This window comes from Thalassophryne amazonica, chromosome 7 (assembly GCF_902500255.1).
Source record: "Thalassophryne amazonica chromosome 7, fThaAma1.1, whole genome shotgun sequence".
NCBI classification, from domain to species: Eukaryota; Metazoa; Chordata; class Actinopteri; order Batrachoidiformes; family Batrachoididae; genus Thalassophryne; species Thalassophryne amazonica.
Window position 1 is genome coordinate 74,749,149 of NC_047109.1, and position 119,759 is coordinate 74,868,907.

The following is a 119,759-nucleotide window of genomic DNA, read 5'->3' on the forward strand; positions in this document are numbered from 1 at the left end:
CTTGGCAAAGTGGTGACACACTCATCTAACTTGTACTTACTCGTATATACAGTTGTTGAACTAATGATCTTCAAATCTGCAGTTGTTTAGAAATGGCTCCAAGAGACCTTCCCAACTTGTGTAACTCTACAGTTCTCCTTCTTAGATCTTCAGGGAGTGCCCTCGACTGTCCCATTGTTCTGAGTACTGGTCAGTCCAATGAGTGCTGTCTAACACATCGTTTTTTTATTCTGGCAAACAGACACTACCAGTTGTAGTTAATCATGATCACTAAGGAGGAGTTAATAGACGTCACGTCAAAAGACACTGTAGAACCCTCAGCACCACTTATTAAAAGATTTCAGTGAATGTATATATTTGAACCTGTATGTATAATTTTGAGCCTGTGTGGATGAGAGAAGATCCAAACTTGCAGCATCTGCTTACATCACATATGCAACTAACAGCCACACTGTAAACCCGTTATGACATCACTGTCTGAGATTTTTTCAGTGTTGCACAACAATCTGCCCACCTTGCAGTTCTTCCACCAGTACTTGTTCTTTAGTTTAGCAGCACAGCTTTCAAACTGGGAGGCTCCGGCCTGGAGAGCATCCGCTCTGTCATCTAACTCTGAAAGCTTCTGGTCCCTTTCCAACACCTTGTCCACATTCACCCGCATGATATCCACCACCTGCACAGCAGCGAGGAACACAAACCATTTTGAAAGAGATGGCGAGACAATGCAAATGGAAGCGTTAACGCACAGAACAAGAACCTACACAGATTGTTTACAAATTCAACCAAAGACCATCGTCAGGTAAGAAAACTATACATGTCTACTGATTACCATAATTGCATAAAGAAATCATTTTAACTTCTCATGTGTTGCTGCAGGATCCATAATAAGGACGGTGGGTTATGACGGAGTCCCTAATGAGGTTTTATCTCCATTTTACTTCAAATGAAGTACTGCGGGTAAGATGAACTCTGGTTGGGTTCAGCTCACCTCCTCCACCTGGGCCTGTGTCTGCTGTAGCCTGCGATTGCTGGTGGTATTGGGTGGGGCTGGCGGTGCGCCAGCAGGGGCTCCATCTGCACCAGGGGCTCCAGGAGCACCAGGGGCTCCACCTGGAGCAGCAGCATTGGGGGCAGACCTGAGGCAGGATCAGGAGAAAGTGCCCGTATAGTGTGAGGAATGCTGAAAGTAGGATGCAAGGAAGCAAGAAAATGTAGATAGGAGTAGGATACAAAAGAAGATGAGATGCAAAGGTGAAATACTGGCCATGACAAAAAAAAAAGAGACTTTGGTGTGGAAAAAATAAAAGTTAGAAATGGGGTTCTGGGGTAGAAAGGGTTGAAATCAAACTTGAATAAGTCAAAATCAAAGTCACCGCTGTGTGTGTGTGTGTGTGTGTGGGGGGGGGGGGGTGGGGGGTGGGGGGTGGGGGGGGTGAAGTAGAACAACTGAGCTGCACATGCATGTCAACCCTATGTGCTCCACAAGATTCCTAGTCCCATAGGCAGCTCCAGGGTGGGTCTTGATGTGGTCCCAAGCCCCCAAATTTTCAGTAGCCCCATCGTGAAATACTTTCACCCCTTAAAATCCTGTTCTCTGTGTCATGTTCTCATCATCACTATTCTCTAACTGATCCAGTCCACAGTTTTCAGAACACCCATATGATAGTTTAACTGGGATCACATCACTCATACATACAACACAGGATGTATTTGTTTTTTTCAACATTGCTTTTGCTTTCGTAAGACTATGTACTTGTCTACCATCATGAAGACAGGCCAACATTCAGAAAGTATGAAGGAGAATAGCGTCACCTACAGGAGAGCTGTGTCGAAGTTGACTGTGTTGTTTGTTGCTTGTGTAGTTTTTGTTAATCTGACAAATTTTCTAAATTTATATTTGCATTTGCTGTAGTTGGTTCTATGCGTTATGAAATGTCAGTGTGAATTAACAACACACACTTCTTGTTTAGGCTGTTCCTGTTAGTACATAATCCACCCCACCCTCTGCATCTTCTGCTGTGATACCTACCACCTGCTTGTCCTCCTTCAATATATGTATAAGCCTCCTCTTTGGCCTCCCTCGATTCCTCCTGCCTTGTGGCTCCATCCTCAGTATCCTTCTCCCCGTATACCTTGGGTACCTCCTCTGCACACGCCCAAACCATCTCAGTCTTGCCTCGCTGACTTTGACAGCAACAGGTACACTACCAGTCAAAAGTTCCCATTCAACTGAATTTGACAGTGTGTCCAAACTTTTGACCGGTGCTGTATGTACACTCTAAGGTTCATAAACATGCAGTCCAATATTTGTGTTAACAGAAGAATGGGGTGCTTTACTCTGTCTGTAAAACATAATATAACATTGTTAAAATCTGTTCAAAGATTATTGGAGTGAAACAAAGAGACTTACACTCCTGTAATCAACAGATCCTCTGGAAAGCTGAAAGCATCTTGTCCTTGTCATGTTCTTTTAGGAGACTTTACTCTGCTTCCAGTGTGTAAACCAACCGGTTTTCAAAGTTGTTTATCCCTTTGGCGATCTGACTTTTAAATGTTCCGTAGGTCTGCCATGTTTTAATTTATTCTTGCTATTCATTTTAACTCCTTAAGTCTGTTTTTATTATTTTTATTGTTATGTTATTGTGTGTGTGTTGACTGACTGATTGATATATAAGGTACTTATAATTTGTTTGCTAAAAAATGCACATTGCTCAGGCTTTTTTTTTTTTTAATGCTGCAGGTGATTTAAATTTACTTTAAATGCATACATGGGCATTTAAACCCGGTGGTTCCACCAACACTCACACCCCTACTACCAAGAAAAAGCCTCTGGAGCCGCCACTGCTCAAACCCTGTGAGCCACAATTTACAGTATAATTTTTTTTTTCAATAATACATCATTATTTGAATAACTCAGTTTATCCCTTTACTGAAGCTCTAGAATATCATGAAATGTATATGATTTAAGGATACTGTCGGAATATTTTTTTTTTTTTTTTACTTGCGTCAGCAAAAATCATCAAGCCGAAAGAGATTCGCTGCAAACTCCTTGTGGAGAAATACTGCCTGAAATGTGCATTAATGTCATGCAGGGATGCTCGTGAGTAAAGTGTGCAGCATTAAGACGCATTCATACTCACATGTCCTATGCAGCTGTTTGGAAGCGGAGGGGGGAGAAGGAGGCTCTGAAGTGGAGCACCAAATTTAAAAAAGAACTCACACACACGAGACACAAAAGAGACTGCAGAATTTATGGGCACGGGTCCAAACGCACGTCCAGAATTTCAATCAGTAAAGTGAAAGATTGGCGCAGTGGAACTCGAGACGTCTGCGAAAATACAGCAACGTACCGAGACGACAGGAGCGCTTCTGAGTTATAATCCGTTAAAGAAAGAAAATAAAATCTCCACAGGTTTACTGCTGATCAGAGTCCTCACAGAGCCGCTCCTGCTGTCTGCGCTGCGCCCGCTGGAGAACCGCGTCTATCATTTAAAAGTGCGCCAATTAAAAATGAGCGCGTCACCAGGGCCGGATTCCTGTCTGCTACTTTGGGCTGTGTGTTAGTGCACAGTGAGCTGTCTCACTGCAATAATGCGTGTGCACTTGGAGCGGGACCGACAGTGCAGCTCCCCCTCCCCTCCCTGCGCGCACACTTTGCGGTACTGCAGCTGTGCGTCGGTCAGGACACTGCGGAACAGACTGCCGACTCCACGGTTTCCTCCCAGGCCTCCGCGCACGGGACTCTCCCGCTAATCTCACATCTCCCTTTCAAGTTCTAATAGAACAGAACATGTGAGACTCAAATCTGTTTTTTTTATTCCAATGCAAAACAAAACAAACAAAAATCTAATATATTAGTGTGATTGCAGCATCATGTCAGGACTGAACTCTCTCTACATATGTAGACACACACACACAAGCTAAAATTCAAAATTCAATTTTTGCCTCCTGCAGGTGGCATTTTATCAATGCGTTTAATCCATTAGAATACCTGCTTGCATGTCTGCAATATAAATCCAGCTGACAGTGCTCATTAAAACAATTATAAAACCACACTGCAATCATTATTCATTCTTCAAAAAAAAAGAAAAAGAAAAAGAGCATTAAGAATAATTCACAATGTAGGTTATCGAGATCACCCAATTCATTGTTTATTAGTGGGCGATTTTAACATCCACACAGATGCTGAGAATGACAGCCTCAACACTGCATTTAATCTATTATTAGACTCTATTGGCTTTGCTCAAAAAGTAAATGAGTCCACCCACCACTTTAATCATATCTTAGATCTTGTTCTGACTTATGGTATGGAAATAGAAGACTTAACAGTATTCCCTGAAAACTCCCTTCTGTCTGATCATTTCTTAATAACATTTACATTTACTCTGATGGACTACCCAGCAGTGGGGAATAAGTTTCATTACACTAGAGGTCTTTCAGAAAGTGCTGTAACTAGGTTTAAGGATATGATTCCTTCTTTATGTTCTCTAATGCCATATACCAACACAGTGCAGAGTAGCTACCTAAACTCTGTAAGTGAGATAGAGTATCTCGTCAATAGTTTTACATCCTCATTGAAGACAACTTTGGATGCTGTAGCTCCTCTAAAAAAAGACAGCTTTAAATCAGAAGTGCCTGACTCCGTGGTATAACTCACAAACTCGTAGCTTAAAGCAGATAACCCGTAAGTTGGAGAGGAAATGGCGTCTCACTAATTTAGAAGATCTTCACTTAGCCTGGAAAAGAGTCTGTTGCTCTATAAAAAAGCCCTCCGTAAAGCTAGGACATCTTTCTACTCATCACTAATTGAAGAAAATAAGAACCCCAGGTTTCTTTTCAGCACTGTAGCCAGGCTGACAAAGAGTCAGAGCTCTATTGAGCTGAGTATTCCATTAACTTTAACTAGTAATGACTTCATGACTTTCTTTGCTAACAAAATTTTAACTATTAGAGAAAAAATTACTCATAACCATCCGAAAGACGTATCGTTATCTTTGGCTGCTTTCAGTGATGCCGGTATTTGGTTAGACTCTTTCTCTCCGATTGTTCTGAGTTATTTTCATTAGTTACTTCATCCAAACCATCAACATGTTTATTAGACCCCATTCCTACCAGGCTGCTCAAGGAAGCCCTACCATTATTTAATGCTTCGATCTTAAATATGATCAATCTATCTTTGTTAGTTGGCTATGTACCACAGGCTTTTAAGGTGGCAGTAATTAAACCATTACTTAAAAAGCCATCACTTGACCCAGCTATCTTAGCTAATTATAGGCCAATCTCCAACCTTCCTTTTCTCTCAAAAATTCTTGAAAGGGTAGTTGTAAAACAGCTAACTGATCATCTGCAGAGGAATGGTCTATTTGAAGAGTTTCAGTCAGGTTTTACAATTCATCATAGTACAGAAACAGCATTAGTGAAGGTTACAAATGATCTTATGGCCTCGGACAGTGGACTCATCTCTGTGCTTGTTCTGTTAGACCTCAGTGCTGCTTTTGATACTGTTGACCATAAAATTTTATTACAGAGATTAGAGCATGCCATAGGTATTAAAGGCACTGCGCTGCGGTGGTTTGAATCATATTTGTCTAATAGATTACAATTTGTTCATGTAAATGGGGAATCTTCTTCACAGACTAAAGTTAATTATGGAGTTCCACAAGGTTCTGTGCTAGGACCAATTTTATTCACTTTATACATGCTTCCCTTAGGCAGTATTATTAGACGGTATTGCTTAAATTTTCATTGTTACGCAGATGATACCCAGCTTTATCTATCCATGAAGCCAGAGGACACACACCAATTAGCTAAACTGCAGGATTGTCTTACAGACATAAAGACATGGATGACCTCTAATTTCCTGCTTTTAAACTCAGATAAAACTGAAGTTATTGTACTTGGCCCCACAAATCTTAGAAACATGGTGTCTAACCAGATCCTTACTCTGGATGGCATTACCCTGACCTCTAGTAATACTGTGAGAAATCTTGGAGTCATTTTTGATCAGGATATGTCATTCAAAGCGCATATTAAACAAATATGTAGGACTGCTTTTTTGCATTTACGCAATATCTCTAAAATCAGAAAGGTCTTGTCTCAGAGTGATGCTGAAAAACTAATTCATGCATTTATTTCCTCTAGGCTGGACTATGGTAATTCATTATTATCAGGTTGTCCTAAAAGTTCCCTAAAAAGCCTTCAGTTAATTCAAAATGCTGCAGCTAGAGTACTGACGGGGACTAGAAGGAGAGAGCATATCTCACCCATATTGGCCTCTCTTCATTGGCTTCCTGTTAATTCTAGAATAGAATTTAAAATTCTTCTTCTTACTTATAATGTTTTGAATAATCAGGTCCCATCTTATCTTAGGGACCTCGTAGTACCATATCACCCCAATAGAGCGCTTCGCTCTCAGACTGCAGGCTTACTTGTAGTTCCTAGGGTTTGTAAGAGTAGAATGGGAGGCAGAGCCTTCAGCTTTCAGGCTCCTCTCCTGTGGAACCAGCTCCCAATTCAGATCAGGGAGAGAGACACCCTCTCTACTTTTAAGATTAGGCTTAAAACTTTCCTTTTTGCTAAAGCTTATAGTTGGGGCTGGATCAGGTGACCCTGAACCATCCCTTAGTTATGCTGCTATAGACGTAGACTGCTGGGGGGTTCCCATGATGCACTGTTTCTTTCTCTTTTGCTCTGTATGCACCACTCTGCATTTAATCATTAGTGATCGATCTCTGCTCCCCTCCACTGCATGTCTTTTTCCTGGTTCTCTCCCTCAGCCCCAACCAGTCCCAGCAGAAGACTGCCCCTCCCTGAGCCTGGTTCTGCTGGAGGTTTCTTCCTGTTAAAAGGGAGTTTTTCCTTCCCACTGTAGCCAAGTGCTTGCTCACAGGGGGTCGTTTTGACCGTTGGGGTTTTACATAATTATTGTATGGCCTTGCCTTACAATATAAAGCGCCTTGGGGCAACTGTTTGTTGTGATTTGGCGCTATATAAAAAAAATTGATTGATTAAATCTAAAATATTAAAACTTCACCATATGATTACATTTAAAACTGTGCAATTAATGTATAAAGTGAAAAATAAGCAACTGCCCCTCAGAATTCAAGAATTTTTTAAGGAGGGAAAATATAATTTAAAGGGCTTGTATCATTTTAAAATTGCTGGTGCTCAGATGACCAGGAAAGGCTTTTGTGTTTCTACTTGTGGCCCTAAAATATGGAATAATCTGGTGAAGGAACTCAAGTGATGTCCAAATGTCAATCAGTTTAAACGCCAATATAAGGAACTGATGTTCTCTATGTGAAAATTGTCTAAATTCTTTGAAAATTCTATTTATGGTTGAAGGACTATATAGCTGTTGGTTAATGAATGGACAATTAAGTTATTAATTTTGTATATATTTATTTTTGGATTATGCGATGTGTGCTGTTATTGGTGTGGAAGAGGAATTTGAGTTTATTGATTACTTTAAGATGTCTGTTTTGCTGTTCTGCTCACTTTGTTTTGTTTGGTTTTGTCATGATAAGTAAAAGTTGCTGAGGTAAAAGGGGTAGGTGTATTTAAGCCTTGTTTCTACCTTTCGGATGCACAGGTTGACCAGCTGAGAAATCAGTTTTATTTTATTGCAAATTGCTGAATAAACAAACTTGAAACAGGTAACAAAACATCGTTCCCAGTGTGAGCATTGCACTTTCAGCAACAAATACACACAAACACACACAAAAATGGACTGTACAATCAGGTACATCAATAGTTAGACACCGACAAAGGGATTTTTATTTTAGCATATGAGTTCAAAATGCAGGTGAAGAAAAATAAAAATTCACAACTACTTATTGGACAGATTTGTTTTTGAGTATTTCCTGTTTTAATGCATTTAACAGTTGTTTTTTTTGGGTGGGGGGCACTTTGTATGTATTGTTTCAACGTTTTTAAATGATTAAACACTTGTGTAGGGCAAGAATGTCCTGTGGGGATGTGACTATTCCTAAACATTTTCCAAAGTGTTCTGTAAAGCACAGTGGAGTTACTGGTGGTGTTCCTTTGTACAAACTGCTCTGAATGATGACAAACACAATATTGCAGTGTATACTGTAGTATCTGTTCACATTCAGTCAGAAGCAAAATAATAAGACATGTTCTAAACAGGGGACAAAGTACCACAAATACACTCAATGTCACTCTATTCTTTGACTCACCAAGTGAAAGTTAAAAGATTTTAAATGGAGCCATACTGTGTGGAAGCTATTTTTACCCCTATTTGAAACTTGCTTTGAGTACCAACACCTCATAAAGACTTTAGTGTGTTTGCACTCCCTCTAATTAAAGGTTCATCAAAGCCTAATTTTAATCACCTGATGTGGATTGTTTTTAACTTGCTGAATGCAAAACTCCCCGAGAACACGCAGAACAGAAGCCAGAGCATCTCTCTCACACACACATGCGCGCGCACGCGCACACACACGCGCGCACACACACACACACACACACACACACACACACACACACACACAGCATCTGATGTCAGACAAAGACTTCACAGTCCACCCCAGCAGATTAACTACCAGGATTAAGTTGAGAACTGTGAGCATGCTCCCAAAACGATAGACCCCCCACTCTTACACTAGCTGCTTGCCTGTAATACCTACTGGTGGCAGTAAATCTTTCACAATGAAATACCCGAATTTACAAAGTGGTCAAGCTCTGCATACTACATAACTGACAATATATTTAACAACAAAAGTCCAATTATCTCCCTTTGAAGATGGACCAGAATCATTTTTCTTCTTGCACAGTCTTACCCCAGCAGACCTTAGTATAGGCTGGTTTGATGTATTTGCTAGCACAGTTTGTTCAGTGTTAGCGGTGTTTGCCGTAACGGTTGAAACGTTTGTACAGGTAGCGGATCCTCTTCTCCAGATTGTGCTTGTCTTGGACCATCATTCTGTCTCCCACCATCTTCTTTTTCCTAATTAGACGCTGCAGCTCATTACCTCGGAAACCTTTCAGCCAACAGGGGCCAACAATGAGGTCCCGGGGATGGGCTTTAAATTCTCCTGCAGACAAATGGGGACATCAACATCTGTATAGCTGATATACAGTGCATCCAGAAAGTATTTACAGAGCTTCACTTTTTCCACATTTTGCTATGTTACAGTTTTATTCCAAAATGGATGAAATTCATTTTTTTCATCGAAATTCTACACACAATACCCCATAATGACAATGTGAAAAAAGTTTGAGATTTCTTGTAAATTATATATATATATATATATATATATATATATATATATATATATATATATAAAAACTGAGAAATCACATGTACATAAGTATTCACATACATAGTAGCTGTATCATAGTGGCTGTATTATCATGTTAGCTGTATCATAGTAGCTGTATTATTGTTAGATGTATCATAGTAGCTGTATCATAAAAAGTATGATACAATATACAATATGCCTTTGTAAGTATGATTTTTTTTTCTACTTCTCTAACTCTCTCTTTGCATAGCTTTGCATGAATTTATATGTTCAGTTAGCTGTTTTTCAGTTAGCTTTATATACATTTAACTGTTTTTATAGCGATAAATACATTTTTAGATTCAGATAGTGTTATTTTAAGTAAATTTTAGATTGATACCTTTATATTCATTTAGCTATTTGCATAGCTTTGAATGAATTTATATGTTCAGTTAGCTGTTTTTCAGTTAGCTGTATATACATTTAACTGTTTTCATAGTAATAAATACATTTTTAGATTCAGATAGTGTTATGTCAATTTTCCAATTTTACTTTGTTAGCTTTATATCCATTTAGCTATTGCTTTGCATGAAATTATGTTCATAGTGATAAATACATTTTTAGATTCAGATAGTGTGATTTTAAGTACATTTTAGATTGCTAGCTTTATATTCATTTAACAACTTGCATATCTTTGCATTAATTTATGTTCAGTTACCTGTTTTTCAGTTACTTTCAGATTCAGTTAGCTTTATACACACTTATCTGTTTTCATAGTGATAAAGGTTTCGACTGTGATTATTTTAAATGCATTTAGATTTGGTTAGCTTTATATTCCCTCAGCCCCAACCAGTCCCAGCAGAAGACTGCCCCTCCCTGAGCCTGGTTCTGCTGGAGGTTTCTTCCTGTTAAAAGGGAGTTTTTCCTTCCCACTGTCGCCAAGTGCTTGCTCACAGGGGGGTCATTTTGACCCTTGGGGTTTTTCTGTAATTGTTGTATGGCTCTTGCCTTACAATATAAAGCGCCTTGGGGCGACTGTTTGTTGTGACTTGGCGTTATATAAATAAATAAATAAGATTTGATATTCTGTTTGTTAGCTTACAAGCTATAGTTACGTTGCGCTAGATGAATTGTTTTCGGTTTAGATTGAGTCAGATTTATTTTCAGTCAGTTTTAGATTGTTTGAGGTAGGTTTTCCTGGAGCTGCACTCACTTTGGTTTTGACTAGGTTGGCTTTGTGTTTTTGTTGTTTTACAACACAGATATTGTTTATTCAAGTATGGCAGTGGTAGGTCCATGACCTATACGGGATCTAGGCGCTCCCGCCATCACGAGCCTCCCAGCTGACTGGGTTATAGCAGTGGGTAGATGGGACTCATTAGCCCTGTTAAGGCGGTCCACCTAGGGGAAGGAAAACCCTGATGCTAAACCCCCAGCCTAGGTTACTGCCCCCGTGCCTCCGAGGAAGGTTCTTTAGCCAGAGGCTAGGAGAAGGTCACTCTGATGTAAAACCTACAGCCTGGTGGTCGCCACAGCCGTCTCAGCTTGTCTGTGCCACTGTGGAGTGCCACCTTGCCTAAAGAGTAGAATTGGTGTGCGCGAGCTGATCCCCACTTTAAGCAACGAGCGCAGGCGGGAAGGAAAGCCCTGCAGCGATGGGAAGAGGCGAAAACAGCAGGTGCATGATGGCACTGGGAGCTGCAGTCTCGATCCTGCATGCAGGTGGCTCAGGAGCTATGGTCATTTGATTGCTGACCCGAGACAACAGCATCATCCGGCAGGGCCCTGGGTGACCAAGCAGCCCTGTTTAGGGATAGCCCTGCTTGCTCCACATGGAGACAGACCTAGAAAAGGTGGTCTAAACATGGCTTGTCTCACTAGACCTGGTTGGCTCACTGCTGCCAACGGGCATCACTACACGCGGTGTGAAAAGAAAAACAAAAAACCTGAAAATTGCGTGCTGGAATGTACGCACAATGATGGACTCAGACAATAGTAATCGTCCTCAAGGACGCTCAGCCCTAGTCGCCAAAGAGCTAGCAAGGCTTGACATAGACATTGCTGCACTCAGCGAGGTGCGCTTTGCAGACCAAGGGTCATTCACCGAGGAAGGCACAGGCTACACACTGTTCTGGTCAGGGAAGGCTAAAGAAGATCATCGACTCTCAGGGGTCAGGTTCATGATTAAGAGCGCCATAGCACATAGGTTACACAGTTTGCCAGTTGGACATTCTGACCGACTCATGTCACTCCGGCTCCCCATCAACAACAAGGATTTTGCCACTATTGTTAGTGTGTATACCCCAACCATGCAGGCCGACATCGGAGTTAAGGAGGCTTTCTATAGCGATCTGCACAACCTTCTACAGCGCGTCGACTCCCAGGACAAGCTCCTTATCATGGGAGATTTCAACGCCAGAGTGGGCCGCGACGTGCTAGGGAAACATAGCATAGGCAACTGTAACGACAATGGTCGCCTGCTGCTGGAGTTCTGCTCTGCACATGACTTGATCACCAACAGCCTGTTCCAACAGAAAGAGAGATTCAAAGCAACCTGGAGACACCCACGGTCCAAACACTGGCACCTTCTGGACTACGTTCTGACGCGACAGCGTGATAGAAGAGACATACTACATACCAGGGTGATGCCTAGTGCGGATTGCTATACGTATCATCGCTTGGTCCGTTCCAAGATTGCTTTCACTTTCAAGCCCCCTCCTAAGAAGAAAGGCCCACAGTTTAAGAAGCTACAAGTCCACAAGCTGCAAGACATAGACACAAAAATGGAGTTCAAAGCCAAACTAGAGGAGAGACTGGGTGGAGAAGAAGGCCTGCCTGACGACCCTGAACAACAGTGGATGAGATTAAAGACCATCCTTCAGGAGACGGCAGCAGAAGTAGTGGGCTTCTCAGCCAGGAAAAATAAAGAGTGGTTTGGTTTGATGAGTCTGATGCACAGATCCAGGAACTACTAGAAAAGAAATGTGCATGCCACAAGACTCTTTTAGCTAAACCTGATGACCACTCTGCCAAGACGACTTACAGAAATGCCTGCTCCACACTGCAAAGCAAGCTCCGCATACTGCAGAACGACTGGTGGCTAGCTTTTGCGGAGAAGACACAACAACATGCCGATGCCGGAGACATGCGCTCCTTTTATGAAGCCCTTAAGACCATCCATGGGCCAGCACATCAAGTGCAAGCACCCCTGCGCTCCTCAGACGGCTCCACCCTTCTGACGGACAAGGAAACCATTATGCAGCGTTGGTCAGAACACTTTGAAAACCTCTTCAGTGACAAGCGCACTGTGCAAGAGTCATCAATCGAGAAGATTCCCCAGGTGGAGGTGAAATGGGAACTTGATGACCCACCAACACTTGAAGAGATCCGAAAGGCCACCACGCAGCTGAATCCAGGGAAGTCTCCTGGCATAGATGGCATCCCAGCAGAGGTATACCAAAATGGAGGTGAGGCAGTCCTCGACAAGCTTCAGATTCTCTTCTCCAGTTGCTGGGAAAAGGAAATGGTTCCACATGACCTTCGGGATGCGGTCATTGTCTCCCTGTACAAGAACAAGGGCAACAAGTCCGACTGTTCTAATTACCGGGGCATCACTCTCCTCTCAATAGCAGGTAAGATTTTGGCTTGAGTGCTGCTCAACAGGCTTACCCTTACCATAGCGCATGGAAATACTCCCGAGAGTAAGTGCGGATTTCGGGCCAACAGGGGAACCACCAACATGATCTTCGTCCTGAGACAGATCCAGGAGAAGTGCAGAGAACAGAACATGGCCCTTTATGCAGCCTTCATAGACCTAACTAAGTCATGAGGGTTTGTGGAAGATTCTTGCACGCCTTGGCTGCCCTCCAAAGCTCCTCACCATCATCCGCCAGCTGCATGAAGGCCAGATGGGACAAGTGAAGTACAACGGGACTCTGTCCGGCAGCTTCCCCATCTCAAATGGCGTCAAACAAGGTTGCATCCTCACGCCCACTCTGTTCTCCATCTTCTTCAGCATGATGCTTCGTGAGGCCAAAGAAGACTTGACAGATGGCATCTATATCCGCTTCAGAACCGACGGAAGTCTGTTTAACTTGCGGCGCCTTCTGTCCCACACTAAGATCACGGAACAGCTAATCATGGAGCTGCTCTTCGCAGATGACTGCGCCCTCGTCGCCCATACGGAGCAAGCCTTGCAGCACATTGTCAACTGTTTTGCTGAAGCAGCAAGAGCCTTCGGCCTCACCATCAGCCTGAGAAAGACAGAAGTGCTATATCAACCGGTCCCCCATACAGCATATATCCCACCCCAAATCAACATCGAGGGTACCAGCCTGAATGCAGTAGAGCACTTCACGTATCTCATAGTGTTATCTCAAACAACGCATCTGTTGCCAAGGACATAGACAGTCGCCTTGCCAAGGCCAGCAGTTCTTTTGGTTGACTCTCAAAGAAAGTCTGGCAGAATCATGCACTGCGCCTTTCCACAAAAGTGCAGGTCTACAGAGCCATTGTGGTCCCTACCCTCCTGTATGGAGCTGAAACCTGGGTTCTGTATCGCCAGCAGATCAGATTACTGGAACGCTTTCATCAGCGTTGTCTCCGAAACATCTTCGGGATCAAGTGGCAGGACTACATCTCAAATGAGGACATCCTTACCAGAGCCAAATTGCCCAGCATGGAGTCTATTATACTCAAACAACAGCTTCGTTGGGCAGGTCACGTAGCCAGGATGGATGATACACGCATGCCGAAATTAATTCTCTTTGGCGAGCTCAAGGAAGGGAGACGAAACCAAGGGGCCCCCAAAAAGCGCTATAAGGACCAGCTGAAGAAACAGCTCTCCCTTGCAGGCATTCAGCATCAGTCATGGCAGCATCTAGCTACAGATAGACTCAGCTGGCGTTCCAGCATCAAATCCGCCAGCCTGAAGTTTGAGGCAGAAAGAAATGAGGCCTCACGCCAGAAGCGTCAAAGACAGAAAGAGCGGGCAGCAGCTCAAGCCCAGCCTACTCAAGTGTTCATTTGCCCCAAGTGTAACAGGTCTTGTGCATCCCGCATCGGACTTTTCAGCCACCAGAGGGCTTGTAGAAAATAAACTAAAAAAAAAGGCCTTCCCACTATCCTCGCAAGCGAGGAAACTGCCAACTACAACAAGTATTCACAGCCTTTGCCATGAAGCTCAAAATTTAGCTCAGGTGCATCCTGTTTCCACTGATTATCCTTGAGATGTTTCTACAGCTTAGTTGGGGGCTACCTGGGGTAAATTCAGTTGATTGGACATGATTTGGAAAGGCACACACCTGTCTACATATAAGGTCCCACAGCTGACAGTGCATGTCAGAGCACAAACCAAGCAAGAAGTCAAAGGAATTGTCTGTAGACCTTTTAGGCAGGATTGTGTCTAGGCACAAATCTGGGGAAGGGTACAGAAACATTTCTGCTGCTTTGAAGGTTCCAGTGACCACAGTGGCCTCCATCATCCATAAATGGAAGAAGTTCGGATACTCCAGGACTATTTCTAGAGCTGGTCACCCGTCTAAACTGAACAATCTGGGGAGAAGGGCCTTAGCCATGGAGGTGACCAAGAACCCAATGGTCACTCTGTCAGAGCTCCAGCATTCCTCTGTGGAGAGAGGAGAACCTTCCAGAAGGACAACCATCCCAGCAGCAATCCACCAATCATACCTGTATGGTAGAGTGGCCAGATGAGTAAGAGGCATGTGGCGGCCTGCCTGGCGTTTGCTAAAAGGCACCTGAAGGACTCTCAGACCATGAGAAACAAAATTCTCTGGTCTGAAGATAAAAAGAACTCTTTGGCGTGAATGCCAGGCATCACGTTTGGAGGCACCATTCCGACAGTGAAGCATGGTGGTGGCAACATCATGCTGTGGGGATGTTTTTCAGTGGCAGCAACTGTGAGACTAGTCAGGATTGAGGGAAAGATGAATACAGCAAAATACAGCGACACCTTGGATGAAAACCTGCTCCAGAGCGCTCTTGACCTCAGACTGGGGCAAAGGTTCATCTTTCAGTAGGACAATGACCCTAAGCACACAGCCAAGATATCAAAGGAGTGGCTTCAGGACATATCTGCACATCCTTGAGTGGCCCAGCCAGAGCCCAGACCTGAATCTGATTGAACATCTCTGGAGAGATCTGAAAATGGCTGTGAACCGACGCTCCCCATCCAACCTGATGGAGCTTGAGAGGTGCTGCAAAGATGAATGGACAAAATTGCCCAGAGATAGGTGCACCAAACTTGTGCATCATATGCAAGAAGATTTGAGGCTGTAATTGCTGCCAAATGTGCATCAACAAAGTACTGAGCAAAGGGGTGTGAATTAGAGCTGCCACAAACGACTATTTTGATAGTCGACTAGTCAACGATTATTTTTGCAATTAGTCGACTAGTCGGACCATACGTAAATTGCAGCTTATTGTATTTTATCTATATTGATACCATAATCAATTCCACTCATCAATCCGATTCCTTATCGATACCTCCTGTGAATTTTCTGTGTGCTACAAAGTAGGCTTTACAGGTTTTCCATGTCAACAACATTTTATTGAGACTTAAAAGTAAATAAATATGAAATTGGTCACTGGATCCTTGATCTCTGGACATAAATAAACTCTACATGGTGGATCCTTGATCTCTGGACATAAATAAACTCTACATGGTGGATCCTTGATCTTGGGACATAGACAGGGAAAAAAAAAAAAATCTGTAGTTTTTGTCAAAAGCATTTCCTTTCAGACATTAACGGCATGGATATCTCTCCATACGTCTGAGCTGAACTCAGATAGCTGCTGGAGTCTGCAGGTCTGCAGACATACAGTCTTGGCCTGCTAAACATCAGCCAGGATGTCTCATTTTGTGTGAAAAAACCCCCATTTTGATCAATTGCAGTTTACTGTTTGTATTACAATGTTTGGAAAGAGGTGTCATTTGACTGAAACAGCCATTTGCTTTGAATTTATTAATTCTGAGCGGACTATCTTTCTAACTTGACTTGGCAGCGTAGCGTTTGGAGCAACGGAATGGAGGATGATTTGTGTTTCTTTCACGCAACAAGACAGGAGTCTCAGTTAGTCACTTAATCTGCACAAAAGTGACTCACGACTGACATATTTTAATGGCTTTGAGAGGGGATAAGAAGCAGAGTTACCGCTTCTGAAGAGGAACGAAGCAAAGATCCAACAAAGCAGCAGATCAAAGCACTGCTTCATTGGTTCAAGGTTCAAAGCAAATGACTTGTCGACTACTAAATTAGTTGTCGACGGTTTCAATGGTCGACATAGTCATGACTAGTCATGGCACCCCTTGTGTGAATACTTATGTACATGCGATTTCTTACTTTTTAAAATTTTTTAATAAATTTGCAAAAAACAAAACAAAACAAAAAAAACTTTTGTCATGTTGTCATTATGGGGTGTTGTGAGTAGAAATCTGGAAAAAAATTAATTTACTCCATTTTGGAATAAGGCTGCATGGGTGCTGGTGAGAATTTTTTTTATTTGACAAACTCTTTTCCCGTTGGATGGATTGTGCGGCAAAGCCACAAGACACGAATGCTGAAGGCAGGAAGTCCTCTAGGGGGGTTCAGGGCATGCTCCCACAGAAAAAAAATTAAAAAATGGTGCATTTTGGTAGATTCATGAAACAATTATTACTTACAAAAATCAGTGTTCTCAGTTCTCAATTTTCTGGAGAATATCTTAATCACTTCACTGTAAAATCACATTTTAATCAATAATAGTAAAATGAATCAAATATATGAAATAAAATTTTCACATACTTTTATTTTAGCTTATAACTTCACCTTATGCAGTGACTGCTATTGCACCACAGTAGAAGGATTTTAGTGTCAAAATTCAATTCAAATATGTATACAGGACTTATTTTATTTACAGGACTCATTTTTTTCAAACAAACCACAAGCTGGTTGTGTAGGCATCGCTTATTTTTCACATGGGGTTGCACTGATTTTTTTCCCTCTCTTAGTTTGGACTTGAAATACATTGCTTTTCGGGTACTGAGAAATCTCAACACAAAATTCTTTGCTTTTCACCACCTGTGGTCACCACCAAGACAAAACACAAAATGCAGAGATCATTCTCTGATCATCGGACTTCGTATAACGCTTGTGTTTTGTCAAGGTTTGTGTCATCTGGATGTAAACATGATAGAACTCTTTCATCCCAGCATAAATCACAACAGTTTCTTCTGTGGTAACAGGCAGTGTACATTTGTGTTCTATGATCTGCTGACTATTATTATGGTAAAATTAAAAGTATGCTCATAAGACTCAAGGTTAGATTAACATCCCAACATTATGAAAAAGTGTTTTGTGTGCATAAATACCAGTTTTTGTCACATAAAACTGATCCAGGAGCAAAACAAGATATGGATAATTTTCAAAACTGAATCCTGTCCTGCTTTTAGCAAATCCCACCGCTCCATAAAACATCATTGTTCAATATGTCACTTTTTAAGTTATTGGATCCAATGACAGAATAACACGCAAACAAACGTCAGTAACAACACAACCCCTGTCTACTGGTAGAGGCAACTACCTTTGGCAGATCTAAAACTTTCCTCATCAAAGTCTGGCTGAAATTAGTCCAGGGCACTTACCAAGGATGTCAATATTATCATAAACCCCAAACATGGCTCTCTTCTCAGTCCATCTGTCCACCGCTTTTGGCTGTGGAACACCATCCATCTTGAGCTGACGGCAAGTACCTGAACACAGTTTTACATAAATGTAATCATGAATCAAACTGGCTCAGGCTGAACTGTGTTTTGGAAACCAACAGAGGTCCTGACCTGTGGACATGGTCCTGGGTTGTGTGTAAAACAGTTCTGACCTGTGGATACGGTCCTGGGTTGTGTGTAAAACAGTTCTGACCTGTGGATACGGTCCTGGGTTGTGTGTAAAACAGTTCTGACCTGTGGATACGGTCCTGGGTTGTGTGTAAAACAGTTCTGACCTGTGAATACGGTCCTGGGTTGTGTGTAAAACAGTTCTGACCTGTGAATACGGTCCTGGGTTGTGTGTAAAACAGTTCTGACCTGTGAATATGGTCCTGGTACTGTGGATCAGAGTCTCTGCAGACTGACACAGAAACGCTCCAGGTCTCAGTAAACCTCCCAACACCGACATGTCTCAATTGATCTACAATAAGACGTGAAAAGTGAGTGCATTCAGGTAAACTTTTTATTGTTATTATTATACCTGACAAAGAAATTTGCTCTCTTGGTACAGACGGTTGCCCAGTTCCGGATCACCTTTTTTAAAGTCCCGCTATACGGAGCCATAATGTAACTGAATGTCCTTTATTGTGTATTGTTGTATTGGGTATTTGGATGTTATTTAGCTGAAAAAGTCTGGGTGGAGTAGCGCTTCTACTTAAAGTGTGAAGCCACATTATGTGTGGCGCAAACATTTGCCAGAAACGGGTCACTTTTGCCAGTTCTGGATCACGACACTCTGCGTCACTTTAGGGTCATTCCTGGCACCTGGCTGGTGCCCTTGTAATGCAGAATGATACACACTGTGCCCGAGAATGTGTTTTGAACACAAAATGATAGAAATAATACTTATTAAATGAGAATTTACTTCGTTTCGAAAAGCGCCGTTATACGTTTTTACGAGCAAAAAATGAAGTGTGGAGGTGAGATTTCTCCCGAATTAAAAAGGAAAAGCCCCCACATTCATGTACATTTGTGATGTCGAGATGACCCCCAAAGTCCACATGACTCACAACTACAGACACGAGGCTGCTGCTTCAAGTGATCCGGAACTGGCAAATTTTCGCGTCGGAGATAAATGCGCGCAGCAATTAAACAGCAAGACATAACACACTGACATTTTCTACCCAAGTAAGTAAGTATTTTCCCACCCTAGAACCAAAAACACCGAACGGCTAACTCACCTTTGCTACGTTTTAGAGATCGTTACTTTAAAACTTGCAGGAATGAGTGAGTCAGAAAAAGCGCGCACACCACAGACAACGGGATGTTTTGATTCCTCTGCTGATCACAAGGACGGCTGGATCCGGTCGAGCTTGTGATCGTTTGTAGACAAAACATCAATCTTTCCATTGGTACCAAGTATTAGCTTATTCGTGGTGATTACGAGAAACGGCGGCACAAAAATACAGCAGTGATCTGGAACTGGGCAAGTGACTGCATTTGTTTATTTTTGTTAAAGTTCAGTTTGACCCTTAGCTTAGCCGCCGTTACATGTCAACTCAAAGTTAATATTAAAAATATTACCTGTTCCTGCTACTGTTCCCGGTCTCCAGATGGTACACGAGTATATTTTCAATGCAAATAATGCCTTTAAAAAAAAAAACTTTAAAAAACTCAAATTTTTAAAATTGTCATCTCAAAGCTTCGCCATGCTGAAACAGGAGGACGTCCTTCCCAGAATGCACAGCGCTGTTACCGTAACACCAAAAAAAGCTGCGCAAAAAATATTTTTGGACGTGAATTTTTTTCTTTACTTCATATAAAAGTAATTTCAAGGAAACGTGATTTGTTAAGTTCGTAATTGTTGTCGATAGGTTTCATATTCACCAGTGCACATTTGTCAATCATCAATCAATCAATCAATCAATCAATCAATCAATCAATCAAATATTGTCATATTACGATAAATGTAGAAAACATGTATTTATACTATTCTGTTGCGTTTTTATATTTTAAAATGTACCAGATGATTTCAGGATGCTTCTGATTTATTGTTATTTTATTTATTTTGTTTTGTTTTATTTATTGCGGTTGGTACACTAAAAATGCTGAAAAAAATCTTGTGAACAAATCGCGTCACTTATCGTTTTTGAACAGTAGAGGGCACTAATGAGAAGAAAGAGCACAGTGAGTGCAATGGAAAATTCACATGGAAAATCAGTTTGGTGGCTTTTTAGTTAGTTCTGTCGTGTGTGTGTGTGTGTGTGTGTGTGTGTGTGTGTGTGTGTGTGTGTGTGTGTGTGTGTGTGTGTGTGTGTGTGTGTGTGTGGGGGCACGCGCTCTGCTAATTTAATAAAACTGAATATTGCAGCAATGTGATATATGATTAGGTGCAGTGTCCTAATTCATGTGAAGTAATACTTTTAAACTGAATATCAGGTATTAAACATATTTTTTGGATACAGTTGGGCCCACACTGGATGCCTAAAACAGATGTGTTGTTTCTGCTCTCTATCACAGCATATGAGAGTTGAATGTCACGAGGTCAAAGTGCAGACTGTGGGGTTGAATTTGAGGATGAAAATATCTGTCAGATGTAGGAGTCACAGCTCTTTTACTCGTATGTGTGCTCAGTTGTTTTGAAGGGTTCAAAAGTTGTTGTTCATTCGGCTGTGCCCAGTTTTGTTTGGGGTCGCCACAGCGGATACAACCAGATCCGCATTGGTAAATGGCACAAGTTTTACGCCGGATGCCCTTCCTGACACAACTCCAGTTTCAAAAGTAAGACCAATAAATAAATAAATGAAATAAAATAAAGTTTCATGTGTTTCAAACAAGGTGAAAACCAACAGCAAGGAAAAAAACAGGACTGCAGTTTTTCATTTTAATTATTTAAGCGTGATACAGAGTTATTAAAAAGTTACATATGCAATCAGTTTATTTTTATTTTGTTTCATATTCATTCATTTCTGACTGCTTATCTGGGTGTGGGTCGCGGTTGTAGCAGACCAAGCAGCTCATCCCCCACTTCCTTACCCACAGTCAAGACTTCTAAATGTTCCTGGGGGAGATTCTGAGGTGTTTCCAAGCCATCTTGGAAATGTAGCCCCTCTAGCATGTCCTGGGTCTTCCCTGGGGCCAGTTGGACGTGCGTGGAAGACCTCCCAAGCAGATGACCAGATGGCATTCATTCCTTACCAGATGCCCGAACCATCTCAGCACGCTCATTTCAATTTTAACCTTTATTTAAACAGGAAAGTCCCATTGAGATTAAGAACCTGTTTTTGAAAGGAGACCTGGCCAAAGATAGGCAGCAGCACATACAAAGCACAGTGACACAATTACACAGACACAAATAAAAAGATAAAAAGATTAAAATTACAGTATTGCGGAGCTGGCCTCAATCACTCTCAATTTTTTTTTCTTTTACCAATTTAAATTGGTAAATTGGTTGAGTTTTGTTCTATATGTTTTAATTTTTGTTTTCTCTTGACTTGTTTTGTAAATGAGAGATTTTGTTCGTGAGTGCTGAATAAATCATTCATTCATTCATCACTCTCAATTTTTATTTAGTGCTCAGTGAAATTAATGCTGTTAATTTCCACTCATCTTGCAACATATTCCAAGCAAAAGGTGCCGAGTGCACAAAACCCTTTTACCCAGTGTGAAGGAGCAGCAGCTGGACTCCAAGTCCCTCCCAGATACTCAAGCCTCAAGGTCCTTAATCCCCTAGTTGCTCCTGGTGCGTAGTGAGCACTTTGTATGACAGCGCCCTAACATCTGGGTGAATGTGAGGCATTATTGTAAAGTGCTTGGAGCATCTGATACAGATGGAAAACACTATATAAACACAGTCCATTTACCATATATTTATACACACACACACACTGTACTCAAAAGTTTACATACGCTGGCAGAATTTTGGATTTTTTTTTTTTTTTTTCCCATTTTTCATAGAATATGAATGATAACAGAAAAACCTTTTTCCACTCATGGTTAGAGGTTGGGTGAAGCCATTTATTTACTGTATTTGCTCTTTTAAAATCACAATGACAGGAGAAACTACCCAAATGACCCTGATCAAAAGTTTACATACACGTTCTGAATACCGTGTGTTGCCCAATTTAACATCACTGACAGGTTGGAGTCTTTTGTGGTAGTTGTGGATGAGGCTCTCTGACCGTAAAACTGCCACTGAATATATCTTGGACTTTATTTACATCAATTATGAAGAAATGCAAACAGTATGGCACACCACAGTATGTTAAATCTGCATGGAGTAGACAGTTCTCAAATACTGAGTGACTGTGCAGGAAGGAGAAGAGTGAGGAAAGCCACCAAGACACCCAGACAACCCAGAAGAAGTTATAGGCGTATGTGGCTGTGATTGGAGAAATTGTGGGACAGTGCAAGCTTTGCATTTTGTATCACCAGTAAAACAGCTTCATGATGAAGTGGTATAGAGGAGGATTTTCTGTGCTGTGCAGCGCTCATAAAGTATGTCATAAATTATTTAATATTTAGAGACTTTTCATTATTTTTGCAGCTTTTTAGCTTTATGGAAAAATAAATAAATGATAATAATACCAATAATAACCACCACCATCATTATCATAATCAAGACTTTTGCACAAGACAAGTGTGTATTGACATAACTGTGCATTTATCTTTGTTTAATTGAGATGTATGTCAGGGACAAAGTGCACAGTCTCATTTATTAGGTGAAACTAGTCAAAGGGATCAGCTGCAAAACCTGCAAACAGTCTGTTACGTACATATTCTCTCTCTCGTTCTCTCTCTCTCTCTCTCTCTCACACACACACACACACACACACACACACACACACACACACACACAACTCTTGTAATACTTTCAGTTTTACTGTCATAAAGATCTGGACGGAATACTTTGCCATTTTCAGAAATAGACATACTAAGACATTATTAAACATTCCATTCCATGACGCATGAACAGAACTGCACTGTGGGCTGACTGTTAATTGTCCAGACAAAACACAGTGCTGAGTTTGTCTTTTGACCAGTTAAATGTGAACTCTTCTACATCAACATGTGCAACTAAAGGGCAGTCGGAAAATGGTGCCTCCACCAAGCCCCAGCAGTCTACTGTTTAATGCTGTACAGAGTTGAAATGCAAGTGTTTCACAAAATGACATACTATAAACAGGAAAGTTTTAATTAAAAAGGATCCTGAGGTGATCATGCAGTCCTACTCAAAATGATCAAGTGTGCTGTGAACTGGAACAAGTCCATCTTACAATATTGTTACATCAAATTTGCATCCTGTTACCCACATATTGTTGAAAATGTTCACTTTAAATGTGCCCAAGAAGACAGAAAAAAACCCTCATGAACAGGAAAAAATGCAAACATTTTAATCTATTACTGCAAAAAATATAGCAAATTCAGACAAATGGGAGAAACTGACGCTCATATTGAAGGCTAAAATCATTATTGTGGACTCTGTTTAATTACATATTATTAATAATGCTGCTGCACATTTAAAAATAATTTATTATCTTTAATATACAGGGTGAACACAAAACACTCAAATATCAAAATTGACATGAATAATTGTACAATTTTTGGTATCTACAGTTGCAGAAACATCAAGTTTTTTCTCTTTTGGAGATGATTCTTCTTCAAAATTGTAAAATTATTCATGTGACTTTTGATATTATAAATATTTGAAACCTAAGGAGTGTTTTTGTGTTCACCCCGTATATGCAACTATGTTCATACTGTCAAAATGTAAAATGAGCAAACTGTGAAACAAAGAAATGGACTGCATTTATATTAGCGCTTTTCCATCTACATCAGAAGCTGAAAGCGCTTTACAGTAATGCGATATCTACAAAGCTAATATTATTGAGTGATAATGCACACACTGTTAGTGAACTAGGTGCCACTAATCCTGATCTAACATCTATTATAAACAACATGAAGCAGTGGGATGGAGGGGTAGTGTTGGAGTCCGTGTTGTTTGCTGCATAAACCTCAGTAGAATCAGAGAAAGATTCTCGGGATCGTGCATGAACACGCATCTTATGTAAACACATGGATTTTCCTGTGTGATCTGACCCACACCCTTGAGTTACAATCTGAATAGACAGACAGACAGACACTTTATTAATAGCTCACCAGTACACCAGTACAGATAACAAATAATCAATAAAACACAACAACAGCAACCAAACATTACAATTAAAAAGTGAGCAAACAATGGTGATAATGGTAGTAAAAGTATTATAGATATTAAAAATATGATAAAAGGTTAAAAGTGTAATCAATACATAGATTGAATAATAAATAATTACAAAATAGAAGGACTTCAGTCCATTGCACGGTGCCCATGTGGGGTGTCAAGAGGCAACGACAGCCAGCTCAGCAGCCTCCACCATCGACTGAGTTGCTGAACAGTCTGATGGCTGTGGGGAGGAAGGACCTCCTGTTCCGCTCAGGGAGCACAGGGAGATGAGCCGTCCACTGCGACTCATCATCATGCGCCTCTCCACCACAATCCCCACTGGGACTAGGCTCCCTCCCAGCACCGACCTGGCCTTCCTGACCAGCTTGTCCAGCCGCTCGTGTCCCTGTCTGTGATGCTGCCTCCCCAGCAGACAGCAGCATAGGAGAGGATGCTTGCCACCAATGACTGATAGAACATCTGCAGCATCTTCCCACAGACATCAAAGGACCTGAGCTTCCTTAGGAAGAACAGCCGACTCTGTCCCTTCCAGTAGAGCACATCCATATTAGCCGACCAGTCCAGCTTGTTATCCAGGTGCACACCTGAATATTTATACGTCTGCACATCTCAATGCTGTTACCCTGGTTGCCGATGGGTTGCAGGGGAGACCTGGACTTGCGGAAATCCACAACCACCTCCTTGGTCTTTGACGTATTCTGGAGAAGGCCACTCCAATCACTGAAGGGCCTGACCAGGTCTCAGTACGCCCCCTCCTGCCCTGTCTGCACACATGCCACAATGGCTGTGTCATCCAAATATTTCTGGACAAGGCAAGACTCAGCGTTGTGATTAAAGTGTGAACAGGTAGGGGGCGAGAACAGTCCCCTGTGGAGCCCCACTGCTGCTCAGCAGTGTCCCACAGACACAGTTCCCCAGCCTGACGAACTGTGGTCATTCTGTCAGGTAGTCTGTAATCCAGGCAGTGAGGGAGGGAGCCACCCCCATCTTTCTGAGCTTCTCTCTCAATAAGAGAGGATGGATGGTTTTAAAAGTGCTCGAAAAGTCAAAGAACATAATCCTCACAAAACTCCCCGGCTCATCCTAATGTGTTTGAGCCCTGTGGAGCATGTAGAAGACAGCGTCATCTACTCCAATATGCTCCTGGTACCCAAACTGCAGGGGTTCATGAGCATGTTGTGCCTGCAGTCTCAGGTGGCGAAGGAGCAGCCTCTCCAGAGTCTTCATGATGTGTGACGTGAGAGCCGCCGGTCTGTAGTCATTGAGCTTGGCTGGGCGCCCAGCCTTGGGCATGATGGGCATGAGGCATGATGTTTTCCACAGGACTAGGACCCTCTCCATCTGCAAGCTGGAGAACGCGGAAAGCTGCAGCTGAAGAGGGGGGCGGGATTGGTGGGGCTGTAGCAGCAAGTGCAGACAGGTCAGGGACCCTGAGTCAAACCTATTATAACCAAACCTAAATCATATAGATGTTGGAGATATTTCCTTCATGCCCCTTTAAGTCTATTAACTAACCTAGCCATCTGAGTTTGTCATTTTCACCAGATCCACACTGTTATCCAGATCTGCATGATCTACGTGTATTTTTTTTTTTTTTATTTGCTGCCTGCAATTTCAATAAACACCTAAAAAAAAAAAGATAATACAACCAAATAAGAACTGCATCTTGTCTCTGAAAAGAGTTCTCGGTCTTTATTGACTTGTGCCCCAATATTACACCAAGCTTTATGAAATTTTTTCTTTCAAATCCAGACTTAAGACGCATCGATTCTCCCTCTTGTATAGCTAGCATACTGGCAACAGTGTGGTACTATTCAAGTCATTTTATTTGCAACGGAACAGATCTCGGCCTCAACTTTATCTAAATTTTGGGTCTGTGAGTGAAGCTTAGGGCTAGCCTCCGGCAATCACCTTAGTCATTTCTGTTTTCCTGCTGATGAATTTTACTTTAGGTGTAGTTTTTTCTGGCTGACTGATTCTGCTCTTTTTCTCTCTGTCCGAGGTACGAATGATGGATGGATCCGAACTGAAGGGGCTGACCAGACTGTAAGGTGGAAGGCCTGAGGTGGGTGCTGCATGCTGCAGTCTGCACTTGAAAGTGACCCTGTCGCGAGGACAGGCCCACTGACGTTGTGGACGATCCCTGCCTGTGGTGCTGATGCCTGTGTGGACTTCTCATCTTCTTTATACATATTATTATTTTCTTTGATTTTTTTTTTTGTATTATTTTCTGTTTCTTCAGCTTTGTAAAACTTTCCCAAACCTTGCAATTGTTAGAATGGCCTAAGCAGAGGGTCACCCCTTTGAGTCTGGTCTGCTTAAGGTTTCTTCCTCAAATCATCAGAGGGAGTTTTTCCTTACCACTGTCACCTGTGTGCTTGCTCTGGGGGTTGGTAAGGTTAGATCTTACTTTTGTGAAGTGCCTTGAGGCAACTTTGTTGTGATGTTGGCTTGCCTCTACTGGTGGTTGGCTCTCACTGCGGTATTGTATCACTTCCTGTTCCGGAGCACAGTGGTGTTTTTCTGTATCTGTTAGCTGTTTAATCTGCACAGTTAGATTGATCTAGTTATCTAGATTATGATTTGTTTCCCAGTGTAATCTTTACGTGCCCTAACTAAAGCACTCCTTCTGCTGAATCACCTCTAAATTATTTACACATTATTCACTTTGCGTGTTTTTAGGAATCTGCTAGCTTAGCGTAGCTACTAGCTCTTAGCCGATTTAGCATGGCGGCTTCTCCTGTCTCTCCTGCACTTTTCTGCTCTGGGTGTGAAATGTTTAGTTATTCCTCGGCCTCCTTTAGCAGTAACGGTACTTGTAATAAGTGTAGCTTATTCGTAGCTTTGGAGGCCAGGCTGGGCGAATTGGAGACTCGGCTCCGCACCGTGGAAATTTCTACAGCTACCCAGGCCCCTGTAGTCGGTGCGGACCAAGGTAGCTTAGCCGCCGTTAGTTACCCCCTGGCAGATCCCGAGCAGCCGGGAAAGCAGGCCGACTGGGTGACTGTGAGGAGGAAGCGTAGTCCTAAACAGAAGCCCCGTGTACACCGCCAACCCGTTCACATTTCTAACCGTTTTTCCCCACTCGACGACACACCCGCCGAGGATCAAACTCTGGTTATTGGCGACTCTGTTTTGCGAAATGTGAAGTTAGCGACACCAGCAACCATAGTCAATTGTCTTCCGGGGGCCAGAGCAGGCGACATTGAAGGAAATTTGAAACTGCTGGCTAAGGCTAAGCGTAAATTTGGTAAGATTGTCATTCACGTTGGCAGTAATGACACCCAGTTACGCCAATCGGAGGTCACTAAAATTAACATTGAATCGTGTGTAACTTTGCAAAAACAATGTCGGACTCTGTAGTTTTCTCTGGGCCCCTCCCCAATCAGACTGGGAGTGACATGTTTAGCCGCATGTTCTCCTTGAATTGCTGGCTGTCTGAGTGGTGTCCAAAAAATGAGGTGGGCTTCATAGATAATTGGCAAAGCTTCTGGGGAAAACCTGGTCTTGTTAGGAGAGACGGCATCCATCCCACTTTGGATGGAGCAGCTCTCATTTCTAGAAATCTGGCCAATTTTCTTAAATCCTCCAAACCGTGACTATCCAGGGTTGGGACCAGGAAGCAGAGTTGTAGTCTTACACACCTCTCTGCAGCTTCTCTCCCCCTGCCATCCCCTCATTACCCCATCCCCGTAGAGACGGTGCCTGCTACCAGACTACCAATAACCAGCAAAAATCTATTTAAGCATAAAAAATTCAAAAAGAAAAAATAATATAGCACCTTCAACTGCACCACAGACTAAAACAGTTAAATGTGGTCTATTAAACATTAGGTCTCTCTCTTCTAAGTCCCTGTTGGTAAATGATATAATAATTGATCAACATATTGATTTATTCTGCCTTACAGAAACCTGGTTACAGCAGGATGAATATGTTAGTTTAAATGAGTCAACACCCCCGAGTCACACTAACTGTCAGAATGCTCGTAGCACGGGCCGAGGCGGAGGATTAGCAACAATCTTCCATTCCAGCTTATTAATTAATCAAAAACCCAGACAGAGCTTTAATTCATTGAAAGCTTGACTCTTAGTCTTGTCCATCCAAATTGGAAGTCCCAAAAACCAGTTTTATTTGTTATTATCTATCGTCCACCTGGTCGTTACTGTGAGTTTCTCTGTGAATTTTCAGACCTTTTGTCTGACTTAGTGCTTAGCTCAGATAAGATAATTATAGTGGGCGATTTAACATCCACACAGATGCTGAGAATGACAGCCTCAACACTGCATTTAATCTATTATTAGACTCTATTGGCTTTGCTCAAAAAGTAAATGAGTCCACCCACCACTTTAATCATATCTTAGATCTTGTTCTGACTTATGGTATGGAAATAGAAGACTTAACAGTATTCCCTGAAAACTCCCTTCTGTCTGATCATTTCTTAATAACATTTACATTTACTCTGATGGACTACCCAGCAGTGGGGAATAAGTTTCATTACACTAGAAGTCTTTCAGAAAGCGCTGTAACTAGGTTTAAGGATATGATTCCTTCTTTATGTTCTCTAATGCCATATACCAACACAGTGCAGAGTAGCTACCTAAACTCTGTAAGTGAGATAGAGTATCTCGTCAATAGTTTTACATCCTCATTGAAGACAACTTTGGATGTTGTAGCTCCTCTAAAAAAGAGAGCTTTAAATCAGAAGTGCCTGACTCCGTGGTATAACTCACAAACTCGCAGCTTAACAGTGGACTTATCTCTGTGCTTGTTCTGTTGGACCTCAGTGCTGCTTTTGATACTGTTGACCATAAAATTTTATTACAGAGATTAGAGCATGTCATAGGTATTAAGGCACTGCGCTGCGGTGGTTTGAATCATATTTGTCTAATAGATTACAGTTTGTTCATGTAAATGAGGAATCTTCTTCACAGACTAAAGTTAATTATGGAGTTCCACAAGGTTCTGTGCTAGGACCAATTTTATTCACTTTATACATGCTTCCCTTAGGCAGTATTATTAGATGGTATTGCTTAAATTTTCATTGTTACGCAGATGATACCCAGCTTTATCTATCCATGAAGCCAGAGGATACACACCAATTAGCTAAACTGCAGGATTGTCTTACAGACATAAAGACATGGATGACCTCTAATGTCCTGCTTTTAAACTCAGATAAAACTGAAGTTATTGTACTTGGTCCCACAAATCTTAGAAGCATGGTGTCTAACCAGATCTTTACTCTGGATGGCATTTCCCTGACCTCTAGTAATACTGTGAGAAATCTTGGAGTCATTTTTGATCAGGATATGTCATTCAAAGCGCATATTAAACAAATATGTAGGACTGCCTTTTTGCATTTACGCAATATCTCTAAACTCAGAAAGGTCTTGTCTCAGAGTGATGCTGAAAAACTAATTCATGCATTTATTTCCTCTAGGCTGGACTATTGTAATTCATTATTATCAGGTTGTCCTAAAAGTTCCCTAAAAAGCCTTCAGTTGGTTCAGAATGCTGCAGCTAGAGTACTGACAGGGACTAGCAGGAGAGAGCATATCTCACCCGTGTTGGCCTCTCTTCATTGGCTTCCTGTTAATTCTAGAATAGAATTTATAATTCTTCTTCTTACTTATAAGGTTTTGAATAATCAGGTCCCATCTTATCTTAGGGACCTCGTAGTACCATATTACCCCATTAGAGCGCTTCGCTCTCAGACTGCAGGCTTACTTGTAGTTCCTAGGGTTTGTAAGAGTAGAATGGGAGGCAGAGCCTTCAGCTTTCAGGCTCCTCTCCTGTGGAACCAGCTCCCAATTCAGATCAGGGAGACAGATACCCTCTCTACTTTTAAGATTAGGCTTAAAACTTTCCTTTTCGCTAAGGCTTATAGTTAGGGCTGGATCAGGTGACCCTGGACCATCCCTTGGTTATGCTGCTTTAGACGTAGACTGTGGGGGGGTTCCCATGATGCACTGTTTCTTTCTCTTTTTGCTCCGTATGCATCACTCTGCATTTAATCATTAGTGATCGATCTCTGCCCCCCTCCACAGCATGTCTTTTTCCTGGTTCTTTCCCTCAGCCCCAACCAGTCTCAGCAGAAGACTGCCCCTCCCTGAGCCTGGTTCTGCTGGAGGTTTCTTCCTGTTAAAAGGGAGTTTTTCCTTCCCACTGTAGCCAAGTGCTTGCTCATAGGGGGTCGTTTTGACCGTTGGGTTTTTTTATAATTATTGTATGGCCTTGCCTTACAATATAGAGCGCCTTGGGGCAACTGTTTGTTGTGATTTGGCGCTATATAAAAAAAAAGTTGATTGATTGATTGATTAAAGCAGATAACCCGTAAGTTGGAGAGGAAATGGCGTCTCACTAATTTAGAAGATCTTCACTTAGCCTGGAAAAAGAGTCTGTTGCTCTATGAAAAAAAGCCCTCCGTAAAGCTAGGACATCTTTCTACTCATCACTAATTGAAGAAAATAAGAACAACCCCAGGTTTCTTTTCAGCACTGTAGCCAGGCTGACAAAGAGTCAGAGCTCTATTGAGCTGAGTATTCCATTAACTTTAACTAGTAATGACTTCATGACTTTCTTTGCTAACAAAATTTTAACTATTAGAGAAAAAATTACTCATAACCATCCGAAAGACGTATCGTTATCTTTGGCTGCTTTCAGTGATGCCGGTATTTGGTTAGACTCTTTCTCTACGATTGTTCTGTCTGAGTTATTTTCATTAGTTACTTCATCCAAACCATCAACATGTTTATTAGACCCCATTCCTACCAGGCTGCTCAAGGAAGCCCTACCATTATTTAATGCTTCGATCTTAAATATGATCAATCTATCTTTGTTAGTTGGCTATGTACCACAGGCTTTTAAGGTGGCAGTAATTAAACCATTACTTAAAAAGCCATCACTTGACCCAGCTATCTTAGCTAATTATAGGCCAATCTCCAACCTTCCTTTTCTCTCAAAAATTCTTGAAAGGGTAGTTGTAAAACAGCTAACTGATCATCTGCAGAGGAATGGTCTATTTGAAGAGTTTCAGTCAGGTTTTAGAATTCATCATAGTACAGAAACAGCATTAGTGAAGGTTACAAATGATCTTATGGCCTCGGACAGTGGACTCATCTCTGTGCTTGTTCTGTTAGACCTCAGTGCTGCTTTTGATACTGTTGACCATAAAATTTTATTACAGAGATTAGAGCATGCCATAGGTATTAAAGGCACTGCGCTGCGGTGGTTTGAATCATATTTGTCTAATAGATTACAATTTGTTCATGTAAATGGGGAATCTTCTTCACAGACTAAAGTTAATTATGGAGTTCCACAAGGTTCTGTGCTAGGACCAATTTTATTCACTTTATACATGCTTCCCTTAGGCAGTATTATTAGACGGTATTGCTTAAATTTTCATTGTTACGCAGATGATACCCAGCTTTATCTATCCATGAAGCCAGAGGACACACACCAATTAGCTAAACTGCAGGATTGTCTTACAGACATAAAGACATGGATGACCTCTAATTTCCTGCTTTTAAACTCAGATAAAACTGAAGTTATTGTACTTGGCCCCACAAATCTTAGAAACATGGTGTCTAACCAGATCCTTACTCTGGATGGCATTACCCTGACCTCTAGTAATACTGTGAGAAATCTTGGAGTCATTTTTGATCAGGATATGTCATTCAAAGCGCATATTAAACAAATATGTAGGACTGCTTTTTTGCATTTACGCAATATCTCTAAAATCAGAAAGGTCTTGTCTCAGAGTGATGCTGAAAAACTAATTCATGCATTTATTTCCTCTAGGCTGGACTATTGTAATTCGTTATTATCAGGTTGTCCTAAAAGTTCCCTAAAAAGCCTTCAGTTAATTCAAAATGCTGCAGCTGGAGTACTGACGGGGACTAGAAGGAGAGAGCATATCTCACCCATATTGGCCTCTCTTCATTGGCTTCCTGTTAATTCTAGAATAGAATTTAAAATTCTTCTTCTTACTTATAAGGTTTTGAATAATCAGGTCCCATCTTATCTTAGGGACCTCATAGTACCATATCACCCCAATAGAGCGCTTCGCTCTCAGACTGCAGGCTTACTTGTAGTTCCTAGGGTTTGTAAGAGTAGAATGGGAGGCAGAGCCTTCAGCTTTCAGGCTCCTCTCCTGTGGAACCAGCTCCCAGTTCAGATCAGGGAGACAGACACCTCTCTACTTTTAAGATTAGGCTTAAAACTTTCCTTTTTGCTAAAGCTTATAGTTAGGGCTGGATCAGGTGACCCTGAACCATCCCTTAGTTATGCTGCTATAGACGTAGACTGCTGGGGGGTTCCCATGATGCACTGTTTCTTTCTCTTTTTGCTCTGTATGCACCACTCTGCATTTAATCATTAGTGATCGATCTCTGCTCCCCTCCACAGCATGTCTTTTTCCTGGTTCTCTCCCTCAGCCCCAACCAGTCCCAGCAGAAGACTGCCCCTCCCTGAGCCTGGTTCTGCTGGAGGTTTCTTCCTGTTAAAAGGGAGTTTTTCCTTCCCACTGTAGCCAAGTGCCTGCTCACAGGGGGTCGTTTTGACCGTTGGGGTTTTACATAATTATTGTATGGCCTTGCCTTACAATATAAAGCGCCTTGGGGCAACTGTTTGTTGTGATTTGGCGCTATAAAAAAAAATTGATTGATGTGGTGCTATACAAATTAAATCAATTGAAATTAAATTGGAATTCCACAGGTTTCTGATCAAATTTGCATATAATCAAACTATTAAACCAGCCAACAAATGTAAGCACAAAAAATTCTGTCAAAACCTAATTTCTGTTCTGCAAAGTGTTGCCCTCAGAAAAACTGTTGTCAGTACAAGATGCTTTTATCTGAAATGTGCACTAAGCTTCCTCTTCCAGTAAAACGCAGTGGAACATCATCACCTACACACTGCTGATATATTCATAGCAGTCACTCAAATTTAGCCACAAGAGTGCTAACAATAATTCACAAAGTGGAGAGGTTTTATGATAAAACCTCTCCACTTTGTGAATTATTTATAAGAAGTGATAAAACATTTGTCTCTTCTTAAAGTTGGTGCCACTTTATAAAACCACAGAGTGTGACAGTAGCAGAGGCAACATGGGTGACAACTTTACACTGGAACAAATGAGTAATTTGCAAAGACCAAAGTTTATTTGACTATTTTCCAACTTCATTGGTAGTAGCTCGGAGCTGAAGATGTGAGGGGCTTTTCCTCTCCCAAAGCCTCACCTCATATTCAGAACAGTGGTGGTGACTCAACTTCAGCTGGAGGAAAGACCCCCTCACACACGTACATATCTAACACACACGTGCCCCCAGCATTCACACAGTTGAAAGCAGATTGGCACAGATTTATACGTGACTGATGTGAAGGAGCTTAAATAATAAAGAGGCACATTTACATGGCAGCTGCAGGGAAAATGTCTCCACTCTCTAAAGAGAAAAACATCTCTGAGGTTTCACCCACACATTCTCAGTTGCGTCTAGTAACATCTATGTGGATCTGTTTATCTACATATTTATCTGTGCCTTTATTTAATTAGATTTATTTGTTGTTTCAGGAAAAATGTTTAAATAAAAGGATGACACATTAAATTATAAACATGTATTTATAATGCACAGTTCAAAATCACCCCCCTCCCCAATAATGTAAAAAAAAAACAAGAAAGGAAAAAAAAAAAAATCAATGAATCAATAGAAAAATACATGTATGGATGATTGCTGTTATTTAACTAATCTTATGCATGATGGACTTGTTACCCTGTTTGTAAGAAATGATGCAGTGTAGTGCAGCAGATAACTGAAACAGTCCTGCAAATGGTGATAGAAACACCAAATTTGTCACAAATACTCCTTAGACATTACTCTTTTGACAAAACCGATTGGCCACTTGAATTTTCAATAGGCAGCCAGGTAGGGGTCAATTGAAGAATTACACAGGGGTCAAAATGAAAAGATACTCCAATCATATTGAAAACTATACTGCATTATTTGTCTGGTCAGAAATATTCCAAAAAGGTATAGTTTGGACTATCTGTGACTGAATGTTATGGCATTTAAAACAACAAGAATGGTGACAAAGGTCAATTTCAGTTTGTACAGGGGTCAAAAGTTTTAGTTGCTCCAATTTTGGTAAAAATTAGTTCAGGTTATGGATTGAACTAATAGGATTAATAAATGGAATAGTTTTGACTGTGTTGAATGCTTGGTCTCCAAAGTAAAGGTCAAACAATGTCAACGTCCGTTGGATTCTATGACATGTGACATATGTAACATGATAACTAAGCATGACACACGGTGCAAACTATTCTTTTTTAAAACCTTATTAACTCAACCAGTAATTTGCAGCACTTTTTTTATACCAAAATTAGAGCAACTTTAAATTTTGACCTCTGTACAAATTGAAATTGACCTTTGTGACCATTGTTGCTATTTTTACTCCATAACTCCAGAACATTCAGTTATAGATAGTCCAAACTGTACCTTTTTGGAATCTTTGTGATAGACAAATAATGTGGTATAGTTTTCAATATGATTGGAGCATCTTTTAATTTAGACTCCTGTGTAATTCTTCAATTGACCCCTACCTGGCTGCCTACTGAAAATTCAAGTGGCCAGTCGATTTTTTTCAAAAGAGTAATGTCTAAGGAGTATTTGTGCCAAATTTGGTACTTCTATCATCATTTGCAGGATTTTTCTGTAAATATTCTGTTGTCAGCTGCACTAGTGGATGTAGCTTGTATGCAACAATATCCTTTTGATATTTTAGGTATTTAATTAACATTTGGGGAGGTGATGGTCTAGTGGTTAAGCGCTGGACTTGAGACAAGAGGATCCTCGGTTCAAATCCCAGCCTGACTGGAAAACCACTAAGGGCCCTTGGATAAGGTCCTTAATCCCCTAGTTGCTCCCAGTGTGTAGTGGGTGCCTTGCATGGCAGCAGCCTGACATCAGGGTGGATGTGAGGCATTACTGTAAAGCGCTTTGAACAGCAGATGGAAATATCCAATATAAAATGCAGTCCATTTACCATTTAACATTGAGTTCCACAAGATGCCAGACAAAAATAAATATAAAAATCACAGAATAGAGCTTGATGTTCACTCTATTTTTTCATTTCTGTGGTGTGGAGCTAATCACCCATAAATATGTAACATTAAACTGTTAAACAAAATCACTGTTTGGGTGATATACTCAGTGAACACACTGAACTAATTACTGAGAATATACTACTACTAATAATAATATATAAATTATTTACTTGTAATTTATCATAATAGGCTTAGTTCCAAGCTAGCGAAACACTAAATTGCAAAAATAGCATAGAGAGAGATGCTATTGAACCTGGGCTAAGTTAGCTCAGTAACTAGCATGGTCACCACCACGTCAGGTCACATTGAGCACCGTAGTTGCATGTGAAAAAAGAATGACACATTAGTATCAATATAGTTTAAAATAAAATACTGCAAATACTCGACCACTTATAGGTTTTGTCAACTACCATTTCTGCAGCGCCCTCTGATGTTCGCAATGGAAAGGGCATATGTGTTAACATTCTTTTATGTTTCACAAAAGAATGGGGGTGAGTCAAACATCGTTACAGCTCGCCCTCAATTCAGACAGAAGGCGAAAACCTATTTCAGTTTTAAACCGGCAAGCAGATAAACAGGTCATTACTGAGAACTAAAATGTACATTATTTGGATAATCCACCTCAGTGTCTATGTGGTATTTTTGGCCAAAAATGTGAACATCAGCTTTTTAAGACACTCGGTGTGTTCACTTAACTTGCTGAAAAGGTGTATAACGTAGTAAGATCTGCTAGCTGGCAAGATCTGATTTTAATTAGTGTTTATTGAACAGTGGTGTAGTAGAAAGGTGCTGAGTGTCTTCACTGATAAATATCTTGCAAAACATTGCTAAAATAAAGCCTCACAAACATTTTAGTTACTTTGCTTGAGATTTAGTTAAATATGCAGGGTGTTAAAACATTTGCCTGGCAATGTAGGCCTGTGGCTGTGGTGACATTGCTAGTTGATTGACGAAAATGAAAATAAATACTTGAGAATGGAGAGTATGATTCACTCTCATGAACACCCATCCTCAACTGAATAAGATCCAAGATTACTAAACTGTTCTCATTCTCATGCTGGTGATGATGCTGGTGCAGAGACGCAACTAACTGGCAGTGACGATGGAACAGCATGAGTGGTTTGGTTTTACACTTTTGCCATCTTTTTATCGAAACATCAGCCAAAGCTTCCGTGAATGAGTTGAAAACAATAGATTGCATATTCTGTAACTCTTCCCAGCGGTCATGTATTTCCACTCATAAGCTTTATCATAAACACAGAAGATGCTACCCTGTGCAGGGGCCTATGATAGTTTCCATGTACCATTTGTATACTGTCCCTGATTTACGTGACACATCTTCTCGTGTTCAATGCAAAGAAATGCATTTCTTAGACCACAGCAGCCATGGCTGTTTTTGTTTTGTTTGTTTTGCCATCGAGTTGTGCGATTGTTAGCTAAAGCATGTGCTTCCTCTTTTAATTAGTTTTGATTGCAGTGGTATAGCTGCAAACCATAACTCATATTCATTAAATTAGTATCTTTTCACTGATACCAGTCCAATTTGACTATCGACGATCAAGCAACTGATTTGAAGAAGCTAGCTTGTTAGCTTTCCAAAGCTTGCTAGCTTACCAAAGCCCTCCCTCTTTTATTTAGCTTTGATCTAGGTGGTATAGCTGCAAAGCATAACTCATATTCACAATGTGTTAACCTCATTAATCTAATTTTCATTTATACAGCTACGCAATTTTAACTATAAACAGTAAGCAACCAAACTGAAGGAGATATTTTGTTTAGCTTTCCAAAGCTTGCTAGCATATCAACGCTAGCTTCCTGTGAAATCCAGTTCAATAGTCAATTTTTGTAATGCAACATATATAATGTTGCATGGAGTATACATAGTGCAAGATTTTGAAGAGGAGACAGGATGAAGAGAAAATCCGTGGGAGGAAATGGCTCTCCCTGTTTACATCTTTGTCAGTTTCCAAGCTGTCACAGATAAACCACATCAAAGGCTGGCTTGTATCTGAAGTCACATGAGAAGCAGAGGAACCACCAAAAGCTCCGCCTTCCACCTCCATCAGCACCCACAAACACATAAGTACCGCGACTCACATCAGAGAACATATGATGAAAAGGGAAGCTTTGACTGTGCAAAGTGGTAAATAGGAGAGAATCTGAAGAAAGAGATTATTGAGCAATTGAAAACAACTGAAAAAAAAACCTGATCAAATCTAGAAGTGATAAATATGATCTGGGAATATTTAACATTTGGCTTGATTCTTGTGACAGGTGAATATCTGATTTTGTTTAATATTTTTACAGTCTGCTTTAGCAAATAGAACATACACTAAGATGTACAGATTTTGCATGGTTTATGTATTTATGTGTTTTCAGGAGCTCAGTGTGAGGTAACAGAGGTGTTTGTGGAGGCAGGTTCTCAGGCTGTGTTACCCTGTCAATGCCACCCTCTCTCATCCTTTGCTCCTTTGATTCTCTGGAAGAAAGCCAACAAAGGGTAAGAAATACTAAACACTGCTTGCTGTAGTATGAATAAGAAGAAAAAAGTGAGTGTGTACGCCGATGACACCTCACTGTTGTGATCTCTCTATCCACAGCACTGTCTGGAGAAAGGAGCCGAGTGGTCTGCAGTACTGGGGTTACCGATGGATGCAGAACAAGAAGCGTATCCAGTGTCCCCACACAAAATTCGAACAAGGTGACTGCAGCCTGGAAATCAGTAACGTAACTGAAGAAGATGGAGGAGTTTACTCTTGCAGGGTAGAAGATAGAGCCTCTCTGTCAGAAAAGTCTGTCACCCTCAGAGTCATCAAAGGTTAGAAACAACCCCAGAGGTTTTTATTATTTATACTCAACAAAAATATAAACGCAACACTTTTGGTTTTGCTCCCATTTTGTATGAGATGAACTCAAAGATCTAAAACTTTTTCCACATACACAATATCACCATTTCCCTCAAATATTGTTCACAAACCAGACTAAATCTGTGATAGTGAGCACTTCTCCTTTGCTGAGATAATCCATCCCACCTCACAGGTGTGCCATACCAAGATGCTGATTAGACACCATGATTAGTGCACAGGTGTGCCTTAGACTGCCCACAATAAAAGGCCACTCTGAAAGGTGCAGTTTTATCACACAGCACAATGCCACAGATGTCGCAAGATTTGAGGGAGCGTGCAATTGGCATGCTGACAGCAGGAATGTCAACCAGAGCTGTTGCTCGTGTATTGAATGTTCATTTCTCTACCATAAGCCGTCTCCAAAGGCGTCTCAGAGAATTTGGCAGTACATCCAACCAGCCTCACAACCGCAGATCACGTGTAACCACACCAGCCCAGGACCTCCACATCCAGCATGTTCACCTCCAAGATCGTCTGAGACCAGCCACTTGGACAGCTGCCGAAACAATCGGTTTGCATAACCAAAGAATTTCTGCACAAACTGTCAGAAACCGTCTCAGGGAAGCTCATCTGCATGCTCGTCGTCCTCATCGGGGTCTTGACCTGACTCCAGTTCGTTGTTGCAACTTCGCACAACCATTGAAGAGGAGTGGATCAACATTCCACAGGCCACAATTGACAACCTGATCAACTCTATGCGAAGGAGATGTGTTGCACTGCATGAGGCAAATGGTGGTCACACCAGATACTGACTGGTATCCCCCCAAATAAAACAAACTGCACCTTTCAGAGTGGCCTTTTATTGTGGACAGTCTAAGGCACACCTGTGCACTAATCATGGTGTCTAATCAGCATCTTGATATGGCACACCTGTGAGGTGGGATGGATTATCTCAGCAAAGGAGAAGTGCTCACTATCACAGATTTAGACTGGTTTGTGAACAATATTTGAGGGAAATGGTGATAATGTGTATGTGGAAAAAGTTTTAGATCTTTGAGTTCATCTCATACAAAATGGGAGCAAAACCAAAAGTGTTGCGTTTATATTTTTGTTGAGTGTATATATATATATATATATATATATATATATATATATATATATATATATATATATATATATATATATATATTGTGTGCATTGGGAATAAATTAAAATGCAATTTTACAGTTTTTTTTTAAAGTATAATGCTGTGCAAACATTGTAGGCACTGTACTTTTCCTGTATAATTGTGTCTTTTGACATTTTTTCTTCATTTCTATGTCACAAAATGACAATGACAACTTTTATTCCAGAAAGAAGTGTCACTTGTTTGTTGATTTCATTAGAGAAGAAGGAGCCATAAGTCCTATGCAGGTTCCAAGGCCCATCAGGCTGGCGACTATTCCCTGATAGACTAGCATGAAGTGTGTGAGAGTCTATGACTCCCCCTGGATGATGCCCCAGTGGATCATAGGTTACTTTCCCAGCCAAGGCCATTAACATCTGGGTGGAATGAGGTGATGCAGATGAAGTGTCTTGTCCAAGAACAAGACACTGAAAACCACAGCCACCTGCAGAGCAGAGTCCTAGGAGTTGGATGTCTGACTCACAGACTGGAGTTTGATTGCAGGCATGTGCTTCACCATACCAGTTTGTGTGCTCAGAGAAGACAATCAGCATCATCTCAGTCCACCCAGCTTTATAGGCACCGGCTTTAGCTCCAGAAATAAATTGCAGTGGAGTGGGGTCATGTCCAGGGGGGGTCATGGACACTCATTTGTTTCATACTACCCTCTGTGGGGATAAGCACCAGTCCAATGGACCACCTGAGACTATATAGGACTTACTCGTTTTAGTGCTTAGCACTCTTTATTGAATCTTTTGATAAGAGTTTTTTTTATGGGAGATTATTATTATTATTATTATTATTACTATTGTTATTATTATTGCAACATCTTTGTGCTGTTTTTTTTTTTTTTTTTTTTTTTTGCATTCACTCATCTTTGAAACAGTTTACACTTAACATTAATTGTATTCTACATAGCTAGCAGGTAGTTTGACAGCATAGACGTGTAATTGCACTATCTAATAATAACTGATAACTATAATGTCTGTTTTTAGTACAGTTTATACTCCAGGAGTTAAGAATTTCATCAAATTAATGCCCAAGATTTTTGCACAGCACTATGTGTCGATACATTAAGGTATCTCATTTCTTGATGACATTGCACTGTATGTGGCAGAAATTAACTTTGATATTATAAATACCAATAATCTCATCGCCTTTACAGCGTCTGTACTCCCATCTGTTCCCATATTGGGGAACAACGTTGTAATCCAGTGTAACGTGACGCCATGGCCCAACGGGACCACTGTGCGATGGACATTCAACAACCGACCGTTTGTGCCTCGGCCTGAACTCACACACCGTACAGACACAGCTAAGACAATCATAAAGGAGAAGGCAACTCCAGCGCTGACAGGAGACTGGACCTGTGTCGTGGAATACGAAGGCAGAGAGGGGCGAGCTAAAGCCTCTCTTTCCGTGAAGGGTAAGATGTTGCCACAAGGCTGAATTATTGTTTGAGCTGTTGGTTTGTATTTTTTCAGGTTAAACTGAACTCTCCTCCGACTCTCACAGGAATCATTGAACCACCCAATGATGACACCAGGGTGTACACTGCGGTGGGATCTTCAGTCACGCTCCCCTGTGTCTTCTCCCCTGATTTAATCCCCTCTGATGCAGCCTGGAAGAAATTAAAGTCTGGGTCTCTTTCTCAAGTGTCTCCCGGCCCCCTTCCTCCTTCATTCTCTGCGTCTTCCCTGTCCTCGCATCCCCCCTGGGACAAGACTGCTGGTTTGACAGAGGTTGAGGTTGCAGACGAGGGCAGGTACACATGCTCTGGCAAAATAAACAGGCAAAGACTAACTCGACGTATTCAGCTCGTCGTCGCCAAAGGTAATCAATTTGTTTAAGATCACTTAAAGACAAACAATACAACTTATATTGTGGTTTCATAATTAATAAAGATCTGCTGGTTAGTACATATTTGTTGTTGTTTTCTTCTCAGTTGAAGCCGTCATTCCATCCAAGAAACGATCCTCTGTGACACTGACCTGTCAGTTGACTGACTCGAGTCAGATCATCAAATATGAGTGGGTTCATGTGACCTACGACCTCAACGGTACCCGGTCTGTTGAGTCCATCCAGACTGGGAAGTCTCTTAGCATCAGTAAGGATTCAGAGAAGAATATGGGTGAATGGACATGTCGCTTCTATGGGAGAAAAGGCATTTTGGGGAATGTAACATACCACGTTCATCTAATGAGTAAGTTCTGGATTTAACTCTAATTAGGCAATAAGATAATATCACAGACAAAATTATGGGTCCACTTTTTGTGCCTTTTCTCCCCTTTCACAGGCGGCCTGAGTGGAGACAAATTTAAATCCACACATCTGTCACAGAACACAGCCGTAGCCATCGGCCTCAGTTTTCTGCTTCTCATCCTGCTCTTGATTTTGGCTCAGATGTACAAGAACCACCGCCGGGTAAAATCTGTACTCATTTAATCTTGCTATTCAAGCTGGAAACTGTTTTTTTTTCCTTCAGATGTGAAAAGAAACAAAGAATTATTTAATTAATTAACTTATTTGTATGCATGGGGCGTACAAAATGTTTTCTTTGTTTTACAATATGTCACTTAAGGTTTCGCTGGAAGTAAATCACCTCATCTGATTAACTGAATTATCATATTATAATGTCTCTGTGTGCATTTATTAAATATCTTGTGTCACTTATTGCAACCATTTTGCATTTCTTTTTCCTGCAGAGAAAGAGGATTTTTCAGTACCCTGCACTGGAGACTATTGCTCATGCGATCTCCAATGAGCGCGAGGAGCGAGAAAGGAGGCAAGCAAAAACGTAAAGACACATTTTGGTGTAGAGGGACAAATTTCGTAGCATGAAACTCAGCTGACAACTATCCAGTTTTCCTAGATGCCATACATTTGGAAACTTTTGTTTGCACACATTTTGTATATACGTATATATATTCAAAGCAGATGTTGTAGCAGTATAGTTGTTATTGTTTTTTTTTTTTTTAAGAATATGTTTCATATTATCCTGTTTTTTCCCCTGTAATTACTTTCACTGTATATTTTATGGCATGTGTATATTGATAATACAATTATTTCCAAATAAAGTGGATGTGACTGAAATAAATGTTACTTTATTTTATATATCATTTGAAATCTTAATTTCCAAAGTCAAAAGATCAAAGCAACATTTATTCCTTATATAAATAAACTGTACAGATAATTACAAATATTTTCATTATATTTATACATATATACAGTATTTGTTGTCAAAATAATATATATATTGTACATGACTGAGCCTTCATAACAAAATGTTTAGTTAACAAACTTTGTATCAAAGGCAGACCAGATGTTAAACTCAACAGTTGCGCTGTAAAATACCTGTGCAAATATTTCCATTTGTTAATTTTTTTTTTTTTGCAGTTATAATTTTTATAAAAACAAAATAAAATCCATGCACAAAATGAACACTGACTGAACATGGTGTAATATGATTGTCCGAGGTTTGTGGACAGTAGCGTGGCTCTGTGACTGTGTATGTTGTGAGGGATAACATCAGAGCTAAACCTGACTGTACTCGCCATCTTCCTGCTCCAAGTGTCCGTGCAGATCCCAGAAAGCCAGCGTTCGGTTAATATCCTCCAGAAGCCCGTCGTCTCTGTCGTCCACTGGACTTAAATAATCCATAACGTCATCATCAAAGCACCAGCCCGGCCAGTCCACATTTACACCCTCTGTAAAAACACTAGAGAGAAAAGGTCACAAATGAATATTTCTTTGCATTCATTTTTCTCCATGTGATTAAAGTTCATCTTTAATTATTTAATGATATACTTAGGGTGGCTAAATGTTTTTGGAAGGAATCCTGGTACATACAGCACAGCATGAAATACTGCACATTATGGTGCAAAAAAATGCACAATCATAAAAACATAAAGACATGAATGAAAATACTTTAATGATAACGTATGATAACATGATATGTATGATTAAGAAACCCTTAATTAATCTTAATGATTGAGATTTATTGGCCATTGTACCTGTATTATATGAATTTAAGTAATTTGTACTGTTCGGGGTTTAAAGGTTTAGGGCTTCAGACAAGAAAGATGTTCTCTACCAGAAAGGTGGTTTGAGGACCTTGTGGTGGAGCCTGTGAAAAGATTTGCTGACTTCTTACTGTCAGTGGAGAAATTTTAGGGCGTAAAACTCCGAGCTGTCTGGTTGCAGTAGTAACAAAGTTCAACAAATACATATTCATATGGAGATTGAATACAGCTGGTCAGAAACTTTTCACTGATCCATCAGGGCATCAGACTTTTGCTTAAAAAGAAAAGTTTTTGGAAAGAACAAGACTTAATCAATTATTTCATCTAAAAAAGAAAAAAAGAATAGAGGACAAAACTCTTAAACGAAGATTATAAGAATGTTATAAATAACTGATTTTACTGAAATCTAAATTTTCATATTAAACATTTGATCATTTTTAAACAATTTCATGATTTCAAGACAATTTTACAGATCAAGAAAGTTTTCTTTTACATTTGAACTGTTTTGTGTGTTTGATTTTAAGACATTTGTTGATCAGTTTCTGAATGTTGTCAGAAAAACTAAGAGTTTGAGTTGCACTATTTTTCAATGTTCTGAATACCTTTAATCATCTTTTTTCTACTATTTTCATTAGACCGCAACCAATACTAATTTTTGGGATGGCTGATATGATATCAATGTTAGAGAATAAAAATTTTTGATACCAACATATCAGCCATTAAATTGGATGTTTTGCCATTTAAACATGAACTTTATTCTAAATAACTACAAATATAACCAACAACCAACCAATGTATGTTATGCTGCCATCATGCTGCCTTTACTCAGATTAGCAGTTACAGTGACATATTGCTCAGTTTGCATAAAATAGACTCCTCATTTATTTTGGCCCACAGCGACCACTTGTACCTTTAAAGTGCCTGCTTTAATTAAAAAACAATGAATGGCAGCTTGTCACTTTTCCTCTGTCTGTTGTAACTAATGTGACCAAGGGGTGATGAGAGTCCCAGCCAAGATTGACAGCATTGTAAACAATGCTGCTGGAGCATCCTCTACTGGACAAACTACTTAATGACACCGTTTCCAACAGCCATACCATAGTGATTTTCTGCATCATTTATTTTGTAGAATTAAAGTTTTCCTATCAACAAAAATAATTTTGATATGTTTGTGAAAGGCTCATATTGGCCAGTATTATTGGCCAACCAATACATCACTTGGGCTCTAACTTTTATTATTCTTGTTGCTACTTTTGAGTAATAAAGACAATGTATAGTTGAAGGAACTTTTCCAGTCAAGTAATTTAACTTTTAAAGGGTATAAAAACAAGTAAATTAGCCTCTCCTTGCTGATGTAAAAGTAATAGACTTTAATGTTCCTACTAGGTCTACAAGATGTAGGTTCTACACAGTTATTTGTGGCTTTAATTCTGCACTTCCTTAGACAAAATAACTTAAAAACAAAAGTAAATAAATCAAATAAAATAAATGATTGAACAGACTGTCACCACACCTGGTGGGAATATTACTTGGGCAGATATCTTGAGACAATTAACTTTTCTAGAAGACGGGACAAAGGTCAAGGGAAACAAAAATATGGTGAAAAAAAAATATCACATTTTCTGCCATATCTCCATCGCCATTAGGACTAGAGAGATGATTTACAGGTGATACTGATCAGTAAAATATTCTCCTTTGACGTTACAAACAATACCCTGGTTACAAATGAGTCCAGTTTGGGAGTGAGAGAATAATATTTTATTTTATTTAACCTTTATTTAAGCAGGAATAATCTCATTGAGATTCAGAATCTCTTTTGCAAGGGAGTCCTGGCCAAGAGAGCAGCACAGTAGTTCCACATAAAGTACACACTTGAAATAACAACAAAACAAACATAAAAACAGTTAAAACAATTTAGCAAATCACATCATTACATTATAATCACCAGCTGCGTTCGGTAAGAGGACATGTGCATGCAGTCGTCAAAAAAGACCTTGATCCGAGCTTTGAAATCTTCTATACTTGGGAGATAGTCCAATTTAAGATGATATAAAAAGTTGCGTTACCTTTCAACCAAAAGTCGGAGGATTTAATGAAACAAATTATTACTATAGGTTTTTGTAATCATAACACTGTGCACATTCAATAGCTTGCAAGTACTGCTAACATGAACTACCAGACATGGATATATCTGTGTGCAGAGTGTGCAGGGTTTGCATCAGCCCTCCGATGCCTTTCATTGGTACCTTAAAACTTTTTTTTCCAACACATTTAACAGCAGTTACTATTATGGAGATGCTAAGGTTACATCAAGGGATTTTTGTAGTGGGTGTAGATACGGGTCAGTGCATTATTGGGCATAATGCAACATGGAAGTCTTGAGACAAGACAATTAGTTTGTTGGACTAAATTCTTCTGCCTTTTCTACTTTTTTTTTTTACTAATAGCCCAATTTCACAGCCTTATGAGTGTGCATATCATGAATGCTTGGTCTTGTTGGATTTGTGAGAATCTACTGAATCTACTGGTACCTTGTTTCCCATATAACAATAAGAAATATACTCAAAACCTGGATTAATCTTTTTAGTCACTACTGTATATTTGTTTGGGCCCCATCACACATAACACGACAGAAACCGGAAGAAAATCTGCGAACCATAAACAAAATGGGGAACCACGAAATATTCCACCTGCTGTCGGGACGGACGCACGGTCGGACAGGCGTGCACGATACCTCGGCAACGGTTTCTTGCATGCTCGTGCGCATGCATGAACACAGTGCAAGCAGCTGGAATGTGTTGCACCACATTGCGCCACTGCTGTGGAAAAAAAAACCCTACCATCATAAAAAAACACCGCAATTTATTTAATCCGTCTTGTTGAGCGGACAATACAAGTATGATTCTTCCTCTGTAGATGACCCATGGTCATAGATGTACAGTCATGAAATGACATGAAGCAGTGCACTCTTATTATGTCCACATCTGTTGGCCTGGCACGTCCAACCAGCCCCGTGCATGTGTCCAGTGAGCGGCACGTGTGTCCCTGTCCAGCGAGCAGCGCACTGGAGGAGAGACACCACGTCATGTGGACCAGAGCTCACATGAGTGACGTGACATTCAGATCAACAGCTGAGTGTTCACATGATCAGTTCTTTTCACATGGAGCAGCCGGTACGTGTTTTGCTGGACCTGGAATTCCAGCTGTGAGGTCCAGGTCCAGAGATTCCAACAGCAGCGGCTCGTGCAGACACGCACACTTTTTCGATCATCCCACAGAACAAAGTGTCACTCTCCTTTTCTTTACTCTGTGATTAATTTTTTAGTTATTTGTTATGTAATTGTGTATGTAGTTATTGTAGTAATTATTTCTATAGCTGTCCTGGCTGTGCTCTCTGTGTTTGCAATGTAACACGTCGTGTGCACTGAGCCGTCATTTCCAGCTGTTAGTGTGTGGCGATCAACTGAGAGGCGCCTTGCTGTTCTGTGTGCTCAGATATGGCTGGCCAGCCCCCATGTAATCATGTCTGTATATACATATCAGCATTTCTTGCAAGTGTGTTCCCCCCCACACGCCACATGCGTTGGAGAGGTGCGAAACACACACGCCACATGTGTTGTGGTGAGAGTGGTGGATGGGCGCAACACACGCGCACACGTGCGATACACATGCATGCCACATGTGTTACGGTGAGAGTGGTGGAGAGACGCAACACGCGTGCACACGTGCGATACACATGCACGCCACATGTGTTACGATGAGAGTGGTGGAGGGGCGCAACACGCGCGCACACGTGCGATACACATGCACGTCACATGTGTTACGATGAGAGTGGTGGAGAGGCGCAACACACGCGCACACGTGCGATACACATGCACGTCACATGTGTTACGGTGAGAGTGGTGGAGAGGCGCAACACACGCGCACACGTGCGATACACATGCACGTCACATGTGTTACGGTGAGAGTGGTGGAGAGGCGCAACACACGTGCACACGTGTGATACACATGCACGCACACGTGCGATACACATGCATGTCACATGTGTTACGGTGAGAGTGGTGGAGAGGCGCAACACACGCGCACACGTGCGATACACATGCACGTCACATGTGTTACGGTGAGAGTGGTGGAGAGGCGCAACACGCGCGCACACGTGCGATACACATGCACGCCACGTGTTGAGGGGGAAGCTGACACTCTGACATGCTACATGTGTGTTGCTTGCTAACGTCACACTCATGGGGCACTTTAGACAAATTTCACAGCCAGCTTGAAAGTAGTCACCTGCTCTCTGTTTTCCTGGTGACTGCGCAAATGTCTCCACATTTCCTAAGTGCTCCGTGAGTGGTATTGGATGCTTGTGTGTGACACCTGGAATTTGGCCGAAACCTCACCTATTTGCATGTTTCCTCCCACAGTTTTGTGCGCTCAGGTGGACAAACCCCAAATTCTATATTCATAAAGCGCCTTGGGGCAACTGTTTGTTGTGATTTGGCGCTATATAAAAAAATTGATTGATTGATTGATTGATTGAAAGGCAAATGCACTAAACTGACAATACATGTTATTTTGTGTATTTGAAAGGTGCAATCACGTACTGTTATCAACTTAGCAGGCAGGAGTATTTTGCAAGTGCAGTGATTGTGCACATTTTTACACATGCAATTCTTTCACAAATCAGGCCTATATGTGTCTACTGCTCATTGCAAAATGCAGTTCAACGCATCTAGAATAAGCGTGATTAAAGTATTAAGAGTGCATCACCAATGCTACAATCAGGAGAAATCAGCAAATGGAGACTTGACTCTTTGTCTGGTTGCAATGTAATCAAATTTTGGATGTTAAGGGGTTTATATTCTATCTCTGTGGTCCCAGTAGGGTAACTTTTGCTTCTTTTAAGTGAGGCTCTTAGCTCACTCCCAATCCTATATGTTAAGAAAACTCCACTCTGCTAAAGTATCCTTGAACAAGACACAATGACTGCAGGTCAGCTGCGGGGAAACTGCTGTCAAACTGTTGCTGACCTCTGACCTTTGGTGTGTGTGTGTGTGGGGGGGGGGGGGGTTGCAAACTAACACTTTTTTTAAAGCTTGTCAATTTCTTTTATTTTACACTGGAGTCTGGCTGCTTGAATAATTCTGGTGCCTCAGGCCCTTCAAGCTTTCCATATTTATCAAGAATAAAAACTTTGCTACCCAACCTGCTCCTTTTTTTGAGAACAGTGACTCAGACTGATACTCACACTGCAATGATACCATTCTTACCTCAAAGTTTCACACATGAATAGCATTTTAGTTTTAGTCACACAGTGAATTATGCATTAACAGTTAATAATTCTAACCTGATTTTCTTGTCCTCTTCATCTCCATCCACCAACTGTTCCTTCCATCCTTTACTCACTGTAAGTGCTCTGTGTCTCATTAGCTCCACCTCCTCCTCCTCCTCCCACTCTATGTCTCTGTCTCCATCACTGGGTGAGGGTGAAGGTGTGGTGGAAAGAGAGGGGGAAGGCTGTGGAATCCTTAACCTTGAATTGGCTGTTTTCACATTTTGGTCTCTTTTTAATCCATCTCTGTCTTTCACCCTCTCTTTGGCTCTTTCCAAAAGACCCACCAGAGGTGATGGATTCATGTTTGGATTAAGTCCTGAGGAGGTATCTACCACTTGGGGTAATGTGGATGAGTGGTTTCTGGAGGACAGCTGAAGTTCATAACCTGGCTGAACGATGACAGTGGGAACTGAAGTGCTCCTCTGGTTTTTCCTTTTCATCCTTTCATTGTTGACACTTTCTTCCTGCATTTCTGGTTCAGACAATGTTTGGGTATCTGGGGACACTCTGTGCTTAGACATGTTCCAAAACATCGCTTGGTTTGGCTTTAGGGACCCTAGTTTGAGCACAAGGTGTGAACTTGTGGATGGAGAGGTCACCTTAGCCCTTTGACTGCAATCAGAGTCGGAACTATAGGAAGCAGACGAAATATGTCTTGATTCCTGTAATGACGGCCTGGACTTCGGGGAAGAGGAGCCCTGACTGGTGTTGATCGGCCTCCTCCTCCGTAATGTGGGAGACTTTAATGTTCCAGAGAACGTCCAACTCACTGGAAGTGTCTCCACATCTCCAGACCAGCTGTAACTGGAATTTGTTCTTGTTTCCTGGTTTGTAAACTGTGAATCTGAATTCCTCCTGGTTAGACGCACCACTCCTCCTCCAGGTGGCCTTTGAAAGTTATGAACCACACGGGATGCTGCGAGTTGCTGAGGACGAACTAAGATGCTTGGGTCACTTACTGGGTAATCAATATCTGGATATTCACCTGGTAGGAGTGAGTGTGCTCTCATGTTGGCCTGTTCTAATGGTTCTGCTGGCATTTTAGATGTGAAATTATTGTCCAGGTCGGGGGCAGAATCTGCTTTATGGATCGGTGTCTGTCTTTGCTCCTTTGTTCCTGTATCTTGAGCCATTTGCTCTCCTTCTTCATTATAGATCCCACTCTGTTCTCTTCTCACATGCATTTCTATCCATTCATGTCCCATCCGTGCTTGCTGCCGACTAGCAAAACCCTTGCGCACTAATTTGCGCTGATTGTTGTTCAGCGACCAAACTGTCAATCCTGTATTATTTGAGGCCATCTCCTTAGAATATTGATTTGGTTCCTCTGCACCTTTAGGAGAAGCCATCATCCCGTTTGCTGTGCTGGACACAGTAAGGACCTCAGCAAGTTCATTCACAAATGTTTTTTCTCCCGTTTGCCTAAGAGGCTCTGTTATTGTCTCTGTGTTGCCTGTCTTGATTTCCCGACCAGGTTTGATCTCTGGCTGCTGGACTTTCCAGTTTTCCACTTGTCTCTTCTTTTCGATCTCTCTCAGGTTCTTCAGTGTTTCCTGACAACATCAAACAGTGCAACAATCAGACAACAACTCACTGCTGAAACATTTACACATTCAAAGATGTGCACTCATTTGAGCGCAGCCCTATGTCACTGTGTAGTTTAAAAGACATCTCATATTATTTTTATGTGGATTACACTCTTGGTTCTCTTTTATCTTTAGTTCATGAAGCTGTACAGAATCTAGCTGCTATGTTTGACCAGGCCCTCTTTCTGAATAATCATTTGTTGTCTTCTACATTCTTGTTTTTTCCATTTACGCAGAGAAGGGGTGTGTCTCTGTCTCTGTCCAACACACTGTGTGGGTGCGTCACACACAGAGCTCAAGTTATGATTTAAAAAAATGGTTGCTGTAATTATTTGTGTTCCTGTTAGAATGATTACACCAAACATGTCCAGCCAGATTCACCAACCACGAAAGAGTACTTAATTACATTCTGAATTCTGTGTCTTTTTAAAGACATCCTTAATGGCATTTTATACAAACCCAATTCCAATGAAGCTGGTACGTTGTGTAAAATGTAAATAAAAACAGAATACAATGACTTGCAAATCCTCTTCAACCTATATTCAATTGAATACACCACAAAGACAAGATATTTAATGTTCAAACTGATAAACTTTATTGTTTTGTGCAAATATTTGCTCATTTTGAAATGGATGCCTGCAACACATTTCAAAAAAGCTGGGACAGTGGTATGTTTACCACTGTGTTACATCACCTTTCCTTCTAACAACACTCAATAAGCGTTTGGTAACTGAGGACACTAATTGCTGAAGCTTTGTAGGTGGAATTCTTTCCCATTATTGCTTGAAGTACGACTTCAGTTGTTCAACATTCTCCATTGTCGTATTTTGCGCTTCATAATGTGCCACACATTTTCAATGGGCGACAGGTCTGGACTGCAGGCAGGTCAGTCTAGTACCTGCACTCTTTTACTATGAAGCCACGCTGTTGTAACACGTGCAGAATCAAATCAAATCAATTTTATTTATATAGCGCCAAATCACAACAAACAGTTGCCCCAAGGCGCTTTATATTGTAAGGCAAAGCCATACAATAATTACAGAAAAACCCCAACGGTCAAAACGACCCCCTGTGAGCAAGCACTTGGCTACAGTGGGAAGGAAAAACTCCCTTTTAACAGGAAGAAACCTCCAGCAGAACCAGGCTCAGGGAGGGGCAGTCTTCTGCTGGGACTGGTTGGGGCTGAGGGAGAGAACCAGGAAAAAGACATGCTGTGGAGGGGAGCAGAGATCAATTACTAATGATTAAATGCAGAGTGGTGCATACAGAGCAAAAAGAGAAAGAAACACTCAGTGCATCATGGGAACCCCCCAGCAGTCTAAGTCTATAGCAGCATAACTAAGGGATGGTTCAGGGTCACCCGATCCAGCCCTAACTATAAGCCTTAGCAAAAAGGGAAGTTTTAAGCCTAATCTTAAAAGTAGAGAGGGTGTCTGTCTCCCTGATCTGAATTGGGAGCTGGTTCCACAGGAGAGGAGCCTGAAAGCTGAAGGCTCTGCCTCCCATTCTACTCTTACAAACCCTAGGAACTACAAGTAAGCCTGCAGTCTGAGAGCGAAGCGCTCTATTGGGGTGATATGGTACTATGAGGTCCCTAAGATAAGATGGGACCTGATTATTCAAAACCTTATAAGTAAGAAGAAGAATTTTAAATTCTATTCTAGAATTAACAGGAAGCCAATGAAGAGAGGCCAATATGGGTGAGATATGCTCTCTCCTTCTAGTCCCCGTTAGCACTCTAGCTGCAGCATTTTGAATTAACTGAAGGCTTTTCAGGGAACTTTTAGGACAACCTGATAATAATGAATTACAATAGTCCAGCCTAGAGGAAATAAATGCATGAATTAGTTTTTCAGCATCACTCTGAGACAAGACCTTTCTAATTTTAGAGATATTGCGCAAATGCAAAAAAGCAGTCCTACATATTTGTTTAATATGCACATTGAATGACATATCCTGATCAAAAATGACTCCAAGATTTCTCACAGTATTACTAGAGGTCAGGGTAATGCCATCCAGAGTAAGGATCTGGTAAGACACCATGTTTCTAAGATTTGTGGGGCCAAGTACAATAACTTCAGTTTTATCTGAATTTAAAAGCAGGAAATTAGAGGTCATCCATGTCTTTATGTCTGTAAGACAATCCTGCAGTTTAATTAATTGGTGTGTGTCCTCTGGCTTCATGGATAGATAAAGCTGGGTATCATCTGCGTAACAATGAAAATTTAAGCAATGCTGTCTAATAATACTGCCTAAGGGAAGCATGTATAAAGTGAATAAAATTGGTCCTAGCACAGAACCTTGTGGAACTCCATAATTAACCTTAGTCTGTGAAGAAGATTCCCCATTTACATGAACAAATTGTAATCTATTAGATAAATATGATTCAAACCACTGCAGCACAGTGCCTTTAATACCTATGGCATGCTCTAATCTCTGTAATAACATTTTATGGTCAACAATATCAAAAGCAGCACTGAGGTCTAACAGAACAAGTACAGAGATGGGTCCACTGTCTGAGGCCATAACAAGATCATTTGTAACCTTCACTAATGCTGTTTCTGTACTATGATGAATTGTAAAACCTGACTGAAACTCTTCAAATAGACCATTCCTCTGCAGATGATCAGTTAGCTGTTTTACAACTACCCTTTCAAGAATTTTTGAGAGAAAAGGAAGGTTGGAGATTGGCCTATAATTAGCTAAGATAGCTGGGTCAAGTGATGGCTTTTTAAGTAATGGTTTAATGGAATAGAATGCGGCTTGGCATTGTCTTACTGAAATAAGCAGGGACGTCCCTGAAAAAGATGTTGCTTGGATGGCAGCATGTGTTGCTCCAAAACCTGGATGTACCTTTCAGCATTGATGGTGCCATCACAGATGTGTAACTTGCCTGTGCCATGGGCACTAACACACCCCCATACCATCACAGATGATGGTTTTTGAACTTTGAACTGGTAACAATCTGGATGGTCTTTTATCTCTTTTGTCCGGAGGACACGACATCCATGATTTCCAAAAACAATTTGAAATGTGGACTCATCAGACCACAGCACACTTTTCCACTTTACGTCTGTCCATTTCAAATGAGCTTGGGCCCAAAGAAGGCAGCTTCATTTGTGGGTGTTGTTGATGTACGACTTTCACTTTGCATGGTAGAGTTTTAACTTGCACTTCTAGATGTAGCAACGAACTGTGTTAACTGACAGTGGTTTTCTGAAGTGTTCCTGAGGCCACGCGGTAAGATCCTTTACACGATGTCGGTTTTAATGCAGTGCCGCCTGAGGGATCGAAGGTCACGGGCATTCAATGTTGGTTTTCGGCCTTGCTGCTTACGTGTAGAACGTTCTACAGATTCTCTGAATCTTCTGACTATATTATGGACTGTAGATGATGGAATCCCTAAATTCCTTGCAACTGTATGTTGAGAAATTTGTTATTAAACTGTTGGACTATTTTTTCACGCAGTTGTTCACAAAGTGGTGATCTGCGCCCCATCTTTGATTGTGAACAGCTGAGCCTTTTGGAGATGCTCCTATTATACCCAATCATGACACTCACCTGTTTCCAATTAGGTGTTCTTTGAGCATTCATCAACTTTTCCAGTCTTTTGTTGCACTGTCCCAGCTTTTTTGAAACGTGCTGCAGGCGTCCATTTCAAAATGAGCAAATATTTGCACAAAAACAATAAAGTTTATCAGTTTGAACATTGAATATCTTGTCTTTGTGGTGTATTCAACTGAATATAGGTTGAAGAGAATTTGCAAATCACTGTATTCTGTTTTTATTTACATTTTACACAACATCCCAACTTCATTGGAATTGGGGTTGTACATTAATATAGCAGACAACAACTATTTTCTATATTTGCCCTCCTGTGGTTTCAAATCCCCCAAAATCTCGCAAAACTTCGAAGAGTTCACCGGTCTTCGAGATGTCATTAACATTGAGAACAACATTGAGACGCTCTGATCAGGCTGCAATTCAACCGCTGCACACAGACAAAGGCATTAACATCACAACATAAAACTCTTTGTATATAGTGCCTAAAACTCTCATGAATATATTCTCTGGGTTTATAAATGCTGTTATTGTGTTTGTTTTATGTAAACATGCCAGAAGCTCAAGTTGTTTCTCCGTTATTTTCAATGGGAGCTGCTGTGAGCTGCAATCGCTTCCTGTTCATGCCATTCAGGGGAAAAGTGAAGTTTGTTCTTTAACGTCTTGTTTATTGTCCTTTACAACAGTGTTTGTCCTCTTTGTTCCACAGTAATATGTATAAGATGTCTGAAATTTGGTTTGCGTTTATTAAATTCCACACAGATTAAATGTAGCAGACACGGATTAATTAGAATATTTGTTTTTAGCAAGTTTTCAAGGTCTCATGCATGCAGCCTCTTATTAATGTGATGAAAAGCATAAAAATGTACATTTTGGTAGGATAATGTCCATTTGCAATTGCTGTCATGTGGATTCTCAATGTTGTTTAGACCGCAGCAACTCTCTGTCACGCAAGGGATTATGGGATATCTCAATAGGGCAAATAAAGACTGAGTGTGGTAATGGCGTCCTGTGTTGAGAATGAAGCAACACTCCCTCTGTGCTCTGAGCTTTTCCTGTTTACATTCTCAGTCTGACCACATGTGTATGTTTAGTGTATGGATGTATTGCTCTATGAACAGTTTCCCCTCTCCATGTTTATAAAGAGATAGCAGCATGCACTAATCATGACATAGCTGTTGATGTTTTTGTCAAGATGGTGGACAGCAGCTACTTTTCAAAAATACATGACAGCATATTGTAAGGAAGTCCAAAGTCTGACAATGTGGTGCTCTGCAAACAACCTCAACTTGAACACAAACAAAACAAAAGAACTGACAATAGACTTCAGGAAGAACAGGATTGACTCCCGCCCCTCCTCATAAAAGGTGACTCTGTGGAAATTGTTCAAAGCTATAAATTTCTGGGTATACACATCACAAACACACTCTCCTGGACAGTGCACACAACTGATATAATCAAGAAGGCATCCCAATGCCTTCACTTTCTCAGAGTCCTAAGGAAACATCATCTTAGCAGAGCAGTAATGGGGTCCTTCTACCACGCAGTCATCGAGAACGCGCTGACCTACGGAGTAACAGTCTAGTATGCAGGATGTACGGTAGCAGAAAGAAGGACTCTATAAAGGATGGTGGAAACAGCACAGAAGGTTATTGGTTGTCCCTGGAAGAAGTTGCAGGTGCTCGATACCTTTCCAGAGCCAAAAACATCTTAAAAGACTCTTCACATCCTGGACACAAAATATTCAACCTCATGCCCTCAGGCAGGCGGTACAGAGCCATAAAAACACACACGAACAGACTTTTTAACAGTTTCTATCCCAGAGCCATACAACAGTTAAACAAATCACAACCACACTGACAACCTTGGAACAATATAGAATAGGGACTGTGCAATAATGTTTTTAACCTACTGGTTTTACTATGTCTAATCATGCACTTGACACTTAAGGCTGTATTATTTATTCTTGATTGTTATTATTGTATTATGTGTGTGTGTGGGTGTGTGTTATTGCATTATGTGTATGTGTGATTTGCACGATGTGTATGTGTGTGTGTTGCTATGCCACTGTGATGAGTCCCCTGCAATTTCGTTGTATCATTTGTACAATGACAATAAAGCCTATTCCTATTCCTATTCCTACATTCAAAAATCACATTTAGAGGCTAAAAATGTCTCTGACCAGCTATGTGGTTGGACTAAAATCCACTTACGGGTGGCTTTTCCCATGTAAAGAGCCATCACACCTGTTAAAAAGTACCACCTGACATTATTCTACTTGATCCAGAGGATGTAAAGGGGAAGGTTTGAGGAGGAGTGGCTAACGAGGGCAACTTTGTTTATATTCCAAATGTGGTGCTAGTGTGACATGGTGGGGGAGTCGGGGATCAACAGGGCAGCACAGTCTCGTTTGAACCCTCTGTGATACTGTAGGATTTGACCACTTATGGGGACAGCCGCTCCCGTTGCGCAATATATACACAGCATAACTTCACACAGGAAAATGGTGTACTGTTTTGTTTTCGGGCTCAATCACCGAAGCAGTCGCGAAAAGTGCAGGTTTTTCCGTTCCCAGTGGAGAAGAGAAGATGAGGCAAATGGGAGACGTTGTGACAGTAAATGTTAGCCTACACAGCTAACCAGAGTAGCTACGTTCTCTCACCTGCAAACCCGCCTCGACACGTTTGTGCTCCGGGTCATAAACAAACCACAACACCAATGTCCACTTTCCACCGCATCGTCACTTTTTCTTTGCATTTTCACTTTGTTTGCGTGTAATTTGCCCAAAAACTGCCGTGTTTCTGTCCCTGGAAGTAGAGAAATTCCGTCATATGCAGCATATGTTACCCTTTTAGCACCTGCCCTCAAATGAGACTGCGCTGCCCAATAGCACCAACATAGTAAAACAAAGGTATGTGCTGTCAAAATTTTCGCATCTAATTGAAAAAATATGGTTTATATTGCCTGATTTTGCCATTTTGCAGATTTGCGCCTAAACGTAATACTTTCTGTTATGACTTAAAGATCAACCCAAAAAAGAAGTGAGTAAAAATGTAACACTGTTGGTGGTAACAAACCAAATTAGACTTCTGTGACTTGGAAATATCAAGTTTTCACCTTTGCCTGGTCGATGGTGGAGACCCACGTGGAGCAGCTGTCTGACGTGCTGGCTGCAAATATGTAGACATTCATAGCACAGCCAAGCTCACCGACCTCCACAAGAACAAAGGAACCTGAAGAAAGACGGTTTAAATAAGAAGTCTACAATGACTGTCCTGTGTATCTGCGTGGGTGAGAGAGTTTTACTCACAGCCATCTTTCAGCACCACACAAAAAGTTCTGTCCAACTCCAGAGGGGGGCGAACTACCTTCAGGTGCTCTCCTTTCTTCTGAACTTTAGTCATTAGAAGAACATCTGAGAACAGCAGAGCCACCACTTCCAGCTGTGTCACATTGTGTGTGAGAAAACATGAGGAAGACAGTAAAGGACGTTCTGGAGGCAAAGAGCCAGTAGTTAGTAGAATAACTGAGTGCACCAGCTCTGCTCACCTTGCTGTCTTTTCTGCCACGAATCTTCAAGTTCTCCTCCAGCAGCAGTTTACGAACAACTCCAGGACCGACCCCTCTGATGGGACACGTCAAGTCAAACTGACAGATATCTCGAACATGCTGAGAAGGAAATGTCACAAAAGAATTATGAGGATATTAGCAGAATTCTGTTTCAGATATGCTTTAAATGAACTCACAAGTTTTTAGGTGTTGTTCATCAGCAGACAGAATAAAAGAACAACAAAGTGAGGAAGTAAAACAGAAATACTTCTGTCTGATGCCTGTGTTACAGTAACATGACTTTCTTTGATATTTATATGTTCTTGTGTGTGACAGCTAAGTTTGACCTGTTTTCATTTTCTTTAAATTCATAAAGAAGACTATAACTAGGGTGATCATACAGATGTATTTGTCTTGCAGAACCAGTCACTATCGTCTTAGTCTTTTTCAAATTCAGAAGTAAGGAATTACTAAGCACACCTCCAACACATTTATATGAAAGAGATTATTTGTGTTATGTGTCGGACACAGCTCGGAGAACCGACCAGCGTTTGAAGGACCCAGTATGAAATAAGCAGAGCACGGTACAAAGGCTAACTGAATTTAATACATAACAGTGATACAAAAATAACAGAAAGTGCGGTCTGGCGTGGTGCGCTCCCAGCAGCGCTAACGGTCCGGAGCCAGAAGCTGTTCGGACCCAAGGACCCCGCCGACACCCCCCAGGTGGGCGCAACAAACCGAGTCTGTGAAAGAAGGAACCATTATGTGAGTCCACACTCTACACACAGAGAGAACACTTAAAGATGTACAAACAGCAAACACTTCCTGGCTTGATTACTAATCAGCTTCCCAACCTGCAGGCATGGAACATCCAGTTCACAAAACTCCACTGCAGTGGAAGCCGATACATGACTAACATACAGCTCAATATAATAAAGGTGTGAGGGACACCACATTTACTGACTGTATAAATGTTAGTCACAAAATCTAACGTACCTCAGGAAGTGTGCTGACGAGCATGAGACCTCACCCCCTCCTCTTTCACAGACCGTGCATCAAACCCTGGACGTTCTCTGCATCCACTGATGATGAGATGGCTCCCGAGACGACGATCTCACCCGTCTGGTCACAAGGTCGAGTCTCTGGCAAATACACACTGTGCACTCCAGTCTTAAATGCCACCATGTTCCAATCCATGCAGATGCACCACAGCTGTGAGTCCTGATGAGCCGCAGGTGATCAGCCTCAGGTGATCAGGGTGAGGTCCTGATAAACTCAGCAACACAGCCACTCAGTTCCAAATGCAAGCCACCTGGAAGGAAAAACAAAAGACAGAAACAAAAAGGCAGCCAGGCCCCCCAGCCATACAACAATTTGCTTTTATGGACATGTAAAATTGAGTGTCAGCAGTATGACAGTGCAAATTTACTTCATAACGACGCAGTATCTGTCCGCAAGGTCCAAAATAAAGTCAAAACAACAACGGGCCTAAAACTGAACCTTGAGTTACCAATAGTTCACCAAGTACAATATGAAGAAGAAGTACACCCCTGAGGCCTGTTACTTATCTCTGGATTCTGTAGCATCAAACGGATGAGAGTCAACAACTCCCCCTGGATGGGACACTAGTCCAAAGGAGGTTACTTCCCCTGCCAAGGATGGTACCCATTTTAGCTGGATGAACTGAGACAATCTAGATTGAGTGTCTTGTCCATGGACACAGACAGGCAGCATGAGCAGGATTTAACCTTAGGTTGACATACTGGCAGAGCTACCTGCTGAGTAGATAACAAGTTGGCCTACTGGCAAGGATAAAGGAATTGGTGCGGGAGAGGTACCGGTGATAGACTGGGGGAAGCAAAATGGAAGAGTGCACGACACAGAATTAAAGCACAATGGAGTTTATTTTCATTTCACAAGCTTTTGGGACAGGGCAGCACGGTGGCTTACTGGTTAGCCTCACAGCAAGAAGGTCATGGGATCAATTCCCACCTGTGGCCTTCTGTGTGGAGTTTGCATGTTCTCCCTATGTTTGCGTGGGTTTCCGCCAGGCATTCCGGTGTTGCTGACTGAATGGTCCCCCCTAAAAATTGATCCACCCTGCCTTCACTGCACATGCATCACCAGCTGCGGTTCACAGATTATCACCTCGTTTCTGCTTAAAACTGCACTCCAGTCATTATCTGTCTCAGTGACAGATATCTGATGCTTTGGTACAACAATCATTTCCACATAAATTCAGCATTATTTCATCATAGAAGACGGAGGAAGCGATCAGAGTGCTGCAGCTACACGGGCTGCTAGCTGTTGCGTTCACTGTGCATCCATCATTTCAAAGAGTCAGCGAATATCGCCTCTTTTCTGCTTAAAACGGCCTCGTTTCTGCTTAAAACTGACTTTAGAATGACTTAAGAGGTTTTACCTTGTCATCTGATGGTTAATAAATAATAATACCATTTGATCACTTTGGGTGAAGAGATTCTTTCTCATATGAGCTGTTGACACTCTGAAATGACGCATGCACAGTGGAGGCAGGACAGAGCAATTTGGGAGGGGGGGGTTCGGTTGGCGACACCGGCTTCCTCCCACACCCAAAGACATGAAGATTAGGTCAGTTGGAAACTTTAAATTGTCTGTAGGCGTGCGTGTGAATGTGTTTGTTTGTCTACATGTGGCCCTGTGACAGACTGGCAACCTGTCCAGGGTGTACCCTGCCTCACACCCTATGACTGCTGGGATAGGCTCCTCCCCCCGTGACCCTTAATTGGAGTAAGCAGTTGAAAACGAGTGAGTGAATGAAGCTTTCGGGACACTGTCCCTTCCTCAGGTGACAAGTGCGGAGGATGTCTAGAGAAGTGTAACATATAGCAGAATGTTACAACCTGTCAGCACAGGGACAAACTATCAAAGGAACAGCTGTCAAGTTAACAAAATATGGGTGGAGCAATGAGAAGATCAAAAGCCATGACAGAAACAAAGAGGCTAATCACATGAATGTAAGGGAAGGGCAAAATAGAATTGGTGTTGTTTCTCAGAGCACATTGTGACTGGTCGGACAAGTACGATGTCAACTAAGCATGTGCCGGAAATCCCACAACAGTTATCAAGCCTGTCCAACAACATGGAAGGATCAATAGGATCAAAAATGGCAATAAGGCAAATTTGAAGCTAGTCTACAATTAGCCAGTCATTGAGGATGAAGGCTCGGTTTCTTCAAGGCTTTTTTAAAAGATACAGGGACGGCGGCACTTGTAAGTAACAGATTAAAATGTCTATACAACGAAAGAGCTTTAGTTATTTTTATTGTTATTGGCAAATGCTGATACATCACAAGTGCTATAACTTTTTTTACCTTGTCAATTTCTTCATTTATTCCTTGCACCTCGTATCCCTCCACCCTCTGAGCAGAAATAGACAGTGCAAGTTCTTCATCTTTCAGCCTCAGGTAGTCATTGATACTCTCCAAAAAACTGTTCACACTGGATAACTGAGGAGGAACAAGAAGGCAGAGGGTTGGGTGAGTCAATGCGAGGGGTGTAGACATGTGACCACAGAGAACATGAGTTGATCCTCACCATGCCTCTGAGAGCGTGCTGTACACCAGGGTCCTGGGTGACTTTGAGCACAGCCTTTAGCAGGAGCGGGTATTTTGTTATTCTCTGATGAGGTTTGGCCTGCATGTCTCCAAGCCGCATCCTCTGACACTGAGGATGAGTCTCCACCCACTGCACAGAAGGAAAACAAGCGATTAGTCAAATTTGGAGATTTTCCAAAGTCCTGTAAAGGCCATGAGGCCCTTCAGCCTGGTGCTTATGCACACCATTCAACTTTGACTGCACACTAGTCAATGGCAAGTTACTCCTGAGTGGAAATCCACATCCATCTACAGTCAGACACATCTGGAATTGAAACCCGTCTTATAGGGTCCTGGGTCAACTCCTATGTCACAGAGCCAGACTGACTTAAAACCACATAGAAGGCACAGCTTTGTATTCATTCACTAAAGGACAGGTTCAACAAATTGTGCTTTAACCTTAAACACATTATTTCAACCAGGTGCAAAGCAGCACACAGCACAGTGCACAAGTCATTGCTACAACCCCAATTCCAATGAAGTTGGGATGTTGTGTAAAATGTAAATAAAAACAGAATACAGTGATTTGCAAATCCTCTTCAACCTATATTCAGTTGAATACACCACAAAGACAAGATATATAATGTTCAAACTGATAAACTGTGTTGTATTTGTGGAAATATATTCTCATTTTGAAATGGATGCCTGCAACACATTTCAAAAAACGCTGGGAAGAACACCTAATCGGAAACAGGTGAGTGTCATGATTGGGTATAAAAGGAGTATCCCAAAAGGCTCAGCCGTTCACAAGCAAAGATGGGGCGAGGATCACCACTTTGTGAACAACTGCGTGAAAAAATAGTCCATCAGTTTAAGAACAATGTTTCTCAATGTTCAATTGTAAGGAATTTAGGGATTCCATCATCTACAGCAGGGGTGGCCAAGTTCGGTCCTCAAGAGACACATTCCTGACACTCTTAGTTGTCTCCCTGCTCCAACACACCTGAATCCAATGAACGGCTCATTAAAAGTCTGCTAACGAGTCTTTCATTGGATTCAGGTGTGTTGGAGCAGGGAGACAACTAAGAGTGTCAGGAATGTGGCTCTCGAGGATCGAACTTGGCCACCCCTGATCTACAGTCTATAATACTCGTATAATCAGAAGATTCAGAGAATCTGGAGAACTTTCTACATGTAAGCGGCAAGGCCGAAAACCAACATTGAATGCCCGTGACCTTCGATCCCTCAGGCGGCACTGCATTAAAAACCAACATCAATGTGTAAAGGATCTTACCGCGTGGGCTCAGGAATACTTCAGAAAGCCATTGTCAGTTAACACAGTTCTTCGCTACATCTACAAGTGCAAGTTAAAAATGCTACTAGATGCTACTATTATTGTGAACACCCCCTTTTCTACTTTTTTTTACTAATAGCCCAATTTCATAGCCTTAACAGTGTGCATATCATGAATGCTTGGAATCTATTGAATCTACTGGTATCTTGTTTCCCATGTAACAATAAGAAATATACTCAAAACCTGGATTAATCTTTTTAGTCACATAGCACTACTATTATTCTGAACACTACTGTACATCAAGGAAGAATGGGAAAGAATTCCACCTACAAAGCTTCAGCAATTATTGTCTTCAGTTCCCAAAAGCTTATTGAGTGTTGTTAGAAGGAAAGGTGATGTAACACAGTGATAAACATACCACTGTCCCAGCTTTTTTGAAACGTGTTGCAAGCATCCATTTCAAAATGAGCAAATATTTGCAACAAACAATAAAGTTTATCAGTTTGAACATTAAATATCTCGTTTTTGTGGTGTATTCAACTGAATATAGGTTGAAGAGGATTTGCAAATCATTGTATTCTGTTTTTATTTACATCTTACACAACATCCCAACTTCATGGGAATTGGGGTTGTAGTTTTCACACCCAGTACTCATGTTCTTTAAATAGCGAGTGCACTTGCACTCATTTGTGCACATATGGTTGGTCTTAAAATGAGGTGTGGCCAGGCACAGTGTTTGTGAAGTGCTATTGAGAGACAGGAGAAAGTGATTACACCATACATCACCAAAAACCTGATTTAAGATTGAAAGCAGTCTTTTCCTGAGGTGCGATATTAGATATGTCTTCCATAGTTGCGTTCATAATGCACATACAGTCGAAACACTAATGGCTTTATTGCGTCACTCCAGGGAGCTTTGGTCGTTCTTTATGAAACTATTCTGTGCTTTATCACTTGAGAAATTCACAAAAAAATGTTGAAAAATGCACTAACTTGCAAAATCAAAATCAAAATCACATCAAATCAAATCAAATCAATTTTATTTATATAGTGCCAAATCACAACAAACAGTTGCCCCAAGGCGCTTTATACTGTAAGGCAAAAGCCATACAATAATTACAGAAAAACCCCAACGGTCAAAACGACCCCCTATGAGCAAGCACTTGGCGACAGTGGGAAGGAAAAACTCCCTTTTAACAGGAAGAAACCTCCAGCAGAACCAGGCTCAGGGAGGGGCAGTCTTCTGCTGGGACTGGTTGGGGCTGAGGGAGAGAACCAGGAAAAAGACATGCTGTGGAGGGGAGCAGAGATCAATCACTAATGATTAAATGCAGAGTGGTGCATACAGACAACATGCAACATTAAGAAAGGTGAAAATAACACATTCCTGGAACCACCAGTTTAACTGGATTCACTTGTTCCAGCCCTCACCCTTCCACCAAGTGTCAAAAAATCTTTTCAGTACTAACAGTCAAACAGACAAAAAGCACATAGCCTCCTTGCCAAACATAAAAATACAAATAATTGTAAGGATACATTGTAAACCCAAATGTTCATATTATTTAAAAAGATTAAGAAGAGTAAGCTCAGAGTTTTAAGAAAACATTCTACTTACTTAAATATTTCAAGTTTATGTAACATGGTCTTCCTTGTTATGTAAATTAAACTCAGAATTTTTGATCGACTTGAACAAATTGTATATTAAGTAAACAAAACTTCAAAGCACAACTTAAGCACTACTTAAAAGAATGAATAATTATCTATGAAAATATTTGAGTTGCTTTAATGAACACTTTAGCAGAGGTGGTGGCCAAGTGGTGGCTTGGTTTTGGTGCAGAAGGTTCCCAGTTCAAACCCCACATCTGCCACATTTCTCCATGTAATGTGGAGTTGTATCGGGATGGGCATCCGGGGTAAAGCTTCCAGATCCACTAGCAGATCCACCTTGGATCTGCTATGGCCATCCTGAGAGAAAAGCAAGGGAGCACCTGAAAGGGCTTACTTTTACTTAATCAATCAATTCAATCAATTTTATTTATATAGCGCCAAATCACAACAAACAGTTGCCCCAAGGCGCTTTATATTGTAAGGCAAGGCCATACAATAATTACGTAAAAACCCCAATGGTCAAAACGACCCCCTGTGAGCAAGCACTTGGCGACAGTGGGAAGAAAAAACTCCCTTTTAACAGGAAGAAACCTCCAGCAGAACCAGGCTCAGGGAGGGGCAGTCTTCTGCTGGGACTGGTTGGGGCTGAGGGAGAGAACCAGGAAAAAGACATGCTGTGGAGGGGAGCAGAGATCGATCACTAATGATTAAATGCAGAGTGGTGCATACAGAGCAAAAAGAGAAAGAAACACTCAGTGCATCATGGGAACCCCCCAGCAGTCTAAGTCTATAGCAGCATAACTAAGGGATGGTTCAGGGTCACCCGATCCAGCCCTAACTATAAGCCTTAGCAAAAAGGGAAGTTTTAAGCCTAATCTTAAAAGTAGAGAGGGTGTCTGTCTCCCTGATCTGAATTGGGAGCTGGTTCCACAGGAGAGGAGCCTGAAAGCTGAAGGCTCTGCCTCCCATTCTACTCTTACAAACCGTAGGAACTACAAGTAAGCCTGCAGTCTGAGAGCGAAGCGCTCTATTGGGGTGATATGGTACTATGAGGTCCCTAAGATAAGATGGGACCTGATTATTCAAAACCTTATAAGTAAGAAGAAGAATTTTAAATTCTATTCTAGAATTAACAGGAAGCCAATGAAGAGAGGCCAATATGGGTGAGATATGCTCTCTCCTTCTAGTCCCCGTCAGTACTCTAGCTGCAGCATTTTGAATTAACTGAAGGCTTTTCAGGGAACTTTTAGGACAACCTGATAATAATGAATTACAATAGTCCAGCCTAGAGGAAATAAATGCATGAATTAGTTTTTCAGCATCACTCTGAGACAAGACCTTTCTAATTTTAGAGATATTGCGTAAATGCAAAAAAGCAGTCTTACATATTTGTTTAATATGCGCTTTGAATGACATATCCTGATCAAAAATGACTCCAAGATTTCTCACAGTATTACTAGAGGTCAGGGTAATGAACACTTTCATTTAATTGCCATCATGAGGTACAAGTAGCATGTACTTGAACCTTTTAAATTCTGGGAATAATTGACATTTAAATTCATGAACTCAAAAATTTTGTAGCAATGGAGCAGCGCAGTCTCGTTTGAACCATTGAGTGAGATTAGACCACCTCTGGGGACAGCCTGCACAAACACAGCATCACGTCTAACGAAAAATAGTAAATGGACTGCATTTATATAGCACTTTTCCATCTGCATCAGATGCTCAAAGTACTTTACAATAATGCCTCACATTCACCCTGATGTCAGGGTGCTGCCATACAAGGTACTCACTACACAATGGAAGCAACTCTGGGATTAAGGACCTTGCCCAATAGCCCTTAGTGATTTCCCAGTCAGGCTGGGATTTGAAACAAGGATCCTCTGGTCTCAAGCCCAACACTTAACCACTAGACCATCATCATCATCATCATCATTTTTCCCAGTAGGAAAAATGGTGTACTATTTTGTTTTCGGCTGCAATTGCCGAAGCTGTTGCAAAAAGTGTGTTTTTTTTTTTTTGTTGTTCCCAGTGGAGAAGGAAAGACGTGGCAAATGGAAGAGGTCATGTCAGTAAGTTTTAGCCTACACACCTTGACAGAGTAGCTGTGGTCTCTCGCCTGCACAACCGTCTCAACATGTTTGAGCTCCGTATCGCCGACTGAACGGTCCCCCCCTAAAAATCAGTCCACCCTGCCTTCATTGCGTATGTGTCATTTCGGAGCGTCAGCAGCAATTCACAGATTATAGCCGCGTTTCATCTTAAAACTGCCTCGTTTCTACTTAAAACTGACTTCAGAATGATTTAAGAGGTTTTACTTTGCCATCTGATGGTTAATAATCACATTATTCTCTTTGATCGCTTTGGGTGTATAGAGTCAGACTCAGAGGGTCAGACTCAGACGTGCTGCTCTGATCAATCCCCCGCCTTTTATTTTGAAATATTGCTGAATTTATGTGTTAATGATTGTACAAAAGCTTCAGATATCTGTTGCTGAGGTAGATGATGACTGGAGTGCAGTTTGAAGCAGAAATGAGGCGAAAATTAGTGAATTACTGCTGACACTCTGAAGTGATGCATGTGCAGTGAAGGCAGGTTGGACTGATTTTGACTGGGAGGTGATGGTCTAGTGGTTAAGCGTTGGGCTTCAGACCAGAGGATCCTCGGTTCAAACCCCAGCTTGACCGAAAAACTAAGGGCCCTTGGGCAGGGTCTTTAATCCCAGAATTGCTCCCAGTGTGTAGTGGGTGCCTTGCATGGCAGCACCCTGCTGTATGTGTGAATATGAGGCATAATTGTAAAGCGCTTTGAGCATCTGATGCAGATGGAAAATACATAACTGCAGTCCATTTACCATTTTTAGGCGGGACCGTTTGGTCGGCGACACCGGGTCATAAATAAATTGCTATGCATGTTCGCTTTCCATTGCACTGTCACTTTTTATTTGCATTTTCACTTTCTTTGCGGTGTGATTTTCCCAAAAACTCAGAGAAAGTGCCATGTTTCTGATGGGGACAGATGAGGGCTGTCAGAGCCGGCCCAAGGCATACGCCAACTACGCGGTCGCTTAGGGCCTCCACGCCACCAGGGGGCCCCGAGAGCACCGAGACGTTGTGATAAAAAAGTAAATATATACATGAAATTAAAATAATATTGAATAATTTAAATGAAATTGTATTACACCCGAAAAAAATTAATTAATTTTGACAAAATACCAATACTAGGTTAATTGATGCCTCCTGTTGGCTGCTGCCACCGCTGGGCAAATTTAGATGCACCGCTTGGGTCTGGTGGTCGATGACTAATCGTGAGGAACGAAGTGAGTGTAAGTCATGTCTCAGAAAAGAAATTATCCCTCTGGAGCAGAGAAAAGAAAAAAGAAGTTGGAAGACGAGAAAAAACAACAAGACAAAGGTAGGTTTGCATGTCCAATATTACAATTTTTGTTGTCATTATTTGCAAAATGCTCCGTTCGTTTAGTGTAAAGTGCTTTAGGTGTCTTAAAGTCAGAGGCGATTGCTCTAAGACTGCAAGTGAAGCTCAGCTTCCCCTAAAATGTCAAAAAATAAGTGATCAAATATATACTGTTGTGTGTACATGTCATTGACTAAATATGCGCAACAACGCGCTCAACTTTTGAATCAGCTTCTTATCACTGCTAACGACGCGGCTTTCCTCTCACTCAAACCCGCAGCTTCACAGTGCTTTAAACAGTGTGGACGCTGAGCGTCCACAGACTTCAATAGCGACACAAAGCATGCAGCGAAACGAGATGAGTCATTGGATAAATGCTGGGCTTTGTCCCGCCCATCGGACGCTCAGCGTGTCTGGGAGTCTATGGAGCAGTGGGCTGGCCTCGGCTGGCCCGGACGCTCAGCTTCTGCATGATGATTGGATGATCTGTCTGAGGCTGAATCCCTTTTTGATTGACAGTGAAATGAGCGAATCAGCGATCTTTTGGTGTAAACATCCGTGGGAGCATTTTCATTCTGTTCTGAGTTGAACCGGAGACTTTCCTAATCCTAATCCGGCATTTTCTTTGTTAAAAACGACTAGCGACAAATCGAGCTTCTATTTCTGGTGTTTTTTGTTTTTTTTGTAGCTGCTTGTGTTTGGAGACTGACTTCTATCACTCTTTCTGACTTCTATTGCAGTTTCTGTTCCTACCGAGCAGCGGGTGCTGCTGAGCTCCTCCACCGTCACAAAGCACTCACAGGCGGACACACTTCACACTAGCCTCACGCCAGTCCCAGCTAGCGAGCTAGCAATCTGCACATAATGGCAGACAATTTGAATGTTGTGGACCGGATTTTGGCGAAGCCATTTGATTGTCTTCCTTACGAAGAAAAACTTAGAGTTAAACAGCAGGGCAGATCAACTCCTCAGATTAATTTGGTGCAAAAGGTGGAGAAAAGTAGCTCAGCTCTCAATGGTTTGCAGGCCAAAGTTAAAGCAACAGCCCCCAGTGTTATGTTGTGGATTTCTATGTTCATTTTGGAGATTATTTAAGTATTGTATTTATTATTTAAGTATTTCATTTTGATTACAACTTTATTTTTCTGTAAGATAATGTGAATGGCATTTGATTCTATTTTGTATTTGGATATTGAACATTTTGCACACCATTGCACATCTGAAAGAAATTAAACTATTTAACGTGTTTACTATAAATGCAGTCTCCTGCCTGCTGATGTTACTTTCAAATAGTTAAATTAATGAGCCATACTTATACATCACTAGAAGTTAATTAAAACATATTTATGAGTTTGCTACCCCTTTAAGGTTAAAAACAAGAATGACACCTGTATGATGTAAGATAATTACAAATAATGCTAATGATTGTGGGTACGTTACACACATAACAGTGTAGCCTATGGAATAATGAGGCATCTGGTGCTGAGGTGATGGTAGGGGGCCCCCCAAATGAAATTCTGCTTAAGGCCCCATAAAGGCTTGGGCCGACCCTGAGGGCTATCCCCGGATGTAGACTTATTGTGTCATATTTTAACCCATTAGCACCCACCCTCAAACAAGACTATGGTGCCCAACTGATTGCCTTAATATTTTTTAGGTTCTGCTAACTTGTTTGGGTTTACAGTGTATGTAGAGGTGAGATTTGGCTTATTGACATGAATATGCATTCTCAGAGTGCCATTCCACATTGCTATAGTGTTTATTGCAGGGAGCAGCACCAGTCTGAACAAAGTTTAACAAGAAACACCCTCTTTCCAAAGACACTCTGTTTTTTTTCCACCAGGGTCATTAGTGCAGCAGATAACTGAAATAATCCTCTGAAATATTCTGTTATCTGCTGCACTATATATGTGCTCAGGTTTGCCAACAGAAATTTCTAAATTATTTGCATGGTTGTGAAGGCTGAATCATTTGGAGAACAATCTGGTGTGACAGGTTGGTTGCCCTTCAGGAAGAGGTTATGAGGGGTTGCCCACCAGGTGACGAAAACAGTAGAAACCGCACAGTGCACCATTTAATACCACAAGAGTTAGTCATCGCAGTCTGTTCCATTCTAGTGCACTCTGTGTTAATAATGATGTTTGTGTGTGCGTGCACGTGTGTGTGCACTGTACCTGAATATAAGTATGAAAATAAATGTTGCCCTCCATCTGCCTGCGTGCAAACTCAAGATTATTTTCCTCTTCCCAGCAGTACAGCAGATAGGAAGAGAAGCGCTCGTGGAACTGGAGGCACGAATGATGAAACGATTAATGTGCAGAAACACATTAAAATATGCTTAAAAACTAATATATGAGGCTTTTACCTGCAGGCACCCGGACTCTAACCTCAGCGGGTCAAAGGGTTTGCCTGTTCTCCGGACTTCTTGTATCATGGGATAAACCACTTCCTGCCAGAACAGCTGGTGTGAGCTGAGGATGGAGGGGAGGTTGGAGAAAAGCAACTCAGGGGTGACCTGGTACATGAAGTAAAACAAAAAAGTGATTAATTAAATCTAACTCTTCTGCTTTGTGCAGTATTTTCCGCACTCTCAGTGGAAATTTGTTGTTGTGCTCAATGTTCCACTTCTATATAATCCGTAGCAGCTACAGCGGATGTTCTCATTGTGTCAGCGTGTGCCACTGGTATGCAGAACAGTGGAAAATAGGCCTGTGTTGTGCAGCAGATTTGTGTATTTAACCACTGAGCACAGCAGGCTGACCTCCAGGAGGAATCCATGCTGGTGCAAGTTGAGAAGAGCCACAATCACCATCTGTGAGGCGCAAACGCATATCTGTTAAACATCCGGTGGAAAGTCCCCGTTCACTTCTTGCATGTTTTGTTTTTCTTCAATAAAAGTCCACAACATCATCTTACATCTTTAATGATGGTTAGCTTGTTGATATAGGCCAACTCAGTGTGGATGAACTCCCACAGTGCTTCCTGTTGGTGCTTCTGCATCTTGGACATCGTCTGAGATGTGCCGAAAAGAATACTTTCAAAACAATATGCAAATTGACACACAGAGCAGGTGTTTTACACAGCGGAGCTGGGAAAGCATTTAAGGGGCCGTACTGAGTGAGAGTGCACGATGTCGGTCCAGTGTTTCTCCAGTGTGGTCCCCTGACTTTCCTCCTGCCAGCTCCACCGCAGGTTGGCTGGTGCTCGGAAGGTCTGCAGAGTGTGCTTCAGCAGCTCCAGCTGACCTCGTTCCTAAAGTGTGCAGAAAGACGTCGCACAAGGAGGCAGACAAACAGGAAAGCAAAGGGACAAGAAGACAAACAGAAGCTACAGTGAGACCAAGTGTTTATATTTGACTTTGTCACTGATGGCAAAGGAGATTTTTATTTTTTATTTTTTTGTATTGGTGGGTCTACTTTGAGGTTTGATTATTGAGTATCGAGGCAAAGCAATCTGTAGTACGTAAGTCCCTTCATCTGCTCCCTTGTTTGCACTTGGGGTCGCCACAGCAAATCCAAAGTGGATCTGCATGTTGAATTGGCACAGGTTTAACGCTGGAAGCCCTTCCTGACACAACTCCACATTACGGTACATGAAGAAAATGTGACAGGGTGGGATATGAACCGGGAACCTGCTGCACCAAAACCAAGTGACTAAGTACTTGGCCACCACCCCTGCTCAAAGCAATCTGTAGTAAATGTCCTACTATATGTTTTGAAGTGAATTAAAGTGCACGCTAAATTCATTTATCCTGTACTTAAATCATATTGAAGCCCCATTCTTACGTTCACAGTTGTACATCCCTGAAGCTCACAGTCTGTAACCCGGTGTGTGAAAATCACTATTACATCAACATTATGTTGCTCAGTTTTCAGGTTTTCCTAATTACACTTGAGTGCAGGAGCACATGCATCACATGTGGGGGAGTTTTGTGCAATATGTGAAGATGGACAAATTCAGAAGATTCTGTGCTTCTGAAACTGATGGCCATTTCTGGAAGGATGCTGCACACCTCTTCTCTTAAATGGTTTTGTGTACTTCTTGATCCATGTAATGGTTTCCTGTACTTTTAGATGTCTTGCACAGATGCATAATTCCAGTATGGTCCAGGTTCAATTTCATACTTTTCTACTTTCACAAACTGTGCAGAACATATATAATAAATGTCATCATTACATGTGCAATGTGACCGCTAATAGAGCACGACCCAATCCAGTGTACAGAGGTCAGTGGTCAATGCAGGCAGAAAGCTTCAGCTGCACGGCGGTCGCATGTTTTAGGGCTATAATATAGAATGTGTTTAGTGCAGTTTGCAAAGGTGACAAATTTCATAAACGGTCATGGACCTGGAGTTTAATGTCCATCGTTTGTCTAAATTTGTCAGGTGATTTGAGTTGTTCCTGACTGGTGGTGCAGGAGGTTTGACAGTCTGGACGTGAGTCTGTCTTCCATTTAAATAGGTGAGGGTTTTTTTTTTTTCTGTCACAACAAATTCTGCCGACATCTGGACATGATTCACAACAATGAATAACAAGAGTGAAGGGGGGGAGCGACAACCCTGCAGGAAGCTACCAACAACAAAACTTAATCTGTTGTTCGCCAAGATGGAAGCCACATGTACTGTTACTATAAATAACAAGGACAGTGTTGACTAATGGCTAATTTACCGTCCACATAAGATTCATTTTTTAAGAAGAGATGATGTTCAGGAAGACCTACACCAGAACTTAATTTGGTGTGGAAAACCAAAGGCTGCTGTAGACAGAGCGTATGTACAGTTTGTTTTCAAGAAATGAAAAGGCAAGTTATTTAAAATCTGATACTACACAGTACCAACAACAGCGCAGCAGCACATCACTACCACTGGTAGTACTACATTTGTTGTTTGTTTGTAAATTTAACAACCTAACAATCATTAGACATGTTTGGTATAATTCTGCATATTCACACATTTGTCAAATAAACTACAATATGTTTAAAAGTTGACTGTTCCAATCTAATAATATTTTTAATCCGGGTAAGAGTCATGTGACTGAACAGAGCAATAAGGTTTGAGTTAAAAGTGACAGTAACAGAGAACTTCCAATGAAATGTATAAAATGATTTTAGAAATGTTCCAAAAGAAATGCCATGGCCGTCGCGACTTCTGACTGAATAGAATATCGCTGTAACGCTTGCAGGGTTGGGTAGGATTACTTTGAAAGAATACATGTGGATTACATGTATGTATGTACATACATTTGGATTGCTTGTAATCTGATTACTTTTGGATTACATTTCAAAGTAATCCTAACCAACCTTGAACGCTTGTCATTTTGAAACGTTTGGAGCAGAAACGCAAAAGCGGACAGTTAAACTGTCCACTGGTAACAATGTATAATGAAGTTCCAAACTGCTCGAAAGATTATTTTTTTAAAAAGCAACATACAATAAAAACAATACTGTATATTTGTGTTTGGCAGTCTTTCAGTGGATCCATGAATATAAGAGAGTTTTTAAAGTATAATACACCAAATCGCATGTATGTTTTTTCCAGGAATTTGAATTAAACTGTAGCTAAGCTGGCAGCATAGCCACAAGTAATGTTATTTTAAAATAATGTTATTTTATTTTTTATCATTGAACTGTATTTTAGAGCACACGCACGCACAAACACAACACACACACGCACGCACAAACACAACATACACACACACACACACAAAACTACACAAACAAGTGCAGATTCACTCTCTTCTATACATACTTACTATTCATACCTTTTCCCATCCGTTATACTACACACACACTGATCAAAAATATAAACATAACACTTTTCAAGAGCTGAACCCAAAGATCTAAAACATTTTCTATATACACAAAAGACCTATGTCTCTCAAATATTGTTCACAAATCTGTCTAAATCTGTATGTTAGTCTCCTTTGCCGTGATAATCCATCCCACCCCACAGGTGTGGCATATCAAGATGCTGATTAGACAGCATGATTATTGCACAGGTGTGCCTTAGGCTGGCCACAATAAAAGGCCACTTTGAAATGTGCAGTTTTGCTTTATTGGGGGGGGGGGTCAGAAAACCAGTCAGAATCTGGTGTGACCATCATTTTCCTCACGCAGTGCAACACATCTCCTTCACATAGAGTTGATCAGCAGCCAGACGCCATTGAATGTGAGCATTTGCCAACGCAAGTCGGTTACGACGACGAACGGCAGTCAAGTCAAGACCCTGATGAAAACGACAAGCATTCAGATGAACTTCCCTGAAACGATTTCTGACAGGTCAGCTCATGAAAAATGGGAGCAAAAACAAAAGTGTTGTGTTTATATTTTTGTTCAGTGTATGTGTCCCTCTCAGGGCAACTGCATTTGATGTGTATTTGACTGAAAAAAGAGAACAGTTGAACCTACTTAAAGGAATTGTTTCAATTGGTAACATCTAAATTAATTAAGTTGTTTGAACTTAAATTTGTACATGCAAAAAAGTGACTCATTGGACAAACTCAATTCAATTATGTGCAGGATTTCCATCTAATAAATATATGTAGCTCCAACTAAAAAAAAGCACATCCATGCAAGATAACTTAGTTTAATTTAGTTGGGAGTACATATATTTATTAGATGGAAATCCAATCCAATGAGTCAGTTTTTTGAGTCTAAGTTAGAATTGATCTAACTTACTAACTTAAGTTTAAACTACTTAATTCATTCAAGTGTTACCAACTGAAGCAACTTTTTAAGTTGGTTCTGTTTTCAGTGTAGTCTTTACACTGAAAATTGTTGCCATGGCTAAATAAAAGTTGATACATTGATCCAATTCTCTGCTGCTCTTCATTACTAAGAAAGTCCTTCAAATTTTAAGGTCTTCCAGAATTTATATAATATAAAACACTTTGGTCTGGAGGCTAAATTGTGCTTTTGTTGGCTTTTTATCAGGGTTGCACACTCATAAACTCTTATTCTTGTTTTGTGAAGAAAGAGGAATTGTAAAATGTCACAAATGCTGACAGGACACTGGGCCTACTCACAGGCCTCTCCATTTTTAAGGGGTTATTTTTAATGACACACATATGTTTTAATCAACTAAGATTTAGTTGTCTAAAATCATATGATATTAACACGGATCCAAATATGAGCCTCTGCTCACTAAGCTGTGTAGGTACCTCAGTGGGTTTCAAGTATATAGATGAGTTCAATTCCTAGTCCTGCTACCTGTCTGTGTCCATAGAAAAGATATTTGACATCTACGTGCCGGCCCGGGCTTTGCGGTCGCAAGATGCGGGACTTCTCTGTGTTCCCAGGGTGAAGAAGAAGTCAGCAGGTCAAAGAGCCTTTTCGTATCGTGCACCCACCCTGTGGAACAGTCTTCCTGCAACAGTGAGGCAGTCTGAGTCTGTGGACATTTTTAAGTCAAGACTCAAAACCTATTTTTATTCTCTTTCTTATGGATAGCTTTTATTTTTATTTGTTTTATTCTTTTACTTCTGTTTTTATTCATGTATTTGAATTTTTTATTCATTTTTAATTATTTATCCAATTTTATATTGACTTGTTTTATGTAAGGCGCCTTGAGACGGCTTTTGCTGTGATTTGGCGCATTATAAGCTAATTAAATTAAATATTTTGTTTGCTTTGTCCATTGAGCTTTAAATGGGTACCAGCCTTGACCTGCAGTGGGCTGGTGTCAAATCCAATCTCTCTGAGCCTCAGGGCCTATAAGCCTTACATCTTATTATTCCCACTAAACAAGACTGAAATGGCCCTTTTGAGGTCACTGCACAACTATGATTATTAAAACATTATATTATGAACAAACAGCATTTGGCTCTTTTCCGTTATTTGAGAGGGCAGACATAAGACAAAACAAGTCTGGATGTGTTTCTATGTGTGCCAGCTGACAGTGAGATGAGCACGAGACAGAATAGTACCTCAGATATGGGGTTCTTGTCAGACACTCCCTGATTGAACAAAACTTGTCTCAGTGCAGTTCTGGGTTTGTTGACTGTAGATGATCCTTTACTCAAGGTTGTAAAGTCAGTAACAACCTTCTGTTTGGTCCGCCGCTGAAAAATGGAAAATAAAATTGGTTTTAGCTGTGCTTGTTACATCATTCTGAAACTAACATACATGAGATTAAATAAATGAATGAGGTAGGAAGGTGGGTAATATATTCAGTGCACCTCAAACATTTCCTCCTAACAGCAAGTTTGGACACTGATGTGTACTGAGGTCAGTGCTTCCCTCCTTTTGCTTTCTGTTTTATTTTGTTTACCTGATATCCAAAAGTACTGAACTTGTTTTTCTCTGCTGACCCCTTGTGGTGGACGTTTGTCTCTGCAATTGCTGTTGTGCCATCAGCAGTTTCTGTCTCTTTGGGTTCCATTTCCCTTTGCTTCTCCCCATCCACGCTGTCCCGCCGCTGTGTTGAGGTTTCGTCCATCTGTGATTCATTTCCTCCACTGTTACTCACATTCGGCACTTTTGAGGAAAGGCTGAGAATAGTAAGCACACCGTGTTACTTACAGCCTAAACAACAGAGTAGAAGAGTTTACATACAGGATACAGCATGATATGACACTGTATTCATCATTTTAAAAAGGTCCACTTTCCTTTTCAGTTCTGAAGATGACAAATACAAATGTCCGTAACTGGAAAAAGTCCACAAATGTATGGTAATGGTGGTGGCCATGAGAGGCCACAGCACTTAAAAAAATTAAGAGAACACTCATGAATGCAGAAAACACTTACAATACAAAACCCACCTACATTATTTCAACAACAGGTCAATAAAGCAAACCAGCTGAGCATGTAGACATAAGGATGTGGCCACAGGAGTAAACACGTTTGCGCAGTAGCTTTCTCAACAGAACCCAGTGGTATTAACAGTGCATTGCAATACTACTCGTGCTTCTACTACCTCTGCCATAGTAGTGCCATGTGGTCATTATACAGTGCGTCAGCGTATTCACAGCACTTCACTTTTTCCACATTTTGTTGGGTCACAGCCTTATTTCAAAATGAATGAAATTCATTTTTTTTCTCCTCAAAATTCCACACACAGTACCCAATAATGACAATGTGAAAAAAGTATTTTTATTTATTTATTTATTTATTTTTTGCAAATACAAAAAAACAAAAAACAAGAATTCACATGTATATAAGTATTCACAGCTTTACCTTGAAGCTCAGGAGCATCCTGTTCCCTGCTGATGCAACCCACAATGGCAGAGTCATTGGACAACTTCTGCAAGTGACAGGACTGTGACCAGAACCTGAAGTCTGAGGTGAAGAGTGTGAACAGAAAGAGAGACAGGACCGTCCCAGTTTCAATTCCATTTCAATTTATTTTCATTTATATAGCACCAAATCACAACAGAGTTGCCTCAAGGTGCTTCACACAAGTAAGGTCTAACCTTACTAACCCCCAGAGTAGCAGTGGTAAGGAAAAACACCCTCTGAGGAAGAAACCTCAAGCAGACCAGACTCAAACGGGGTGACCCTCTGCTTGGGCCATGCTACAGACATAAATTACAGAACAATTCACAAAACGAATATACAGGAAATGCTCATGGTGCACAGGACAGGAGGGTCTCCAGCACAAATATCGCACCCATCTCTGGATGGAGCTGCACCTTATACAGAGAGAAAAAACAGAATCAGGCATCAGAAAATACAGTATAATTTGCCAGCATTAAACAACAAGTAAAACAGGAAATACTAAGGTGATCGCCGGCCACTAGCCCTAAGCTTCACTAAAAGATCCAGAATTTAGGTAAAGTTGAGGCCGCAGCATGCTCCGTTTCTTAATAAAATGAATTAAAACAGTAAAAAGCGTAGAACTATACTATGCCAGTATGCTAGCCATACAAAAGGGAAAATGAATAGAAGTGCTCCTTAAGTCTGGACTTGAAAGTCTCCACAAAATCTGACTGTTTTATTGATGGAGGGAGATCATTCCACAGAACAGGAGCACGATAAGAGAAAGCTCTGTGACCCGCAGACTTCTTATTCACCCTAGGGACACAAAGTAGTCCCCCATGGTGCCCCTGTGCTGCTCCTGATGGTGTCGGATGAAATGTCTCAAAGCTTCACATACTGTGGGTGGCACATGAGGTAGTTGGTAATCCAGGCCACCAGTGCAGCCTCCACCTTCATGTCCCGTAGCTTATCACTGAGCAAGTCAGGCCGGATGGTGTTGAACGCATTGGAGAAGTCACAGAACATGACTCTCACAGTGCTACCTGCTGCCACAAACCAAGCATGAAGTCAAAGGAATTGTCTATAGACCTCTGAGACAGGATTGTCTTGAGGTACAAATCTGGGGAAGGGTACAGAAACATTTCTGCATCTTTGAAGGTTCCAATGAGCCCTGTGGCCTCCATCATCCATAAATGAAAGAAGTTCAGATCCACCAGGACTCTTCCTAGAGCTGGCCGCCCATCTAAACTGAGTGATCGGGGGAGAAGGGCCTTAGTCAGGGAGGTGACCAAGAACCCCAATGGTCAATCTGTCAGAGTTCCAGCATTGTGGAGAGAGATTAACCCTTCAGAAGAACAACCATCTCTGCAGCAGTCCACCAATCAGGCCTGTATGGTAGATTCTCTCAGTCCATGAGAAACAAACCTCTCTGGTCTGATAAGACAAAGATTGAACTCTGGTGTGAATGCCAGGTGTCATGTTTGGAGGAAACCAGGCACCATTCCTACAGTGAAGCATGGTGGTGGCAGCATCATGTTGTGGGGATGTTTTTCAGTGGCAGGAACTGGGAGACTAGTCAGGACTGAGGGAAAGAGGAATGCAGTAATGTACAGAGACATCCTGGATGAAAACCTGCTCCAGAGCGCTCTTGACCTCAGACTGGGGCGACAGTTCATCTTTCAGCAGGACAATGACCCCAAGCACACAGACAAGATAGAAAGGAGTGGCTTCAGGACAACTATGTGAATGTCCTTGAGTGGTCCAGTCAGAGCCCAGACCTGAATCCGATTGAACATCATAAAATGGCTGTGCGCCGACGCTCCCCATCCAACCTGATGGAGCTTGAGAGGTGCTGCAAAGAAGAATGAACAAAACTGCCTAGAGACAGGTGCACCAAGCTTGTGGCATCATATTCAAAAAGACTTGAGGCTGTAATTGCTGCCAAATTGTAATTTCAAAAAAACATTTTTTTCATGTTGTCATTATGAGGTGTTGTGAGTAGAATTTTGAGGGAAAGAATTACTTTACTCCATTTTGGAATAAGGCTGTAACATAAAATGTGGAAAAAGCGAAGTGTTGTGAATACTTCCCGGATGCACTGTACCTGCATTTTTACTTTTTGTGGCTACGAGATCTCCCTGGATGTCTGACATGTCACACACCATTCCTGCCAAAACTCAAACTAGTCACACAGATTCCATAAAAATATCAAGATTTTTACATTGGAAGACATATTTTTCTGAAACCTCTGATAAAGTAGTAGTACTGCAATGCACTGTTAATCATCGCATAGTGCTATTGTGTTCTCTGATAGCCATTCAGTATTGAAGTGCCACTGCATGGAAATGTTTTGTACCTTGTACACTGGGATGCGACTCTTGTACCTGTTGCCATGATAAAAGAGCATCATGATGCACTGAATTGTCTACCCTTTCAGAAACCCCTTTTTGTTTTGCTTCTACTTCCATTGTGTTGTGGGTCTTTGCAATGTGTCTGTGTTATTGCTTATGTTGTGTAAATTTGCAGTGGGCACCTTATTAAATGAAATTGTTGCATATGCCGCCAGTTATATTTGTTTGTGTCCTCTGTATTTGCAAGACTTTTCTCAATTTGCCAGATGTTGTTGAACTGATGCAAGTTGTTTTGACCACCACTGAGGTAATGTCATCAGTGTTTTCATGTGTGCTTCACTGTTAGCAGGATAACTCAAAAGTAACAAACAGCTTTCAGTGAAATTTGGTGAGCAGATAGACAAATGTTCTCAGAAATAGGTGATTCAATTTAGAAGGTGATCTGGAATATATTCTTGAAGTGAGATCCAGAAAAATGTTCAGCACATATCATCATTTAACTCAAAAAGTTGTGAGAGGATGTTGATAAAATTTTGTGTGCAGATGGATAATAAAACAGAATGAGGGAATTCATTAATGAACCTCGATAGCATTTTCATATTTCGTGAAAATATATGAATGAAAGTAATGCATATACATGTTATGAGATTAGATTAGTTTAGATGGAACTTTATTAATCTCTTGGGTAGACTCCCTCAGGGAAACTGAGGTTCCAGCAGCATTGTATAGCAGCACACAGGGTAGGAAACACACAGAGTATCAAAAGTGAAAGTATAAAATGATTTGCAAATGTAAATACACAACTATAAATACCAGTAATACTGCTCACTACTGGTTTACTGGCTACTGCTGTTCCTCTCCTTCCCATCCTCTGTCTTCCTGTTACTCCCTCCCCCTGGTACAACTATGTATTTCTTTCAAGTATCTACCTTTTGGGCTACCATATCAACATGACAGTGCAACATGGTGGCCTCCATGGGGGGGGCGGTCCCATATAGATATGAAGGGCTCATTCTGAGGTTATGAAAACACATTTGATTCATTGTTGCCTTTCATTATACATTAATGACCAGATTATTATGAATGCTATATTGCCATCCATCCATCCATCCATCCACTTTCTATACCTGCTTACTTCAATTAATGGTCACGGGGGGCTGGATCCTATCCCAGCAGTCATAGAGCATGAGGCAGGGTACACCCTGGACAGGATGCCAGTCTGTCACAGGGCCACATATAAACAAACAACCACATTGACACATGCACGGATACCTATGGTTGGTTTAGAGTAAACAATTGACCTGACCTGCATGTCTTTGGAGGCAGGAGGAAGCCGGAACACCCAGAGGGAACCTACCCAAATATAGGGAGAACATGCAAATGCAACAGGTGAGAATTGATCTCATGACCTTCTTGCTGTGAGGCAAAATGCTAACCACTAAGCCACCGTGCTGCCTGCTATATTACCTTTCTGCTAATAAACACCCCTTTATTCTACACACTGTAGCTTTAACTTTGAAGTGTTTTGGCCTCACTGGGCCGCTGTACAGATGTACTCATTTCTCCCTGTATGTAAATTATTAACTCGCCTTCCATAGAGTCACCATTTACTCTGTCATCACAAAGACTATACCGTAACCAACACACTTCACATGGTTACATCTCCTGTTTCACACAAGCGTAGGTTGCTGCGTTTTAGTGCAGGACTCTTCTGACATTCCAGCCCATGAACTGACCTCCCAACTCACAGCAGCTTTAAGTTACTGAGAAGAATGTGTCTCCACATCTCACCAACGCTGCATTTACAGAAGTATCACTTGTGTTCATCCTGGGTACGCTGCTGCCTCAAAGTTTCTCCACTAAAGCTTGTAGCTGGAGATTACGCTCATGTTTCTACAGGTATTACAAAGGCAAAACATGACTACAAATGTGCTGCACTCACGTTTTTTTGATAACTATCGAAGGACTGACTCAAGTCATTTCACCAGAGTCATGTTTACAATCACAGCAACGCACTGATGTCTGAAACAGGATCGAATCCACTCTCAAAATTAGTAATCAGTCTATAAACATAGACTGCTACTCGTTTACAGTTTCTATAAATCAAATAAAGCAGAACTCGTGGATCCATACACGAGTGTTGACCTCAGTGAGAAACCACAACAGAACAATCCCACTTACCAAATGCTTTTAAAAGTGAAAATATCCACATTACCTGGGCTTAGGTGGATCCATTTTGTTTTACACAGTCATTTTGGATTCTTTTATGTGTCTCCTCCTGTTACACTCCGCCTGTTTGCCTCCCTCCCTCGCTCTCACCTGCACCCCTGCCCTCTGTAACTGGCCCAACAAGAACAACTGGATTCTGCAGCCAACAAATCATTGCTCTGGGCTGGTTAGTGAGCAGCACTGAAGGTGCTCAGGGGAGGTGGTGACTGATTTTGATGACAAGGATCACGACTCTCAGGCTTATTAATCATCCTAGTGAAAGAAAATCATTTTTAGACAGGAGAGAAAGTCTTGCATGTTTTATTTATAGTGTTCGGTAGAGAAAAGCAGCAGCATTTACTTATTCTTTGCAAACAGAAACAGAAGCACGGAAATTAAATCAATCATGAGAAATTTTTGATAGTTTTGTGGAGAACAAAACTATTTCCAGTTTTTATGCTATGTGGCAACACTTTGCATTAATTCACATTATTAACTAACATGGAATTAAATGTTAATTATGTTTATCAATCATTTATTCATGGTGTTCATTACCTTTCTGTAGTTAACATGATTACTACAGTAACTAACATGACCTCTAATCATAAATGATAGCTAAGGGCATTAGTTAATTCTTAATTAACTTTTAGTCAATGTTAATTACTGCACTAATGTCAACTAATATGTCCTTATTGTAAAGTGTTACTTATTATGTAAAGAAAAAGGAGCTATACACTAAAATCAGAAGGAGGGCTAAAACAGTAATGCATGTCAGTAGACAAATTTAAGTACAAAGTGTAGCAGACAGCAGAATATTTCAGTGGAATCTCACAAATGTTGATTCAGGCACTAATCTGGTGAGAAAAAGAATTCTCCTTTGACATTATTCTTTTGAAAATGCCCACAGGCCACTCAAAATATTCAAGATGGCAGCCATTTTCCAAGATGGCTGTCACGCTTAGCATGGAAATTCTATGTTTGGTGATAACTGCGCACAGACTTGCCCAATATCAATGCATTATATCATACATCTTTAACTATTTAGAATCTGAATTTGGAACTCCACAAGCCATCCCTTGAGCAGCATTACTTCAGCATCCGGCCTTCCAATATGTAAACTTGGGTTCAACTTCTGGTTATGCCACCTGTTTCGTTCGACATGACATTTTAACTGCATCATTACAGTCCAACACACTGTAAATGGGTACCAGTCTTGGATAGGGGGTGACCTGTGAAGGACTGCACCCCATTCACAGGGAGTTATAGACCCTCATCTGCTTCACGCTATGATCTATGCAAAACCCAGATGGGCCTCAGGGCCTGTATAGACCTTACTTCTTTGTAGTCAAAAACACCTATTTTGACACCACCCAAACTGGTCCATGTGGTGGGATTCTGTGCAATTCAATATGCCAGAATGGCAACCTATTTTTATCTACCCCATCTTGAAAATTTGAGTGGCCTGTTGGCTTTTTCAACATTAATGTCTAATGGGTATTTTTAAAAACCAAATTTGGTGCTTGTATCACCATTATTATCACCAAAGATTATTTCAGTACCTGCTACGCTAACACTTTATTCCATGGTTTTCCCCACAATTTTACCAAAAAAAAGTATCATCTGTTAATACCTCAACACTGTCTTCTGTGAAAGAGCACAACATGTTTTTTCCGAGTTTCGTGTTGCAGAGGAGGATCAGAAGGAGGCTGCTGCTCAAAGAACAATATGTCCGACTGTACCCACTTGTTCCATTTTCACCTGAGTACCTGAGACCTGCACCAGTTAAATCCAGTTACTAACTCAACTCTACTTTCTGAGAAGGCTGAGGTCCTTTGGGGTGAGGGTTCAGCTACTCAGGATTCTCTAAGAATCTGTGGTGTTGAGCGCCATCTTTTATACTTTGGTCTGCTGGAGCTTTTAATCAATTGTACTTCCTGATTTACTCTCTCCACATCATCCAGCCTTTTCGCTCTCATTTTGTTCATTCAACATCTCAAAATATTGCCTCCACCTTCTCAACACTCTCTTACTTGTCAGCAGATTTCCATTTACATCTTTTGTCACCCTAACCTGCTGCACATCCTTTCTAGCTCAGCCCCTCTCTCTAGGCAATTGGTACAAGTCCATTTCTCCTTTCTTTGGGTTCATGTACAGCTCATTATTCCTTTTCCTCAGCCTTTGCCACACCCCTTTTTTGCCATATCTCCTTGTACTCGTACTTTTATCTCTCCAACTATCCCAATTCTTTTTCAACCTTTCTTCTTATACCTTTCCGAATGTCTTCATTCCACCACCAAGTCTCCTCACGTTTTTTTTTTCATGCTCCCATGATGAAATGAGTCAAATTTTCATGACGGGGTGTTTTTTAATTCACTATTCCTAACCCTACTCCTACCCCCGACCCTAACCCTAATCCTATCCTAATCTTACTCTTTCCCCTCACCCTAACCATAACCATGCCCGACTCCCGTTTCACTTTTAATTTTGTGCAGCCATCATGGAAATAATTTAGAATGAATTTGTGCTACCGTGACGAAAATGAGGCACTTTTCGTCACAATATCACAAACCAATAGATTAATGTATATTTCGTGCCGCTGAATCACAACTTGCCGTGATACCAGGTTGCGATGTCACACCCAGCACATTCCTTTCTCCCTAACCACATCTGCAGTACTTTTCTAGCTGTCCAAAATCACTTCACTTCCACCCAGTGCCTGTCCCACCTCTTCCCTGCATTTCACAAGACAGTCTTCGTCCTTCAGCTTCCACTATCTGGTCCTTTGTTAAGCTCTCTCTTCCTCTTCTGCACCTCTAAAGTCATCCTATGAACCAACAGCCAATGCTGTCTAACTCCTCTCTCCTGCCACCACCTTAGTTTCCAATTTCTTTTAGGATGCATCTCCTACAAATAATGTAGTCCACCTGTCTGCACCTTCCTCTATTATTCTGTGCACCTTCTTTTTACCCCTTTCAATCAACATATTTTTACTTATTGTATGTATTCTACTTCATTATAATTTTTATCTAATCTTTATTGCATTTTGCAATATTCAAGTTATTATTCTTGTGTATTTTTTTACGTAATTTTTAGTTTTGCCCGTGACCTGCTGCAACACCTAAAATTCCCTTTGGGGTTTAATAATCTTATTTAATCATGTCTGCCAAGGATGTAATAAAATCAAGTGTTTATTTATTTGTCTGTCTGTTTAGCAGGATTGCGCCAAAACTACTGCACAGATTATTTTTTTATATATAGGTTTTGAAGGATTATGTCAAAACTCCTTCCTGGATTCTCACCAAATTTGCACAACAGATAGGTATTAGGGCATGGAAGACTCCACTGAATTTTGGAGGTGATCCGGATTCCCTTACCAAAAAATAGTACTAAGTATATAAAAAGTAAACTAGAAGTATACTTGAAACATACTTCCATATACTACTTTTTGGTAAGGGTTGGCAGATGTCAGAAATCTCAGTTTGCTATTTTCAGATTCAGACAACTTTATTGATCCCTAAAAGGGCAATTCATTTCACACCCAATTACCTCAGACAAATATACAGCAATTAATCCACAATTACTACTCGTTGAACGTGATAATGGCACACATCAGAATTAAAACAACCGCACATATGGACTTGATTGTTTATGTACGCTAAACGTTGAGACAGTCCGTTATCAGAATTGAGGAAATGTGAGTGTGGGGGAGCCACAGCAACATGTGGTCACGCAGCCAGCTTGGGGGAAAGGGGGAGCTGCAGCAGATAAAGCTGCACTGCACACCGGACGGGGAAGGGAGTGGCGTGAGTGGACCCGGGATTGGGTGGGGGATGAGGACAGGAACACAAAGGAGAGGGTAGGGGGGTGGGAGCATGCATAACAATCTCTGCCCATGTGTGAGTGGTAAATGAGTTAAGTTTATCTCAGTTTCTGGCTGTGTGTGCTGGAGTTGCAGAAAGGTAAGAAGGCAGCCGAATGGTTCACCAAGGCCATAGGAATTCTTCTGGAAGAAAACAACGGGGTGTTTTGACTTTCAGAGGCTGATAAGCCTGCCATGTCTATGGTTGAGCAGTGAAAACACATTTGCAGTTCTCATGAACCAGAACCAATTTATGAGTATTCCCTGGTCTCCGACATCTTCCTTTGCAACGCATGCATTTGCTCTGAGATGTTATCCAACTTGCGTCTGAGTTAAAGGGTTAATGCAGTCTAAGAATGTATCACCTTGCCCAACTCATTACTCATGACAGACAGGTGAGGGGTCGTGGTTCTGGTGGCATCCGTCTTGCCAATTCTCCAGTAGGTCAGGGCAGCACATAAACCAATAAGTACCAGCCCTCCAACAATAAAACTAAATGTAAATAAATCTTCAACGTCCTCCACAGAGTGGTGCCAAACATGTGACGCACCATTTCTCCCAGGCATCAAGTGCCCCTGCCCTGATTTTCTTATTGGAAAAAAATGGTGTCAATAGCGTTCAGAGACCAGCTGATCAATTCCATGCTTAAACCAATATAGTTTGAAGAATTCACAGTCCCGTGAAGTAGGGACGTTGAAGGTAGGAGCACAGACAAAGGTGAGAGGAGATGCGACCACCCTTGCCGGCGTACCAAGCATCTTTTTAATCTTATGTTAACCAGATGTTAAAAACTGCCAGTGGGAGATGTCCTAAAAAAAACAAAAAAAACAAACCAAAAACAAACAAACCACTCAGTGAAATCTATAAGGCTTTTAAGTGCAGTGTAGATTGAATATAATTTCAGGTGACATTACAAGAGTACATCCAGTAATTTTTTTTTTAAAGCAGATTATGCATACCAACACATTATTCTACCGTAGCATTTCTCTCTCACACACACACAGTATGAATGACATTTATTGAAACTTGTAAAGTCAATAACAATTGTAGCTGCTGTCCAACATTATCCTTCAATCAACATTCAGATTTCATTAAACTATAGTACATCATTATACATTATAAAACATTCTCAGTCTGAAAGGTGCTTTGGGAATCCTGTTTTTGTCGCTCTTTGTTCTTTTTGACTATATCTACCTCGACATGCTGAGACTGGCATTATGAGAGTTTCTTGGCTGACAGACTGAATTGAGGTGTGACCTGTTTATCCAAAGAGGATGATTAATGCTCTTATGATGATGGGGCTTTAAAGAATGCAAATTTGAAAAGCCAGTGGTCTGATGGGGAACAACACACTTCCCTAAAAACAACAGGAACTTAAACAAGTCACCACACATTTAAAGCATAACCTATTCAATTCATGGTGGGCAACACAATCATCTATGCTTGCCTCTATTAAACAACAACAAATGGAAGGGATTTAAACTATTTTCAAGTGACTTTTTGTGATAAGTAGAGTAACCACAGTGGTTGTTAACACCCAATAACAAAGATGTTGAAAGTGAAGAATGAATGATAAAATGTTTGATTTTTAATACAATCCTGATAAAACTATAGGAAATATAAATACAGTACATTAGCTTGGCATAAAGTAGTCAGCTACAATCTCCCACAAACAAAAGCTGTTTCCCAAATTAACACTCTATAACACAGAAACATAAAAAAAATAAAAACAATACTTCCCCCACCCGCCCCACCCCATATCCATGGAAACGTTTAGTCCAGAACATAATGTAGAAGGCTTCTTGAGCCAAGTAAAGATACAAAACGATCTACAACAAAACATTAAAGCTTCTTCACAACAAGCCAGTTTGATCATCACAATGTCATTCTTAGTTTTGTGCTCTCTGAACCATTTGAACAGTCGCTCTCAGTAGTCTGATCCCATCATCTTGGAGAGTGACGGGCAGGACGAGAGGTAGAGTGATCAGTGACTCTGATTACACAAAAATCTAACTTTGCTCCGGTCACCGCTGCAGCACCTCATTCCTCTGGTTAATGTGTGCTTTGAGGATGTCTGTGAGTGACTCTCTACAGAGAACAATACTTGGTTTCATGAGCTTCTTGTTCCACTTGGCAAACTATACACTACTACTGAATGCTATACTTTGTCTCTAGCTGCTCTGCTGCCCTTTCCAAGTGGATCATCCGCAGTGTATCTAACAACTCCAGCAACAGGGGCTCGTATGGGATTCCATTTTGTCCTCCCCCGCCATGTGACCCTCTCTCTGCCCACGCCCTCAGCATCTGGTAGTGAGCCTCCTGGCAAGAACGATGATCGGCCTCCGCTCGTTCGATCTCTTTATCCGTCACACCGAGCGAGCGCACCAGCTGCTTCACCTGCAGCACGGGGACCAGATCTAGCACGGTGTAGATCAGGCTAGGCACTGGAGTGGGGAGATAAAAAATGTTGGGAGAAAGAGATAGTGGTTAACATCATGGCAAGCTAGGAGTGGTAGACTTTACTGTCCATATTTGAGTGGACATAAACTGTACCAGTGATTGGGTGTGCGTTCACAGGCTGAGTCTGGGGTTCCACAGGGACACAGTCGGGCAAATTGGATGACTCAGGGTCGCTGATATTACTTTGGAGAACAGCCTTACTGTTGAGGTTGTATGAAACTTCTTCTTGACATGTGATCAGAATCTACAAGTGGACAAAGTTTTACTACCCATAGGAAGTTCATGCAGTGGGGGGGGGTGTAAAAAAAAAAAATGCAACAATAGATAATAGCTGTAAGTTTACCTCACAAGCTTCTGAGGATGATTCCGAGTCAGCTGGCTGTGGGGACGCCTGACGCAGCTTCTTCTTGGTGTAACGTTTTGTTGCTACATAGGTGATGAGACCTACCAGCACCAATGCGACCACTGCCGCCACTCCAACTCCAAGGATTCGGTTCATTAAAAACTCATTTCCACATTCAGGAGCTTCAACGAACCAGACATATAAGAACAAAAATAAAACATTCAAATGTGGTGTGGTTACAATTTAAAGGATTCATTTTGATGTTTCAAAACGACAAACCAAACTCAAGTCCTTAAGCCCCTTTCACACTGGGCCTGTGTAGAGTTGCATTGTGCTGCATATCTAGTATGCAGGAATGGCTGCGTATGTTGCGCACAGAGGGGAAGTATGGCCCGCTTCTTCTTCAGTGGTTTTGAAGCTTCACTGCCAGCAACGTTCAGCGGGATGAATAAAATCTAGCAATGCAGGTATGTACTGATAAAAACCCTAAAAGGATTTTTCGCCAGACTGGCGTAGGGCAGCGTACTATTGCGGAGGCATGGTCAATCAATCAATCAATTTTTTTTTTTATATAGCGCCAAATCACAACAAACAGTTGCCCCAAGGCGCTTTATATTGTAAGGCAAGGCCATACAATAATGATGTAAAACCCCAACGGTCAAAACGACCCCCTGTGAGCAAGCACTTGGCTACAGTGGGAAGGAAAAACTCCCTTTTAACAGGAAGAAACCTCCAGCAGAACCAGGCTCAGGGAGGGGCAGTCTTCTGCTGGGACTGGTTGGGGCTGAGGGAGAGAACCAGGAAAAAGACATGCTGTGGAGGGGAGCAGAGATCGATCACTAATGATTAAATGCAGAGTGGTGCATACAGAGCAAAAAGAGAAAGAAACAGTGCATCATGGGAACCCCCCAGCAGTCTACGTCTATAGCAGCATAACTAAGGGATGGTTCAGGGTCACCTGATCCAGCCCTAACTATAAGCTTTAGCAAAAAGGAAAGTTTTAAGCCTAATCTTAAAAGTAGAGAGGGTGTCTGTCTCCCTGATCTGAATTGGGAGCTGGTTCCACAGGAGAGGAGCCTGAAAGCTGAAGGCTCTGCCTCCCATTCTACTCTTACAAACCCTAGGAACTACAAGTAAGCCTGCAGTCTGAGAGCGAAGCGCTCTATTGGGGTGATATGGTACTATGAGGTCCCTAAGATAAGATGGGACCTGATTATTCAAAACCTTATAAGTAAGAAGAAGAATTTTAAATTCTATTCTAGAATTAACAGGAAGCCAATGAAGAGAGGCCAATATGGGTGAGATATGCTCTCTCCTTCTAGTCCCCGTCAGCACTCTAGCTGCAGCATTTTGAATTAACTGAAGGCTTTTTAGGGAACTTTTAGGACAACCTGATAATAATGAATTACAATAGTCCAGCCTAGAGGAAATAAATGCATGAATTAGTTTTTCAGCATCACTCTGAGACAAGACCTTTCTGATTTTAGAGATATTGCGTAAATGCAAAAAAGCAGTCCTACATATTTGTTTAATATGCGCTTTGAATGACATATCCTGATCAAAAATGACTCCAAGATTTCTCACAGTATTACTAGAGGTCAGGGTAATGCCATCCAGAGTAAGGATCTGGTTAGACACCATGTTTCTAAGATTTGTGGGGCCAAGTACAATAACTTCAGTTTTATCTGAGTTTAAAAGCAGGAAATTAGAGGTCATCCATGTCTTTATGTCTGTAAGACAATCCTGCAGTTTAGCTAATTGGTGTGTGTCGTCTGGCTTCATGGATAGATAAAGCTGGGTATCATCTGCGTAACAATGAAAATTTAAGCAATACCGTCTAATAATACTGCCTAAGGGAAGCATATATAAAGTGAATAAAATTGGTCCTAGCACAGAACCTTGTGGAACTCCATAATTAACTTTAGTCTGTGAAGAAGATTCCCCATTTACATGAACAAATTGTAATCTATTAGACAAATATGATTCAAACCACCGCAGCGCAGTGCCTTTAATACCTATGGCATGCTCTAATCTCTGTAATAAAATTTTATGGTCAACAGTATCAAAAGCAGCACTGAGGTCTAACAGAACAAGCACATGCATGGTGGACCCCATTTCATGGACCCCACTGCGTCCCTCAGCATATTGCCATGTAGGGCTGCATAAGCTTGGCGCAGGACTGCACAAATTCAGTGTAGTTGGTACTCCATATTACGCAACTCTATGTTGGCCCGGTATGAAAGGGGCTTTATTACACATCGAAGTTGTTACATTTACAGAAAAAAAAAATCTCCCAAGTTTTGTGCATTTTCAAATCCAATGTAAATCTGTCATACATGAATGTCAAATTAACTAGACAATAGTCAGATCTGATTAAAAAAAAAGTAATAAGTGGTAATATAGAAAATGTCAGATTAATAGAGTTTTTCCTTAACTCTCTGGGGTCTGAGGACATTTTTGGACAGTTCACTCGCCTGACAAATGTTTTATTATTGCTGTTAACAGCTCTCCCTGCATCCCACAATCAAGTTTTATTTCTCTTTTTTTTCAGGACAACCTGTGCTTTCAGAATATATATGCTTTTGTTGTGTTTTAAGTGTAATAAAGGTTTATAATCAAAAATAGGCAAGGAAAAATAAAGCAAAAAATAATTTTCCACACACATTTATTCAAAACACACAGCAAACTATAACAAACAACTGTTTTTGACACTTTATAAAGCTAATTTGAGGTCTTCTGTGAAAGACTGTGCAACAAAAAGGTTCAAACAAACACAAATGCACATTGTGAACAATATACACAAAATGGTCTATGCGTTTTGTTGTCCATTGATATGGTAAACAGTGCTTTACGTCAAGAAAGCAACAGAGTTATCCAGTAACATTCACATGCAAACTAGTGGAGCAATCCTGATAGTTACACACACTTTGTTTGAGCACGTGAGATTGTCATCAGAGGCTCTCCGTCTGCTTCACTGATTGTTGTGCGTAATGGCGCAGGGAGACCAATAGTATGTACTCATTGGAGCACCCAGGTGGCTATTCAAACGGGCCAACTAGTAACATATCACTCCTGTAAACGATCTTGGGCTTTTCGCGTGAGGTAAATCTGCCCTACGATTGGATTTTGGAAAACCATGTGACGGTGAACCAATTCTGATTGGACACTCAAATTGCGCATGTCATCACAGCTTCTATGAGGAGTACAAAGATGGCTGGCTCGAAAGTCTGCGGAGTTAACTTTTCAGCAAAAAAAAAAAGTATGTTTCTATCTCATATCATTAAAAAGTTATTTATAATTTAGTAAAGCTTGGTCTTAGCCGTCGTATACGACGGTGTTGGTCCCAGAAGGTTAATCATTCTTGTGTTCATTTCATGTTGGAATCGTTCAATTCACCTCTGCACCGCTCGCTCAAAATCACTAAATAGTTGAGGACATGTGCATCAGTGAAGCATGTTGCCTCTGCAGGGACCCCCCCTCCATGCTACCACACACTTCTAATGACATCTGCACTTGCTTCTAAAATGGGAGCTTCCTAGTTCAAGATCACTAGTTCCCATTCTTTATGTAAGGAGAAGGGAGGGTCTGGAAGGGCACCCGCTGTAAAACTTGTGTCAAGTCACCATGCCAATCCATTCCCGAGCCAAAAGTGAGAAGCCCAAAGAATTTACTAGTGGCGACAAGAAAGTGTTTACTTTTGAGTATTTCTGATTGCCTCGCGCCAATACAATAATTAACCAGTTAGCCTGTTGATGGTGTTTATGTTCTAAATCCAAGACAAAAAATACAGCCGAGGATGTTAATTAAGTCTCAAAGTTAACCTTTAAGGTTTCCATTGTTGACAGAATACATCCAACACTTTGAATTGGAGTGGCCAAGTGGGGAAAAAAAAATAAAAAAATGGTACAATTATTAAGGACTATCTGTGGAATAACTGTCTTCCTTTTTTGCAATTGCTGTATAAACAATTCAGCAAAAATTTCACACAGGACACAAGTGCTCACCTTCTGTAGTCTTAATCTTAGAAGGAACCACTCCACAAAGACGTTTGCACTCAGTTGTACAACTGTGGATAAGAGAGGAAATTTGACAACAGTGAAGAGGAAGAAGCACAACTGATGAGGAACTGACTGACTATCAAGACACAGACAACTTTAAAACGGCAGCAAATAAACAGTTATGACAGAGCACGTTATATGCCGAGATTATATATAAAGAATGAATTTTGAGAATGTACTGTGAGCACGCCAATGAATGAATGACTGTAGATGAAAGGAGTAGACATCATGACACTTTTAGCAAAAATTAGCTCCATCAACAAAGTCATTTTGTTGCAGGGGTGGTGGCCAAGTGGTTAATGTGCTTGGTTTCAGTGCAGAAGGTTCTGGGTTCAAATCCCACCCCTGCCACATTTCTCCATGTAATGAGGAGTTGCGTCAGGAAGGGCATCCGGCGTAAAACCTGTGCCAATTCAACATGCAGATCCACCTTGGATTTGCTGTGGCGACCCCGAGTGCAAACAAGGGAGCAGCCGAAGGGACAAAAAAAAAAAAAGTTATTTTGTTCTCCATTTTACTTTCTGCAGCAGAATTATTTCGAAACTGAGAAAGTAATTTTTATGATACATGGTAGTTCATGGCAAATCTAGACTGATACTTTTACTGAACTTTAACGCCATATTTTTCAACAGGGCATTTTGGGCATCAGCTTCGTGCCAAAGCCATCAGCATGAATTCCGCTGCAACTCTTTTCATGGCAAAATCTTCTGTCACAGTGGAATGTGCCGATAAAGTGCTGATGTCCACCTCTTCCACAATTTCTTGGATAGTCACACAACGGTCCCACATCACCACAGCGTTCACTTTGGAAATGATCAGGTCATTTCAGCGTGTTGATGGCCGCCCAGAGCGCGGCTCGCTCTCCACCGTTGTGCGGACGTCTTTAAACCGGTTGTACCGCCCTTAATCTGTGTGATGCCCATAGGATCATCACCGAAAGCCGTCTGAATAATCCGAATGGTTTCCACCTGGCTGTCGCCCAGTTTCTGGCAAAATTTGATGTAGTCGCGCTGTTCCAGTCGTTCCGCCATTTCCTTGCAAAGAAAAAACGCCGAGAGACTCCACCCATCCTCACACAAAGGCTGCTTACAAGCAAATGACGCAACCAACAGGCGTGAAAAAATTCACGCATTCGCACGAAGGTTCAAGGTTGGCTCATGCAAGCACACGTGATTCAAATCCATCAGGTTTTTGAAAAAAATAAAAAGGTCCGATACTTTTCTAACAGACCTCGTAGTTTCCATTTTCTATGATTTGAGAAATTGATTGTGTACTATACAGAATACTGAAGGATTTTATTTCAGGTAAATGCTGCCGCATCTGGCTCAGATATCCACAACTTATCTGAACCAGATAGATTGTGGATGTGTCTGAGCTAGAAAACTGACACTCAGTAGACAAGATAACTTCTAATTTAGTGCTCCTTTAACAAATGTTTTAACATAACCCATTTGCAAAGTTTACCAACTTCTCTCTCCTGGGGTTCGTTCCATGAAGCAAGCTCAGAAAAGCGGGGCTTAATGTGAAACACCTGACTTGATAAATGACATGAGGCTAAAGCGGTTCCATAAAGGCCGAGCCACGTTCATGCAATCAACCTAAGTCAAGACAGGTTCAGCCAGTCAGACTAATTGCCATTCATAGGCAGCCCATGAGGTCGAACACAGATCAACTGGATTTACAATGGCAAAATGTACAGAGCAATGTTATAATGGAGACCTATGAGGAATTTAAACATCTAATAAGGAAAAGAGGTAACATGGCAGCAATAAATAAACTCAGACAGAAAGGCTGGCAGGAAACTGCTGATTGACTACATAAATGTATACGATTACAGTTTTTCCTCAATTGCTAAAACATTAAACCCTATTGTCTGAACCAAATGCTCAATTGCTTGAACCGACTGACTGAATCAGTAACTCTTGGCAAAACCATAAGCACTTTTCACCTGTTTGGACACAACTTGCCAACACATTTTCATTGCGATGCACCTGTGTTGCATAATGCTGAGCACAGGTGACAAAAGTCAAACAGTGTCACCAGCTGAACACAACTAGTCAAAATTGATCACAGTTGTGGCCAATGATGTGAGGGAACATATACAAGTTCAGAGAGCACTGGTTTGTGAGGCACTACAATGGATAGAAATCTGAGAAGAGTTCGTGTAAGAGGTGTTTCGAAGTCATCAGCGAAAACAAAGAATCAATCAATCAATCAATCAATTTTTTTTTATATAGGGCCAAATCACAACAAACAGTTGCCCCAAGGCGCTTTATATTGTAAGGCAAGGCCATACAATAATTATGTAAAACCCCAACGGTCAAAACGACCCCCTGTGAGCAAGCACTTGGCTACAGTGGGAAGGAAAAACTCCCTTTTAACAGGAAGAAACCTCCAGCAGAACCAGGCTCAGGGAGGGGCAGTCTTCTGCTGGGACTGGTTGGGGCTGAGGGAGAGAACCAGGAAAAAGACATGCTGTGGAGGGGAGCAGAGATCGATCACTAATGATTAAATGCAGAGTGGTGCATACAGAGCAAAAAGAGAAAGAAACAATGCATCATGGGAACCCCCCAGCAGTCTACGTCTATAGCAGCATAACTAAGGGATGGTTCAGGGTCACCTGATCCAGCCCCAACTATAAGCTTTAGCAAAAAGGAAAGTTTTAAGCCTAATCTTAAAAGTAGAGAGGGTGTCTGTCTCCCTGATCTGAATTGGGAGCTGGTTCCACAGGAGAGGAGCCTGAATGCTGAAGGCTCTGCCTCCCATTCTACTCTTACAAACCCTAGGAACTACAAGTAAGCCTGCAGTCTGAGAGCGAAGCGCTCTATTGGGGTGATATGGTACTACGAGGTCCCTAAGATAAGATGGGACCTGATTATTCAAAACCTTATAAGTAAGAAGAAGAATTTTAAATTCTATTCTAGAATTAACAGGAAGCCAATGAAGAGAGGCCAATATGGGTGAGATATGCTCTCTCCTTCTAGTCCCCGTCAGTACTCTAGCTGCAGCATTTTGAATTAACTGAAGGCTTTTTAGGGAACTTTTAGGACAACCTGATAATAATGAATTACAATAGTCCAGCCTAGAGGAAATAAATGCATGAATTAGTTTTTCAGCATCACTCTGAGACAAGACCTTTCTGATTTTAGAGATATTGTGTAAATGCAAAAAAAGCAGTCCTACATATTTGTTTAATATGCGCTTTGAATGACATATCCTGATCAAAAATGACTCCAAGATTTCTCACAGTATTACTAGAGCTCAGGGTAATGCCATCCAGAGTAAGGATCTGGTTAGACACCATGTTTTTAAGATTTGTGGGGCCAAGTACAATAACTTCAGTTTTATCTGAGTTTAAAAGCAGGAAATTAGAGGTCATCCATGTCTTTATGTCTGTAAGACAATCCTGCAGTTTAGCTAATTGGTGTGTGTCCTCTGGCTTCATGGATAGATAAAGCTGGGTATCATCTGCGTAACAATGAAAATTTAAGCAATACCGTCTAATAATACTGCCTAAGGGAAGCATGTATAAAGTGAATAAAATTGGTCCTAGCACAGAACCTTGTGCAACTCCACAATTAACTTTCGTCTGTGAAGAAGATTCCCCATTTACATGAACAAATTGTAATCTATTAGACAAATATGATTCAAACCACCGCAACGCAGTGCCTTTAATACCTATGGCATGCTCTAATCTCTGTAATAAAATTTTATGGTCAACAGTATCAAAAGCAGCACTGAGGTCTAACAGAACAAGCACAGAGATGAGTCCACTGTCCGAGGCCATAAGAAGATCATTTGTAACCTTCACTAATGCTGTTTCTGTACTATGATGAATTCTAAAACCTGACTGAAACTCTTCAAATAGACCATTCCTCTGCAGATGATCAGTTAGCTGTTTTACAACTACCCTTTCAAGAATTTTTGAGAGAACAGTAATATCTGATGAAATCAGAGCTACTGTGATTGACCATGTTCTAGTCCACGGTATGAGCATGAGGGAGGCCGGACAAAGGGTCCAACCAAACATCGGTAGATTCACTGTGTCCACCATAATCCCCAAGATTTAGAGAACAGGTCATTACCTTTTCTGACATTATAAATGTTGACAGGAATTACTGTATGACTATACTATATACTGAACCATAGTATTGTATTGGAGGGTTAGTCTGGTTGTAGGCCTAGTATTCCATGTATATTTTTGTACTTTATTTATATGTAGACTTACTGTATACAAGTGCTAAATGTACATGATTTCTGTTTATGTGCTGTACAAGTGCTACGTGTAAATGCACCGGATTTCTGTTTAACTATGTACAAGTGCTAAATGCACAGGTTTTTTGTTATTTAGCCTACAGTGAACAATGAACATTTATTTTTACAGCTTCATGTCCTGAGCACTCTATTTTCTATGTAGTATTCAGAGACGGCTCAGTATTGTTTTTAATTTTGATTGACTCGGGACACAATTTGACAACATAGTTCAGTTCTGAACACAGACTCAACTATTTTGAGGTGAAAGTTTGGTTTTGCAAGAAGAGTCTGGGGTTTTGCGAATGTAGCTTGAAAATTGGGTTTTGTGTTCACAGTTCAGAGAAAAGGAGAGCATCTTTCAAGAAAAGTGTTTTAGCAATTGAGAAAAACTGTAATATACCAATGCAATGCATTCTGGGTAAAATGTACTGAAACAAATGTGTCATTCTGTAGATTGCAATGCTTTATGCTACTGCTGTGGTGAACATGTTGAAGTTTCTTAGAGCTTGTTAAAATTATGTCTGTAGGTATTTTTGATGTCTAAATTATGAAACAACCTGACATCATAAGTGAGTGGTTGGGTTGGATTATGGGCTTCAAAATACCGAGCTTCATGCTGTTGGAGTGTCGTGATGTTGGAGTGATCCCAGAAATTTCTCCCGCATGTTCATGAAAAGCAGATATCATAATCTAATTTTTTCAGTAGTCTGGCTTGTTGTGCGTTTCAACCTTCAAACTAACGTATCACTCCACAATTTTTTTTTTATTCAGCGATACTTAGTTTAAATAACTTAGTGTTTTCAGAGTGTTTTAAAATTTCAGTTAAGTTGTCTGCTTTTTGTGAACAAGCAGAATAAATTTCTATGATTGTTCCAACATCACTGCACTCCAACAGCATGGAGCTAGGCATTTTGAAGCATATAATCCAACCCAACCACTCACTTATGGCGTCATGTTGTTTCATAATTTAGACATCAAAGACACCTATAGACATAATTTTAACAAGATTTAAGAAACTTCAACATGTTCACCACAGCAGTAGCATAAAGCATTGCAATCTGCACAATAAAGACCTTTATTTATCAGTACATTTTACCCAGAATGCATTGCATTGATTCAACTTGAAGTGGTGGCCAGTGATTGTTCATATTTTGGCATGTGCATTGGTATTTCATTCCATTTTATTTATTAAACAGTGAATATGGTTTTGTCTATTTGACTATTTTTAACTTATAGAAGTTTTTTTTTTTCTTTTCTTATTGCTCCAATAACCCCAGATTAAATTCCTTGTATGTGCAAACTTACTTGGCAATAAATTTGATTCTGATTCAAACTCAACTCAGATTGCAATGCGACTTCAAACCTACAAAAGATTAACTCAAAGCTCCAGAGAGTGGCACTTAGTCTTTTTTTTTTATTGTTTTACATACTGTGCAATACATCGCTTAATTAATTAGGATTAATTAACTAATTAATAAGAAAGAAAAAAATGCACAGCACTTTACAGGGCTCAAGGGTGGGTTGCACATTCATGACAGGTTTATGGCAAAAAATATCTCCCTCTCTGATAATTCCCAGAGTTGACAGGTATGGTTAAGCAGCAACTCAGGCTAAGCCTGACAATTAGCCTGGTCCAGACCAGGTTAGTTTGCTAGCATATGTTGCTGTGATAACTTAGTTTGAACTATGAAGAGCTTGCTTTATGGAACCAGATCCACTGGAAAATAAGACAGACTAACGAAATAAGCCTGGCTTATTGGGTAATCCTGTTTTATGGAACAGACCCCTAGTTACCACTTAAGGAAACAGTGAATAAAGCCGGTAGTATGTCGCAAGTTTCGATTCAACAAACTAACTTCCCCATGACTATGTTAAAATAAAACCATGTCAACAGCAGGATGAGAACAAAGCATGCACGTGCACACACTATATTCACCTCTCGCATGGTAGACAGTTGCTTTTCACTCTGTAGTAATCCTTCTCACACTCGCACTCAGAGTTTTGATCTGATGTACCTGGAAACCACAAGAAGACAGAAATCAAGTGCCAACGTCAGTAAAGGTTTAATTCAGCCACACAGAGAAACATGCATAATACAAAAACAGATTTTTTTTTTTTTTTAGAATGTACTCTTGTTAAAGTCTCTTAAGAAAAGCTGTAAATAGTTTCACTGTGACCTTCACTCACATTTTTGGCTTTGTCTTTCTCCATCTTTACATACTTTACATTTCAGACACTCATACGTTCCTGAATCGATCTTGCTTTTGTAGTAACCTTCGATACAGCGACATTCCCTGTTCTGTTGTCGTTCACATGGTTTCTCCTCAACTTCATTCTCTACAAAAAACAGAAAAGAAAAAAGGAAATTACGCCGTTAATGGTATATAAAAGAAAAAAAAACCAACAACCTGTAAATAAGTGAATGTGACTCTACTTTTGCAGCGTCGACAGCGTCTACAGGTGGAAGAAAAATTAATCTGATCTGTGTATTCTCCAGCAGGACAAGGTGTGCAGTTACTCCTGTGACCCACAGCGTGGCACTCTTCTAAAAGCTTAAAACCTTAAAAAAAAAAAAAAGACCCAACTTTAAGTCTTTTTAAATCTTTCTCCAATTATCCAAATAGGTAAATAATCAGTAATAATAATGTACGGCGTGTTATTTATCTTGTTTTAGAGGCCGTACCTTGTGGGCATTTGTTGCAACAAATTCCAGTTTCAGACAGATAGTCCCCATGTGGACACGACTGCTCCTCTACAGACTGCAATAATGTCGATGTGCGGATGATCATGCACTGCAACACAGCAAAAAAATTTTAATATGTATTTTAATCATTGTCACATATTTTGTGAACCATCTGCTGACTTTCTCACCATGAGGAGCAGCAGTGTGCCAATGCGGGCTTTTGTACTCCATCCTCTTCTGAATACAGCTCCCTCCATCATCTGACAGGTTTAACTCAGTCCATCTGAGGCCACCTGTAAACAACACAAAAGGGCCCCCCAAAAACAATCATCATGTTACAAGTCTTTGGAGATATATATATCACATTTTTATGGTGATAGGATGGTCAATTTGCAGATAGTGATGGGATGGTCACTTTGCAGACCACAAATGGATGGACCCCAAGTTGGAAGTCAAGTTAAATCTGGGGAGCATGCACTGGTGCCAGGTGCCCTAGTCCTGGATGACAACCAGTGTTCTTTTGGACTTCTCCACCCACTGGAGACCTCAACACTGAGGCACCCGCATGGTAGATCATACCCAGAGAAAAATGCCACAAGATACTTCTCATCTGAGTCTGACTCATTTGGCACAAAGTTATTTCAGCAGTGCCCAATGATCCTCCAAAGAGTCCGAGTACCACAGACACAGTCATCACCTTAGGTCAACTATACCGTAAGACAGGAAGCACAAGGACCATAAAGACTTGGACCTTCAATCTCCTGCAATGGTATCAGCATCGCCAAAATCCTCTGTCCAGTGAACTGACTCCATGAGCTCTTCCCAGGTGTCTTCAATGTCAAAGGCAGAGGACCCAGAGACATGAATGTCAATGTCGAGATAAGTTAATGTCTCTGAAGGTTCAATACTTTAACCTCAGACAGATACACCTCTGATGCAGGAGCAGCTCAGTATCCATGTTCTTCTGTATGTTGTGTTGAGAATCCAGACAGCTGTTATGATTCAGGGCCTTATCTTACACCCTGCGCAAAGCAACGCAAGTATCATTGCTCAGTGTCCACGTTGTTTAAGCAACAAACGGGCTTACGCTCATCTGCAGAAAGCAACTGCACGAAAGATCACCAAGAAAATGGTCCATCATTGAACACTTTTTTTTCCTATTTATATTGAGTGATATTCAGAAACACCTGCCATATAGTGCAGCAGATAACTGAAACAATCAAATAGTGATGCAAGCACCAAATTAGGCACAAATACTCCTTAGACATTACTGCCCACTTGAATTTTCAATAGGCTTCCACTCAATTGAGGAATTACATAGTGGTTAAATTTTAAAAATGCTCTAATCAAATTGAAAGCTATACCACATTATTTGACTGAACATAAAGATTTCAAAAAGGTATAGTTTGAACTCTCTGACTAAATGTTATGGGGTAAAAACAGCAAGAATAGTGACAAAGGTCACTTTCAGTTTGTACAGGGATTAAAAGTTAAAGTTTCTCCAATTTTGATTAAAAAAAAACAAAACGGGGGCAAATTATTGGTTTAACGAATAGGATTGACAAAATGTAATAGTTTTGACTGAGATGAGTGAGTATTTGTGCTGAATTTGGTGCTTGCGTCACCATTTGAAGGATTCCTCTAAATAGTCTGTTGTCTGCTGCACTAATAGGTGGGTTATCTACCAAAGCACATGGTGTATGTGCAAACAGTTATGTGCATTAGCGCACATACTCCTCCTCATCACACTAACAAATCTCAGCCTTAGCCACAGGGTCCCCTGAGGTTCTGCCTAGTCTGTGAGCCACTATGGGTTCTTGCCAAATATAAACCATCTAAAGCTGAATTAAGCCGTTTCATGTGGGCACAATAAACACGGTAGAAACATTTCATTTTGCAAGCATACGAAGAATGAAGTCATCAACAAGGTTTACAGGATTCAGAAAGTTACACAGAATTTAAAGCACAAATACACTTTTGGAAAGAGAGAAAAATAACTTGTGCTTTCCAAGTTTGATGTTATTTCAACACATCACAGATGGGCTCTCGTTACTGCTGTTGCTCCTGATTTCATTGGTATTAATATTATTTCATGAATACTAAGTAAAACTGGGGAAGTAGAACTTTTGTTGTAAAAAAATAAAAATATAGGGTAATCACTGACTTAAAGGATATTCTCCAATTTTGGTCATGTGAATGATGTACAACCCCTGGCAAAAATTATGGAATCACCGGCCTCAGAGGATGTTCATTCAGTTGTTTAATTTTGTAGAAAAAAAAAGCAGATCACAGACATGACACAAAACTAAAGTCATTTCAAATGGCAACTTTCTGGCTTTAAGAAACACTATAAGAAATCAAGAAAAAAAGATTGTGGCAGTCAGTAACGGTTACTTTTTTAGACCAAGCAGAGGAAAAAAAAATATGAAATCACCCTGTAAATTTTCATCCCCCAAATTAACACCTGCATCAAATCAGATCTGCTCATTGACATTGACCCTATGTATCTTTTTGCAAGGAATGTTTTTGCAGTTTTTGCTCTATAGCAAGATGCATTATCATCTTGAAAAATGATTTCATCATCCCCAAACATCCTTTCAATTGTCCAAAATATCAACATAAACTTGTGCATTTATTGATGATGTAATGACAGCCATCTCCCCAGTGCCTTTACCTGACATGCAGCCCCATATCATCAATGACTGTGGAAATTTACATGTTCTCTTCAGGCAGTCATCTTTATAAATCTCATTGGAAAGGCACCAAACAAAAGTTCCGGCATCATCACTTTGCCCAATGCAGATTCATCACTGAATATGACTTTCATCCAGTCATCCACAGTCCACAATTGCTTTTCCTTAGCCCATTGTAACCTTGTTTTTTTCTGTTTAGGTGTTAATGATGCCTTTCGTTTAGCTTTTCTGTATGTAAATCCCATTTCCTTTAGGCGGTTTCTTACAGTTCGGTCACAGACGTTGACTCCAGTTTCCTCCCATTCGTTCCTCATTTGTTTTGTTGTACATTTTTCGATTTGAGACATATTGCTTTAAGTTTTCTGTCTTGACGCTTTGATGTCTTCCTTGGTCTACCAGTATGTTTGCCTTTAACAACCTTCCCATGTTGTTTGTATTTGGTCCAGAGTTTAGACACAGCTGACTGTGAACAACCAACATCTTTTGCAACATTGCGTGATGATTTACTCTCTTTTAAGAGTTTGATAATCCTCTCCTTTGTTTCAATTGACATCTCTCGTGTTGGAGCCATGATTCATGTCAGTCCACTTGGTGCAACAGCTCTCCAAGGTGTGTTCACTCCTTTTTAGATGCAGACTAACGAGCAGATCTGATATGATGCAGGTGTTAGTTTTGGGGATGAAAATTCCAGGGTGATTCCATATTTTTTTCCTCTGCTTGGTCTAAAAAAAGTAACCGTTATTAACTGCCACAATCTTTTTTTTCTTGATTTCTTATAGTGTTTCTTCAAGCCAGAAAGTTGCCATTTGAAATAACTTTAGTTTTGTGTCATGTCTGTGATCTGCTTTTTTTCTACAAAATTAAACAACTGAATGAACATCGTCCGAGGCCGGTGATTCCATCATTTTTGCCAGGGGTTGTAGTGCCGTGTTTTACTCTTAGACCCCCTTCACACACGATGGTGTTCGTTGAGCGTCCCTTGTGCATCCTAAAAATGCCCAAGATGCACAACAGACACAGAAGGGATGAAAAACATGTTTCTGTATAGATGCGCCAACGTCCTTTGGGGGTATTTTTTGGCGTTCTATGAGGACCTCTATGTCCACTGAGCTTCCGCTGAGCTTTGTCTGCGCGACCATCTGCAACTTCCAGCTAGCTTGGCAATCCTCCTGCTTCCTCTGTGCAACAATCTGGGATCACATGATGCATGAAAATTACAACCAACAACCCCAATTGTTGTGTCCTTTCATCCATGAGCGATCCCTTAAAGGCCTCGGCATCCCCCGTGCCTCTTTTGTGCCTCCCCTGTGCCTTCTTTGAACATCCTTCACCCTTAGCATCCACTGAGCATTTGTTTTGAACATGCTCAATAATTCATGATGACCATAGTGTTCTCTGTGCTTCCACTGACCATCCCTTGAATGACATGGGCATCCCTTCGGTTCAAATCCCAGCCTGACCGGAAAAATCACTAAGGGCCCTTGGGCAAGGTCCTTAATCCCCTAGTTGCTCCCCGTGTGTAGTGGGCGCCTTGCATAGCAGCAGCCTCACATTGGGGTGAATGTGAGGCATTATTTGTAAAGCACTTTGAGCATCTGATGCAGATGGAAAAGAGCTATAAGAATGCAGTCCATTTACCATTAATTCCTTGCGTGTCTCTTGAGTTTCCAATGGCATCCTCACACATTTGGTGGACACACAAGGGAAGCACAGCAAACCATCCTGTGTAATGCAAGTTTTACTGCTGATAAGGTGCAGTTTAGGAATGTTTTCTCCTCATTTTTCATCTAGTCCACAATGTTATTTTTTGGTTCATAATGTACACTCAACAAAAATATAAATGCAACACTTTTGGTTTTGCTCCCAGTTTGTATGAGATGAACTCAAAGATCTAAAACTTTTTCCACATACACAATATCACCATTTCCCTCAAATATTGTTCACAAACCAGTCTAAATCTGTGATAGTGAGCACTTCTTTGCTGAGATAATCCATCCCACCTCACAGGTGTGCCATACCAAGATGCTGATTAGACACCATGATTAGTGCACAGGTGTGCCTTAGACTGTCCACAATAAAAGGCCACTCTGAAAGGTGCAGTTTTATCACACAGCACAATGCCACAAGATTTGAGGGAGCGTGCAATTGGCATGCTGACAGCAGGAATGTCAACCAGAGCTGTTGCTCATGTATTGAATGTTCATTTCTCTACCATAAGCCATCTCCAAAGGCGTTTTAGAGAATTTGGCAGTACATCCAACCAGCCTCACAACCGCAGACCACGTGTAACCACACCAGCCCAGGACCTCCACATCCAGCATGTTCACCTCCAAGATCGTCTGAGACCAGCCACTCGGACAGCTGCTGAAACAATCAGTTTGCATAACCAGAGAATTTCTGCACAAACTGTCAGAAACCGTCTCAGGGAAGCTCATCTGCATGCTCGTTGTCCTCATCGGGGTCTCGACCTGACTCCAGTGAGTGGGCAAATGCTCACATTCGCTGGCGTTTGGCACGTTGGAGAGGTGTTCTCTTCACGGATGAATCCCGGTTGACACTGTTCAGGGCAGATGGCAGACAGCGTGTGTGGCGTCGTGTGGGTGAGCAGTTTTCTGATGTCAATGTTGTGGATCGAGTGGCCCATGGTGGCGGTGGGGTTATGGTATGGGCAGGCGTCTGTTATGGACGAAGAACACAGGTGCATTTTATCAATGGCATTTTGAATGCACAGAGATACCATGACGAGATCCTGAGGCCCATTGTTGTGCTGCTCATCCACGACCATCACCTCATGTTGCAGCATGATAATGCACGGCCCTGTGTTCCAAGGATCTGTACACAATTTCTGGAAGCTGAAAACATCCCAGTTCTTGCATGGCCAGCATACTCACCGGACATGTCACCCATTGAGCATGTTTGGGATGCTCTGGACCGGCGTATACGACAGCATGTACCAGTTCCTGCCAATATCCAGCAACTTCACACAGCCATTGAAGAGGAGTGGACCAACATTCCACAGGCCACAATTGACAACCTGATCAACTCTATGCAAAGGAGATGTGTTGCACTGTATGAGGCAAATGGTGGTCACACCAGATACTGACTGGTATCCCCCCCAATAAAACAAAACTGCACCTTTCAGAGTGGCCTTTTATTGTGGACAGTCTAAGGCACACCTGTGCACTAATCATGGTGTCTAATCAGCATCTTGGTATGGCACACCTGTGAGGTGGGATGGATTATCTCAGCAAAGGAGAAGTGCTCACTATCACAGATTTAGACTGGTTTGTGAACAATATTTGAGGGAAATGGTGATATTGTGTATGTGGAAAAAGTTTTAGATCTTTGAGTTCATCTCATACAAAATGGGAGCAAAACCAAAAGTGTTGCGTTTATATTTTTGTTGAGTGTAACTAGTGTGGACTTTTATATTTGTAATTATTTATTGGTGGTGCTATACTAAAAAATATGCATAGGCATAGTTTTGCAGCCTTTTGTCCATAACTTACATTGTGTCCATATCTGAGTGTAAAAAAAGGCAATTATTTAAATTTTCAAATTGAGAACAAAGATTTTACAATTTCCTCTGGTGCAGCAATAAGTGTCTATGTACTGTGAAGAGCCAGATGTCTGTAGAGAACAACGCTTTGAGATGGTGACAGGAACTCTGCAGTGAAGTCACCTGCTGCAGTGTTTCAAGGAAAATCTGCAGACTAACCTGCAGACTGTTATCGCTTCATGACACACTGTTTCACATCTTAACATTAGTTTTCTTGGAATATGGGTAATTGAGTTTACTACTAAAAAAAAAAAAATTCATTTCATAAAATGAGCCACAACTCAACTAAACAGATGTGCAGGAACAATAACAAACATGTCTGTGGAGTGGACAAGTTTCTAACCACGCTGTAATGTATAATCAAAAGTTTACTCTATAGAAACTGGACTGGTTATTCTTAAAGATGCTTTACTCCTCATCCAAGTATCTTCTTCAGTTTGAAAAAGGTAAAGTTTGTATTGCAAAACAAAGTCAGTCTACACAAGAAAAGGGAGCCGTATATGGTTTTTTTTGAGCTGTAAAACTCCACCTGTCTCAGGCGTTTGTATTCTCCATGATGGATCTTCTTGGAGAAAAAGAGGACCTCCTTGTGAAGGAGCTGTCACACCTGGCTGAGTTCGGTGCAGAGTTTTCCAGAGCAGTACCCCGGCATTGTGTGCATGTGACCCTGGAGGAGATTATTAGGGTGCCCAGCATAGATCTCCCCAAATTGGGAAAGTTGTGCTGGTTTTGAATATATTCAAAACTTTAATGAATTTCGCTGTTCTCGTGCCCGCCCATGTGAGCCACCAGGTTTGTCACAACTTAGCATCCAATTTTTACACTAAGCTCAGAAAGAACTCCTCTGCCACGGACACATGGCAGTATTGCTTAAAGTGTCTTCTGGATGCTGGATCTAAAATATGTTCTGGATCAAATTCAAAACAATATCCCTAATTTTCAAGGACATTATCCATCTGCTCACCAAATTTAATCAACATCCTCTCTCAACTTTTTGAGTTAAACATTGCTATGTGCCAAACATTGTTCTGGATCTTAGTTCTGCAATATATGCCGCATCCCCTCAGATACTGAATCACTTATTTCCCATACACTTATCCATCTGCTCGCCAAATTTCATTGAAATTTCTTCATTACTTTCAGTTATCCTGCTAACAGAAACACTGGTGAAAAAATTGCTTCCTTAATCAAGTTCACCCAAGATTAGTTAAAGCTGTGACGGGCCTGCCCCAGGCCATTCTGAGCTGAGCGTGGGTGGGAATGCACCGAACTCCAGAAGAAACTACTGAGCTCAAGTTTTGCTAAAGGGTGTGCCTGCTTGGAAGGACTCCAGGCAAGAGCTGCTTGGGGAAATCTGCCAATGTAAACCAAGTTGTAATTCAGCCCATTATGATTCCATACGGTGCAAAACTCATGGGCAGGCAAACTGTATCTTAGATCTCCCATAGGTTAAGGAAAGGTTCTTCCAGTTCTCCATAGGTGGCTTCTTTCACACCTCTTTCAAGCCATGTACCCTCTCTGTCCACAATTTAATCCTTGTTGCCCTCAAATGTGTGTCCCTTTTCTTTTTATATGAAAGCAAATTGCATAACCCTAACCTGAAGTGTTGCTCCTTCTGTGCTGGGCCATACATTTGTGTAGTGGCTGCTTAGTTACTCCAACATGAAGGTCTGAGTGGTCCAAACTGCACTGGACTCCATAAACAACATTCCTCTCCTTGCGATGTAGTGTCTGATCCTTAAAGTACCTCTTGCAGTGGGTTGATAATCCTCTGGAGACTTTAACCCCTCTCAACAGAAAGGTAAATGGACTGCATCTAGTGCTTTTCATGGTAAGATTTATAATAGGACTGAAGCCAAATTATGTTGTCAAAAATTCTGTAAACTAGAGCACTGCAGTCATAGAGCACAAACCTCTGCCAACACTACTTTCCAATTCCACAATTTTTTATTTTTTTTTTTACCTTGGAAACAATTTAAGGTCAAAGTCTTGTTAGATGTGGCGTTTCATAAGATAAAACATAATACAAAATATAGATCAAAAGGGCTTTACAATGTTAAAATCAAATATCCACTAAATCCACTATACAGATCAGATGCGGATCAAACTTTGTCTATTGATTGAGAGGGCCAATTTGATTGAGATATAAAACAAAATGCACACCAAATGGGCTTTTCAATATAGAACTCAAATGTCCTCAGAATCCACAATCTGGATCTTTGTTGATGAGTGCCAGTCTGCACCTCACTTTCAAATATGAGTGTGATTGGGGCACGTTTGATTAAGATATAATGTACAATATACATTAAATGGGGTTTTCAACGCTAAATTTAAAAGCCACAAAATCTGTAATCTGGATGATTTGGCAGTCGATAAAAAGGATACCCTCCTACATAACTCCCTCAAAGATGAAAGAAATTCAATTATTTCTGACAGCGTTATAAATTTCTGAAATTTGTTTAATATTAAAGGATAGGGAATTTTTCAATTTTCCAAGATTTTTCCTGACTTTGACCTTGAAAGTCAAATCAGATGTTCCTTATCAGGATATGAATCCTCTAAAAAAAAAAAAAAAAAAAAAAATCATAATCTAAGAAAAATTGTGGGTTACAGGCTGTTCACAAGAAGACAAACAAGCAAACAGAAACAAACAGGAGTTGGTGGAAGTAACTGATGTATTTTCATCCTCCAATCAATCAATCCATCCATCCTCAATTTTACGCAAGATTATAATTAGCTAGGATGATTTATTATTATTATATGTAGTCAGAGTAAACACAAAGACGTTAGTCTTGTCTGATTTTTTCAAACGCCTCACAGGCAGAGCGACATTTTTTGCGACACTTGTTTGGCAGCTTCGTCCCCACTTCCCTGTCGATGACTATCGCTGAGTTAAAACGTTTAAAGTCTTCACAAGATGATGACTTTACAGAAATAAGGTCAGCGTTAACAACCTAATCGTCACTCGCGCTTTGAAGTTTTTAATCTCTCTTTTCTGTTGTTGCCTGGTTTCGGTCATCACACCGCATTGACGCCCACTTCAGCCCAAAGTCAGCGAAGCCTTGTGACACACCGGAAATCTTATTATCAGCTTACCTCGACATCCACAGTCATAGCGAACGATGCTTCTTTTTATCAGGTCCACATCACGACATCAAAATGTGTGTGTTAATTTTAAACAGAAGTTAAGTTTGAGGGAAAACACGATGCCCAACTCCGTGCGCGGCGGAGTGGAGGCGGAGCTAAACGAGAAACTGCTGCGTCATCAACACTGGTTCTGGAAGACTGAAAGTTAAAAGCGGAGACAGACTCCCCCCTCCTCCCGCTGCCTTCTTTACTATTTATACAGGGCCAAATCACAACAAAACTGTCTGAATTTAAATTAAGATCTAACCTTAGCAACCAAAGTTGAATTGAAGCTGTTTGTGGGTTTATTCTACACTACATCACACTGATGTAATTATAGTCATGTTTGAGAGCAATGCGCTGGTGCCGCATCCACAACATGGAACCACCTCGGTTCTTGAATGGCAACTACCCAGGCACACAACCGGTCCAGTCTGTCCAGTGGTACCCAAGGATCCTTCAAAGACATTTAGTACCAAAGACATGCATTCGTTGTCTTAGTGGCGGTGGTGGGATTTGAACACCGGACTGCTCGAACTGAAGACCAAAACGCTACCAGGTCAGCCAAAGGGGAATTCCCGTGCTAGCCAAGCTAGCAGGAACATCTTTTCAATCTGGACTTCACCTTGCTACATTAGGTTACTGGTTAGCCTCCACGTCTCACAACCGTACAGCAAGACAGGCAGCACCAGGATCCTAAAGACTTGGACCTTCATTCGCCTGCAAAGATATCGGCATGAAGCAGCAGGACCTTCATGACCGGGACGACGGTGGGGATCGAATCCACGTGGCTCGCACAAAAGACCGTTCCTCTATCAGGTCAGCCAAAGGAGAACGCCCCGTTAGCCAAGCTAGCGGGAACGTCTTTTCAATTGGGACCCGGGACTTTCATCCCGCTACAGGCATCACCAAACACCTCTGTCCAGTGACCTCATGACTCCATAAGTCCTTCCCAGGCGCCTCTCGATCTCAAAGGCAGAGGACCCAGGGACATGAAAATTCAGTAAAGTATATCTTATATATTATATTCCAGTTCTAAGGTGGAACTATGCCAGTATACAAAGGTATATCTAAAAAGGAAGCGTAAAATAGGAGAGTAGAAAAGAGTAGAGCCACTTAGGTGCCTGGTCTTGGATGGTAGGATAAAAAGCTTTTTTATCCCATGGGAACTCTCCCTACCCACCCAAGCAGCTCAAGAAAAACGTATATATAATCTAATAAATAATAAATCATAAGGATAAGACATCACAGGAGAAGATTGTAGTGTAGGTAATTTAGTATGTATACTAGTGGTAAAATCAAATATAGTTAGCAGGTTAAGCTATAGAAGCAGAAGCTATGAGTGTACTGGTATCTATCTAAAGTAACTCTTAGCATACTATAGGAAAATAAAAAGTATAATCATTATGCTATCAAGTGGAAACCTAAGAACTTAGGTACTATATGTTGATATCTAAAGGAACACATAAACTGATGAATCATTAAAAATCTACACCATGTAAAATAGAATTGTAAATGGCGAAAATGACATTTAACTCTTCCATTGCTTTCAGTGTGCAGTAAATGGGCATTTCTAGCTCCTGATGGATTTTTTTGGCACATGATATGTTGCTTGATACTTGTTAACTCCTGAAAATACATCAATTTGTTACCTCGCTGCGACGCTACACACGCTCTGATTGGCTGATTACCAGTCGGTTATTTTCCCTTATCTGACCGGTTACCATGACAATCGGTCCACAACACATTTTTGTTACAAACCAGGAAGCTAAAAACACGATTAGATAAACCAAGTCAGACATGAACATACTCAAATATCTGAGCAGCATCAGAAAAAAACACACAGATTGAAAGTTTACCAGCTAATAACCGGACCATTTGTTAGCATTATATATATATATATATAATAAACAACTTAATAACCTTGCTTGCTCAGTCTTTACAGGGATGTCAGACTTTGGTGTTTTTCACACAGGCCTCGTTGACGCTCAACACCTCTAGCTGATATTTCACCGTACAGACCTCTCACTTGGTTAATAATCCTTTAGTATTCCTCATCTAGAAATTCCCCAGCATGAAACACATGAGGCTATAAGTGTAGTCACACTATAATGGAGTGAGAAAACTGATTAGGTACAGATTGAATTAATTTGTCCGTGGCAAATACCACTTAACCCATCAGTCTCTCTGGACCATTTGGGGCTTTGATGGATGGATGACGTCACAGTTCCACCGGCAACACAAAGCAGAACAGTTTTCCCAGTTTCAAGACATGTATGCATGCTGTGGTGACCCGGATTTGCTGAGGTCTGCCTGCAGATGTAGACAGAAGCCAGCTCGCTTGGGGATCATAATGTCATACTTCCTCACCATGTTCGTGCGGTGACAGCATCTTCTCACTGTGCTAGTATTCTGTATGGCTGCAACAAAGAGGACCTCAAACAACTTTCTGGCCAAAAGAATCTCTCAGGCGCTCTGACTTCCATATAAATTCTTGGCTACATCATGATGAACCCATAAATGGATAAAGATGTGGAGTGTGGGTGACTCAGTGTGTGATGAAAGAAGCCTGCACACGTCCCTATCTTCAAGTTCAAACCAGAAATGCTAATAGGCTAACCTCAGTTCAGGTGTTTATTAAATCATATTTTTTGGAACATTCGTGGCAGTTCTCACGGTTTGGTCATTAAAAGTTATGACCCACTTATTTTCTAAGCAATTGTACATTAAAGAGACCTAACAGATCAGGCTACAGATAGCTGTTAAAAGTGCGAACGCCATAAGCGTACAACATCAAATACCACCAGAATTCCACTCAGTGCAAATATTGCAGCACAAACGTCTTAGATGATACGTTGGAAGGTCTCACCACACAAAAAGCCATATTATTTCAGGTGTTTGTAATAAAACACTCCAAATGAAAGAGACACAGCAACAACACAACAGTGTGCATGTCTGGGGAAGGCTATAGCACTTCCAGGTCAACGGTCACGGGTACTAAACAACACAATTTGCTGCAGGCTCAAATAATATGGCTGGAGTTTGCGTGACTGCTTTCTTATTTACTACTATTACAATTGCTGATGTTATTGCTCAATCTTATCTGACTGAATGCCACTTGTCCCTCTAAGAAGTTGACACTGACCACACGGGGCCGCGTAACTATTTAGCATGCCATAGTCTTGTTTGTTATCAGAATTAATCAGACAAATTGCTCCACCAACTAAGAACGGCCATACACCACCACCCACAGAATCGAGAAACAGCTACCAATCTGTCGATCCTTTCCGTGTCCGGGTCGGGTGAGGTTTCCCGTGGTGAGTCACCTGCATATGTGTGACAGGTTTGGTGGACATAAGAATGAAAATGAAAAATGTTGATCTTTGACCCCCAGTAACCTTGGCCTTCCTATGGATGTCATTCATTCATTCATTCGTATACTACATTTGGTGGAAATTGGCCATAGGGTGGCCACACTCTGGGATAAATGATACTGGAATGCCTTCCGCTGTCCAAAACGTCTGCTGAGTCCGTTGAGTGATTTAAGAAGCAGCCGAAGACTTCTGTCCAGACAGCAGACAAAAAATACAGTCGTCTTGTTTTTAGAGGCAGCACTTTCAGTCATGGCATATCTTGTTGTTTTGTATCTTGTGTTGTAATATTTTATGATGTTTTATTTATTTATTCTTTCTCCTTGTTTTAAGATAAGAAACTTTATTTATCCCCAAGGAAGTCTCTCGTCCTGTTTATTGTGCTGATGTTTTTTTTTTTTCCTGCTTTGCTGCTGCGTGATTCAATGCAGCAGCAATGAAGGTTTTTCTTTCCCAAGTTTTACCTTGTGTGTGCTTTTTTATGTGTTCATGTACCGGGCCGGCTTCGTCATGAGGCCGGTCAAGGTTTGCTCAGCCCTGCTGATGACCATAAGGCAGGGATATACATCTGGAGCTGGTCCCCGGGCGCCTAAAGGCGACTTCTGTTCCTAACTGGCAATTAGGATGGGTTAAATGCAGTAATCACATTTCATTGTGCAGGGAACATGTTCCTTTGTGCATATGACAATAAAATTCTTTTGAATCCTTTGCCAGAGAACCGAAACAGTAAACGTTTATTTTTGTTTGTTTCATAGTACTGATGTTCCTTTTAGTACCTCAATTAAAGCAATTATAATGTGTCACTTGTGAAAGTGCTTTTTAATACATCTTAGTAACGTCTGTGATAAGGTCTATATTTCTTATTGTTTGCGATAAATAAAGACCAAGACATACAGTTGTGGTTGGATGTTTACATACAGTCATCACGGTGATTTGGGGCTTTTAATGATGTTCTGTTGTGGATTAGAGAAGATCCAAAATGAATTCAAATTGTTCACCCAATTCTTGTTTTTTAGTCATTAGTTATGTATGCTGTACAGTTATTTCACCCTGGAAACAAAAAACAGTTCAAATACATCATCAAAAGCCATTCATGTAAGCTTCAAAACAAAACTGTGTTTAGTGACTTGGAAACTTGTCTAAAGAAAAGTGGCTGTAAAAGTAATTTGTATGACCAGTAAGCCATACATTTGTCCAATTACTTATGGTCTCTGAAAATGGAAGGGCTATGTACATAAATGGCTGGAATAAATAGTGTGATATTTCTGTTCAGCCCCTTGAATTAAAGGTAAACGTCTACACTACAAGCACAGCTTTATTATTATAGCATGACAACCTCTTACAGGTCATAGGGGCATCGCCCATGGGTGGGGCAAAATGCCTCTATAGCGCCTCCTTGCAACTTTCAGAAAACCCTCCGCATAGGGCTTTTTTTTTTTTTGCAGTAGGGACATGAAAATTGGTATACATGTGACTTGCATAGACATACAAAAAAGTCTCTTGCACCATTGGCCTACTCAAAACAGGAAGTCGGCCATTTTGAATTTTCATGTCATTTTGGTGTGATTTCCACACGTATTTGAATGAACTCCTCCTGGGGATTTTGTTCAATGCACTTCAAAATTCTTTCAGATCATCCAGAGACTATACTGATCAAAAGTGATCAAAAGCTTTTTTCTATGTCAAAGGGTGTGGCTGCTATGGTGCCGCCATTTTGATCCTTCGTCATGGAACATCAAGTCATGATAACTCCTTCATGCTTTGTCTGATTGACGTGAAACTTCATATGTGTGATGAAGGCCGGTCCCTAAACACACCTGCCCCCTCTGTGCTCTGAGCGCCCCCTAGTGGATGAACCATCAACTTGTCATAACTCCATGTATTGTCTGATTTGCTTGAAACTAACTGATGAGTGTTTGCCCCTGTATGCACCTGCCCACATCTGCTCACAAGGGGACGTGGTGGCCTGGGGAGGTGGTGGTGCGGACACGAGGGCCCGTATATGACTGCTTGCAGTACTAGTTATTTTAATTTCAAGTCCTTTGTGGTGGTGTATAGAGGCAAAGTGACAAAAAGTAGGGTCACTGTCAGAATACTTATGGGCCTCACTATATAATGTCAGCTGCTCTTTTTTCTTTTAGGATCGTATTGACTTATTTAATATCATCTGTAAAATAATAAACAGATCTTATCAATGAAACATTACATACACACTTTCCCCTGTGATGGACAGACAGGTTGTCTGCAGGACTATCCGCTGCCTTAAAGGTGACACCTTCTGCTCAATATTTTCTTTCAGATCTGCTGGAATCACTCAACAATTGAAGTGATAGTTTTCACTTTCATGTTGTTGCTGTTATTCAGAAATAGCAAATGGTGAGCTGCAGTAGCGTTAATTTTATGATGTAACTGTGCTTTTTGTTGTGCTTGAACATTTATGATGGCGAGCCCCTTTAATGACATTTCCAGTGGATTCTTCTGAGTGGAATTCAGTCTGTATTTAGATATGAAACATTCTTGAAGAGTACAAACAGTCACCTTTGTGGAAGCTCATGCGACCACAAACTAGATACATGAGAGAAGAATTAAAAATCCAAAGCTAGAATATGGAGCTGGTTTACAAGTGTGTGCAAGCTCACGTGATCTCACAATGTATGGGAGGTGCTCAATCAGCAGACCAAGACAAATGCTTCCTCAGAAAACCACATCCTTCCTTTGCAGATTGGCTGTGTTATAATGTGTAAAAACCCCAGCAGGATCTTCTTACCCTTCCTGTGTTCTCTTCACATGAGTATAACATTACTGATCTAGTCACATTCAGATCTCATTTGTGTTTAACAGTCACTTTGTACTGTGCATACATATAATTAGTAATTTTAAGTAAGTAGTAAAAAACCTTTGCATGACACTGCTGTCAAATTACACTAAAGCAGAATTTAATTTCTTGCCAAGTAAGTTGATCTGGTGTCACTGGTGCATAAACAACAATAAAAGAAAAAAAAAAAAAAACACTTTTGTAAGAAGTAAAGGAGTTAAATAGACAAAACTGTTCACTGTCAAATAAATATGGAATGGGGCTGTGCAAGGCATGCAGATGTACAGTACCTTTCAGTGCAGGGATGATCAGTCTGTACTTTGTGGGAGTGGGCAGGGTAAATGGAGGTCCCTGGCATTATTTATAATTCTAGCTACAGATGGAAAGAAGCTGTTTTTGTGTCTTGAAGTTTTAGTCCTGATGGACCTCAGCCATCTGCCAGAGGGGAAGACGACAAAAAGTTTGTGTTCTGGGTGAGAGGGGTCGGCCATTATCTTCCTTGCTTGCCTCGGGGCCCTGGAAGTGTACAGGTCCTGTACAGATGGCAGACTGGAGTCGATCACCTTCTCTGCTGCGTGGATGATACGCTGCAGAGGCAGCAGCATACCAGATGGTGATGGAGGAGGAGATGTACTCAGTGAGAATTAAATATACCACTTGGAAGTGTATATTCAGAGATCAGTAGGGAAATAAAAGAGGTAGAGTTGTGAAATCAGTTATTTTAATTTGCAGTTTATTTGTTCATTGCTGTGTATAATATGAAAGAGTGAGCACACACCCTAGAACATAGGTGTCAAACTGATTCCAGAAAGGGCCAAGAGGGTGCAGGTTTTCTTTGTAACCACCAACTCCAGCAGGTTATTTCACTGATGAACTCTTCCCATCTGCTCAAAGTGATGTTCTTGATATTGTGACGAAAAGCACTTCATTTTCATCACGGCAGCACAACTTCATTGTAATTCATTCCATGATGGCTGCACGAAATTAAAAGTGAAGTGGGGGTGGGTGGAGTAAGATTACGTTATGGTTAAGATTAGGGTTGGGGGTAGGAGTAGGGTTAGTAATAGTGAGTTAAAAAAACAAACAAAAAAAAAACCACAAGACCATTGGTAGTGGTTTGTTGTACTTACTCAACAAAAATATAAACGCAACACTTTTGGTTTTGCTCCCATTTTGTATGAGATGAACTCAAAGATCTAAAACTTTTTCCACATACACAATATCACCATTTCCCTCAAATATTGTTCACAAACCAGTCGAAATCTGTGATAGTGAGCACTTCTCCTTTGCTGAGATAATCCATCCCACCTCACAGGTGTGCCATACCAAGATGCTGATTAGACACCATGATTAGTGCACAGGTGTGCCTTAGACTGCCCACAATAAAAGGCCACTCTGAAAGGTGCAGTTTTGTTTTATTGGGGGGGGATACCAGTCAGTATCTGGTGTGACCACCATTTGCCTCAAGCAGTGCAACACATCTCCTTCGCATCATCCGTGAAGAGAACACCTCTCCAACGTGCCAAACGCCAGCGAATGTGAGCATTTGCCCACTCAAGTCGGTTACGACAACGAACTGGAGTCAGGTCGAGACCCCGATGAGGACGACGAGCATGCAGATGAGCTTCCCTGAGACGGTTTCTGACAGTTTGTGCAGAAATTCTTTGGTTATGCAAACCGATTGTTTCAGCAGCTGTCTGAGTGGCTGGTCTGAGACGATCTTGGAGGTGAACATGCTGGATGTGGAGGTCCTGGGCTGGTGTGGGTACACGTGGTCTGCGGTTGTGAGGCTGGTTGGATGTACTGCCAAATTCTCTGAAACGCCTTTGGAGACGGCTTATGGTAGAGAAATGAACATTCAATACACGAGCAACAGCTCTGGTTGACATTCCTGCTGTCAGCATGCCAGTTGCACGCTCCCTCAAATCTTGCGACATCTGTGGCATTGTGCTGTGTGATAAAACTGCACCTTTCAGAGTGGCCTTTTATTGTGGGCAGTCTAAGGCACACCTGTGCACTAATCATGGTGTCTAATCAGCATCTCGATATGGCACACCTGTGAGGTGGGATGGATTATCTCAGCAAAGGAGAAGTGCTCACTATCACAGATTTAGACTGGTTTGTGAACAATATTTGAGGGAAATGGTGATATTGTGTATGTGGAAAAAGTTTTAGATCTTTGAGTTCATACAAAATGGGAGCAAAACCAAAAGTGTTGCGTTTATATTTTTGTTGAGTGTATATCTTAATTCTGTGGCATGAATGAGAGGCTACAGGATGGAATACTAGTTCATTGCAGGTTACTTCTTACCAGTATAAAGCTGAGTGGAATGGGACAATGCAGATGGTGTGTGTTGTGAAATACAAGAAGGTGACAAACCTTTTGAAAACATAAAATGGTCTAAACACTGGGACAAACCTTTTCAAATCTGTTTTGAAATATGTGGCTGGATGGGTGCAAACTCAAACACAAATCTGAATGTACATTTGAACCCTGAACCTGGCACAGTACAAAGCTTTGAGCTTGCCTCAGATGAAGTCACATTGAAAATGGCAACCAAGGTGCAAAATACAAGAGAAAGCATGAAAACATCAGCAACACCACAAGATATTAGAAAAAACCTTTAGTTACATTTCCCCAGCAAAACCACAAAAGCTGAGACTGACACCATTTTGACAGTGAGTTGGTGGAAATACAACCCCAGTTCCAATGAAGTTGGGACATTCTGTGAAATATAAATAACAGAATACAATGATTTGCAAATCCTCTTCAACCTATATTCAATTGAATACCACAAAGACAAGATATTTAATGTTCAAATTGATAAACTTTGTTTTTGTGCAAATATTTGCTCATTTTGAAATGGATGCCTGCAACATGTTTCAAAAAAGCTGTGACAAGGGCAACAAAAGACTGGGAAAGTTGATGAATGCTCAAACACCTGTTTGGAACAGGTTAATTGGAAAAAGGTGAGTGTCATGATTGGGTTATAAAAGGAGCATCCCCAAAGGCTCAGCCGTTCACAAGCAAACATGGGGCGATGATCACCACTTTGTGAAAAAAAAAAAAAAGTCCAGTTTAAGAACAATGTTTTTCAGTGTTCAATTGCAAGATTTTAGGGATTCCATCATCTACAGTCCATAATATAATCAGAAGATTCAGAGAATCTTGAGAACTTTCTACACGTAAGCGGCAAGGCCGAAAACCAACACTGAATGCCCGTGACCTTCGATCCCTCAGACACTGTATTAAAAACCAACATCATTGTGTAAAGGATCTTACTGCGTGGGCTCAGGAACACTTCAGAAAATCATTGTCAGTTAACACAGTTCGTTGCTTCCACATTTCAAACTGTTTTTGTAAATCATGGATGTTGTGTCCTCCAGAAAAAAAAGACCATCCAGACTGTTACCAGCGCAAAGTTCAAAAGCCAGCATGTGTGTATATGGGGGTGTGTTAGTGCCCATGACATGGGCAACTTACACATCTGTGATGGCACCATCAATGCTGAAAGGTACATCCAGGTTTTGGAGCAACACATGCTGCCATCCAAGCAACATCTTTTTCAGGGACGTCCCTGCTTATTTCAGCAAGACAATGCCACACCACATTCTGCACGTGTTACAACAGCGTGGGTTTGTAGTAAAAGAGTGTGGGTACTAGACTGACCTGCCTGCAGTCCAGACCTGTCGCCCATTGAAAATGTGTGGCACATTATGAAGCACAAAATACAACGGAGACCCCGGACTGTTGAACAACTGAAGATGTACATCAAGCAAGAATTCCACCTACAAAGCTTCAACAATTAGTGTCCTCAGTTCCCAAACACTTATTGAGTGTTGTTAGAAGGAAAGGTGATGTAACAGTGGTAAACATACCACTGTCCCAGCTTTTTTGAAATGTGTTGCAGAAATCCATTTCAAAATGAACAAATTTGCACAAAAACAATAAAGTTTCAGTTTGAACATTAAATATCTTGTCTTTGTGGTGTATTCAATTGGATATAGGTTGAAGATCATTGTATTCTGTTTTTATTTACATTTTACACAACATCCCAACTTCATTGTAATTGGGGTTGTAATAATGCAACAAATGCACAAAATAAGTAATTGAAAAAAAAATAATGGTTGGATTAATCAAACTGTTTAGCTAGACTTCCTCTTGTAGCACACCTTTGAATCATACAGATGTATATCACGTGTGCGTCATATAAAGCCAATTTAGTCGATGCACACTCACAAGTGAGAGTTTGGCACATGACTAAGTATGACTGCTCTAATTCTGTGGGTGTATTTTACGATTTAAGTATGACATATGTAGCTGCTCCTGCTTTACTTTTATTCAGTACAGAAACACTGGCATGTTCCTCGCATAGAGTCTTTTGAAGTTCTAATCAAATGTACAAATTGTTAGTCAATCATCCTAATAATGAAACATCAAGCTAAGCATGTCCGTCTCACTGTCACTTCAGAGTAATTTTGATGCTCACTCAGTCGCCTAGTCATTTGTGAACTCACTTTGAGCGGAGCTGTTTCCTGAAAGTCGTCCAGGCCTCAGATGCAGCCTCATTTCCACTTCCTATTCCTCAACAGTACGACCTGTGTGACAAACGATAAGAGATCACATGTCGAAACCTGGTTTTAGTGAAACTGAAGCCAAAGCGGCCATGTGAAAAAAGGAAGCTACAAATAAAGGTACTGCCTTGAACTGGGGACTGTTAACGGTTCAGCTTAGATCAGGCATGTGGTGGTACCACATGTCAGTGCAACTACCACACTATGGATCTGCCTTGGGTCCTGGGTGACAACCACAGAGGCTGACAACTGGTCCATCCCCACCTCCTGAAACCCTGCAGCCTACAATGTATTCAAAGCACTTTACTTTTCCACAGTTTATGTTACAGCCTTAAGGCACCTTGACACTTGTACAAATTTGAACCCTGCACTGCTGTGCAATTTGTTGTGCCAATGCATCCCACTTTGTCCCGCTTGACGCCACACTATATAAAATAATCATTTCATAGCTAATGATGCATTTGCTCTCAGAACCATTCTCTTATCACTCCCAGAATCAGAGAAATCAAGGGCGCAATTTAGAAATAGAAATTGGGGAGGGGACAAAGTGTGAGGCCCGCAGGGCCGATGCCCATAGGCCGGGGGTCTGGGGGCGGCTTTAGGCCCCCAGAAGCCAACGGTTTCTAGATAAGCTCAGATGCATTCTGAGCATCCAGAACAGTAATTTTAATGTTTTGAGAAGACCATAAAGTGGACACCATTTGACTTATGCAATTTGAAACTGTGGAAATAAGTACTTTATTCTGAGAATAGCCAGCATTGATTTTATTAACATCCTGGTGTAAATAAGGTATCACCACATGTGTAGAACTCAAAGAGAATGATAGGTTGGGTTCTTATAAAAAAACAAACAAAAAAAAAACTGCAATGTGGTAAAATGTATTCATAAATATGAAAGAACAGGCTCTTAATATCTTTCAAATCTGGGCAAATGCAGTCCTAGAAAATTCCGAATGTGACAAACAAGAAACAGGTGTTGGAAACAAGTCAA

The 119,759-nt window shown here is 41.0% G+C and overlaps 5 protein-coding genes across 8 annotated transcripts in view; 1 reads left to right on the forward strand and 4 right to left on the reverse strand.

Moving 5' to 3' along the window:
• LOC117513471 (synaptobrevin-like) overlaps positions 1 to 1,764 on the reverse strand; it is a 15,724-nt gene extending 13,960 nt beyond the window's left edge. The window contains exons 1-3 of the mRNA XM_034173652.1: positions 1,754 to 1,764; positions 989 to 1,136; positions 515 to 673 (exon numbers count right to left, since the gene is read on the reverse strand). Coding sequence (XP_034029543.1) covers positions 515 to 673; positions 989 to 1,136; positions 1,754 to 1,764 — 318 coding nt within the window. The remainder of the gene's footprint in view (positions 1 to 514; positions 674 to 988; positions 1,137 to 1,753) is intronic.
• A 5,984-nt stretch (positions 1,765 to 7,748) lies between these two features.
• On the reverse strand, positions 7,749 to 19,690 carry mrpl51 (mitochondrial ribosomal protein L51). Of its 2 annotated transcripts, none has more exons than XM_034174509.1 (4): positions 19,528 to 19,690; positions 18,322 to 18,424; positions 17,884 to 17,991; positions 7,749 to 9,056 (listed from the first exon to the last, which is right to left on the reverse strand). In XM_034174509.1, the coding sequence occupies exons 2-4, from the start codon at positions 18,410 to 18,412 to the stop codon at positions 8,860 to 8,862; spliced, it is 396 nt and encodes a 131-aa protein (XP_034030400.1). In that variant the 5' UTR covers positions 18,413 to 18,424; positions 19,528 to 19,690; the 3' UTR covers positions 7,749 to 8,859. The 2 variants fall into 2 exon arrangements, with proteins under 2 accessions (XP_034030400.1, XP_034030401.1); XM_034174510.1 differs by having other exon boundaries at positions 19,639 to 19,683.
• Positions 19,691 to 37,392: 17,702 nt separating this feature from the next.
• On the forward strand, positions 37,393 to 42,390 carry LOC117514188 (carcinoembryonic antigen-related cell adhesion molecule 1-like). The gene is made up of 8 exons (XM_034174513.1): positions 37,393 to 37,541; positions 37,647 to 37,767; positions 37,868 to 38,085; positions 40,444 to 40,704; positions 40,794 to 41,111; positions 41,224 to 41,481; positions 41,575 to 41,702; positions 41,984 to 42,390. Exons 1-8 carry the CDS (start codon positions 37,499 to 37,501, stop codon positions 42,077 to 42,079), a joined length of 1,443 nt encoding a protein of 480 aa, XP_034030404.1. The 5' UTR covers positions 37,393 to 37,498; the 3' UTR covers positions 42,080 to 42,390.
• Positions 42,391 to 42,422: 32 nt separating this feature from the next.
• On the reverse strand, positions 42,423 to 81,103 carry plekhg6 (pleckstrin homology domain containing, family G (with RhoGef domain) member 6). Of its 2 annotated transcripts, XM_034174512.1 has the most exons (16): positions 80,980 to 80,997; positions 80,071 to 80,117; positions 75,488 to 75,707; positions 75,144 to 75,278; positions 70,336 to 70,473; positions 70,138 to 70,233; positions 69,983 to 70,033; positions 69,587 to 69,736; positions 69,396 to 69,506; positions 60,907 to 61,056; positions 60,684 to 60,818; positions 57,329 to 57,448; positions 57,090 to 57,222; positions 56,897 to 57,012; positions 48,645 to 50,185; positions 42,423 to 42,996 (listed from the first exon to the last, which is right to left on the reverse strand). In XM_034174512.1, the coding sequence occupies exons 3-16, from the start codon at positions 75,653 to 75,655 to the stop codon at positions 42,813 to 42,815; spliced, it is 3,228 nt and encodes a 1,075-aa protein (XP_034030403.1). In that variant the 5' UTR covers positions 75,656 to 75,707; positions 80,071 to 80,117; positions 80,980 to 80,997; the 3' UTR covers positions 42,423 to 42,812. The 2 variants fall into 2 exon arrangements, with proteins under 2 accessions (XP_034030403.1, XP_034030402.1); XM_034174511.1 differs by lacking the exon at positions 80,071 to 80,117 and having other exon boundaries at positions 80,980 to 81,103.
• A 4,728-nt stretch (positions 81,104 to 85,831) lies between these two features.
• tnfrsf1a (tumor necrosis factor receptor superfamily, member 1a) lies at positions 85,832 to 108,128 on the reverse strand. 2 transcript variants are annotated; one of them, XM_034174516.1, is made up of 10 exons: positions 107,978 to 108,128; positions 98,818 to 98,922; positions 98,630 to 98,738; positions 98,381 to 98,506; positions 98,134 to 98,283; positions 97,883 to 97,961; positions 91,639 to 91,700; positions 87,635 to 87,816; positions 87,385 to 87,535; positions 85,832 to 87,275 (listed from the first exon to the last, which is right to left on the reverse strand). In XM_034174516.1, the coding sequence occupies exons 2-10, from the start codon at positions 98,887 to 98,889 to the stop codon at positions 86,980 to 86,982; spliced, it is 1,227 nt and encodes a 408-aa protein (XP_034030407.1). In that variant the 5' UTR covers positions 98,890 to 98,922; positions 107,978 to 108,128; the 3' UTR covers positions 85,832 to 86,979. The 2 variants fall into 2 exon arrangements, with proteins under 2 accessions (XP_034030407.1, XP_034030406.1); XM_034174515.1 differs by having other exon boundaries at positions 98,630 to 98,741.
• Between the last annotated feature and the right edge of the window lie 11,631 nt (positions 108,129 to 119,759).

Excerpts from the sequence above, each read along its gene's own strand:
- tnfrsf1a (XM_034174515.1), bottom strand. The coding sequence starts at position 98,889 with ATGATGGAGGGAGCTGTATTCAGAAGAGGATGGAGTACAAAAGCCCGC. Across the intron at positions 87,817-91,638 it reads TAAGATTAAGACTACAGAAG|CTCCTGAATGTGGAAATGAG; the intron begins GTGAGCACTTGT and ends GGTTCGTTGAAG. Across the intron at positions 87,276-87,384 it reads GAACGCACACCCAATCACTG|TGCCTAGCCTGATCTACACC; the intron begins GTACAGTTTATG and ends TCCCCACTCCAG.
- plekhg6 (XM_034174511.1), bottom strand. The coding sequence starts at position 80,999 with ATGGATCCACCTAAGCCCAG. Across the intron at positions 69,737-69,982 it reads AGCATGGATTCCTCCTGGAG|GTCACCCCTGAGTTGCTTTT; the intron begins GTCAGCCTGCTG and ends TTCATGTACCAG. Across the intron at positions 61,057-69,395 it reads ATTTTCATACTTATATTCAG|TGGGTGGAGACTCATCCTCA; the intron begins GTACAGTGCACA and ends CCTTCTGTGCAG.
- LOC117514188 (XM_034174513.1), top strand. The coding sequence starts at position 37,499 with ATGATCTGGGAATATTTAACATTTGGCTTGATTCTTGTGACAG. Across the intron at positions 37,768-37,867 it reads TGGAAGAAAGCCAACAAAGG|CACTGTCTGGAGAAAGGAGC; the intron begins GTAAGAAATACT and ends CTCTATCCACAG. Across the intron at positions 41,112-41,223 it reads TCAGCTCGTCGTCGCCAAAG|TTGAAGCCGTCATTCCATCC; the intron begins GTAATCAATTTG and ends TTTTCTTCTCAG.
- mrpl51 (XM_034174509.1), bottom strand. The coding sequence starts at position 18,412 with ATGTCGGTGTTGGGAGGTTTACTGAGACCTGGAGCGTTTCTGTGTCAG. Across the intron at positions 17,992-18,321 it reads TACCAGGACCATATTCACAG|GTACTTGCCGTCAGCTCAAG; the intron begins GTCAGAACTGTT and ends AACTGTGTTCAG. Across the intron at positions 9,057-17,883 it reads TGATAATATTGACATCCTTG|GAGAATTTAAAGCCCATCCC; the intron begins GTAAGTGCCCTG and ends ATTTGTCTGCAG.